We start from the raw sequence: 144,179 nt of genomic DNA on the forward strand, positions 1-144,179 counted from the left end.
TTGAAAAACAAAAACGACTGTACAAAACGGCATTTTCCGTACCATTCCGTTTTCTTTGCGTTTTTCTTCGGAAACGAATGCTCCCGTACCGTTTATGGTAACATAGCTGCTTAGTCATAGATGTTTCAACCACAGGCAAAATCTGAAAATAATGCTGACCATCATGAAAATATCTCAGTTAAACTGATGCCTCAATCCATGCAAAGAAATAAGACATTGGAGAAAAATGTAAGCATGCATTCACTATTTCTTTGATAAAGGGAATGTGACCAACATATTTAGAAAGGTAGATAAGATAAAGAAAAGATAATTTTATTAATGTCTAGTAAATGACCAAAATAAAGGTCAATGGGACTAGAAGAAACAATTAGTGATAAAATTTGTAGAGTGCCCTAAATTGCTCCGAAAACAAAAAGACAAAATAACATGACCTAAGAAAACATGAAATAAATGTTACACCCAAGAGTGCAAGAAAATATCAATAAATCTGTAAGAATGGATGAAGAGGAAGAAGGTGAGATAGAGTGGTATCCAACGATTCAACTACGGAGAGGGACCTGATGCACTATTTAATGATGTGAGTTGGGGAGGGACCTGGGTTGGTAGGACCTAGCTAGATGATCCTATGAGGCATCTCGGAAACATGACCAAATCTTCCCCTAAAAGTCAATTCCAATGAAAGGAATCTCATTATGCGACTTTAGTTCAGGCTGGGTATCAATCCAATGAAAGGAATCTCATGATGCGACTTTAGTTCAGGCTGGGTATCAATCCAATTTGTGAACTACGTAGAGAACAAGCATGCTAAGCTCTAGTGTGAAAGGCCAAATCAGCTTTGGGATGAGATGCCATGAGAGGTCTTACAGACCTGGTGTTAGTTTGTAAAGGTAAAACAGGACTCACCCTTAAGAATATGGTCAAGTTGATCTTCAATGGAGCTTCCCTTAAGGGAGTCTGGGAAATTATGGAAGAGAAGGAATGCAAAGAGACGGGGAATATTTTACTTCTACTATATAGGTTTAGGGGAAACTCCGATAATGTAACTGAAGTAGAAGAATGATCAAGGGGTTAAAACTAGCCCTTGAAAGAGGTTTTACCACCCTAGAAGTGCAAGGGAACTTAGGAAGAATCTATGTGTCCCTGAGTTTTGGGAATGGGAAATGACAGGAAACAAGTCTCCAGAAATGGGTATGATAAGCATCCAAAAGTATTGGAAACTTTGGTGTAGTATGCATAGGAAACTGTAGGAAAATGGGAAACACTAGAAAATAGCTTTCAGAAGCAGGGCCAACATTTTTCAAGCAATGTCTACCTAAAACCTCTGCTATAGTGCTCTTCTTTTAACTTGTCTACTACTCTCTCTTGAAAAATTGGAACTAAGAAGAGGTTTTTAACTTTTTCCATGTCAAATGACCTTTATCTTACATGTATGGTTACACTCTCGCAACACTCTTAGTAGTTTAGTGTTGGGGGTATTTTTTTGTTTTTTCTTCATTTTGGAGCTTTCAAAAAATTGAAAAGTTGCTGGAAACAACTAGTCGTTTCAGAAAACTTGGAAATTTCACTAGATGTTTCCTAGAACTACTGAAAAACATTAAAAACTACTGAGCATATTTCAGGTACTACTAAGTAGTAACAGTTTCCAGTGATTGGGAAGTTTTGGAAACCATCAACAGTTTCTGGAAAACAATTCACTAGCAATAATCATGAAAGCATCAGAGAAAGGGTTTTTGATGCATTGGAGGTTGGATGGAATCATTGAGGAAGCTCACAAAATTAAGAATAGTTTCACATCAATAAAATTTACCCATTTCCAATGTTACAAGAAGAGGGCAGTTGATTGGTTGGCTAATAAAGGGATAAACTTACTCTAAAAGAAAGGAATGTCCCAACTCCTTCCTCCATGGTGAGAATGCTAGTCTAATGGAGGGAATAGAATTTATTATTGATGACAAGTCAGATCAATATAATGATTAAATATTACACATCCCCTTAAAATTCTAAATAACATTATTACCGAGCATCTTTCCATGCTTTTGTTCATAAAAAAAAATGCAGGGATTGACTTGGTACCTTGCTTTAGCAAGAAGTGTGTACAAATATTCTCATTGTTCTATTTCAACTTTGCCTTGCAATGCTCTTTCTTCATATTCCTCCTCTCAACATATCCATCCCCGGTTTTTTTCTTCGCCTTAGAGAAGCGGTAGAGTACACGGATGAGCCCTAGCTAGAGTCATTGGTTCCAAAGAAATAAAATGAATTTATTTTAATTAATTGAAAAATGTAACTCACCAACTCAAGTCAGCACTCAATATTGACCTCTCATTTTAAAGGGAATTTTATTTTCAGGTATATAAGAGACTCGATCACTTCACTCTATTTTAAACTCTATTTTAAACAAGGGGTGAATTAAAATAATTGAAAATATCTAGATATATATATGATTGATTTTAGCCCCGAACTACAATTCATACCACTTAGTGGAGATTGAAAAAGTGAATGACTTGAAGTTTCGTAAAGGAGTTTTTTGCGTGTATTGAAATAAACCAAAGTGACGTGATGAATGAGGAGCAATCCAAAGAGCAATTCACTCTGGTCTATGTTCAGTTGGCTTGACCAAGAACCAATAAAAAGGACCAAAAAGCATTTATAGTTTACTTAAAAACCAATTAGGATGGCTTAGGAAGTATAGTAAAGCAAGGAGGAAATGATACTTACATTTTTTTCTCTTTGGCTCTATGAGCAAGACACTAAGCACATTGATTGGACCATCATACCTCCTAAGATACATGTTTCAATTTCCAAGCTAATAGCGATAGTTAGCAACTATATGTTTAACCATTTGTTTGTTAAATATTATATATAGCTTAGCTTTTTATGTGACCTTCATGATTTATATATTGTACTCTATAACCACTTTATAAGAACTTTGAACCTGTTTCACATAATTCTTGTTAGATGGAGCACCTTATGTTCAAAAAACATGAAAATAACATATCACTTAGTATGTTTCTAGCTTGCTACAGCAAAATAATGTCCTTTTCAAAATTGTCACAAGTTGGTACTTGGGTTAGTTATATGAACCATTTTTGAATGTTTTTTAATTTGGATTTTAGTGGTTGTAACATTTTACTTTGTTATAGTAAAATATATTGCATGTTTTTATTTGTCTATGTTATTTATTTATTCTTAATTTTTAAATTATTTTTAAGGAGATGATTAAGATCCTCTTTCACACAACCATATATTATAATCAACCACCTATTATTGATTGTCTATTACAAACAGTCAACTATTATTAGTCTAGCTATGTTGATAGTCTATTACTAGCAACCACTTGTTATTGGGACATAATAGGCCACAACTCACTATTCAAAAAAGACACTCTACTTTCCTTATACAACATATACACCTTGTATTCCTTTTGGTGTTTCCTTCCTCCACTTCGGGTTTTCAAAATTGGAACTTGTCCTTTAGCACCAATTTCATTTCCAAGACTGCATATCCTTCTGCATGTATTTCAAGTGTTTATATATATATATATATTCGAAAGGTCAAAAAATCTTGAAACATTATCAATGTGCCCTTGCACCTTTTGGTGAAAATTCTAGTAACTTAATATTTGTTGAATGTTCTTTTCTTCTGATTCTAAAGATCCACTTACAGACTTGTACAGTTACTATAAATGTAGTTTTCAAGTTTGGCATAACTCTTCACATAATTCTTTAAAGTGTGCTAGCTCAATGGAAGAGCACATGCCTTATAAGTAGGAGGTTGGTGGTTCGATTCCACTATGCACTAACATGAATTAATCAATGATTTTGTAGTTTATTTTTAATTAAATGTTTTTTTATATCGATTTATTTCAATGGCGAGATATTTTTGGATTCATTGTTTTATATTGTCTCTTGAGAGACAATAGCTAGTATTAAAGACATATTGTCTCTAATCCGAGTGTTGTCTCTAGAGAGACAAAAATGAAATTGTCTCAAGAGAGACAATAATGAATTTGTCTCCTAAGAGACAATTATGCTTGTGTTATATATTGTCTTTATAAAGACAATTTTTTAAGACAATAATTTTTAGACACCCACTTAAAGACAATACACAAGTTTTTTTTTGTTTGTCTCATCTTATGACAATTTACCCAAAAATTGTCTCAAATATTGTCTTAAAACCCTCCTTTATTTAGTAATGTATGTTTGTGCTCCGAAAAAGACTAATAAAATGTTTTAACTATCAAAAACCTTTCATTATCCATAAGATAAAATCCCTTCATATACATACATAAACACATACATACATTGAATTATTTCTATTATTAATATTTTTTTAAATGTTGCATGTCATCTCCATATTAAACATTTAATTAATTTCTCTCAGCTTTGTTCTCTAACAACTTTAATCAATTGAAATTACGTGATAATTTTTTTTGAGAAGATTAAGTATTTTTATTATTTAAAATATATTTTTAAATACATAAATAAATTTAACATCGTCAAAAAAATTTTAGAACATTTGAAATATGCAAATCCCAAACTTTTTTTAAAAGAAAATATATTACTTTTTATAATAAAAAACATATATATCTTTCAAATAGGCTTTTTGATTTTTCCATATACTAATTTCCTCAGCTTTGTTCTCTCACTAAATTGCATAAAAATTCGAATGGTTGATTTTCTTTTCTCATTAATTCAACATTGCTCCTACATTAAGAATTAATGCATTCATATGGATGTCAAATAAGCCATGAAAAAAAAGTATATGTGAAATTTGTTTTAAAAAATTGTTGCAAATTTAACATAATAAAAAAGAAAATTCCCAATAATTATACTTATCAAATTTTAAGTTTTTTCCTTTCCAAATTAATATCACTAATTAATTACCAATTAACATTATAAAGACTTTCGTATACTTAATAATCAAATTGTAAACTTCATTGATCATTGATATTAATATTAATATTAATAAAAATAAATAAATATAATATTCCAATTCATTATACTCCATCAAATCATTGAAATAAATTTATATCAAATAACATATTAATTCTTACCATTTTTAAAAGACATTATAAAATTCTTTAAAGTAAATAAACTCATTTTATAAACGAGTGAACATTATTTTATCATGAATATTTTTATGTCATTATTTTAATTCAGTTAATGCTCGAGAATTTGGAGAAATAATTTTATAGTCAATAATTTTCTTATCATAATTTTTTTTGTTGAATAAATTAGTTAATGTTTACGTTAGTTAATGTTTCAATAAGAATTTAGTACTAATTTATTTTATGTTTTGAAAATTTAAATTAAAAAATACAATTCTATAGTATAAAGAAAAATCGATATTATAATTATATAAAATATTAAATGAATTAAAATTTAGTATATGATAATCCAATTATCATGTGTAATATTTTATATAGTATTTTATTATCAAAATATTTATATATACAAAAAATATTTTCTATATATATAATAATTAATTGATAAACATAACCCACAGTGCTTTGGATTGATGGTGAATGGATGTACTATTAAAACACTCCTTGCCATAGGTCACTCGTTCAAATCCCTTACGAGTGCTTACCTACCAAAAAAACTAATTAATATACATAATTATATTTAAAAAATTTATAAACAAAGAAATAACATTCATCATTCTTAACCCACAAAAATATAAACCACTCTCTTGGATAACTTTCGAGGACTCACTCCTATGTGATTCATTCACTCCCATTTCTCAATTGAACAATTATTTTCTTGTTGCTAACATAGATTCATTCACTGTCACTTGTCATTTCAATTGTACATGTGTTTTTTTGTTGCTAACATATTATTGGTATTCAACTGAATAATATCTTTGTATTGGTAAGACTAGATTAGTTTGATTTAATGGATTAGTATAATTTTTTGACTAAATTTGATTAAATATTTTAGAATATATGAGATTGATGTTAGATAACTTAATTTGGTTAAATATTTTAAAATATATGAGATTGATAAAGGAAATTGAGACATCTTAATTGATATCATCATTTCAGTTAAGGTTAGTTTCATTTGAGAGTGTAGGATTCGTATTAACAATTTTTTTATTGTAATTTCTTTTAGGCGTAAAAATTGTGAAGTTATAGAATCGGTCATAAGATAATCTATACATGCATAAATACAACCAATTTTATGGCCAACTCCATGACATCCATTAAGTCCCTATCTAATGGATTTTCTCACTCTTCGTACCATAGGAAGACTGAAGTCCATCATGCACTTGGAATTTTTTATTTATTAAATTCCATACTGTGGTCCATGGAAACCATTCAATGTCCCGCAATTGTCTGTAAGTATCACCATCTAGTTTGTTGTGAACAATGGTTGAATAGTGCATTAAGAGAATAGGGTCCCGAGCTTATATTCCCCTTCTAGAGTAGATTTGGAATTCTTGCAAAAAGATATTCTATGTACCTCTATAAAACACACCAACTTCACCCATATTCTCTGAAATTTTATAAGACATAGCCAGCTTAAACTCTGTAAGAGGAAAAATTCATCATCACTCAGTAGTTTCCATGGCTGAGGTGAAGGTCAAGATATGTAACTTAGAGTGGAAATTGAACATTCCCAAAGGCCCCATGGTGCATAATAGAGTGTTTGAGAAAACCCTGCATGTATTAGGCGGCTAGCAATCTAGTTTTAATTCAGTGTGCAAGATGACTTGGAGGCTTGGAGTAGACAATCCAAGGAGAATTTTCCATTCTATAAAGGTCAGAATTGGACTTGTTGTAGTTTCCCTCTTCTATTTCATGAATCCATTGTTTGAAACAGTGATGTGTGGTATGACTGTGTGGTTCGTCATGACGGTGGTGGTTGTCTTCGAATTTACTGCAGGTAAGGATAGGGTTTAACTTGTTTTTAATATTTCTAGAGTTGTTGAGCCAGTGTAGGTTTTTAACTCATAATGCCCATACTTCATGCGGAATGCAATCTTGTAGATGTATTCTTCTTTTATGGGCACCTGATGATATCCTGATCTCAAATCGATCTTTGTGAATGTTGTTTCTCCCTTCAGTTGATCAAACTAGTCATCAATCTACGACAATGGATACCTGTTCTTGATGGTCACCTTATTCAACTGCATGTAATCAATGAACAATCTAAGAGTACCATCCTTATTATTTACAAACAACACTAGTGCACCCCAAGGAGATACAGTTGGCCTTATGTATCCCTTATCAACCACTTCCTTAAGCTCCAACTTCAATTCAACCAATTTGAGAGTTCTCATCATGTAAGGTGCTTTAGATGTTGGCGTTGCTCCTTGTACCAACTCAATAGAGAAACCCACTTCCCTATGAGGTGGTAACTATGAAATATTTGTAGGAAATGCATCCTAAAACTATTGAAAAATAAGATAACTCTTCAGGACTTCCCCATCCTCCACATCCTTCCCTTTGTCACTGGAAATATGCACTGCAAATAATACAAACCCCTTCCTACAACTGCGCTTAGCTTGAATAGTTGTAACCATTTTAACTGATGTAGGATTCTTCTTTCCCTCTGAGATTCTCTTTTCACCGTCATCATCCAAACACTTAATAGCCTTCTCATAACAATCTATCTTGGTCTTGTGAGTAAATAACCAATCCATGCCCAAAAGCATATCATATGAACCCAAAGGAAGTGCATTTAGATGTGTTTATGTAGGTATACCATTAATCTCAAATGCATAAGCTCTCACCCAATGGTGAACTCTTATCTTGGTCCCTGTAGGAAATTGCTCCAACCAAGATTTAACATGCACTTCTTTACTCAAACGAAACTTATCTACTAGGTTAGGACTAATATAACTATAATTAGACCAGGATCAACCAAAATGGAAGTAAATCGATCGCAAAGCTTACCTTTCATCTCAATAATAGATGCCTAATGATCTCCTTTCCTTTTATCAAGTGCTGCATAAATATGGGGAATGCTCTTATCAACATCCCTAATCATCTATGCCTCCTGAGCATTGTAAATATGAGTTTCTCCACCATGGTATAGTGGACAATCCTTATTTCGACTGTCCTTTCCATAAATCCAACACTGCAACAGTCCCCCATCGTTGCCTTTATTATGCTGCTCTACAGTCTGAGACCCATGTCCTGTCTCAGTTGCATTAAGCTTCTTGTAAGGAAACACATTTTCTTTCTCACCTACATTATGTGATCTCCTATGATTCTTAGGCCTCTTTCCCTTAGTCTTCTCATTCCCCTTCCAGTCATGCTTGAACTGAGGCTTGTTCTTTCACTGCTCATGATAATGTTTCAATTTCATGATGGCTTCCTCAAATGAATGAGGCTCATCAAATTCAATCTAGTCTCTTAATACTACTGGAAACCCACTGATGCACCTTTGAATCTTTGCCTTTGAAACCTTAAGATAAGGCACATACCTGAACAACTCCAAGCATCTACTTGTGTACTCATCATCTATCATAGAACCCATCTTCAACTCATAAAATTGTTTGGCACTTTCATCGTAGTATCTTTGGATAGGTACTTATTCTTGAAGAGTCTCTCAAACGCATCCCAAATTAGCTCATGTTCTCTAATGCTTCTGACATTCTTCACATCTACCCACGAAATATCTATTTTCCCTTTGGGATTGAAGGTAGTTATCTTGGCTTTCATATTTTCTAAATATTCCTGCAATTTGAAGAACTTCTTCATCCCAAGCAACCATGATTCTGCATCTTTTGATTTCATCATCTCCCCATCACAATTAGGAGGCTTGACTTTATTTAACTCTTTTGGAAAATACTCATTCTTCCTATGTTGTTGGCAAGGATGATGATTGTGTATCGTGGAAGAAGAGCTAGAATATAACCCATATGTACTGGTTCTCCTGCCAGGCGTATCCAAGAATCTGCTACTCTTCATTGTATCCTCCTTGTACAACCAATGTCTCCTTTGAAACCTACTACCATCTACCCCATTAGTCTTCTCCTCTCGCCTATACCCATGATTCAACCCCATATGTCCATGCTTCTACAAATATGAAAGGATTTGAAGGATGACTGCATTAACATCTGCCCAGATTTCCTGAGCTTTGGCAAGCCTTTCCTATTCCTCAATCAACTTGTTATTGTCTACCTTGCAACTTGTGATCTCTACCCTTAGAATTCTTAGTGTATCTGCCAGATCTAGAGAATTCTCTTCTCCTTGCTACACACTTTGCCTTTTCCATTCCATAGAATTCACATCATGCCTGTAAGGGGGGCCATGTGAATTTTAGTCCACCATTATACTCTTCTCCTTGCTACACACTTGAGCTTTTCCATTCCACAGAATTCACATCATGCTTGTAAGGGGGGTCATGTGAATTGTAGTCCACCATTATGCTCTTCATTTTTGACCTTCTCTCCCCTACAGACATGCCATGCTAGATAAACCAAATAGAAAATAATCAGAAGTATATGTTAATGTATTTTAGTGGAGGCTATCTTGTTTGCACAAATCAATCCATATTAACATCGGATAGACCTATAATGACACCAACATATCAACATCATCATAATAACATAAAACTTCAATAATAACCACATGCATGATAACCATAACCATCAGACAACAATATGCATTTAGCCCATCCAGTCCAAGTGTTTGAACCTAGAAATTCTGATACCACCTTGTAACCACCACTCCCACATTTACCCGCTTTTACAAGCTCTATAGGGTAAAAATGAGTTGAGTGTCATTATGATATGGCCCAATCGAAGTTCCAGCTATGGAAATGGACCTGACAAATCGAAAACTCTATGTTTCCTCTCAAGAGAACTAGATCACCCAATTGTCAGTGTAGAACCTCTAATGATTAAATCCTGAGCTGAAACTTATATTTCACAAGCTAAACACTCCAACCTCACCATTAACACACTACTCATGTGGTTATGATGCTCCAACCACACCATAAGCATGATTTCATGCATTTATGACCCAAATTCCTCATTTTTATCTTAGCGATTGTGAGATCTATGCCATTTTTCAGGATATCTTCTATAACACTTCCTAGAATTGCCTATGACTTTCCATCAACATAATGAATATGATAATAATGCCAATCATTCAAACCTTTATCGATATCTTGAGCTCAACGTACCTAATACATCATAGACATTTCGTTAAATATATGATAAACATAGAAGCTAAATGTCATGAATGCATATTTGATCATAAACCTCTCAACTTCATTAGAGAATCATCAAGAAGGTCCAATTCCCTCTCAAGTAGTTGTAGCAACACTTGTTATCACATGCATTCATCAACCATTCAATAACGTATGAAATCATGAATAAGAGCCATAGTAAGAGCACATCATATATCCATGCATATAACTAGCATATAACCAAAATAGAAACCATGCCATGTAGCCATAAAATCAAATAATAAACAATACACATGCTCGTTAATCAAAATATAGAAAATAACTCATATTAACATATATAGAAGCCAACAAAGTCAGGGACTTCCATGTACCACTCGACCATAGATTGGGCTGAACCAAATCTCTCTTTTAGCCAATCACCCCATGCCATATTCCAAGTATGAATGTGGGATCTCATGGGATAAACCAAGACATAACTAAATAGAGACTCCAAATGTTAAACCACCTCCACCCTCAAGCTACTGTGATCTCACCCAAACTGGTTTTGGGATCAGAAAACCAAAACATGCTTGGATGCCTCAGAATTCCTTCACCATACCCAAAGGAATATTCTTATCTCCAACCACTTGTTGTCGGCTTACCGGAAAAACCACCTTGACCCCCAACCCTTGGGATTTTTCTGAGACCACCTCAACCAGATCCAAAACCTTTCGGAAATCCAAATCTCAACCAAGAATGAATCCCATCACACCATGGCTATCCAGGAAATGGAAAGGCAAGGCTAAAACCACTATCAATCCAAGAAAAATCTATGCCAATGACAACAAATTAGTCAAATAATCAAATACATGTACCGTGCATTCACAACCTAACAAAGAAATCACACATGCAACCTGTTACCTGCAAAACCTTCCTGCTGAAGTTGTTGATCCATCTTTCTCCTTACGCTCCCTTGCTTTCCCTTGCTTATCCTTTTCCTTCCTTTGCTATTCCTTTTATTTCCTTTAGTTTTTTTCTCGGTCTCTCCTCTTGGAGCTCTCTGTCTCTGTCTCTGTCTCTGTCTCTCTCTCTCTCTCTCTAAAATTGATCCAAGATAAAACTCACAAAAGTCGTGACTGATTTCTCTGATGCCTTTCTATCGTTGATATCTCATCTTCTTCATTTTCATTCATTTTTCTCTAATTTCCCTTACATGAATATTTTGTCTCTCTGCCTTACTTTTCTCCTATTTTCCTTTATTTTCATAATTAAATGCCAACTATTTTCTCTTTAACTTTGCCAATTTCGATAGCCATTAATAAACTAGAAGCGATTCCCACTATGGTGTTTACCCAATATTCAACTTGGAATACGTGTCACATGACTTTGGTTTTATTTTTTCCTTTAATATCCTTTATTTCATGAAACGTTAACCCAAGGTTGTTCCAAACATGCACTGTGACCTTATACTGATGAAAAAAACAATTTTGTAAAATTTTATCAATTTCTTATGAGCTTCTAATTAACTTCCTTCGGTAATCTCTTTTTTTGCTGATTTAATGACATTTTCGGTTAATCACCAATAGAGCTACTTATGCTATTTTTATGTGATAACATTGTTACCTTTTAAATATCCACCCAATGATTGTACACATATATTTTCTATAATCCCATTTCTTTCATTCTATTCAACCCTTCACTTCAATATGCCATATGACCTCATTTGTACATATAGTCATCAAATGAAGTATAATATGGATCTTTCATGGTCATCACCTTTCTCTTTGTTATACATATGCTTTTTGGTCCCTAGCCATTATGTAGAAATTATGTTATTTCTTCTAATTCATTAGGGATATTTTCCTCTATAATAAATCGTGTGACATTTGAATGTTTGACATTAAAGCCACTAATTGTTCATTTAACCTCAATTGTCAAGAAAAGATTTGGGCTAACATATTTTTTCTACAAGATTGTTTTAAAATCAAACTCTAAGAACAATAGTGACCTTCTATATTCCCTTCGAGGACACATACATTATTTGAAAAAAAACTTCAAAGCTTGAGAATATCTATAAAATGGTAGATTTTTTTAAAATGAAAATATATGAATTTTTATAATAAAATAACATGTAGATCATTCAAATAGGATTTTGTATTTTTCCATGTATATTAATTTCTCTTAGCTTTGTTCATTCACTAAATTGCATAAAATTTTGAATGGTTGATTTTCTTTTCTCTTTAATTTAACATAGCTCAAGGATTAATGGATTCATATGGATGTGAAATAACTCTAGAAAAGAAAAGTGATATGTGAAATTTGTTTAAGCAGTGGCTGCAAAGTTAATATTAAAAAAAAAAAAACTCAATAAATATACTTACTAAGTTTTAAGTTTTTTTTTCCAAAATAATATTACTAATATTAAACATTTTTTATCATTAATATTAATAAATGAATATAATATTCAAATACATTATACATAATCAAATCATTGAAATAAATTTCCATCAAATAACTTGTTACTCCTTAAAATAACTTTAATACATTATTTAAAACACATTATAATTTTTTTTGAAGTAAATGAACTCATTTTATAAACAAGTGAACATTATTTTAGCATGACTATTCTTATGTCATTATTTTAATTTAGTTAATGCTCAAGAATTTGGTCTTAATATATTTAATGCTTTGAAATTTGGATTAAAAGAGAAATAATTCTATAGTCAATAAATAAAAATTATGATAAATATTTTTGTTCTTGATTAAACTAGTTAATACATACTTTAGTTAATGTTTCAATAATAAGAATTTGGTAGCAATTTATTTTATGTTTTGAAAATTTAAATTAAAAAGAAAATAATTCCCTAGTTTATAAAGAAACATTGATATCATATTTATTTAAAATATTAAATAAATTAAAATTTTAGTACATGGTAATCCAATTACCATGTGCAATATGTCATATGGTATCTCACTATCAAAATATTTATATCCACAAAAAAATTATATATTCATGTATATGAAATGAATTAAGAATTTAATATATGATAATCTAAAGACCATGTGCAATATTTCATATAGTATTCCATTATCAAAATATTTATATATGAAAAAAGATATTTTCCATATACACATATACACAACAACTAGTTAATGTACATAATTATATTTAAAAAATCCATAAGCAAAAAAAATAACACTCATCATCCTTAACCCCAAAAAATATAAACTAGTATTTGTAACTAACTTGTTTAGCCCATAGAAGTACCCACACATTCTTCTTGGCTTTTGGATAGCTTTTTGGGACTCAGTACTATGGGATTCGCTCACTCGCATTTCTCAATTGAACATGTATTTTCTTGTTGCTAACAGAGATTCCTTCACTATCACTTCTCAATTGAACATGTGTTTTCTTGTTGCTAACATATTATCTGTATTTGATTGAACAATATCTTTGTACTTGTAAGACTATATTAGTTTGACTTCATAGATTAGTGTAATTTTCATGTCATTTGTTAAATAATTAAATTAGATTAAATGTTTTAATATATAAGATTGATGTTAGATGATTAAATTTGATTAAATATTTTAACATATAAGAGATTGATCAAGGAAATTGAGGCATCTTAACTATCATCATTTTAGTTAAGGTTAGTTTTATTTGAGAGGGTAGTGTTTTTTATTAATAAAATAATTTTATGTAATATGTTTTATGGTAAAAGTTGTTAAAGTTATAGAATGAGTCATAAGGTAACCTATCGATGCATAAATACAACCAATTTGTTTTCTGGCCCAACTCCATGACATCCATTAAGTCCCTATCAAATGGATTTTCTAATTCTTCATAGCATAGGAAGACCAAAGTCCCTAGGAATACCGAAGCCCATCGTGTGCATGGAATTTTTCCTTTATTAAATTCCATACTATGGTCCATGGAAACCATTCAACATCCAATTCCCTCTCATGTGGTTGCAGCAACACTTGTTATCACATGCATTCATCAACCATTCAATAACGTATGAAATCATGAATAAGAGCCATAGTAAGAGCACATCATATATCCCTACATATAACTAGCACACAACCAAAATAGAAACCGTGCCAATGTAGCCACAAAATCACATAATAAACAATACACGTGCTCGTTAATCACAATATAGAAAATAACTCATATTAACATATATAGAAACCAACAAAGTCAGGGACTTCCACGTACCACTCGACCATAGATTGGGCTGAACCAAATCTCTCTTTTAGCCTATCACCCCGTGCCATATTCCAAGTATGAATGTGGGATCTCATGGGATAAACCAAGACATAACTAAATAGAGACTGCAAATGTTAAACCACCTCCACCCTCAAGCTACCGTGATCTCACCCAAACTGGTTTTGAGATCAGAAAACCAAAACAAGCTTGGATGCCTCAGAATTCCTTCACCATACCAAAAGGAATATTCTTATCTCCACCCACTTATCGTGGGCTTCCGGGAGAAAACGGTCTTCATCCCCAACCCTTGGGATTTTTCTGAGACCACCTCAACCAAATCCAAAACCTTTCGGAAATCCAAAGCTCAACCAAGAATGAATCCCATCACACCATGGCTATCCAGGAAATGGAAAGGCAAAGGTAAAACCACTATCAATCCAAGAAAAATCTATGGCAATGACGACAAATTAGTCAAATAATCAAATACATGTACCATGCATTCACAACCTAATATAGCCAGCTTAAAAATTCATCATCGCTCAATGGTTTCCATAGCTGAGGCGAATGTCAAGGTATGTAACCTAGAGTGGAAATCGAACATTCCCAGAAGCGTTATGGAGCATAATAGAGTGCTTGAGAAAACCCTACATGTATTAGGCGGTTGGAAATCCAGTTGTAATTCAATGTGAAAGATGACTTTGAGGCTTGGAGCAGACGATCCAAGGAGAATTTTGCATTCTATAAAGGTCAGAATCACACTTGTTCTTGTTTCCCTCTTCTATTTCATAAATCCATTTTTTGAAACAGTGACGTGGGGTATGACTGTGTGGTCGGTCATGACAGTGGTGGTTGTCTTCGAATTTACTATAAGTAACATGGTTTAAGTTGTTTGTAATATTTCGCGTAGTTCATGGGGATGGTATGTTGTTTTTGTCTCCAGCAGGAATTGGGGTGGGGATCATATGTTTTGTTTTATTTTGTATTTTTTTTTTATTTCTTTTCTCTAGAGGATTTTGGAAATGATAGGTTTGTCTTCAATTTATTTAGTACCAGATTGATACATTAAATCATATTAAAAAAGCTTATTTTTAGAAATGTAAAAATATTTCTAATGTTGGATGGTGTGAGATGTTTAGAAAATTTTTAATCTAAAATTTAAAATAAATACTTCAAAAAACCTTTCTATGTCTATAGAATTTCTATTTTAAAGTTTTGATCCAGGTTATATTTTGCTTTAAAACGTATTAAAGAATTACCTGAGTAATTTGTAACTTAACCATAGAGAATTAATGTGCACATGAGAGAAGAAAAAAAACACACTTTCCTCCCCCAGCCTGGCAAACTTGGGTTCTTTTATAAAAACGTGTGCGGACTTACCAAACATTTGGTTGGCGCAATGGTAATAATAGGAATTATTAGGGGAGGGTGTTGAAATTATAATTTCAACTGCGCATTTATTGCAGCGCATTTAATTCAGAAAACCACGATGGATTTCCCCGCACGACCTTTCAAGCTGAGTGGTATTTGTCAAGAGGGCTCCGATCACCCCAACTTGCTACCACGCGTCCACTGTACTTTTCCAAAACCGCCCATCCCCCGAAACGTAAAGTTCATGCAAATGGGGCCTCTGGGGAATTGATGGCAGCCGTTCGATTAAATCAATGGTCACGTACAGGTCTACACCAGGAGCAATTTAATACTTGCGTGAAGTTTTGTTTGACCACCGACTAGTCAGGAAAGTAATTAATGGGTCGGTAAGAGTTGGTAAAATTTTTAATTTTATTGTTTTTTTTTATCGTGGAAGTATGGGCAAAAGTCAAATGTATATGTAATGTTTTAATTTTATTATTTTTTTATTGTCTACGGGAGAATGGTCAAAAGTAGTATGTATTTTTTTTGTTATTCATTGTAAGTGTGAAGAAACGCACAACAGTGCGATGAAGAAGAAGTAAAAAAAAAAGGGAAACATGTGCAGCGCGTAAATGTTGGAAATTTTGCACAGCAGTGCAAAACCAAAAGAAGAAAAACTCGCGGCAGCGAATGAAATTTGGGGATTCCTTTTACAAGAGTTTTTAGTTGTTCGTTGAAACGAATGGGAATGCGCAGTAGCGCAAATGTAATTTTTTTATTGAATATGCAATGTGAAAGATTGACAGCTTGAATGTAATGAAAAATTTCACACAGGAGTGAATGTAAAGAAAATTTTTACACAGCAGTGTAAATTTTTTTTTATGGAGGCAGAGTAATTTTGTTTTTGGTGGAATTTTTTGGTGAATCCCTTTGAGAGAGAGGATGAAATATGTAACATGCAGTATTTATCAATGAATATAAAGTTTTTTATGTGTGTGAAAAATCTCTGTTCTCGGAAAACAATTTAGCTTCCCTGTGTTAAAGATCCTGAGGAGAAAACAGAGCATTGTTCTCTGTCCTTTTGTGTTTGAAATTACCAGAAATTCCCAACATGGTATCAGAGCAGATCCAGGTTCTTTGAAGGTGTCAAAGAAGCTGAAGGAAGGAGTTTTTTTTTGCTGCAACAACCTCTCCAGTAGAGTGAAGTCTCAGGCAAAAGAATCCAAGGTATTTTTCAAATTTTTTTTGTGTAGCTGTTGAAGACAGTCAGTGTTTTTAAATACACAGTCAAATATTCGAAGCATAGTTGAGAATGCAAGGAATGGCTAGCACAAGCACTAGCACGGGTATTCTTAATACTCAGCTCCCACAGTTTAATGGAAAAAACTATGACTATTGGGCAATAACCATGAGAGCCCTGTTTGCGTCACAAGATTTATGGGAACTTGTTGAAGATGGGTTTGAAGAACCAGGAGATGAAGATGAGTTTAATAGGTTAACTCAGGCAAGGAAAGATCTGTTGAAGAGCAACAGGAAGAAAGATTCAAAAGCCCTCGTATTTTTGTATCAAGTAGTGCATGAGAGTGTGTTTCCAAGGATAGCAGCAACCAAGACATCCAAAGAAGCATGGCAGACTCTGAAGACAGCCTATCAAGGTATGTAGAAAGTGAAGACAACAAAACTACAGTTGCTGAGGAGAGATTTTGAGAATCTGTGCATGAAGGAGTCAGACAATATTGACTCATTCTTCACACATGTAATATGTCTGGTCACATAGATAAGGTCTCATGGAGAAACTCTTGAAGAAAGGAGGATTGTGGAGAAAATATTGAAGGTCCTACCCTCAAAGTTCGATGTGATTATTGCCACCATAGAGGAGACAAAGGATCTCACAAACTTTTCAGTTGATGAACTTCATTCATCACTAATAACACATGAGCAGAGGTTGAGTAGAAATGAAAACTCATCTCTAGAGCAAGCCTTCAAGACCCAGATTTCCTTTGGAAGAGGAAGAGGTCAAGGCATAGGAAACAAGAGAGGAAGAGGCAGAAGCCAAAACAGAGGTGGAAGAAACAATCCAGCAAATGCTCAAGGAAGAGGCAGCAATCCAAATCAGAACCAAGGCCAAGGTAGCAGTCAACAAAGTGGACAACATCATGCTCAAGGACAAAGGTATGAAAAATCCAATGTCCAATGTTATTATTTTAAAAAATATAGGCATTATGCCAATGAATGTAGGAAGAAGTAGCATGATATGAGTAATAGATCAAGTGTAAATATCACTAGAGAAAATATCAGCCAAGATAATGTGCTTTTAGCTTGTAACATGGTTGAAACAAACATTGGTGATATATGGTTTCTAGACTCTGGTTGCAGCAACCATATGACAGGAAACATAGCCTTGTTTTATGCTTTAGATCAGAATGTGAAATCATAAGTCACACTTGGGATTGATAGTAAAATTTTTGTTATGGGAAAAGGAGAAGTAAAAATATTTACAAAGAAAGGTGAAAAGAAAACCATAGCAAATGTCTATTATGTTCCTGGAATGAAGTGTAACCTCTTAAGTATTGAACAACTTGTTCAAAAGGGGTACAATGTTTTCTTTGAGAGTGATGTATGCACCATCATGGATAGAGCACCCAGCAAACGATGCATTTCTGAAGTAAAGATGACGAGGAACAGGATGTTCCCTCTCAGAATAAGGGTAGATTTGAAAAACAAAGAAGTAATTGCAGCAGTTACCCAAGAGGCTTTCCAAAGCGTACCAAAGGATGAAAATTGGTTGTGGCACTTGAGATTTGGACATCTCAAATTTGGAGGTCTTAACTTGTTGAGTAGAAAATGAATGGTAAGAGGATTACCATTGATAGAGAAACCGGACAGCCTTTGTGAAGGTTGCATATTGGGGAAACAACACAAAGAAAGTTTTCCATCAGGGAAAAGCATAAGGGCAAGGGCACCCTTAGATATTGTCCACTCAGATTTGTGTGGACCGATGAAAACTCCATCATTAGCAGGCAGCCAATATTTTCTAACATTCATTGATGATTTTACCAGAAAGACTTGGGTTTATTTTCTAAAGAACAAAAGTGAAGTGTTTGAAAATTTTCGCAATTTCAAAGCACTTGTAGAAAACCAAAGCAGGCTGCATATCAAAGTTCTGAGAACTGATAGAGGAGGTGAGTATATCTCTAAGGAATTCCTACGGCCTTGTACATAAAATGGAATTCATAAGCAATTTACGGCTAGGTACACCCCGCAACAAAATGGAGTAGCTGAAAGGAAGAATAGGACAATCATGGATATGGCGAGGAGAATGTTAAAGGCAAAGCATTTGCCAAATGATTATTGGGCTGAAGCTGTACACTATGCATTATATATTTTGAATAGGTGTCCTACAAAAGCAGTGATGAAAAAAGTGTCGGAACAAGCATGGAGTGGGAGAAAGCAAGGGGTCACCCACATGAAAGTTTTTGGATGTGTGGCCTATGCACACATTCTAGATTAGCTAAGGAGGAAGTTGGACAGAAAAGGGGAGAAATGTATTTTCATTGGATATAGTGAGGAATCCAAAGCTCACAGGTTGTATATCCCATCTACCAAGAAGTTTTTTGTGAGCAGAGATGTTCTGTTCATTGAGGAGGAAGCTTGGGATGAAAGCATAGAGAAAATAGTGAATGTTAAAAATTGTTTGTCTCATGATGAAAATGATGAGGAGATGGCTGAAATACATCCCCAAACAGCAGTGCCAACACAAGGGCGGCAAGAGACACCCTTGAGGAGAAATGAAAGTGCTTCTCCAAGCCTATCACAAGGAGGAAATTCAAGTGCTTCTTCAAGCACTTGTGCGCCAAATGAAAGAGGTAAGAAATTCAGAAACTGAAGTGACATTTATGATGAAGGTATGAATTCCTTGTTTGCTTTATATTGTCATGTTGATGACCCTATTCATTTCGAAGATGCAATTAAGGATAGGAAATGGATAGAAGCTATGGATGAGGAGATTAATGCCATAGAAAGAAACAAGACATGGGATTTGGTTGAACTACCAAAAGGTAAAGAAGTCATTGGAGTCAAATGGGTTTATAAGACCAAAAGTAATGATGAAGGCAAAATAGAAAGACACAAGGCAAGACTTGTAGTCAAAGGATATAAGCAGTAGTATGGGAGAGACTATGAGGAAACTTTCACACCGGTTGCAATAATGGAAACCGTGAGAGCAGTGTTGTCCATAGCAGCACAAAACAAGTGTAAAGTTTACCAAATGGACGTGAAGTTAGCATTCCTAAATGGAGTGCTAATGGAAGAGGTTTATATTGAGCAACCTCTAGGCTATGAAAAGAAAGGCCAAGAGTACAAAGTGTGCAGATTGAAGAAAGCTTTTTATGGGTTGAAGCAAGCACCAAGAGCATGGTACAGTAGGATAGATTCCTATCTACTGGAAAATGGATTTGAGAAGTGTGAGGGAGAATCCACCGTCTACATCAAAGAAAATGATGTTAAATTACTAATTGTTGTTCTGTATGTTGATGATGTTATCTTCACAGGTAATGATGAATATCTCATTGAAAATTTCAAAGCAGTCATGAAAGAGGAATTTGAAATGACTGACATGGGTTTGCTGAGATACTTCTTAGGAATAGAAGTAGATCAAAATGAAAATGGAATTTTTATCTCACAAGCAAGATATGTAAATGAAGTGTTGGAAAGATTTAACATGCAGGACAGCAAGGCAGCAATCACTCCCACAGTAATGGGATTAAAACTCAGCAAAGAGGATATCAGCAAGGATTTTGATCCTAGTTTGTATAAGAGCATAGTTGGCAGCCTAATGTATTTAACTGCAACTAGGCCAGATATAATGTTTGCTGTTACTTTAATTTCCAGATTCATGGAGAGGCCAAAAGAAGCACATTGGCAGGCAGCAAAAAGAATTCTGAGGTATGTTAAAGGTATTAAAAGGTTTGGCGTTTTATATACTATCTTAGAATGTTCAGATTTAGTTGGATACACTGATAGTGATTGGGCTGGAAGTGTAGATGATCGAAAAAGCACATCCGGTTATGTTTTTCACATGGGTTCATGAGCTATTTCATGGGCTTCTGAGAAACAGCCTATTGTGGCATTGTCCACAGCAGAGGTAGAATATGTGGCAGCTATAGCAGCAACATGTCAAGCAGTTTGGATGAGAAGAATGTTGAGGAGTTTAGGCCAAGATCAGGAAAAAAGAACAGTGATTTTTTGTGACAATAGCTCAGCTATTGCATTATCCAAGAATGCAGTGTTTCATAAGAGAACGAAACACATTGACACAAGGTTTCATTACATCAGGGAATTGGTGAACAATGGAGAAATTGTTTTAGAGCATTGCAGGACTCAGGAGCAGGTTGCAGACATTCTGACCAAGCCATTGGACTAGAAAAGTTTTGAATTTTTGAGGAAGTGTTTGGGTATGACTGATAACCCAACAGTTGAAATTAAAGGGGAGTGTTGAAATTATAATTTCAACTGCGCATTTATTGCAGCGCATTTAATTTAGAAAACCACGATGGATTTCCCCGCACCACCTTTCAAGCTGAGTGGTATTTGTCAGGAGGGCTCTGATCACCCCGACTTGCTGCCACGCGTCCAATATACTTTTCCAAAACTTCCCATCCCTCGGAACGTAAAGTTCGTGCAAATGGGGCCTCCGAGGAATTGATGGCAGCCATTCGATTAAATCAATGGTCGCGTACAGGTCTACACCAGGAGCAATTTAATACTTGCGTGAAGTTTTGTTTGACCACCAGCTAGTCAGGAAAGTAATTAATGGAATTTACTATGGGTCGGCAAGAGTTGGTAAAATTTTTAATTTTATTGTTTTTTTTACAACAGAAGTATGGGCAAAAGTCAAACGTATATGTAGGGTTTTAATTTTATTATTTTTTTATTGTCTACGGGAGTATGGTCAAAAGTAGTATGTATTTTCTTTGTTATTCATTGTAAGTGTGAAGAAACACACTACAGTGCGAAGAAGAAGAAGTAAAAAAAAAAAGGGAAACATGTGCAGTGCGTAAATAGTGGAAATTTTGCATAGCGGTGCAAAACCAAAAGAATAAAAACTCGCGGCAGCGAATGAAATTTGGGGATTCCTTTTACAGGAGTTTTTAGTTGTTCGTTGAAACGAATGGGAATGTGCAGTAGCGCAAATGTAATTTTTTTATTGAATATGCAATGTGAAAGACCGACAACGTGAATGTAATGAAAAATTTCACACAGGAGTGAATGTAAAGAAAATTTTTACACAACACTGTAATTTTTTTTTAATGGAGGCAGAGTAATTTTATTTTTGGTGGAAGCTTTTGGTGAATCCCTCTGAGAGAGAGGAGGAAATATGTAACAGGCAGTATTTATCAATGAATATAAAGTTTTTTATGGGTGTGAAAAATCTCTGTTCTCAGAAAATAATTTAGCTTCCCTGTGTTAAAGATCCCGAGGAGAAAAAAGAGCATTGTTCTCTGTTCTTTTGTGTTTGAAATTACCAGAAATTTCCAACAGAGGGTTCAGGCGGACTCCTCCCTCCCAAAATATGCATCTGTTTGTTTTAAAATACAACCACACGTTTTATTTTTAACCCTGGTGGAACCTTCGTTGACGACATGTTTTTTTTGTTTAAACATTGTTTTGAAACAATGACGACTCTTGGCTCATTTCCAGTGGAATTGTGGCCTATATCTGGTGGAGATATCGTCAGGCAGATTGCTTTAAATAGCAGCAGTTTTGGTTGTTGCAAGGGCAGACATGGATTGCCCAACTGTGTATCCCTTACCCGTGATGGCTTTCCATACTCCGGCGGCGGGTAAGGCGCTGTGAGCTGGCTGTTAGCGGTCGTTTAATGTTGCGGTGTATTACCATATTTGCTGCAGGCCAGTGGGGGAAGGTTCCCTTTCGTTGGTGTATGGTGGTGTGAGGGAACGGGATTGGTGGCCCGTGTCCCACCCAAAACCTCCGCAGTGTTGTTGTTATATGTGGTGGGGTGACAGTCAGTGTTGGGCGCCGGAGTTGGTAGCCCGCGCACAACTGTATAGTGGGGTGGCAGTGTCATGATCGTCCACCCTCAATGTATCATATTTGTTATATCAGTTGGAAGGCCCGGTCGACCTGTTATTTTTTTAATTTTATATGACAACTTGAATATTTTTAAAATACCCATTTTTATGTGGAGGAGACATTTTAACTAGGCCGAAAATTTTCCCCGAAACCTTCCTAGGTTTTCGATCCGAGTTTCGGCGAAATTTTATCTCTTTTAATCCCACTACATAGGCAAGTCAACTCAAAACTTTGACTGCGTCTATCTCTTTCATCCGGACTCGGATTGGAGGGCCGTTCGTACCGTTGAAATCAAGGCAACGAGCACTTCAATCTGATGTCAAGAAAATTTCCATTCTGGCACTTTAAATTTTGAGCCTTTTTCATTCCCATGATATATTGAGATCCACCCGGATCAAGTTCAAAGTGAAGTTCAGGTAAATACTCTTGTGATTATCAAGAACATGAAAAAAATATCTTCTTAGGATGAGAGAATGTTGAGAGTCTAAAGGTTCTATATTTTGATACGTTCCATAATAAAATCTAATTTCCTTCGTAATTGGCTTCACTTCCCATACAACCCTCTCCATAATATGTAAACTTCAACTCTTTATATTTTTCACACAAACCAACTTATTATTACACTTCATGGATACCAATGTTATTAGTCATATTTCAACTTAACATGGGAAAAAGCACGGTTTGAAAGTATGATGTTTGTTGTGACGGGAGCGACCTTATCCAAGGGACTAAACAGAATTTTCGCAACATTGTTTGGGGGACTAGTGGCTGTAGGGACAAACTATGTTGCAGTTCATGTTGGACACAACTCCGAACCTATGTTACCAGAAATGGGATGGTTGTCACTGTTCGCGGTAAAAAACATGTAAGAAACGAGACCAGATGGAAACATCGTTTTCTACAGTCGTTTTAGTTAACCAGTGCATATATTTTACAGGAAATTTTTTACAGGTCGTAGTTGGTTGTTTTGCAGGCCGTTCTCAGCCCTATATGTTCACTCTTTATTGTAAATTTCATGCATGTATTCATCAATAACCTAGAGGCCTATGCGAAGTATACTAACCAGTGCATATATTTTACGGGAAATCTTTTACAGGTCGTAGTTGGCTGTTTTGCAGGTCGTTCTCAGCCCTATATTTTCACTCTTTATTGTAGATTTCATGCATGTATTCATTCAATAACCTAGAGGCCTATGCGAAGTATACAGAAAGTTGATTATTTTTGTACTATTGTCCCTTTTTTAGTTGATTTGTTTTCCTTTAACATGTATATTGTTAAAATTCATAGTTTAAACACTATGTGGCTCAAGAAGTTCAATTTTAATTGCAAATCTATTTATTGTTTATATATATATATATATATATATATTATTTGGTTTTTCTTTAAGGAAACAATAATTAGCCGAAGGCCCAAAATGCATAAAAATGTATACACTTAATTGACTAAGAAGCATAAGAATTTATATATTTAATAGTCAATTTGCTAAGCATAAGTTTGGTATTCAAATTATTTAGTTTTTAAATAAAATTTGGGCAGGAAATTTAGTTGAAACTATATTGAAAACTGAAACTAACTCTGCATTTTTCATTTTTATTTTCATTTTTTCTCTCCTCGTTTCTTGAGTGCGAAACCTCCAAACTTTGTTTCTCGTACCGTTGTCATTTCTCGTTTCGTTTCCGTTTTTCGTTTCTGGTAGCATAGCTCCGAACCAATTGTAATTGGCGCTGCTGTGATTTTAGTAAGTACACTGAAAGTGTTGGATGTCTATACATAGATCTTTCCTAAACTCTTACAATAATCGTGATTAAGCCCGTCCGGAATTTGTTCGGTCTAACTGCAAGTGCAGCAACGACATTCGCACGGTTTCTTCCCAAAATCAAGGCCAGATATGATTATGGAGTTCTCATATTCGTTCTCAGCTTCAGTTTCATGGCCATTTCTGGTTATCGCGTCGACAACTCGTTTGAGGTTTCCTATAAACGGCAGGGTACCATAATCGTTGGGTGCATCCTATGCATACTCATTAGTTTACCAATCTTTCGTATTTGGGCCGGAGAAGATCTTCACAGATTGATTATCCGAAATCTGGAAGGGCTGGGGAAATATTTGGAAGATAAGCAAATATCTTATAAAAGGAGGTCTAGTTTGATGCTATCACATCATAGATGCTTTCACAATTGTAATGGAAAAGTAGGTTTTATCAGATTTAATTGTAGATTTTGAAAATGTTGAACTCACTGTTCTTTGAAAATGTTAAACTTTCTTTTCTTCATCAAATTTTAAAATATTCTCAGAATTTTTGACAGTTATGATCCCAACGATCTTCCTTTCCTACGATCTTCCTTTCTTCTGGTTAATAATTTAAATTTATTATGATGCAGCGTGCATGATAGAATATTTCAAGCAATAATGTTGAGGTCACTGACAAGTACAGTAATGTTTGCAAGGGCTACAAATCCATATTAAATTCAAAGGCTAATGAAGAATCCTTAGTACGTATGATTACTCCCTGGGCCACATATTTATGGATATGCAATGTAATTGGATATTTGTGTAGTTGAACTTAAGAATATTTCAAATTTGAAGACTTGTTCATTTAATTTTAAATATTTTAAAAATCTTGGTTATTGTTTTTCATACTTCAAAGATTTATAATCAATATAAAATTGATCCTTTATCCACGATTAAGAAACTCCTTTATATAACTTCTCATTGTGAAGTTGTTTCTGTTTCTTAACAAACAACTTCACATCCCTTCGTTCTCTCCCTCTCCCAGCAATGTTTGTAGGTGTATGCTTAGTCATAGATGTTTCAACCACAGGCAATGCTGACCATCTTGAAAATATGTCAGTTAAATTGATGCCTCAATCCATGCAAAGAAATAAGGCATTGGAGAAAACAGTAAGCATGCATACACTATTTCGTTGATAAAGGGAATGCGAGCAACATAATTTAGAAAGATAAATAAGATAAAGAAAAGAAAATGTTATTAATGTACAATAAAGGACCAAAATAAAGGTTAATGGGACTAGAAGAAACAATCAGTGATACCATTTGTAGGGTGCCCTAAATTGCTCCAAAAACATAAAGAAAAACTAACATGACCAAAGAAAACATGAATTAAATGTTACACTCACGAGTGTAAGAAAGTATCTATAAATCTGTAAGAACGGATGAAGAGGAAGAAGGTGAGGTAGAGTGGTATCCAACAATTCAACTACGGAGAGGGACCTGATGCACTATTTAATGATGTCAGTTGGGGAGGGACCTGGGTTGGTAGGACCTAGCTAGATGATCCTATGAGGCATCTCGGAAGCATGACCAAATATTCCCCTAAAAGTCAATTCCAATGAAAGGAATCTCATGATGCGACTCTAGTTCAGGCTGGGTATCAATCCAATTTGTGAACTACGTAGAGAACAAGCATGCTAAGCTCTGGCATGAAAGGCCAAATCAGCTTTGGGATGAGATGCCATGAGAGGTCTTACAGACCTGGTGTTAGTTTTTAAAGGTAAAACAGGACTCACCCTTAAGAATATGGTCAAGTTGATCTTCAATGGAGCTTCCCTTAAGGGAATCTGGGCAATTCTGGAAGAGAAGGAATGCAAAGATACGGGGAATATTTTACTTCTACTATATAGGTTTAGGGGAAACTTCAATAATGTAACTGAAGTAGAAGAATGATCAAGGGGTTAAAACTAGCCCTTGAAAGAGGTTTTACCACCCTTGAAGTGCAAGGGAACTCAGGAAGAATCAATGTGTCCCTGAGTTTTGGGAATGGGAAATGACAGGAAACAAGTCTCCAGAAATGGGTATGATAAGCATCCAAAAGTATTGGAAACTTTGGTGTAGTCATAGGAAACTGCAGGAAATTGGGAAACACTAGAAAATAGTTTTCAGAAACATGGACAACATTTTTCAAGCAATGTCTACCTAAAACCTCTGTTATAGTGCTCTTCTTTTAACCTATCTACTACTCTCTCATGAAAAATTGGAACTAAGAATAGGTTTTTAAATTTTTCCATGTTAAATGACCTTTACCTTACATGTATGGTTACACTCACGCAACACTCAGTAGTTTAGTGTTGCGGGTCTTTTTTTTGTTTTTTCTTCATTTTGGATTGCTGGAAATAGCAAGTCGTTTCAGAAAACTTGGAAATTTCACTAGATGTTTCCTAAAACTATTGAAAACCATCAAAAACTACTGAGCATCTTTCAGGTACTACTAAGTACTAACAGTTTCCAGTGATTGGGAAGATTTGGAAACCATCAACACTTTCTGCAAAACAATTCACTAGCAATAATCATGAAAGCATTAGACAAAGTGTTTTTGGTGCATTGAAGGTTGGATGCAACCATTGAGGAAGCTCACAAAATTAAGAATAGTTTCACATCAATAAAATTTACCCATTTCCCATGTTACAGAAATAAAATTTACCCATTTCCCATGTTACAAGAAGAGGGCAGTTGATTGGTTGGCTAGTAAAGGGATAAACTTACTCTAAAAGAAAGGAATGTCCCAACTCCTTCCTCCATGGTGAGAATGCTAGTCTAATGGAGGGAATATAATTTATTATTGATGACAAGCCAGATCAGTATAATGATTAAATATTACACATCCCCCTAAAATTCTAAATGACATTATTACCGAGAATCTTTTCATGCTTTTGTTCATCAAAAAAACGCAGGGATTGACTTGGTACCTTGCTTTAGCAAGAAGTGTGTACAAAGATTCTCATTGTTCTATTTCAACTCTGCCTTGCAATGCTTTGTCTTCATATTCCTCCTCTCAACATATCCATCCCCAGTTTTTTTCTTTGCCTTAGAGAAGTAGTAGAGTACACGGATGAGCCCTAGCTAGAGTCATTGGTTCCAAAGAAATAAAATGAATTTATTTTAATTAACTGAAAAATGTAACTCACCAACTCAAGTGAGCACTCAATATTGACCTCTCATTTGAAAGGGAATTTTATTTTCATGTATTTAAGAGACTTGGTCACTTCACTCTATTTTAAACAAGGAGTGAATCGAAAAAATTGAAAATATCTAGATATATATATATGATTGATTTTACCCGGAAATACAATTCATGCCACTTAGTGGAGATTGAAAATGTGAATGACTTGAAGTTTTGTAAAGGAGTTTTTTGTGTGTATTGAAATAAACCAAAGTGATGTGATGAATGAGGAGCAATCCAAAGAGAAATTCACTCTTGTCTATGCTCAGTTGGCTTGACCAAGAACCAATAAAAACGACCAAAAAGCATTTATAGTTTAGTTAAAAACCAATTAAGATGGCTTAGGAAGTATAGTAAAGCAAGGAGGAGGAAATGATACTTACATTTTTTTCTCTTTGGCTCTATGAGCAAGACACTAAGCACATTGATTGGGCCATCATACCTCCTAAGATACATGTTTCAATTTCTAAGCTAACATCAATAGTTAGCAACTATATGTTTAACCATTTGTTTGTTAAATATTATATATATCTGATCTTTTTATGTGACCTTCATGATTTACATATTGTACTCTATAACCACTTTATAAGAACCTTGAAGCTGTTTCACATAATTCTTGTTAGATTGAGTGCCTTATGTTCAAAAAACATGAAAATAACATATCACTTAGTATGTTTCTAGCTTGCTACAGCAAAATAATGCCCTTTTCAAAATTGTCACAAGTTGGTACTTGGGTTAGTTATATGAACCATTTTTGAATGTTTTTTAATTTGGATTTTAGTGGTTGTAACATTTTACTTTGTTATAGTAAAATATATTGCATGTTTTCATTTGTCTATGTTATTTATTTATTCTTAATTTTTAAATTATTTTGAAGCAGATGATTAAGATCCTCTTTTACACAACCATATATTATAATCAACCACCTATTATTGTTTGTCTATTACAAACAATCACCTATTATTAGTCTAGCTTTGTTGATAGTCTATTACTAGCGACCACTTGTTATTGGGACATAATAGGCCACAACTCACTATTCAAAAAAGATACTCTACTTTCCTTATACAACATATACACCTTGTACTCCTTTTGGTGTTTCCTTCCTCCACTTCGAGTTTTCAAAATTGGAACCTGTCCTTTAGCACCAATTTCATTTCCAAGACTGCATATCCTTCTACATGTATTTCAACTATATATATATATATATATATATATATATATATATATATATATATATATTTGAAAGGTCAAAAAACCTTGAAACATTATCAATGTGCCCTTGCACCTTTTGGTGAAAATGCTAGTAATTAAATATTTGCTGAATGTTCTTTTCTTCCGATTCTAAAGATCCACTTACACACTTATATAGTTACTATAAATGTAGTTTTCAAGTTTTCCATAACTCTTCACATAATTCTTTAAAGTCTGCTAGCTCAATGGAAGAGCACATGCGTTATAAGTAGGAGGTTGGTGGCTCGATTCCACTATGCACTAACATGAATTAATAAATGATTTTGTAGTTTATTTTTAATTAAATGTTTTTTTATATCGATTTATTTCAATGCTGAGATATTTTTGGATTCATTGTTTTATATTGTCTCTTGAGAGACAATAGCTAGTATTAAAGACATATTGTCTCTAATCTGAGTGTTGTCTCTAGAGAGACAAAAATGAAATTGTCTCAAGAGAGACAATAATGAATTTGTGTCCTAAGAGACAATAATGCTTGTGTTATATATTGTCTTTATAAAGAAAATTTTTTAAGACAATAATTTTTAGACACCCACTTAAAGACAATACACAAGTTTTTTTTTTTTTTTTTTGTCTCATGTTAAGACAATTTACCCAAAAGTTGTCTCAAATATTGTCTTAAAACCCCCCTTTATGTAGTATTGTATGTTTGTGCTCCGAAAAACATTAATAAAATTTTTTAACTATTAGAAACCTTTCATTATCCATAAGATACAATCCCTTCATATACATCCATAAACACATACATACATTGAATTATTTCTGGTATTAATATTTTTCTAAATGTTACATGTTTGTGTATATACACACATATTGAATTATTTCTGTTATTAATATTTTTTTAAATGTTGCATGTCATCTCCATATTAAGCATTTAATTAATTAAAAATCTCCTTAGTACCTTGAATTAAAAAAAGAAGAAGAAGATATCAATAGAATAAGAACTTGTTGACACTTTTGAGAATAAAAGCTTGTTGACACTTTTTCTCTATGTATATTTCATCTTAAATCTTTTACTCAACATACATATTGAAATATTTGATATATGATTCACATTAATACTTTTTAAATATTATATATCAACTAAAAATGGAATAAATTACGCCTCCTTCACAATGAAAAGGAAAATATAAGAAAATTCTACTTTAAATTACATTATTTTTCTATATAAAAGCGATATGGAATTGTGTTATTAGTCTCTCTTTGCTTTTGATTTTTTTCCACTACTCATCAGTTGAGCTTTGACCAATATATTCTCTCATGTTTAACTTTATAAAATACATATTTACTTTTTAATGTTATTAGAAAAACGAATTTGTAATCTTCCTAGAAAGTCTTATTTCTACTTTCATAACATGTGTAATGGAACATAATGAAATAATCTTTGTTTTAGTCAAATTAAAACATACATACAAGAGCTTAGTTAATAGTTAATGTAACCTTAACATACCAGAACCTCGTTAATGTAATTGTTTTTCAGTTCTCCATAAATAAATAGAATCGCAACCCGTTGTTATAACCAGTGTTTAAAAGTAGATTAGGGAAGTAGGGACGAGCATTCTCACCTCTGAATTTATAATCCTCCTAATCATATGCTAGAACTGCATTTTCTGTTGTGCCGAAAGTGCCAAGCCGAAAGTGAGTCCTGTTTTCCGGGATGCAAATCTCTGCAACCCAATTACCCTAGTGCCTTTGTCTGACTCCTCTATAAAGCTTCATAGGATGAGGCAAAGCAAAGCTCTTCCTATCACATGATGCTTTCCATATTTCATTAGTTGTCCTCTGGGACTGAAATTTAGAGCGTTACTCCAGTGTTGAGGAAGTTGCCATTGGTTCTACTGCAGCAACAAATTTTGGTGTTTATTGACCGAAATCAAAGGAAAACCTGACTGAAACTGCGATTTATGTGGTTGAATAAGACTTTGTAAGGTCGTGCAACAATTTTGTTGTCGTGGGAATGGTATTGCTTTATTTGCGACTTTGAAAGTTCCGACCTAACTCACTTATTTCAAAAGGTCGTCATCTGTAGTATTTCCTTTCATAATGGCAAGGCCGTTAGATTTTCGAGATTATCTACTTACAAGATATTCACCATAAATGTATTGCTCAGTTAAAGGTATCTTCTAAGCTTATCAAGTATATTAATTTGTTTATTTTATTTATAATAGGTTTATAAAAATTTAATTCTACAAAATATTATGAAGTAAAGTATAGAAAATTTGAAACATAGTTATAATAATTATTATTTAAAAATTTGATTAGAAGTTTATTTTTATATCGACCAATTTAGTTATCATTTTTATTTATTTATTTATTCTATTGAAATTATGTAATAATTTTTTTGAGGAGATTAAGTATTTTTATTATTTAAAATATATTTTTAAATACATAAATAAACTTAACATCCTTAAAAAGTTTTAGAACATTTGAAATATGTAAATCCCAAACTATATATATATATATATATATATATATATATATATATTACTTTTTATAATATAAAACATATATATCTTTCAAATAGACTTTTTGATTTTTCCATATATTAATTTCTCTCAGCTTTGTTCTCTCACTAAATTGTATAAAAATTCGAATGGTTGATTTTCTTTTTCTATTAATTCAACATTGCTCCTACATTAAGCATTAATGCATTCATATGGATGTCAAATAACCCAAGAAAAGAAAAGTGATATGTGAAATTTGTTTTAAAAAATGGTTGCAAATTAAACATTTAAAAAAAAAAATTCCCAATAATTATACTTATAATATTTTAAGCTTTTTTTTTTCCAAAATAATATCACTAATTAATTACCAATTGACCTTATAAAGACTTTCTTATACTGAATAATCAAATCATTGAAATAAATTTACATCAAATAACTTAATTCTTACATTTTTTAAAAGACATTATAAAATTATTTAAAGTAAATACAGTCATTTTATAAACGAGTGAACATTATTTTATCATGAATATTTTTATGTCACATTATTTTATCATGAATATTTTTATGTCATTATTCTAATTCAGTGAATGGTCGAGAATTTGGGGAAATAATTTTATAGTCAATAATTTTTTTATCATAATATTTTTTTATTGATTAAACTAGTTAATATTTGCTTTAGTTAATGTTTGCATAAGAATTTAGTACTAATTTGTTTTATGTTTTGAAAATTTAAATTAAAAAAATTAATTCTATAATAAAAAAAAAATTGATATTATAATTATAGAAAATATTAAATGAATAAAAAATTTAAAATATGATAATTCAATTACCATGTGTAAGAATTTAGTACTAATTTATTTTATGTTTTGAAAATTTAAATTAAAAAAAAATTAATTCTATAGCATAAAAAAAATTTATATTATAATTATAGAAAATATTAAATGAATAAAAAATTTAATATATGATAATTCAATTATCATGTGTAATATGTTCTATAGGGACTCCTTGTGATAGGTCACTGGTTCAAATCCCGTGTGGGTGCTTCCCTACCAAAAAAACTAATTAAGATACAAAATTATATTTAAAAAATCTATAAACAAAGAAATAGCATGGATCATTCTTAATCCAAAAAATATAAACCAGTCTTTTGGATAGCTTTCGAGGACTCACTCCTATGCGATTCATTCACTCCCATTTCTCAATTGAACATTTATTTTCTTGTTGCTAACATAGATTCATTCACTCCCATTTCTCAATTGAACATTTATTTTCTTGTTGCTAACATATATTCATTCACCGTCACTTCTCATTTCAATTGTACATGTGTTTTCTTTGTTGCTAACATATTATTGGTATTTAATTGAACAATATCTTTGTACTAGTAACACTAGGTTAGTTTGATTCATTCACTGTCATTTCTCATTTCAATTGTACATGTATTTTTTTTGTTGCTAACATATTATTGGTATTTTAATTGAACAATATCTTTGTATTAGTAAGACTCGATTAGTTTGATTTCATGGATTAGATTAGTTTGATTCATTCACTGTCATTTCTCATTTCAATTGTACATGTGTATTTTTTGTTGCTAACATATTACTGGTATTTAATTGAACAATATCTTTGTACTAGTAAGACTAGATTAGTTTGATTTCATGGATTAGTATAATTTTCTGACTAAATTTGACTAAATATTTTAAAGTATATGAGATTGATGTTAGATAACTGAATTTAATTAAATATTTTAAAATATATGACATTGATAAAGGAAACTGAGGCATCTTAATTGATATCATCATTTTAGTTAAGGTTAGTTTTGTTTGAGAGTGTAGGGTTCGTTATTAACAAAAAAAAATTGTAATTTGTTTAGGCATAAAAATTGTTAAGTTATAGAATCAGTCATAAGATAATCTATCCATGCATAAATACAACCAATTTTGTGGCCAACTCCATGACATCCATTAATTCCCTATCTAATGGATTTTCTCATTCTTCGTACTGTAGGAAGACCGAAGTCCATCGTGCACTTGGAATTTTTTCCTTATTAAATTCCATACTATGGTCCATGGAAACCATTCAACATCCTACATTTGTCTACAAGTGTCACCATCTAGTTTGTTGTGACCAATGACTTAATAGTGCATTGACAGAATAGGGTCTTGGCCTTATATTCCCATTCTAGAATAGCTCTGGAATTCTTCCAAAAAGATATTCTATGGAACTCTATAAAACAAACAAACTTCACCCATATTCTCTGAAATTTTATAAGACATAGCTAGCTTAAACTCTGTAAGAGGAAAAATCCATCATCACTCAGCAGTTTCCATGGCTGAAGCGAAAATCAAGATATGTATCTTAGAATGGAGATTGAACATTCCCAAAGGCCCCATGGAGCATAATAGAGTGCTTGAGAAAACCCTGCATGTATTAGGTGGCTAGCAATCTAGTTTTAATTTAGTGTGCAAGGCGACTTGGAGGCTTGGAGTAGATGATCCAAGGATAATTTTGCATTCTATAAAGGTCGGGATCGAACTTGTTTTGGTTTCCCTCTTCTATTTCATGAATCCAATGTTTGAAACAGTGATGTGGGGTATGACTGTGTGGTCCGTCATGACAGTGGTGGCTGTCTTCGAATTTACTGCAGGTAAGAATAGGGTTTAACTTGTTTTTAATATTTCTAGAGTTGTTGAGCTAGTGTAGGTTTTTAACTCATAATGCCCATACTTCATGCGGAATGCAATCTTGTATATGTATTCTTCTTTTATGTGCACATGATGATATCCTGATCTCAAATCGATCTTTGTGAATGTTGTTTCTCCCTTCAATTGATCAAAATAGTCATCAATCTATGATAATGGATACCTGTTCTTAATGGTCACCTTGTTCAGCTACATGTAATCAATGAACAATCTGAGAGTACCATCCTTCTTATTTACAAACAGTACTAGTGCACCCCAAGGCAATATAGTTGGCCTTATGTATCCCTTATCAACCACTCCTTTAAGCTCCAACTTCAATTCAACCAATTTGAGAGTTCTCATCTTGTGAGGTGCTTTAGATGTTGGCGCTGCTCCTCATACCAACTCAATAGAGAAACCCACTTCCCTATGAGGTGGTAACTATGAAATATTTGCAGGAAACACATCCCAAAACTATTGCAAAATAGGGTACCTCTTCAGGACTTCCTCATCCTCCACATCCTTCACTTTGTCACTAGAAATATGCACGGAAAACAATACACACCCCTTCTTACAATTACGCATAGCTTGAATAGTTGTCACCATTCTCACTGATGTAGGATTCTTCTTTCCCTCTGAGATTCTCTTTTCACCATCATCATCCAAACACTTAATATCCTTCTCATAACAATCTATCTTGGTCTTCTGAGTAAATAACCAATGCATGCCCAAAAGCATATCATATGAACCCAAAGGAAGTGCATTTAGATGTGTTTATGTAGGTATACCATTAATTTCAAATGCATAAGCTCCCACCCAATGGTGAACTCTTCTCTTGGTCCGTGTAGGAAATTTCTCCGACCAAGATTTAACATGCACTTCTTTACTCAAATGAAATTTATCGATTAGGTCAGGACTAATATAGCTATAATTAGATCCAGGATCAATCAAAATGGAAATAAATTGATCACAAATATTACATTTCATCTCAATAATAGATGCATAATGATCTCCTTGCCTATTATCAAGTGCTGCATAAATATGGGGAATGCTCTTACCAACATCCCTATTCATCTATGCCTCCTGAGCATTGCAAATATGAGTTTTTCCACCATGGTACAATGGACAATCCTTATTTTGACGGTCCTTTCCATAAATCCAACACTGCAATAGTGCCCCATCATTACCTTTATTATGTTTCTCTAGAGTCTGAGACCCATGTCCTGTCTTAGTTGCATTAAAATTCTTGTAAGGAAACACATTTTCTTTCTCACCTACATTATGTAATCTCCTGTTATTCTTAGGCCTCTTTCCCTTAGTCTTCTCATTCCCCTTCCAATCACACTTGAACTGAAGCTTGTGCTTTCACTGCTCATGACAATGTTTCAGTTTCATGATGAGTTTCATGAATGAAGCTCATCAAATTCAATCTCATCTCTTAATACTACTGGCAACCCACTAATACACCTTTGAATCTTTGCCTTTGAATCCTTAAGATAAGGCACATACCTCAACAACTCCAAGCATATACTTGTGTACTCATCATTTGTCATAGAACCCATCTTCAACTCATAAAATTGCTTGGTCCTTTCATTATAGTATCTTTGGATAGGTAGTTCTTCTTGAAGAGTTTCTCAAACGCATCCCAAATTAGCTCCTGTTCTCTAATGCTTCTAACATTCTTCACATCTACCCACCAAATATCTACTTTCCCTTTGGGACTGAAGGTAGTTATCTTGGATTTCGTATTTTCTAAATATTCATGTAATCTGAAGAACTTATTCATCCCAAGCAACCATGCTTCCACATCTTTTGATTTCATCATCTCCCCATCACAATTAGGAGGCTTGAATTTCTTTAACTCTTTTGTAAAATACTCATTCTTCCTATGTTGTTGGCAAGGATGATGATTGTGTATCGTGGAAGAAGAGGTAGAATATAACCCATATGTACTAGTCCTCCCATCAAGTGTAGCCAAAAATCTGCTACTATTCACTATATCGTCCTTGTACAACCAATGTCTCCTCTGAAACCTACTACCATCTGCACCATTAGTCTTCTCCTCCTGGCTGTACCCATGATTGAACCCCATATGTCCATGCTTCTACAAATATGAAAGGCTTTGAAGGATGATTGCATTAACTTCTGCCTAGATTTCCTGAGCTTTGGAAAGCCTTTCCTATTCCTCAATCAACCTGTTATTGTCTATCTTGCAACTTACGATCTATACCCTTAGACTTCTTAGTGTATTTGTCAGATCCAAAGAATACTCCTCTCCTTGCTACACAATTGACCTTTTCCATTCCATAGAATTCACATCATGCCTGTAAGGGGGGTCATGTGAATTGTATTCCACCATTATGCTCTTCATTTATGACCTTCTCTCCCCTACAAACATGCCATGCTAGATAAACTAAATAGAACATAATCAAAACTATGCGTTAATGTATTTCAGCGGAGGTTATCTTGTCTGCACAAATCAATCCATATTAACATCAGATAGACCTATAATGACACCAACATATCAACTTCATGCATAATAACAAAAAACTTCAATGATAACCACATGCATGATAACCATAACCATCACACAACAATATGCATTTAGCCCATCCAGTCCAAGTGTTTGAACCTAGAAATTATGATACCACCTCGTAACCACCCCTCCCACATTTACCTGCTTTCACAATCTCTCTAGGGTAAACATGAGTTGAGTGTCATTATGATATGGCCCAACCTCCAAGTTCCAGCTATGGAAGTGGACCTGATAAATCGAAAACTCTATGTTGTCTATCAGGAGAACTAAATCACCCAATTGTTAGTGCAGAACCTCTAATGATTAGATCATGAGCTCGAAATTATATTTCGCAAGCTAAACACCCCAACCTCACCATTTACACACTATTCATGTGGTTATGAGGCTCCAACCACACCATAAGCACAATTTCATGCATTTACGACCCAAATTCCTCATTTTTATCTTAGCAGTTGCGACATCTATGGCATTTTTCAGGATATCTTCTATAACACTTCCCAGAACTGCCTATGAATTTCCATAGACATAACTAAGATGATAATAATGCCAAACATTCAAAACTTTATCAATATATTGAGCTCGGCGTACCTAATACATAATAGACATTTCGTCAAGCATAGATAAACATAGAAGCTAAATGTCATGAATGCATATTTGATCATAAACCTCTCAACTTCATTAGAAAATCATCAAGAAGGTCCAACTCCCTCTCAAGTAGTTGTTGCAACACTTGTTATCACATGCATTCATCAACCATTCCATAATGTATGAAATCATGAATAAAAGCCATAGTAAGAGCACATCATATATCCATGCATATAACTAGCATATAACCAAAATAGAAACCATGCCATGTAGCCATAAAATCACATAATAAATAGTACACCTGCTTGTTAATCATGATATAGAAAATAACTCATATTAACATTTATAGAAACCAACAAAGTAAGGGACTTCCACATAACACCCGACCATAGACTGCGTTGAACCAAATCTCTCTTTTAGCGAATCATCCTGTGCCATATTCCAAGTATGAATGTGGTATCTCATGGGATAAACCAAGTCATAACTAAATAGGGACTCCAAATCTTAAACCACCTCCACCCTCAAGCTACTGTGATCTCACCAAAACTGGTCTTGAGATCAGAAAACCAAAACAAGCTTGGATGCCTCAGAATTCCTTCACCATACATAAAGGAATATTCTTATCTCCACCCACTTGTCATGGGCTTCCCAGAGAAAACGATCTTCATCCCCAACCCTTGGGATATTTCTGAGACCACCTCAACCAGATCCAAAACCTTTCAGAAATCCAAAGTTCAACCAAGAATGAATCGCATCACACCATGGCTATCCAGGAAATGGAAAGGCAAGGCTAAAACCACTATCAATCCAAGAAAAAACTATCTCAATGACAACAAATTAGTCAAATAATCAAATACATGTACCATGCATTCACAACCTAACAATAAAATCACACATGCAACCTGTTATCTGCAAAGCCTTCCTGCTGAAGTTGTTGATCCAACTTTCTCCTTACGCTCCCTTACTTTCCCTTGCTTATCCTTTTCCTTTGCTATTCCTTTTATTTCCTTTACTTGTTTGCTTGCTCTCTCCTCTTGGAGCTCTCTCTCTATCTCTCTCTCTCTCTCTCTCTCTCTCTCTCTCTCTCTCTCTCTATAATTGATCCAAGATAAAACTGACAAAAGCTGTCACTAATTTCTCTGATGCCTTTGTATCGTTGATATCTCATTTTTCTTCATTTTCATTCATTTATCTCTAATTTCCCTTGCATGCATATTTTGTCTCTCTGACTTCCTTTTCTCCTATTTTCCTTTATTTTCGTAATTAAATGCCAGCTATTGTCTCTTTAACTTTGCCAATTTCGATAGTCATTAATAAACCAAAAGTGATTCCCACTATGGTGTTTACCCAACATTCAACTTGGAATACGTGTCACATGACCTTGGTTTTATTTTTTCCTTAAATATCCTTTATTACATGAAACGTTAACCCAAGGTTGTTCCAAACATGCACTGTGACCTTATACTGATGGAAAAAAACCATTTTGTGAATTTTTATCAATTGCTTATGAGCTTCTCAACAACTTCCTTAAGTAATCTCTATTTTTGCTGATTTAATGACATTTTTGGTTGATCACCAATAGAGCTACTTATGCTATTTTTATGTGATAACATTGTTTCCTTTGAAATATCCATCGAATGGTTGTACACATACATTTTCTATAATCCCATTTCTTTCATGCTATCCAAACCTTCACTTCAATATGCCATATGACCTCATTTGTACATATAGTCATCAAATGAAGTATAATATTGATCTTTCATGGTCATTACCTTTTTCTTTGTCATACATGTGCTTTTTGGTCCCTAGCCATTATGTAGAAATTGTGTTATTTCTTCTAATTCATTAGAGATATTTTCCTCTTTAAATAAATCATGTGACATTTGAATGTTTGACATTAAACCCACTAATTGTTCATTTAACCTCAATTGTCAAGAAAGGATTTGGCTTAGCATATTTTTCCTACAGGATTGTTTTAAAATCAAACTCTAAGAACAATAGTGACCTTCTATATTCCCTTCCTGGACACATATGTTATTTGACAAAATAATTCAAAGTTTGAGAATATGTATAAAATGGTAGATTTTTTTTAAAAAGAAAATATATTAATTTTTATAATAAAATAACATATACATCATACAAATAGGATTTTTGATTTTTTCGTATATATTAATTTCTCTCAGCTTTGTTCATTCACTAAATTGCATAAAATTTTGAATGATTGATTTTCTTTTCTCTTTAATTTAACATTGCTCAAGGATTAATGCATTCATATGGATATGAAATAGCTCTAGAAAAGAAAAGTGATATGTGAAATTTTCTTAAAAAGTGGTTACAAAGTTAATATTAAAAAAAAACTCAATAAATATACTTATTAAGTTTTAAGTTTTTTTTTTCCAAAATAATATCAGTAATTAATTACCAATTAACATTATAAAGACTTTCTTATATTGAATAATCAAATTAAATTCATTATACATAATCAAATCATTGAAATAAATTTACATCAAATAACTTATTATTTCTTCAAATAGCTTTAATACATTATTTAAAAGACATTATAGTTTTTTTAAGTAAATGAACTCATTTTATAAACAACTGAACATTATTTTACCATGATTATTCTTATGTTATTATTTTAATTTAGTTAGTGCTTGAGAATTTGGTCTTAATATATTTAATGCTTTAAAAGTTTGGATTAAAAGAGAAATAATTCTATAGTCAATAAATATTTTTATGATAAATATTTTTGTTATTGATTAAACTAGTTAATACTTACTTTAGTTAATGTTTCAATAATAAGAATTTGGTAGTAATTTATTTTATTTTTTGAAAATTTAAATTAAAAAGAAAATAATTCCCTAATTTATAAAGAAAAATTGATATTATAACTATTTAAAATATTAAATAAATTAAAATTTTAGTACATGGTAATCCAATTACTATGTGCAATATGTCATATAGTATTTCACTATCAAAATATTTATATACACAAAAAATTATAAATTAATGTATATGAAATGAATTAAGAATTTAATATATGATAATCTAATTACCATGTGCAATATTTCATATAGTATTCCATTATCAAAATATTTATATATACAAAAGATATTTTCCATATACACATATACACAACAACTAGTTAATATACATAACTATTTTTAAAAAATCCATAAGCAAAAAAAATAGCATTCATCATTCTTAACCCCAAAAAATATAAGCCAGTATTTGTAACTAACTTGTTTAGCCCATAAAAGTACCCACACATTCTTGACACATTCTTGGTTTTTGGATAGCTTTTGGGGACTCACTACTATGGGATTCATTCACTCTCATTTCTCAATTGAACATGTAGTTTCTTTTTGCTAACAGAAATTCCTTCACTATCACTTCTCAATTGAACATGTGTTTTCTTGTTACTAACATATTCTCTATATTTGATTGAACAATATCTTTGTACTCGTAGGACTAGATTAGTTTGACTTCATAGATTAGTATAATTTTCATGTCATTTGTTAGATCATTTGATGGCCCAGCCCTTTTCCACGTGGCGACGCTGTGTCCACTGTGCGAATGTTAATGTGAATAAACGTTGAAGTAATGTGATTGTACAGATTCTGGATATTTCGGATGGGTTAAAACGATGGTACAGGTTACCAATTCACATCTGTCGGTTTCTCACCTTGACCTACTCCCGCCTTTTGACAGCCAACCCTAGTTCACTTGTCATTTCATTTTCACTGTGCGAAGTTCTTTGGTTCTGCTCTGTGAGGGTTTCTTTGCGCCTCCGCTCCTCGCTCCGGCGCTGGGTTCTTCTGGTGCCTCCGACCTCCTGCTACTCTGTGCGTTGGAACTATTGTGAGGGCGACATGCTGCTAACTTTCCGCACTGTAACTCGATATACTTTCTGGTTCTTTTTTTGTTCTTCCGCTATAACAAGGTTTGTTCCACGCTCTGTTAATTTGCTTTTGTTATTATGACAGGTTTCTCTCAGTCCCGAGCTCCGGCTAATCGTTCCACTTCAATCCGGATTCAAAGGTAAGTTCTGGTTCGATGTTAAACCCTGCTTCCACACCTCTTCCAGAGTCTAACAGGCTCGCTCCTTTGCTCTTCAGGTTATGGGTGTCGGGTTGTTTGCAATGCTGCCCGTCCAACTCAGGTAAATACCCAATGCGGTTGTGTCTGTTCGTTTACAGATGTTCTTTATTGTTTTCTTGCCTCAGGCGCTAACCCACGTCTATTTTGTTGTTGCAGGTTGCTCGGGTGGCTGGCCGCCATGGGCTTATGCTCTCTGTGCGTTCTGGAGACAACCCAAAACCCTTTCAACTTGATGTAACGGGTAGGGTCTTTCCAGCTCGGCCCCGTTTGTTAGATTATTAAGCAATTTGTGGGTTTTTGTATTTAATGCTCACAGCTCCTGGGTTGTAAACGAACTGTATTAAACTGTTTTTGAGGTCTGGTCTGTATACAATAATCGTCGTTTCGGCCTGTAATCGACCTGGTCCGTCTTTGTTGCTTTGGTTCCTTGAGTCTGTTCGGTTGCCTTTCTAGTTTCTTGCAATGACTTTGATTATAAGGGGACTGTGGTTTAGTGAGCGTTCTATGCTCAGAGAAACTTATGGTGCGTTTTATTCATAAGGGTTACATTAAATGAAGCTTCTGTATACTTTATTTCCAGCATTTACATAACTTATGAAAAGCATTTAAGTTAGTATGCTTGTTACCTGGTTTATTATGATAACTTTGGTTGTCAATCCGTTCTTCTGTGTGGGATAGCTCCCTGTAGCAGCGCCTTCTCTTCTCGTTATGGTTTGCTGTCTTTAAATTCCAGTATGTGCTCAATGTTTTGTATCACATTCGTATGCTTGCTGTGTATAACTTACAATGGATGCTTAAGCAAATAATATCAATCGAGTAAATTAAAGTATGCCTGTTATATCCTACTTGCAGTGGATGTTAATACCGAAAACAGTATCAATACATTAATGTGACAGTGGTTCTTAAAACAAACAGTTTTGCTTCTTTCTAGAGGAATGTATCTGTCTTTTTCTGTTCGAGGAGAATTTTTTTTCATTATCCGTTTTTCTCTGTTTTTACATCTGGGTAGCGTAACTGCTCCCACTGTCAGTTAAACTGTTTACCAGAATTATTCCAACTGTGTAACAGTTCCTTGTACTAAAGACTAATTTATGGTTAACTAATTACTAAACTTAAAACAAAACACAGTTTTCAATTACCATGGTCTCTAAATGACCTTCTAGGAAATAAAACAAATAATAAAGAGAATTAAAACGAATGACAAGTTTTGTTAACCTGGTTCTCTCCATGAGACAGTCAACCACCTTCTGTCTCCTCGGAGCTGGATGCTCCTGCATCAGGCTCCCGGGGTGGCAAAAAGTCATGGCTCCGTTCCATGAGGTCGTCGACAGAATAGCCTGCTTTCTGTATCTGCGTCGCGTTAAGCCACGAACTGTCCTCTATCGGACGGTTCTTCCACTTGACCAAATACCGCAGATATTCCTTCCTGCGTGTGCGCTTAGCTACCTGTGTGTCCAGAATCCCTTCGATCTCAAGGGGTGGTGCCATTGGCATCTGCCTCATCCACGAACTTTCCTCACAACTGGTGTCCCGCGGTGGCTCTGCTGCTGTATCGTCTTTCGGATCAGCGACATAAGGGAACAGATCGGCCACGTTAAAAATGGGAGAAATACCAATCCCTGGTGGCAACTGTAACTCATAGGCGTTCGCAGAAAATTTGCGAATGACTTTACAGGGACCAATCTTCTTAAATTTTAACTTGTTGTACTCCCGTTTTGGAAAACGCTCCTTACGTAAATACGCAAGGACTTCGTCCCCAACGTTGAACTGAACTTCCCGGCGCTTGGAATCTGCCCGCTGCTTATATTTTTGACTGCTGTCTTGTAATTTCAGCTTGACCTGCTCATGTAGATTACTCATTGCTTGAGCGAAATCTTCTCCATCAGCACTTCGTTTTTCGAGCTTCCCCAAATCCCGTAACTCATGCACGCCTCGTGGATGCATGCCGTACAAAATCTGGAAAGGGCTATAACCAGTACTGCGATTAGGTGAATCGTTATATGCGAATTCCGCCTGAGCTAGTACACGGTCCCACGTCCGGGAATTCTCACCTGTTAAACTCCGAAGTAAGTTCCCCAAACTCCGGTTTACAACCTCCGTTTGGCCATCGGTCTGCGGGTGATAAGCGGAGCTGAACTGTAACTGAGTGTTCAACTTTTTCCACAGGGTTCGCCAAAAATGACCGGTGAATTTCACATCCCTGTCGGAGATGATGGACCTTGGAAGTCCATGTAGTCGAACAATCTCATTGAAAAACAGATGTGCTACATAAGTAGCATCGCTGGTCTTCCTGCAAGGTACAAAGTGCGCCATCTTTGAAAATCGATCTACCACAACCATTACTGAATCGAAACCCCGCTGTGTCTTAGGCAAACCCAAAACAAAATCTAAACTGACGGAGTCCCATGGTCGGTTCGGAACGGGTAATGGTAAGTACAAACCTGTATTCTGACTGTGGCCCTTTGCCAGTTGGCAAATCTTGCACCTACTCACGTACCTTTGTACATCCCGCTGTAATTTTGGCCAGAAATAAAAATGTCGTACCTGTGCTACCGTCTTATCTATACCGAAGTGTCCAGCCAAACCCCCACTATGTTTCTCCTGAATAATGTTTTCCCGCATTGAGCAGTTGGGAATACACAGTTGTCTGCCCTTAAATAGCAATCCCTCCTGTAAATTATAATCCAACCACAGACTGTTGTTCCTTAACAGAGGGTTTTGACAATCCTCATAGGCTTCCTTAAAATCAGCATATGTTTGATACAACTCTTTCAGGTGTTCAAAGCCTAAAACCTGCATCGTACCTTCCTGCAAGAGTAGAATCCTTCTACTCAGCACATCTGCCACCTTGTTCGCTTGCCCACTAATATGTTTCAGTACAAACGTGAAATTCTGTAAATACTCCACCCATGCTGCATGCTTATGGTTCAATTTATGTTGCTGCATAATGTACTGTAACGCAGAGTTATCTGTAGACAGAACAAACTCATTACCCAACAGATAGTGCCTCCAATGTTTTAATGCTTGGACAATTGCATAGAATTCCTTGTCATAGGTTGAGTATTTCTGTCTACTCTCGTTCAGTTTTTCACTGAAATATGCGACTGGTCTATCCTCCTGACTTAGTACTGCCCCAATGGTTGTATTACTGGCATCACAACGAACCTGAAAGGGTTTGTTGAAGTCAGGTAGCCTCAATATCGGCCTTTCAGTAATCTTCCTCTTCAAAATCTGGAAACCTCTTTCCGCTGCCTCAGTCCAGCGAAATGGCTGATTTGTCTTCTTAATCGTATCCAGCATAGGTGCGCAGATCTCACTGAAATTCCTGATGAATTTCCTATAGAAACTCGCTAATCCGTGGAAACTGCGGACTTCAAATAAACTTCCCGGTGAAGGCCAGCTAACTATAGCTGCTACCTTTTCTGGGTCCATTTTCAATTCGTTTTCTACAATTACAAAGCCCAGATACACTAACTCCCGCTGAAAAAAAGTACACTTTTTCAGATTGATCAGCAATTTATTCTGCTGCAACTTCCTCAACACATTACGAACATGCCTGAAATGTTCTTCTTTAGTTTTACTAAAAATCAAGATGTCGTCCAAGTAAACTATCACGGATTTCCCAATAAACGCCTTCAGTACTTCATTCATCAAGCGCATGAACGTACTGGGAGCATTGCTCAACCCAAATGGCATCACCAGCCACTCATATAAGCCTTCGTTCGTCTTGAAAGTTGTCTTCCACTCATCTCCTTCTCGAATTCGAATCTGGTGATATCCACTCTTCAAGTCAATTTTCGAGAAATAAGCTGCCCCGCTCAGACAATCCATCATATCGTCCATTCTTGGTAAGGGGAACCTGTACCTAACCGTAATTTTGTTTATGGCTCTGGAATCTGTGCACATTCGCCATTCGCCTCCCTTCTTTGGAGCCAGCACGGTTGGTACTGCACAGGGGCTCATGCTCTCTCAGATCAACCCTTTGTCTAACAACTCCTGGACCTGTTTCCTGATTTCCTCATGGTCCTTAGGACTCATTCGATAAGCTGCTTTATTTGGCAGACTTGCCCCTGGTATAAAGTCAATGCAGTGACTAATACCTCTCCTGGGTGGAAGTTCATCTGGAAGGTCATCCACCACGATGTCCCCAAATTCCTGCAGCAGCTTTTGGATTTCCTCGGGAAAATCTGAAATCTGTGTATGCAATATCACTGCTTTTGGTCTTCGTATGACAGCAAAATTTACTTCACTGTCCTCAATCTGTTTTATAAATTCTTTTCCGCCCATCAGCAATGCCTTCACTCCACTGGCTTCTGCTGTACTTTCCTCTTTGATGGGTACAAGCGTGTGCTTGATCCCATCTTTGACAAACTTATAACAATTGGTTTTTCCGTCATGAACTGCGCTCCTGTCAAACTGCCAGGGTCGTCCTAGCAAAATATGACAGACATCCATCGGCATAACATCGCAGATGATTTTGTCTTTGTACCTGCCTATCTGAAACTCCACCTCACACTGTTCATCCACCAACAGTTGGTGTCCCTTCTGCAGCCATGACACCTTATATGGAGTGGGATGTTTCAGCTTTTTCAAACCCAGTTTTTCCACCATCTCTACTGCTACCAAATTGTCGGTACTTCCACTATCGATGATAAGCTTGCAGCACTTATCTTGTGACTTGCAAACAGTCCGGAACAGAGCTTTTCGCTGATCAGGCTCTGCAACTTCTTTTGTTGGTTTTAACAGCACCTTATTCAATACCAAAGCTTCGCCTCTCTCTCGTGCGTTTTCCACTTCTTGAGGTGCTATTTCAGCATCTTCTGGCTGAGCAACATAAGCTCCTCTTCCACCTACAGGTTCACCTTCAGGACAGTCATATGACTTGTGTCCTAACTTATGGCAACGATAGCACTAGACAGTTCCCCTGCCCCGACCACTTCCTCGCCCTTGCTGAGCTGGTCGTCCTCCTCTAGTGCTATTGTCCCTCTCTGCTGTGCCAGCAGACTTAGAACTGCTGCCTTCTTCACTGGAACCTGCACTTCTACCTCTACCAAAAACCTTACCTTTTCCTCTGCCAGTTCCGCCTCCTCTCCTGGCATTCTGTTTTCTGTTAATTTTCTCCTCTGCCTTCAGTGCAAACTGATATGCTTCATCCAAAGTTCTGGGTGAGAGGATACCGATTTCATCCAGTATTTCCCCCCTCAAACCATTCACATATCTGGCTGTTTTTTCTGGGGTATCTTCCACATACCCTGCCCGCAAATTCAACTTATAAAATTCCTCTGTAAATTCCTTAACAGTCATTCCTCTTTGTTTCAAGTTCTGTACCTGTCTATACAACATAATCTGATAATCTTTTGGCAGAAACTTTTCCTTCAGTTTTGCCTCCATTCGGGCCCACTTCTTTATAGGTTGTTTGTGTTGCCTCTTTCTTTCCGCCTGAACGCTGTCCCACCACAAGGACGCATGTCCTTTCAACTTTGTGGCGGCGAACTTCACCTGCTTGTCCTCACTGGTTTCCTCAAACTCAAAATATTTGTTCACTTCGCTTAACCAATCCAATAACACATCTGCAGACAGACTTCCGTCATAAGTGGATAGCTCATGCTTTGGCTTATGACTAGACAGCAAAACTGACTTTAATAACCGGAGTTCCGGTGTCACCCCTTCAACCTCATCTTCTGGTTCTGCCACATCCTCATCACTATCATCTGCTGGGTTCCTTCTTCCCCCAGCTTCTACCACTGCTAATCTTTCTCGCAAAACGCAAATCTCCTCACGGAGTCCCTCTTCTGCTATTCTCCGGATCGCTCTTCCTCTTCCTCTTCCTCCTCTACCACCCTCCATTCTTCCTATTTGTCAACCAGCTCTGATACCACTTTTGATGGCCCAACCCTTTTCCACGTGGCGACGCTGTGTCCACTGTGCGAATGTTAATGTGAATAAACGTTGAAGTAACGTGATTGTACAGATTCTGGATATTTCGGATGGGTTAACCGGTGGTACAGGTTACCAATTCACATCTGTCGGTTTCTCACCTTGACCTACTCCCGCCTTTTGACAGCCAACCCTAGTTCACTTGTCATTTCATTTTCACTGTGCGAAGTTCTTTGGTTCTGCTCTGTGAGGGTTTCTTTGCGCCTCCGCTCCTCGCTCCGGCGCTGGGTTCTTCTGGTGCCTCCGACCTCCTGCTACTCTGTGCGTTGGAATTATTGTGAGGGCGACATGCTGCTAACTCTCCGCACTGTAACTCGATATACTTTCTGTTTCTTTGTTTGTTCTTCCGCTGTAACAAGGTTTGTTCCACGCTCTGTTAATTTGCTTTTGTTATTATGACAGGTTTCTCTCAGTCCCGAGCTCCAGCTAATCGTTCCACTTCAATCCGGATTCAAAGGTAGGTTCTGGTTCGATGTTAAACCCTGCTTTCACACCTCTTACAGAGTCTAACAGGCTCGTTCCTTTGCTCTTCAGGTTATGGGTGTCGGGTTGTTTGCAACGCTACCCGTCCAACTCAGGTAAATACTCAATGCGGTTGTGTCTGTTCGTTTACAGATGTTCCTTATCGTTTTCTTGCCTCAGGCGCTAACCCACGTCTATTTTGTTGTTGCAGGTTGCTCGGGTGGCTGGCCGCTGTGGGCTTATGCTCTCTGTGCGTTCTGGAGACAACCCAAAACCCTTTCAACTTGATGTAACGGGTAGGGTCTTTCCAGCTCGGCCCCGTTTGTTAGATTATTAAGCAATTTGTGGGTTTTTGTATTTAATGCTCACAACTCCTGGGTTGTAAACGAACTGTGTTAAATTGTTTTTGAGGTCTGGTCTGTATACATTGATCATCGTTTCGGCCTGTAATCGACCTGGTCTGTCTTTGTTGCTTTGGTTCCTTGAGTCTGTTCGGTTGCCTTTCTAGTTTCTTGCAATGACTTTGATTATAAGGAAACTGTGGTTTAGTGAGTGTTCTATGCTCAGAGAAACTTATGGTGTGTTTTATTCATAAGGGTTACACTAAGTGAAGCTTCTGTATACTTTATTTCCAGCATTTACATAACTTATGAAAAGCATTTAAGTTAGTATGCTTGTTACCTAGTTTATTATGATAATGTTGGTTGTCAATCTGTTCTTCTGTGTGGGATAGCTCCCTGTAGCAGCGCCTTCTCTTCTCGTTATGGTTTGTTGTCTTTAAATTCCAGTATGTGCTCAATGTTTTGTATCACATTCGTATGCTTGCTGTGTATAACTTACAATGAATGCTTAAGCAAATAATATCAATCGAGTAAATTAAAGTATGCCTATTATATCCTACTTGCAGTGGATGTTAATACCGAAAACAGTATCAATACATTAATGTGACAGTGGTTCTTAAAACAAACAGTTTTGCTTCTTTTCAGAGGAATGTATCTGTCTTTTTCTGTTCGAGGAGAATTTTTTTTCATTGTCCGTTTTTCTCTGTTTTTACATCTGGGTAGCGTAACTGCTCCCACTTTCAGTTAAACTGTTTACCAGAATTATTCCAACTGTGTAACAGTTTCTTGTACTAAAGACTAATTTATGGTTAACTAATTACTAAACTTAAAACAAAACACAGTTTTCAATTACCATGGTCTCTAAATGACCTTCTAGGAAATAAAACAAATAATAAAGAGAATTAAAACGAATGACAAGTTTTGTTAACCTGGTTCTCTCCATGAGACAGTCAACCACCTTCTGTCTCCTCGGAGCTGGATGCTCCTGCATCATCATTAAATTAGATTAAATGTTTTAATATATAAGATTGATGTTAGATGATTAAATTTGATTAAATATTTTAATATATAAGAGATCGATAAAGGAAATTGAGGCATCTTAATTATCATCATTTTAGTTAAGGTTAGTTTTGTTTAAGAAGGTAGTGTTATTTATTAATAATTTTTTTTTTATTGTAATTTGTTTTTGGGTAAAAATCGTTAAGTTATAGAATCAGTCATTAGGTAATCTATCCATGCATAAATACAACCAACTTGTTTTCTGACCCAACTCTATGACATCCATTAAGCCCCTATCAAATGGAATTTCTAAATCTTCGTACCGTAAGAAGACCAAACTCCATAGGAAGACCGAAGTCCATCATGCGCATGGAATTTTTCCTTTATTAAATTCCATACTATGGTCCATGGAAATTCCATACTATGGTCCATGGAAACCATTCAACATCCAGCATTTGTCTGCAAGTGTCGCCGTAGTTTGTTGAGACCAATGGCTTAATAGTGCATTCACAGAATAGGGTGCTGGTCTTATATTCCCCTTCTAGAATATTTCCCTTCCAAAAATATATTCTATGGAACTCTATAAAACGCACACACTTCACCCATATTCTCTAAAATTCTATAAGACATAGCCAGCTTAAACTCTGCGAGAGGAAAATTCATCATCGCTCAGCGGTTTCCATGGCTGAGGCGAAGGTCAAGGTATGTAACCTAGAGTGGAAATTGAACATTCCCAAAGGCCCCATGGGGCATAATAGAGTGCTTGAGAAAACCCTACATGTATTAGGCGACTGGCAATCCAGTTTTAATTCAATGTGCAAGATGACTTGGAAGCTTGGAGCAGACGATCCAAGGAGAATTTTGCATTCTATAAAGGTCGAAATCGCACTTATTCTGGTTTCCCTCTTCTATTTCATGAATCCATTGTTTGACACATTGACGTGGGGTGTGACTGTGTGGTCCATCATGACCGTGGTGGTTGTCTTCGAATTTACTGCAGGTAAGAATATGGTTTAACTTGTTTGTAATATTTCGCGAAGTTCATGGCGATGGTATGTTGTTTTTTTCTCTAGCGGGAATTGGGGGGTGGGGATGGTATGTTGTGTTTGTCCTCAATTTATTTAGTACCAGATTGATACAGTAAATCACATTAAAAAAACTTATTTTTAAAAATGTAAAAATATTTTTAATTGTTTAGATAATCTTCGGCAAATCACATAACCACTTTTTTGTCGACCCGTTTCGAACCAACTAGTGTGGTTCATCGTCAGGACAAGTTGAAGAACCAATCCGGCTTAGCTTGATTAAATAGAGTGTGCAGAGACTCCAACAGCTATAATGCTAACGGCTAATTTTGACCTAATGATCCTGGTCAAACCCCTAAAATAGTTAATTAATATTTCTCGAAATAGGTAAATAAAGGCATTCATTTGTTAATTAAGAATAGATATATTATTATTATTCTCTCAAATATTAAGAGAATTCATAGTATAATATTAATATTTTACTCTAATGGTCATTAATAAAATATCTATATTAAATAATCTATATTTAATATTATTCCAATATAATACAAGTAAAAGGTAATCAATTATTTTTAGAATATAGTTACCTAGATAATTGAGTAATAATTATTCAATTGTCCTTGGTAAGTTAGAATTTCATTATTTTGTTTTTTAGATTATATCATATTTATTATTTAAATATAATGGTCCATTAAGATAATAATAATATATGTTTAATAATAATCTATATCTAATTTATAATCCCAAACAAATTGTTAAATCAATATTATTCCTAGAATTTAGTCACATTAGGTAAATACCATAGTATAGGGGTTAACGCCAAGTCTATTAATAATAGAATAACTAATGTTATTGGTATATCCTAATTTATTCTATAAACCTAAACGTCTTAGTTACCTTTAATAATTTTTTGGGATTAATAAGTCTTAGTTACCTTTAATAAATTAGGATATACCAATAACATTAGTTATTCTATTATTAATAGACTTGGCGTTAACCCCTATACTATGGTATTTACCTAATGTGACTAAATTCTAGGAATAATATTGATTTAACGATTTGTTTGGGATTATAAATTAGATATAGATTATTATTAAACATATATTATTATTATCTTAATGGACCATTATATTTAAATAATAAATATGATATAATCTAAAAAACAAAATAATGAAATTCTAACAATTGAATAATTATTACTCAATTATCTAGGTAACTATATTCTAAAAATAATTGATTACCTTTTACTTGTATTATATTGGAATAATATTAAATATAGATTATTTAATATAGATATTTTATTAATGACCATTAGAGTAAAATATTAATATTATACTATGAATTCTCTTAATATTTGAGAGAATAATAATAATATATCTATTTTTAATTAACAAATGAATGCCTTTATTTACCTATTTCGAGAAATATTAATTAACTATTTTAGGGGTTTGACCAGGATCATTAGGTCAAAATTAGCCGTTAGCATTATAGCTGTTGGAGTCTCTGCACACTCTATTTAATCAAGCTAAGCCGGATTGGTTCTTCAACTTGTCCTGACGATGAACCACACTGGTTGGTTCGAAACGCGTCGACAAAAAAGTGGTTATGTGATTTTGCCGAAGATTATCTAAACAATTTTATGGATCACAGAAGTCTAAACTCCCTAATATTTTTAATATTAGATGGTATGAGATGTTTAGAAAATTGTTAATTTAAAATTTAAAATAAATAATCAAATTTTTTTTTCTATCTCCATAGAATTTCTAATTTCCAATCTAAAATTTTGATTCAAGTTATCTTTTGCTTAGAAATATATTAAAAAATTACATGAGTAATTTGTATCTTAACCATAGAAAATTAATGTGCACATGAGACCAGAAATTTAATAACAAACTTCTTCCACTCTCCTACCTCAATCCGTACCTCGATCCGCGTGACCACTTTCCTCCCCCAGCTCGGCAGACTTGGGTTCTTTTATAAAAGCGTTGGCGGACTTACCAACCAGTCGGTTGGCGCAATGGTAATAATAGGAATTACTAGGGGAGGAGTCGGGCGGCCGCCTCCGTTGCAAAATATGCATTGGTTTGTTTTAAAATATAGTGACTTGTGGTTTGACGGTAAGTCATATGGATCGAAGTTCAAATCTCATTGAGTATAATGATTTGTAGGTGGTTGATTATGCTCGCTAAAATCATAGGAATTTAGTATACCCAACTTGCAGGTGATTGATTATACCGTTGGTGTTATAGTGGCAGTTATGAGGTTTGATCTTGAATCTTCCATAGATTAAACCTGACAATTACCAATTCATCATGTGGATAAAAAAAAATAGAACGGCACGTTTTATGGGCGGCGGAATATCCGTTGACGACATGTTTTTTTATTTAAACATTGTTTTGAAACAGCGGCGACTCTCGTGGCTCATTTCCGGCGGAATTGTGGCTTATATCTGGCGGAGATATCGTCGGGCGGATTGCTTTGAACGGCGGCGGTTTTGGTTGTTGCAACGACAGACATGGATTGCCCAACTGTGTATCCCTTACCCGTGACAGCTTTCCATACTCCAGCGGCGTGTAAGGCGGTGTGACCTCGCTGTTGGCGGCCGTTTAATGCTGCGGTGTATTACCATATTTGCCGCGGGCAGGTGGCGAAAGGTTCCGTTGCGCTGGTGTATGGTGACGTGAGGCAACGGGATTGGTGGCGCGCGCCTCACCCAAAACCTCAGCAGTGTTGTTGTTATATGTGGTGGAGTGACGGCCGGTGGTGGGCGCCGGAGTTGGCAGCCCGCGCCCAACCGTGCCTATATATATATATATATATATTAAACACTGCGGTGGGGTGGCGGTGTCACGACCGTCCATCCCCAATGTAGGTATCATATTTTTTATATCAGTGGAAGGCCGGCCCGGGTAGTGCCCCGTCAGCTTGTTATTTTTTTGTATTTTACGTAACAATTTGAATATTAGGTATGGGGGATTTACACAGTGCATTATATTAGATATCATTTTTGGGATCTCTACTTGAATGGTTCATGAGGCACAATACTTGCTAAGGTTTTGCAAATGGGGTAGCAAGCTAAGTGGGCTTGATTGTGGGGAAAAACTCCACAGTTAAGCGCGCTTGAGCCAGAGGAGTTCTGGGATGGGTGACCTCCTGGGAAGTCCTGGTTACCGGGTGCAATCCCTGGAAGTGATGATTGATGCTATGTGATTCGTTCTCCACATTTCACTAGTTTCAATCCCACTTCTTCACCCCTGTGAGCATCACCCGATGCAATGAGTGCTAAGTGAACTATTCAAAAATCATGAGAAATTAGTCAGTTACGACTACCTCTCGTGGAAATGGTCATACGTTTGAATGACTTACTTAACGTAGTTGAATCCCAAAAATGATATCTAATATAATGCACTGCGTAAATCCCCCATACTTAAATTCAAAAAGAGTCAAGGGATCTCTACTTGAATGGTTCATGAGGCACAATACTTGCTAAGGTTTTGCAAATGGGGTAGCAAGCTAAGTGGGCTTGATTGTGGGGAAAAACTCCACAGTTAAGCGCGCTTGAGCCAGAGGAGTTCTGGGATGGGTGACCTCCTGGGAAGTCCTGGTTACCGGGTGCAATCCCCGGAAGTGATGATTGATGCTATGTGATTCGTTCTCCACATTTCACTAGTTTCAATCCCACTTCTTCACCCCTGTGAGCATCACCCGATGCAATGAGTGCTAAGTGAACTATTCAAAAATCATGAGAAATTAGTCAGTTACGACTACATCTCATGGAAATGGTCATACGTTTGAATGACTTACTTAACGCAGTTGAATCCCAAAAATGATATCTAATTTGAATATTTTTAAAATACCCATTTTTAAGGGGAAGGAGTAACTAGGTCACAAATTCGCTGGAAGCCCGCCCTGGTTGGCCAGAATCTGGGCCCGGTTTGGGCGAAATTTTATCTCCTTTAAGCCCGCTACATAGGCAAGTCAACTCAAAACTTTGACTGCGTCTATCTCCTTCATCCGAACTCGGATTGGAGCCCCGTTCATACAGTTGGAATCAAGTCAACTCAAAACTTTGACTGCGTCTATCTCCTTCATCCGAACTCGGATTGGAGCCCCGTTCATACAGTTGGAATCAAGGCGACAAAGCCCCATTCATATCGTTGGAAACAAGGCGACAAGAACTTCGATTTGATGTCAACAAAATTACCTTTCTGCCACTTTGAATTTTAAGCCTTTTTCATTCCCATGATTTATTGAGATCCACCTGGATCAAGTTCAAAGTGAATACTCATTCCCATGATTTATTGAGATCCTCCTGGATCAAGTTCAGAGTGAATACTCTTGTGATTGTCAAGAACTAGGAAAAAAAACTTTCTTAGGATGAGAGAATGTTGAGAGTCTAAAGGTTTTATGTTTTCATACATTCCATAATAAAATCTAATTTCCATCGTAATTGGCTTCCCTTCCGATACAGCCCTCTCCATAAAATGTACACTTCAACTCTTTATATTTGTTATACAAACCAACTTATTATTACACTTCATGGATACCAATGTTATCAGTCATATTTCAACTTAACATGGAAAAAGCACAATTTGAAAGTATGATGTTTGTTGTGACAGGAGCGACCTTATCCAAGGGACTAAACAGAATTTTCGCAACATTGTTTGGGGGACTATTGGCTGTAGGGACAAACTACGTTGCAGTTCATGTTGGACACAACTCCGAACCAATTGTAATTGGCGCTGCTGTGTTTTTAATAAGTACACTGGAAGTGTTGGATGTCTATGCATAGATCTTTCCTAAACTCTTACATTAATCGTGATTAAGCCCGTCCGGAATTTGTTCGGTCTAACTGCAAGTGCAGCAGCTACATTTGCACGGTTTCTTCCCAAAATCAAGGCCAGATATGATTATGGAGTTCTCATATTCGTTCTCAGCTTCAGTTTCATGGCCATTTCTGGATATCGCGTCGACAACTTGTTTGAGGTTTCCTATAAACGGCTGGGTACCATAATCGTTGGATGCATCCTATGCATGCTCATTAGTTTACTAATCTTTCCTATTTGGGCCGGAGAAGATCTTCACAGATTCATTATCCGAAATCTTGAAGGGCTGGCGAAATCTTTGGAAGGTATGCAAATATCTTATAAAAGGAGGTGCACTTTGATGCTATCACATCATAGATGCTGTCACAATTGTAATGGAAAAGTAGGTTTTATCAGATTTAATTGTAGATTTTGAAAATGTTGAACTCACTGTTCTTTGAAAATGTTAAACTTTCTTTTCTTCATCAAATTTTAAAATATTCTCAAAACTTTTGACAGTTATGATCCCAACGATCTTCCTTTCTTACGGTTAATAATTTAATTTTATTATGATGCAGCGTGCATGATAGAATATTTCAAGCAATAATGTTGAGGTCACTGACAAGTACAGTAATGTTTGCAAGGGCTACAAATCCATATTAAATTCAAAGGCTAATGAAGAATCCTTAGTACGTATGATTACTCCCTGGGCCAAATATTTATGGATATGCAATGTAATTGGGTATTTGTGTAGCTGAACTTAAGAATATTTCAAATTTTAAGACTTGTTCATTTAATTTTAAATATTTTAAAAATCTTTGTTATTGTTTTTCATACTTCAAAGATTTATAATCAATATAAAAATGATCCTTTATCCACCGTTAAAAACCTGCTTTATATAACGTCTCACTGTGAAGTTGTCTCTGTTTCTTAACAGACAACTTCACATCCCTTCGTTCTCTCCCTCTCCCAGCACCGTTTGTAGGTGTCTGCTTAGTGAAAGATGTTTCAACCACACGCAGAAACTGAGAATAATGCTGACCATCCTGATGCCTCAATCCATGCAAAGAAATAAGACATTGGAGAAAACACTAAGCATGCATTGACTATTTCTTTGATAAAGGGAATGTGACCAACATAATTTACAAAGTAGATAAGATAAAGAAAATATAATTTTATTAATGTCTAGTAAATGACCAAAATAAAGGTCAATTGGACTCAGGGGTTAAATTTGACGGGTGACCCTACCCGTCAAGGAATTTTTTTATGACGTTTTTATTTTTAAACTGCCCATCATATGACTTTTAAAATTTATTTGTACAAGTTTCATCTGTGCTCTGTGAACTGGTTTGTTAAGAATAGAATCAAGCATAGCATATTTTTTTAATGGATTATTTATTTATTTTTAAACTGCTTCATACTCATATACTATATCCTAATGGATTATTTATTTATTTTTAAACTGCTTATTACCGTCCATTTATATCCTAATTCATACTCATATACTATAAAATAATATTGCTGTTAATTTATACCCTAATTCATATGTTATAAAATAAAAATCAAAACCATCAAAAGTAATAACTCGTATTACAAAATAACAAAACAGTCCAAGTCACCAAGGACACTATAACTGTTTTTCTGAATATGTACATAAACTTGGCGTAGTATTCCATGAACCCCACCCTTGGCAAAGCAGCAGACCATTAGCTTATTGCCAATTGGTCTCTGCACGCTATCTATATAGTCCTACATCTATCTGAGAAATACCCCACAAGAAACCAGTTTCTTTCTCACTTGCATGAAATGAATAACAGAACGAGAATCGCTAACAGTGTAGCTCGAACCAGAACTGCCATTCAGGATTTTAACAAATCGAGGATAAACTCCCAAATACTCTCCACATGGTTTTATCCTTCAGGTATATACATGATTTTACCTTCTACCTTTCCCCTCCTTGTGTCAGTTAAACCATCTTTTATGTCATAAATATCAAACACACTAAAATGTCTGCTGAACTTCGCTCGATTGCAGATTCTGGAATATTTTGAAAATTTGATGGACAGGAGTGAAGTCCAACAGAACACACTAACATGTTTATTGAACTTCAGTATATTGGAAATTCTGGAATATTTCAGAAATCTGGAGCGAAATCAAACAGGTGTGCCTCATATTTCTAAAATATTCCAGAATCGCTCATCTAGATAACGATGACCCTAAAATTTCTCCTTTGTAAAATGACGGACTTCATACTTTGATTAATAAACTTGAACGGAGATTTGTCAAAATAATGTCTTCTCTATCGATAAGCTTTCACTCTAACATCCTTCGGTTCGACGCTTACCTGGTAAAGCACTTTGATCGTTCTGCTTCTTCCCAATATGCAGCTTTGATTTCAACAATGCTCTTCTTGCAGTCACCCATGTCAAAATGCCTCAAGCTCTTCGAGACCTCTTCTTCCTCTTCCTCCCTCGAACTCCAAGTGGAAACACTCTTATCAACTGAATTGAACTGAATACCCGATGGCAAGCCCTGAAGCTCTAAATTGGCAAAATGGCACTTTTCCAGTTCACCAATGTCGATGCCAGCGCTGTTTATCAGTGCAGATCTACTGGCAGGAGTATTATGCCTAGCAGGAGAACCAGCTTTAACAGGAGTATGGCAACGAGAAGTGCGAGAACTTCCGAGGGGTGTCATATCTGTTCCCATATCCCGGTGCTGAACTGCTGGGATGACCTCGGTACAGGCATCTTTCATGGACTGAAAACCTTCATGCTTACCATAATGTTGTATCTTCCCAGGCTCTGAGACCTTATATCTGGGAGCTGGTTCAACTTTATCAGTAAATTTATCTGCAAGCATGCAATACCAATAAACACTGTAAATACATAGAAACAAATAGGAAATTCAATGCGCCAAACTAGTGTACAACTCAACAGACCTTTCATAAAGACATCGGATGGCAAAGCTGCAAATGCCCCATGATCTGAGGACCCAGAGCCTAAGCTGGATGATAGGTTAATATCTGTGGATAAAACAGAGCTTGAGACTCTGCTTGAAACATCACCCATAACTAACCCTCCTCCAAGATATTTGTCGCCCATATTGCTTCTATCATCCGATCCTGCCCTCAGCTTGACATCCTCAGTACCAACCTTTTGACCCATAATTTCGCCATGCCTGAGCCCCATTGCATTCATCTCATTCCCAGAAACTGGGTTCACTGCAGTTGTTTCACAAGCCTGAGATTGGAAGCCAAGGGCAAGGGTCCTGCAAGTATTAGTATTAGTCTTGATAAAACGACCGAAAGGGTCCTGCATACATTCCGATTCTTAGTATTAGTATTAGTCTTGATAAAACGACCGAAAGGGTCCTGCATACATTCCGATTCACCTTGTAAGAGGCTTGTAACTTGTTAATTAAGTTTCCTGTTTCCATATCTTTCCATATCTTGAGACTTGAACACGCGGGCCGCGGTAATTTGGTACTTGGTAAGTTGGTATTTGGTAAGTTTACAGTGGAACAGTCACCAGTGGTAAATGCTCCAGGCTCAGAATTTATTTCCATTCGTGAAAGTTGGTGGACGCGTGACGCGTCACGCATTCGTAGTCTCTGGGTAACGGCAGTTGCAACTTGCCCCCGCCGCCCGCGGGCCGCCAACTTACAGCCTACAGCCAGTGAGCCACAGACTACAGTCACTTCAGTCTTCACTATTTATACCGAGTCCCGACTTGGATGTTAAATATATATATATATATATATATATATATATATATATATATATATATATATATATATATATATATATATATATATATATATATATATATATATCAAAAAATTATTAAAAAAAACTTAAAACTTTTCATTTTCAAACATGCCCGTCATATTGACGGTATTAAAAATTAATAGCAAGTTACCGCTGACGTGGATATTTGAAATTAGAACGTATTTTACGTGTAAAAGACCTAAAAACGGGCAGACGGGCGTCAAATTTAACCCCTAATGGGACTAGAAGAAACAATTAGTGATACTATTTGTAGGGTGCCCTTAATTGCTCCAAAAACACAGACAAAATAACATGACCTAAGAAAACATGAAATAAATGTTACACCCAAGAGTGCAAGAAAATATCAATAAATCTGTAAGAACGGATGAAGTGGAAGAAGGTGAGGTAGAGTGGTATCCAACAATTCAACTACGGAGAGGGACTTGATGCACCATTTAATGATGTCAGTTGGGGAGGGACCTGGGTTGGTAGGACCTAGCTAGATGATCCTATGAGGCATCTCGGAAACATGACCAAATCTTCCCCTAAAAGTCAATTCCAATGAAAGGAATCTCATGATGCGACTCTAGTTCAGGTTGGGTATCAATCCAATTTGTGAACTACATAGAGAACAAGCACGGTAAGCTCTGGTGTGAAAAGCCAAATCAGCTTCAGGATGAGATGCCATGAGAGGTCTTACAGACCTGGTGTTAGTTTGTAAAGGTAAAACAAGACTCACCCTTAAGAATATGGTCAAGTTGATCTTCAATGGAGCTTCCCTTAAGGGAGTCTAGGAAATTCTGGAAGAGAAGGAATGCAAAGAGATGGGGAATATTTTACTTCTACTATATAGGTTTAGGGGAACCTCCGATAATGTAACTGAAGTAGAAGAATGATCAAGGGGTTAAAACTAGTCCTTGAAAGAGGTTTTACCACCTTAGAGGTTTTACCACCTTAGAAGTGCAAGGGAACTGAGGAAGAATCTATGTGTCCCCGAGTTTTGGGAATGGGAAATGACAGGAAACAAGTCTCCAGAAATGGGTATGATAAGCATCCAAAAGTATTGGAAACTTTGGTGTAGTCTGCATAGGAAACTGTAGGAAATTGGGAAACACTAGAAAATAGTTTTCAGAAACAGGGCCAACATTTTTCAAGCAATGTCTACCTAAAACCTCTGCTATAGTGCTCTTCTTTTAACCTGTCTACTACTCTCTCTTGAAAAATTGGAACTAAGAATAGGTTTTTAACTTTTTCCATGTCAAATGACCTTTATCTTACATGTATGATTACACTCTCGCAACACTCTTAGTAGTTTAGTGTTGGGGTCTTTTTTTGTTTTTTCTTCATTTTGGAGCTTTCAAAAAATTGAAAAGTTGCTGGAAATAGCTAATTGTTTCAGAAAACTTGGAAATTTCACTAGATGTTTCCTAAAACTACTGAAAACCATCAAAAACTACTGAGCATCTTTCAGGTACTACTAAGTACTAACAGTTTCTAGTGATTGGGAAGTTTTGGAAACCATCAACAGTTTCCGGAAAACAATTCACTAGCAATAATCATGAAAGCATAAGAGAAAGGGTTTTTGATACATTGAAGGTTGTATGGAATCATTGAGGAAGCTCACAAAATTAAGAATAGTTTCACATCAATAAAATTTACCAATTTCCCATGTTACAAGAAGAGGGCAGTTGATTGGTTGGCTAATAAAGGGATAAACTTACTCTAAAAGAAAGGAATGTCCCAACTCCTTCCTCCATGGTGAGAAGAGGGAATAGAATTTATTATTGATGACAAGCCAAATCAATATAATGATTAAATATTACACATCCCCTCAAAATTCTAAATAACATTATTACCGAGCATCTTTCCATGCTTTTGTTCATCAAAAAAATGCAGGGATTGACTTGGTACCTTGCTTTAGCAAGAAGTGTGTACAAAGATTCTCGTCGTTCTATTTCAACTCTGCCTTGCAACGCTCTGTCTTCATATTCCTCCTCTCAACATATCCATCCCCGGTTTTTTTCTTCGCCTTAGAGAAGTGGTAGAGTACACGGATGAGCCCTAGCTAGAGTCATTGGTTCCAAAGAAATAAAATGAATTTATTTTAATTAATTGAAAAATGTAACTCACCAACTCATGTCAGCACTCAATGTTGACCTCTCATTTTAAAGGGAATTTTATTTTCATGTATATGAGAGACCCGGTCACTTCACTCTATTTAAAACTCTATTTTAAACAAGGGGCAAATTGAAAAAATTGAAAATATCGAGATATATATATGATTGATTTTAGCCCCGAACTACAATTCATACCACTTAGTGGAGATTGAAAAAGTGAATGACTTGAAGTTTCGTAAAGGAGTTTTTGCGTGTGTTGAAATAAACCAAAGTGATGTGATGAATGAGGAGCAACCCAAAGAGCAATTCACTCTTGTCTATGTTCAGTTGGCTTGACCAAGAACCAATAAAAAGGACCAAAAAGCATTTACAGTTTAGTTAAAAACCAATTAGGATGGCTTAGGAAGTATAGTAAAGCAAGAGGAGGAAATGATACTTGCATTTTTTTCTCTTTGGCCCTACGAGCAAGACACTAAGCGCATTGATTGGACCATCATATCTCCTAAGATACATGTTTCAATTTCCAAGCTAATAGCGATAGTTGGCAACTATATGTTTAACCATTTGTTTGTTAAATATTATATATAGCTTAGCTTTTTATGTGACCTTCATGATTTGTATATTGTACTCTATAACCACTTTATAAGAACCTTGAACCTGTTTCACATAATTCTTGTTAGATTGAGTGCTTTATGTTCAAAAAACATGAAAATAACATATCACTTAGAATGTTTCTAGCTTGCTACAGCAAAATAATGTCCTTTTCAAAATTGTCACAAGTTGGTACTTGGGTTAGTTATATGAACCATTTTTGAATGTTTTTTAATTTGGATTTTAGTAGTTGTAACATTTTACTTTGTTATAGTAAAATATATTGCATGTTTTTATTTGTCTATGTTATTGATTAATTCTTAATTTTTAAATTACTTTTAAGGAGATGATTAAGATCCTCCTTCACACAACCATATATTATAATCAACCACCTATTATTGATTGTCTATTACAAACAATCAACTATTATTAGTCTAGCTCTGTTGATAGTCTATTACGAGCAACCACTTGTTATTGGGACATAATAGGCCACAACTCACTATTCAAAAAAGACACTCTACTTTCCTTATACAACATATACACCTTGTATTCCTTTTGGTGTTTCCTTCCTCCACTTCGGGTTTTCAAAATTGGAACCTGTCCTTTAGCACAAATTTCATTTCCAAGACTGCATATCCTTCTGCATGTATTTCTAGTGTTTATATATATATATATATATATATATATATATATATATATATATTTGAATGGTCAAAAAACCTTGAAACATTATCAATGTGCCCTTGCACCTTTTGGTGAAAATGCTAGTAACTTAATATTTGTTGAATGTTCTTTTCTTCCAATTCTAAAGATCCACTTACACACTTATACAGTTACTATAAATGTAGTTTTCAAGTTTGCCATAACTCTTCACATAATTCTTTAAAGTGTGCTAGCTCAATGGAAGAGCACATGCCTTATAAGTAGGAGGTTGGTGGTTCGATTCCACTATGCACTAACATGAATTAATCAATGATTTTGTAGTTTATTTTTAATTAAATGTTTTTTTATATCGATTTATTTCAATGGTGAGATATTTTTGGATTCATTGTTTTATATTGTCTCTTGAGAGACAATAGCTAGTATTAAAGATATATTGTCTCTAATCCGAGTGTTGTCTCTAGAGAGACAAAAATGAAATTATCTCAAGAGAGACAATAATGAATTTGTCTCCTAAGAGACAATAATGCTTGTGTTATATATTGTCTTTATAAAGACAATTTTTTAAGACAATAATTTTTAGAAACCCACTTAAAGACAATACACAAGTATTTTTTTTGTTTGTCTCATGTTAAGACAATTTACCCAAAAATTGTCTCAAATATTGTCTTAAAACCCTCCTTTATGTAGTAGTGTATGTTTGTGCTCCAAAAAACACTAATAAAATGTTTCAACTATTAGAAACCTTTCATTATCCATAAGATAAAATCCCTTCATATACATCCATAAACACATACATACATTGAATTATTTCTGTTATTAATATTTTTCTAAATGTTACATGTTTGTGTATATACACACATATTGAATTATTTCTGTTATTAATATTTTTTTAAATGTTGCATGTCATCTCCATATTAAGCATTTAATTAATTTCTCTCAGCTTTGTTCTCTCACAACTTTAATCAATTGAAATTATGTGATAATTTTTTTTGAGGAGATTAAGTATTTTTATTATTTAAAATATATTTTTAAATACATAAATAGATTTAACATCCTGAAAAAATTCTTATAACATTTGAAATATGCAAATCCCTAACTTTTTTTAAAAGAAAATATATTACTTTTTATAATAAAAAACATATATATCTTTCAAATAGGCTTTTTGATTTTTCCATATATTAATTTCCTCAGCTTTTTTCTCTCACTAAATTGCAGAAAAATTTGAATGGCTGATTTTCTTTTTTCATTAATTCAACATTGCTCCTACATTAAGAATTAATGCATTCATATGGATGTCAAATAAGCCATGAAAAGAAAAGTGATATGTAAAATTTGTTTTAAAAAATTGTTGCAAATTTAACATAATAAAAAAAAATTCCCAATAATTATACTTATTAAGTTTTAAGTTTTTTTCTTTCCAAAATAATTTCACTAATTAATTACCAATTAACATTATAAAAACTTTCTTATACTGAATAATCAAATTGTAAACTTCTTTGATCATTAATATTAATATTAATAAATAAATATAATATTCCAATTCATTATACTCCATCAAATCATGGAAATAAATTTACATCAAATAACATATTAATTCTTACCATTTTTAAAAGACGTTATAAAATTCTTTAAAGTAAATAAACTCATTTTATAAACGAGTGAACATTATCTTATCATGAAAATTTTTATGTCCTTATTTTAATTCAGTTAATGCTCGAGAATTTGGAGAAATAATTTTATAGTCAATAATTATTTTATCATAATTTTTTTTTGTTGATTAAACTAGTTAATCTTTACTTTAGTTAATGTTTCAATAAGAATTTAGTACTAATTTATTTTATGTTTTGAAAATTTAAATTAAAAAATATAATTTTATAGTATAAAGAAAAAATGATATTATAATTATATAAAATATTAAATGAATTAAAATTTAATATATGATAATCTAATTACCATGTGTATTATCTTATATAGTATTTTATTATCAAAATATTTATATATACAAAAAATATTTTTTATATATATAATAATTAATTAATAAACATAACCCACAGTGCTTTGGATTGATGGTGAATGGATGTACTATTGAGACACTCCTTACGATAGGTCACTCTTTCAAATCCCTTATGAGTGCTTACCTACAAAAAAACTAATTAATATACATAATTATATTTAAAAAATTTATAAACAAAAAATAGCATTCATCATTCTTAACCCATAAAAATATAAACCACTCTCTTGGATAGCTTTCGAAGACTCACTCCTATGTGATTCATTCACTCCCATTTCTCAATTGAACAATTATTTTCTTGTTGCTAACATAGATTCATTCACTGTCACTTCTCATTTCAATTGTACATGTGTTTTTTTTGTTGCTAACATATTATTGGTTTTTAATTGAACAATATCTTTGTATTGGTAAGACTAGATTAGTTTGATTTAATGGATTACTATAATTTTTTTACTAAATTTGATTAAATATTTTAGAATATATGAGATTGATGTTAGATAACTTAATTTGATTAAATATTTTAAAATATATGAGATTGATAAAGGAAATTAAGACATCTCAATTGATATCATCATTTCAGTTAAGGTTAGTATCATTTGAGAGTGTAGGATTCGTTATTAACAATTTTTTTATTGTAATTTATTTTAGGCGTAAAAATTGTTAAGTTATAGAATCGGTCATAAGATAATCTATCCATGCATAAATACAACCAATTTTGTGGCCAACTCCATGACATCCATTAAGTCCCTATCTAATGGATTTTCTCATTCTTCGTACCGTAGGAAGACTGAAGTCCATTGTGCACTTGGAATTTTTTCTTTATTAAATTCCATACTATGGTCCATGGAAACCATTCAATGTCCCGCAATTGTTTGCAAGTATCACCATCTAGTTTGTTGTGACCAATGGCTTAATAGTGCATTGATAGAATAGGGTCGCGAGCTTATATTCCCCTTCTAGAATAGATCTGGAATTCTTGCAAAAAGATATTCTATGGACCTCTATAAAACACACCAACTTCACCCATATTCTCTGAAATTTTATAAGACATAGCCAACTTAAACTCTTTAAGAGGAAAAATTCATCATCACTCAGTAGTTTCCATGGCTGAGGCAAAGGTCAAGGTATGTAACTTAGATTGGAAATTGAACATTCCCAAAGGCCCCATGCAGCATAATAGAGTGCTTGAGAAAACCCTGCATGTATTAGGCGACTGGAAATCCAGTTTTAATTCAGTGTGCAAGATGACTTGGAGGCTTGGAGTAGACAATCCAAGGAGAATTTTCCATTCTATAAAGGTCAGAATTGGACTTGTTATAGTTTCCCTCTTCTATTTCATGAATCCATTGTTTGAAACAGTGATGTGTGGTATGACTATGTGGTTCGTCATGACGGTGGTGGTTGTCTTCGAATTTACTGCAGGTAAGGATAGGGTTTAACTTGTTTTTAATATTTCTAGAGTTGTTGAGCCAGTGTAGGTTTTTAACTCATAATGCCCATACTTCATGCGGAATGAAATCTTGTAGATGTATTCTTCTTTTATGTGCACCTGATGATATCTTGATCTCAAATCGATCTTTGTGAATGTTGTTTCTCCCTTCAGTTGATTAAACTAGTCATCAATCTACGACAATGGATACCTGTTCTTGATGGTCACCTTGTTCAACTGCATGTAATCAATGAGCAATCTGAGAGTACCGTCCTTATTATTTACAAACAACACTAGTGCACCCCAAGGAGATGCAGTTGTCCTTATGTATCCCTTATCAACCACTTCCTTAAGCTCCAACTTCAATTCAACCAATTTGAGAGTTCTCATCCTGTAAGGTGATTTAGATGTTGGCGCTGCTCCTCGTACCAACTCAATAGAGAAACCCACTTCCCTATGAGGTGGTAACTATGAAATATTTGCAGGAAACGTATCCTAAAACTACTGCAAAATAAGGTACCTCTTAAGGACTTCCCCATCCTCCACATCCTTCCCATTGTCACTGGAAATATGCACTGCAAATAATACAAACCCCTTCCTACAACTGCGCTTAGCTTGAATAGTTGTAACCATTTTAACTGATGTAGGATTATTCTTTCCCTCCGAGATTCTCTTTTCACCATCATCATCCAGACACTTAATAGCCTTCTCATAACAATCTATCTTGGTCTTGTGAGTAAATAACCAATCCATGCCCAAAAGCATATCATATGAACCCAAAGGAAGCGCATTTAGATGTGTTTATGTAGTTATACCATTAAGCTCAAATGCATAAGCTCTCACCCAATGGTGAACTCTTATCTTGGTCCCTATAGGAAATTGCTCCAACCAAGATTTAACATGTACTTCTTTACTCAAACAAAACTTATCGACTAGGTTAGGACTAATATAACTATAATTAGATCCAGGATCAATCAAAATGGAAATAAATCGATCGCAAAGCTTACCTTTCATCTCAATAATAGATGCCTAATGATCTCCTTTCCTGTTATCAAGTGCTGCATAAATATGGGGAATGCTCTTATCAACATCCCTAATAATCTATGCCTCCTGAGCATTGTAAATATGAGTTTCTCCACCATGGTATAGTGGAAAATCCTTCTTTCGACGGTCCTTTCCATAAATCCAACACTGCAACAGTCCCCCATCGTCGCCTTTATTATGTTGCTTGTGCTTTCACTGCTCATGACAATGTTTCAATTTCATGATGGCTTCCTCAAGTGAATGAGGCTCATCAAATTCAATCTAGTCTCTTAATACTACTAGCAACCCACTGATGCACCTTTGAATCTTTGCCTTTGAAACCTTAAGATAAGGCACATACCTCAACAACTCCAAGCATCTACTTGTGTACTCATCATCTGTCATAGAACCCATCTTCAACTCATAAAATTGTTTGGCACTTTCATCGTAGTATCTTTGGATAGGTACCTATTCTTGAAGAGTCTCTCAAACGCATCCCAAATTAGCTCATGTTCTCTAATGCTTCTGACATTCTTCACATCTACCCATGAAATATCTACTTTCCCTTTGGGATTGAAGGTAGTTATCTTGGCTTTCATATTTTCTAAATATTCCTGCAATTTGAAGAACTTCTTCATCCCAAGCAACCATGCTTCTGCATCTTTTGATTTCATCATCTCCCCATCACAATTAGGAGGCTTGACTTTATTTAACTCTTTTGGAAAATACTCATTCTTCCTATGTTGTTGGAAAGGATGATGATTGTGTATCGTGGAAGAAGAGCTAGAATATAACCCATATGTACTAGTTCTACTGTCAGCTGTATCAAAAAATCTGCTACTTTTCCTTGTATCCTCCTTGTACAACCAATGTCTCCTTCGAAACCTACTACCATCTGCCCCATTAGTCTTCTCCTCTCGCATATACCCATGATTCAACCCCATATGTCCATGCTTCTACAAATATGAAAGGATTTGAAGGATGACTGCATTAACATCCGCCTAGATTTCCTGAGCTTTGGCAAGCCTTTCCTATTCCTCAATCAACCTGTTATTGTCTACCTTGCAACTTGTGATCTCTACCCTTAGACTTCTTAGTGTATCTGCCAGATCCAGAGAATACTCTTCTCCTTGCTACACACTTGACCTTTTCCATTCCATAGAATTCACATCATGCCTGTAAGGGGGGTCATGTGAATTGTAGTCCACCATTATACTCTTCTCCTTGCTACACACTTGACCTTTTCCATTCCATAGAATTCACATCATGCCTGTAAGGGGGGTCATGTGAATTGTAGTCCACCATTATGCTCTTCATTTTTGACCTTCTCTCCCCTACAAACATGCCATGCTAGATAAACCAAATAGAACATAATCAGAATTATATGTTAATGTATTTTAGTGGAGGCTATCTTGTTTGCACAAATCAATCCATATTAACATCGGATAGACCTATAATGACACCAGCATATCAACATCATGCATAATAACACAAAACTTCAATAATAACCACATGCATGATAACCATAACCATCACACAACAATATGCATTTAGCCCATCCAATCCAAGTGTTTCAACCTAGAAATTCTGATACCACCTTGTAACCACCACTCCCACATTTACCCGCTTTTACAAGCTCTCTAGGGTAAACATGAGTTGAGTGTCATTATGAAATGGCCCAATCCAAGTTCCATCTATGGAAATGGACTTGACAAATCGAAAACTCTATGTTGCCTCTCAAGAGAACTAGATCACCCAATTGTTAGTGTAGAACGTCTAATGATTAAATCCTGAGCTGGAACTTATATTTCACAAGCTAAACACTCCAACCTCACCATTAACACACTACTCATGTGGTTATCATGCTCCAACCACACCATAAGCATGATTTCAAGCATTTATGACCCAAATTCCTCATTTTTATCTTAGCGGTTGTGAGATCTATGCCATTTTTCAGGATATCTTCCATCAACATAACGAAGATGATAATAATTCCAATCATTCAAACCTTTATCAATATCTTGAGCTCAACGTACCTAATACATCATAGACATTTCGTCAAATATATGATAAACATAGAAGCTAAATGTCATGAATGCATATTTGATCATAAACCTCTCAACCTCATTAGAGAATCATCAAGAAGGTCCAATTCCCTCTCAAGTAGTTGTAGCAACACTTGTTATCACATGCATTCATCAACCATTCAATAACGTATGGAATCATGAATAAGAGCCATAGTAAGAGCACATCATATATCCATTCATATAACTAGCATATAACCAAAATAGAAACCATGCCAATGTAGCCATAAAATCACATAATAAACAATACACGTGCTCGTTAATCACAATATAGAAAATAACTCATATTAAAATATATAGAAACCAACAAAGTCAGGGACATCCATGTACCACTCGACCATAGATTGGGCTGAACCAAATCTCTCCTTTAGCCAATCACCCCGTGCCATATTCCAAGTATGAATGTGGGATCTCATGGGATAAACCAAGACATAACTAAATAGAGACTCCAAATGTTAAACCACCTCCACCCTCAAGCTACTATGATCTCACCCAAACTGGTTTTGGGATGAGAAAACCAAAACAAGCTTGGATGCCTTAGAATTCCTTCACTATACCCAAAGGAATATTCTTATCTCCACCCACTTGTTGTGGGCTTCCCGAAGAAAACCATCTTGACCCCCAACCCTTGGGATTTTTCTGAGACCACCTCAACCAAATTCAAAACCTTTCGGAAATCCAAATCTCAAATAAGAATGAATCCCATCACACCATGGCTATCCAGGAAATGGAAAGGCAAGGCTAAAACCACTATCAATCCAAGGAAAATATATGCTAATGACAACAAATTAGTCAAATAATCAAATACATGTACCATGCATTCACAACCTAACAAAGAAATCACACATGCAACCTGTTACCTACAAAACCTTCCTGCTGAAGTTTTTGATCCAACTTTCTCCTTACGCTCCCTTTCTTTCCCTTGCTTATCCTTTTCCTTCCTTTGCTATTCCTTTTATTTCCTTTACTTGTTTGCTCACTCTCTCCTCTTGGAGCTCTCTCTCTCTCTCTCTCTCTCTCTCTCTCTCTCTCTCTCTCTAAAATTGATCCAAGATAAAACTCACAAAAGTCGTGACTAATTTCTCTGATGCCTTTGTATTGTTGATATCTCATTTTCTTCATTTTCATTCATTTTTCTCTAATTTCCCTTGCATGAATATTTTGTCTCTCTGCCTTACTTTTCTCCTATTTTCCTTTATTTTCATAATTAAATGCCAACTATTGTCTCTTTAACTTTGCCAATTTCGATAGCCATTAATAAACTAGAAGCAATTCCCACTATGGTGTTTACCCAATATTCAACTTGGAATACGTGTCACATGACTTTGGTTTTATTTTTTCCTTTAATATCTTTTATTTCATGAAACGTTAACCCAAGGTTGTTCCAAACATGCAATGTGACCTTATACTGATGAAAAAACAATTTTGTAAATTTTTATCAATTGCTTATGAGCTTCTAATTAACTTCCTTTGGTAATCTCTTTTTTTGCTGATTTAATGACACTTTTGGTTAATCACCAATAGAGCTACTTACGCTATTTTTATGTGATAACAGTTACCTTTGAAATATTCACCCAATGATTGTACACGTACATTTTCTATAATCCCATTTCTTTCATTCTATCCAACCCTTCACTTCAATATGCCATATGACATCATTTGTACATATAGTCATCAAATGAAGTATAATATGGATCTTTCATGGTCATCACCTTTCTCTTTGTTATACATATGCTTTTTGGTCCCTAGCCATTATGTAGAAATTATGTTATTTCTTCTAATTCATTAGGGATATTTTCCTCTTTAAATAAATCATGTGACATTTGAATGTTTGACATTAAAGCCATTAATTGTTCATTTAACCTCAATTGTCAAGAAAGGATTTGGGCTAACATATTTTTTCTACAAGATTGTTTTAAAATCAAACTCTAAGAACAATAGTGACCTTCTGTATTCCCTTCCACGACACATATGTTATTTGACAAAAAACTTCAAAGTTTGAGAATATCTATAAAATGATAGATTTTTTTAAAAAGAAAATATATGAATTTTTATAATAAAATAACGTGTAGATCATTCAAATAGGATTTTTTATTTTTCCATATATATTAATTTCTCTCAGCTTTGTTCATTCACTAAATTGCATAAAATTTTGAATGGTTGTTTTTCTTTTCTCTTTAATTTAACATTGCTCAAGGATTAATGGATTCATATGTATGTGAAATAGCTCTAGGAAAGAAAAGTGATATGTGAAATTTGTTTAAAAAGTGGTTACAAAGTTAATATTAAAAAAAAAAACTCAATAAATATACTTACTAAGTTTTAAGTTTTTTTTTTTTCCAAAATAATATCACTAATATTAAACATTTTTTATCATTAATATTAATAAATAAATATAATATTCAAATACATTATACATAATCAAATCATTGAAATAAATTTCCATCAAATAACTTATTACCTTTTAAAATAGCTTTAATACATTATTTAAAACACATTATAATTTTTTTTAAAGTAAATGAACTCATTTTATAAACAAGTGAACATTATTTTAGCATGATTATTCTTATGTCATTATTTTAATTTAGTTAATGCTCAAGAATTTGGTCTTAATATATTTAATGCTTTGAAAATTTGGATTAAAAGAGAAATAATTCTATACTCAATAAAAAAAATTTACGATAAATATTTTTGTTATTGATTAAACTAGTTAATACATACTTTAGTTAATGTTTCAATAATAAGAATTTGGTAGCAATTTATTTTATGTTTTGAAAATTTAAATTAAAAAGAAAATAATTCCTTAGTTTATAAAGAAAAATTGATATCATAATTATTTAAAATATTAAATAAATTAAAATTTTAGTACATGGTAATCCAATTACTATGTACAATATATCATATGGTATCTCACTATCAAAATATTTATATACACAAAAAAATTATATATTCATGTATATGAAATGAATTAAGAATTTAATATATGATAATCTAATTACCATGTGCAATATTTCATATAGTATTCCATTATCAAAATATTTATATATGCAAAAAGATATTTTCCATACACAGATATACACAACTACTAGTTAATGTACATAATTATATTTAAAAAATCCATAAGAAAAAAAAATAACACTCATCATCCTTAACACCAAAAAATATAATCTAGTATCTGTAACTAACTTGTTTAGCCCATAGAAGTACCCACACATTCTTGGCTTTTGGATAGCTTTTTGGGACTCAATACTATGGGATTCATTCACTCCCATTTCTCAATTGAACATGTATTTTCTTGTTGCTAACAAAGATTCCTTCACTATCACTTCTCAATTGAACATGTGTTTTCTTGTTGCTAACATATTATCTGTATTTGATTGAACAATATCTTTGTACTTGTAAGATTAGATTAGTTTGACTTCATAGATTAGTGTAATTTTCATGTCATTTGTTAAATAATTAAATTAGGTTAAATGTTTTAATATATAAGATTGATGTTAGATGATTAAATTTGATTAAATATTTTAACATATAAGAGATTGATAAAGGAAATTAAGGCATCTTAATTATCATCATTTTAGTTAAGGTTAGTTTTATTTGAGAAGGTAGTGTTGTTTATTAATAAAATAATTTTATGTAATACGTTTTATGGTAAAAGTTGTTAAGTTATAGAATGAGTCATAAGGTAACCTATCGATGCATAAATAAAACCAATTTGTTTTCTGGCCCAACTCCATGACATCCATTAAGTCCCTATCAAATGGATTTTCTAATTCTTCATAGCATAGGAAGACCAAAGTCCCTAGGAATACCGAAGCCCATCGTGTGCATGGAATTTTTCCTTTATTAAATTCCATACTATGGTCCATGGAAACCATTCAACGTCCAATTCCCTCTCATGTAGTTGTAGCAACACTTGTTATCACATGCATTCATCAACCATTCAATAACGTATGAAGTCATGAATAAGAGCCATAGTAAGAGCACATCATATATCCCTGCATATAACTAGCACACAACCAAAATAGAAACCATGCCAATGTACCCATAAAATCACATATTAAACAGTAGATGCGCTCGTTAATCACAATATAGACAATAACTCATATTAACATATATAGAAACCAACAAAGTCAGGGACTTCCAAGTACCACTCGACCATAGATTGGGCTGAACCAAATCTCTCTTTTAGCCTATCACCCCGTGCCATATTCCAAGTATGAATGTGGGATCTCATGGGATAAACCAAGACATAACTAAATAGAGACTCGAAATGTTAAACCACCTCCACCCTCAAGCTACCATGATCTCACCGAAACTGGTTTTGAGATCATCAAACCAAAACAAGCTTGGATGCGTCAGAATTCCTTCACCATACCAAAAGGAATATTCTTATCTCCACCCACTTGTCGTGGGCTTCCGGGAGAAATCCATCTTCACCTGCAACCCTTGGGATTTTTTTGAGACCACCTCAACCAAATCCAAAACCTTTCGGAAGTCCAAAGCTCAACCAAGATTGAATCCCATCACACCATGGCTATCTAGGAAATGGAAAGGCAAAGCTAAAACCACTATCAATCCAAGAAAAATCTATGCCAATGACAATAAATTAGTAAAATAATCAAATACATGTACCATGCATTCACAACCTAACATAGCCAGCTTAAAAATTCATCATCGCTCAGCGGTTTCCATGGCTGAGGCGAAGGTCAAGGTATGTAACCTAGAGTGGAAATTGAACATTCCCAAAAGCCCCATGGAGCATAATAGAGTGCTTGAGAAAACCCTACATGTATTAGGCGGTTGGAAATCCAGTTTTAATTCAATGTGCAAGATGACTTTGAGGCTTGGAGGAGACGATCCAAGGAGAATTTTGCATTCTATAAAGGTCAGAATCACACTTGTTCTTGTTTCCCTCTTCTATTTGATGAATCCATTGTTTGAAACAGTGACGTGGGGTATGACTGTGTGGTCGGTCATGACAGTGGTGGTTGTCTTCGAATTTACTATAAGTAACATGGTTTAAGTTGTTTGTAATATTTCGCGTTGTTCATGGGGATGGTATGTTGTTTTTGTCTCCAGCAGGAATTGGGGTGGGGATCGTATGTTTTGTTTTGTTTTGTATTTTTTTTTTTATTTCTTTTCTCTAGAGGATTTTGGAAATGATAGGTTTGTCTTCAATTTATTTAGTACCAAATTGATACAGTAAATCATATTAAAAAACTTATTTTTAGAAATGTAAAAATATTTCTAATGTTGGATGGTGTGAGATGTTTAGAAAATTTTTAATCTAAAATTTAAAATAAATACTTCAAAAAACCTTTCTATGTCTATAGAATTTCTATTTTAAAGTTTTGATCCAGGTTATATTTTGCTTAAAAATGTATTAAAGAATCAACTGAGTAATTTGTAACTTAACCATAGAGAATTAATGTGCACATGAGAGAAGAAAGAAAACAAACTTTCCTCCTCCAGCCTGGCAAACTTGGATTCTTTTATAAAAACGTGTGCGGACTTACCAACCATTCGGTTGGCGCAATGGTAATAATAGGAATTATCAGGGGAGGGTGTTGAAATTATAATTTCAACTGCGCATTTATTGCAATGCATTTAATTCAGAAAACCACGATGGATTTCACCGCACCAACTTTCAAGCTGAGTGGTATTTCTCAAGAGGGCTCCGATCACCCCAACTTGCTACCACGCGTCTAGTGTACTTTTCCAAAACCGCCCATCCCCGGAACGTAAAGTTCGTGCAAATGGGGCCTCCGGGGAATTGATGGCAGTCGTTCTGTTAAATCAATGGTCGCGTATAGGTCTACACCAGGAGCAATTTAATACTTGCGTGAAGTTTTGTTTGACCACCGACTAGTCAGGAAAGTAATTAATGGAATTTACTATGGGTCGGTAAGAGTTGGTAAAATTTTTAATTTTATTGTTTTTTTTTACCATGGAAGTATGGGCAAAAGTCAAACGTATATGTAATGTTTTAATTTTATTATTTTTTTATTGTCTACGAGAGTATGGTCAAAAGTAGTATGTATTTTTTTTTTTATTCATTGTAAGTGTGAAGAAACGCACAGCAGTGCGAAGAAGAAGAAGTAAAAAAAAAAAAAGGGAAACATGTGCAGCACGTAAATGGTGGAAATTTTGCATAGCAGTGCAAAACCAAAAGAATAAAAACTCGCAGCAGTGAATGAAATTTGGGGATTCTTTTGCAGGAGTTTTTAGTTGTTCGTTGAAACGAATATGAATGCGTATTAGTGCAAATGTAATTTTTTTATTGAATATGCAATGTGAAAGACTGGCAGCTTGAATGTAATGAAAAATTTCACGCAGGAGTGAATGTAAAGAAAATTTTTACACAACAGTGTAAATTTTTTTTAATGGAAGCAGAGTAATTTTGTTTTTGGTGGAAGTTTTTGGTGAATCCCTCTATGAGAGAGGATGAAATGTGTAACAGGCAGTATTTATCAATGAATATAAAGTTTTTTATGGGTGTGAAAAATCTTTGTTCTCAGAAAACAATTTAGCTTCCCTGTGTTAAAGATCCTGAGGAGGAAACAGAGCATTGTCCTCTGTTCTTTTGTGTTTGAAATTACCATAAATTTCCAACATGGTATCAGAGCAGATCCAGGCTCTTTGAAGGTGTCAAAGAAGCTGAAGGAAGGAGTTTTTTTTTGCTGCAACAACCTCTCCAGCAGAGTGAAGTCTCAGGCAAAATAATCCAAGGTATTTCTCAAAGTTTTTTTTGTGTAGCTATTGAAGACAGTCAGTGTTTTTAAATACACAGTCAAATATTTGAAGCATAGCTGAGAATGCAAGGAATGGCCAGCACAAGAACTAGCACAGGTATGTTTAATACTCAGCTCCCACAGTTTAATGAAAAAAACTATGACTATTGGGCAATAACCATGAGAGCCCTGTTTGCCTCACAAGATTTATGGGAACTTGTTGAAGATGGGTTTGAAGAACCAGGAGATGAAGATGAGTTTAATAGGTTAACTTAGGCAGGGAAAGATCTGTTGAAGAGCAACAGGAAGAAGGATTGAAAAGCCCTCGTATTTTCGTATCAAGCAGTGCATGGGAGTGTGTTTCCAAGGATAGCAGCAGCCAATACATCCAAAGAAGCATGGCAGACTCTCAAGACAGCCTATCAAGGCATGGAGAAAGTGAAGACAGCAAAACTACAGTTGCTGAGGAGAGATTTTGAGAATTTGTGCATGAAGGAGTCAGACAATATTGACTCATTCTTCACACATGTAATTGGTCTGGTTACACAGATAAGGTCTCATGGAGAAACTCTTGAAGAAAGTAGGGTTGTGGAGAAAATATTGAGGGTCCTACCCTCAAAGTTCGATGTGATTGTCACCACCATAGAGGAGACAAAGGATCTCACAAACTTTTCATTTGATGAACTTCATGCATCACTAATAACACATGAGCAAAGGTTGAGTAGAAATGAAAACTCATCTCTAGAGCAAGCCTTCAAGACCTAGATGTCCTTTGGAAGAGGAAGACGTCAAGGCAGAGGAAACAAGAGAGGAAGAGGCAGAAGCCAAAATAGAGGTGGAAGAAACAGTCCAGCAAATGCTCAAGGAAGAGGCAGCAATCCAAATCAGAACCAAGGCCAAGGCAGTAGTCAACAAAGTGGACAACATCATGCTCAAGGACAAAGGTATGAAAAATCCAATGTCCAATGGTATAATTGTAAAAAATATGGGCATTATGCCAATGAATGTAGGAAGAAGCAGCATGATATGAGTAATAGATAAAGTGAAAATATCACTAGAGAAAATATCAGCCAAGATAATGTGCTTTTAGCTTGTAACATGGCTAAAACAAACAGTGATGATATATGGTTTCTAGACTTCGGTTGCAACAACCATATGACAGGGAACATAACCTTGTTTTTTGCTTTAGATCAGAATGTGAAATCACAAGTCACACTTGGGACTGATAGTAAAATTTTGTTATGGGAAAAGGAGAAGTAAAAATATTTAAAAAGAAAGGTGAAAAGAAAACCATAGCAGATGTCTATTATGTTCCTGGAATGAAGTGTAACCTCTTAAGTATTGAACAGCTTGTTCAAAAGGGGTACAATGTTTTCTTTGAGAATGATGTATGCACTATCATGGATAGAGCACCCAACAAACGATGCATTGCTGAAGTAAAGATGAAGAGGAACATGATGTTCCCTCTCAGAATAAGGGCAAATTTGAAAAACAAAGAAGTAATTGCAGCAGTTACCCAAGAGGTTTTCCAAAGCATACCAAAGGATGAAAATTGGTTGTGGCACTTGAGATTTGGACATCTCAACTTTGGAGGTCTTAACTTGTTGAGTAGAAAATGAATGGTAAGAGGATTACCATTGATAGAGAAACCGGACAGCCTTTGTGAAGGCTGCATATTGGGGAAACAACACAGAGAAAATTTTCCATCAGGGAAAAGCATAAGGGCAAAGGCATCCTTAGAGATTGTCCACTCAGATTTGTGTGGACCGATGAAAACTCCATCATTAGTAGGCAGCCAATATTTTCTAACATTCATTGATGATTTTACCAGAAAGACTTGGGTTTATTTTCTAAAGAACAAAAGTGAAGTGTTTGAAAAATTTCACAATTTCAAAGCACTTGTAGAAAACCAAAGCGGGTTGCATATCAAAGTTCTGAGAACTGATAGAGGAGGTGAGTATATCTCCAAGGAATTCCTACGGTTTTGTAGAGAAAATGGAATTCATAAGCAATTTACAGCTAGGTACACCCCGCAACAAAATGGAGTAGCTGAAAGGAAGAATAGGACAATCATGGATATGGCGAGGAGCATGTTAAAGGCAAAGCATTTGCCAAATGATTATTGGGCTGAAGTTGTACAATATGTAGTATATATTTTGAATAGGTGTCCTACAAAAGCAGTGATGAACAAAGTGCCGGAAGAAGCATGGATTAGGAGAAAGCAAGGTGTCACCCACATGAAAGCATTTGCCAAATGATTATTGGGCTGAAGTTGTACACTATGTAGTATATATTTTGAATAGGTGTCCTACAAAAGCAGTGATGAACAAAGTGCCGGAAGAAGCATGGAGTCGGAGAAAGCAAGGTGTCACCCACATGAAAGTTTTTAGATGTGTGGCCTATGCACACATTCTAGATTAGCTAAGGAGGAAGTTGGACAGCAAAGGGGAGAAATGTTTTTTCATTGGATACAGTGAGGAATCCAAAGCTCACAGGTTGTATATCCCATCTACCAAGAAGTTTTTTGTGAGCAGAGATGTTCAGTTCATTGAGGAGGAAGCTTGGGATGGAAGCATAGAGAAAACAATGAATGTTAAAAACTGTTTGTCTCATGATGAAAATGATGAGGAGATGGTTCAAATACATCCCCAAACAATGGCGCCAACACAAGGGCAGCAAGAGACACCCTTGAGGAGAAATGAAAGTGCTTCTCCAAGCACATCACAGGGAGGAAATTTAAGTGCTTCTTCAAGCACTTTTACACCAAATGAAAGAGGTAAGAAATTCAGAAACTTAAGTGACATTTATGATGAAAGTATGAATTCCTTGTTTGCTTTATATTGTCATGTTGATGACCCTATTCATTTCGAAGATGCAATTAAGGATAGGAAATGGATAGAAGCTATGGATGAGGAGATTAATGCCATAGAAAGAAACAAGACATGGGATTTGGTTGAACTACCAAAAGGTAAAGAAGTCATTGGAGTCAAATGGGTTTATAAGACCAAAAGTAATGCTGAAGGAAAAATAGAAAGACACAAGGCAAGACTTGTAGTCAAAGGATATAAGCAGCAGTATGGGAGAGACTATGAGGAAAATTTCGCACCGGTTGCAAGAATGGAAACCGTGAGAGCAGAGCTGTCCATAGCAGCACAAAACAAGTGGAAAGTTTACGAAAAGGACGTGAAGTCAGCATTCCTAAATGGAGTGTTAATGGAAGAGGTTTATATTGAGCAACCTCTAGGCTATGAAAAGAAAGGCCAAGAGCACAAAGTGTGCAGATTGAAGAAAGCTCTTTATGGGCTGAATCAAGCACCAAGAGCATGGTACATTAGGATAGATTCCTATCTACTCGAAAATGGATTTGAGAAGTGTGAGGGAGAACCCACCATCTACATCAAAGAAAAGGATGGTAAATTACTAATTGTTGTGTTGTATGTTGATGATGTTATCTTCACAGGTAATGATGAATATCTCATTGAAAATTTCAAAGCAGTCATGAAAGAGGAATTTGAAATGACTGACATGGGTTTGCTGAGATACTCCTTAGGAATAGAAGTAGATCAAAATGAAAATGGAATTTTTATCTCACAAGAAAGATATGTAAATGAAGTGTTGGAAAGATTTAACATGCAGGACAGCAAGGCAGCAATCACTCCCACAGTAATGGGATTAAAACTCAGCAAAGAGTACAGCAGCAAGGATTTTGATCCTAGTTTGTACAAGAGCATAGTTGGCAGCCTAATTTATTTAACTGCAACTAGGCCAGATATAATGTTTGTTGTTAGTTTAATTTCCAGATTCATGGAGAGGCCAAAAGAAGCACATTGGCAGGCAGCAAAAAGAATTTTGAGGTATGTTAAAGGTACTAAAAGGTTTGGGATTTTATATATTGTCTCAGAATGTTGAGATTTAGTTGGATACACTGATAGTGATTGGGCTGGAAGTGTAGATGATTGGAAAAGCACATCCAGTTATGTCTTTCACATGGGTTTAGGAGCTATTTCATGGGCTTCTAAGAAACAACCTATTGTGGCGTTGTCCACAGCAGAGGTAGAATATGTGGCAGCTGCAACAGCAGCATGTCAAGCAGTTTGGATGAGAAGAATGTTGAGGAGTTTAGGCCAAGAGCAGGCAAAAGGGACAGTGATTTTTTGTGACAATAGCTCAGCTATTGCATTATCCACGAATGCAGTGTTTCATAAGAGAACGAAACACATTGACACAAGGTTTCATTACATCAGGGAATTGGTGAACAATGGAGAAATTGTTTTAGAACATTGCAGGACTTAGGAGCAGGTGGTAGACATTCTGGCCAAGCCATTAGACCAGAAAAGTTTTGAATTTTTGAGGAAGTGTTTGGGTATGACTGATAACCCAGCAGTTGAAATTAAAGGGGAGTGTTGAAATTATAATTTCAACTGCGCATTTATTGCTGCGCATTTAATTTAGAAAACCATGATGGATTTCCCCGCACCACCTTTCAAGATGAGTGGTATTTGTCAGGAGGGCTTCGATCACCCCGACTTGCTGCCATGCATCCAGTGTACTTTTCCAAAACAGCCAATCCCTCGGAACGTAAAGTTTGTGTAAATGGGGCCTCCGAGGAATTGATGGCAGCCATTGGATTAAATCAATGGTCACTTACAGGACTACACCAGGAGCAATTTAATACTTCTGTGAAGTTTTGTTTGACCACCGGCTAGTCAGGAAAGTCATTAATGGAATTTACTATGGGTCGGTAAGACTTGGTAAAATTTTTAATTTTATTGTTTTTTTTTACCACAGAAGTATGGGCAAAAGTCAAACGTATATGTAATGTTTTAATTTTATTATTTTTTATTGTCTACAGGAGTATGGTCAAAAGTAGTATGTATTTTCTTTGTTATTCATTGTAAGTGTGAAGAAATTCACAGCAGTGCGAAGAAGAAGTACAAAAAAAAAAAGGGAAACATGTGCAGCGCATAAATGGTGGAAATTTTGCACAGCAGTGCAAAACCAAAAGAAGAAAAGCTTGCTGCAGTGAATGAAATTTGGGGATTCCTTTTACAAGAGTTTTTAGTTCTTCGTTGAAACGAATGGGAATGCGCAGTAGCGCAAATATAATTTTTTTTTATTGAATATGCAATGTGAAAGACCGACAACTTGAATGTAATGAAAAATTTCACACAGGAGTGAATATAAAGAAAATTTTGACACAGCAGTGTAATTTTTTTTTAATGGAGGCAGAGTAATTTTATTTTTGGTGGAAGTTTTTGGTGAATCCCTCTGAGAGAGAGGATGAAATATGTAACAGGCAGTATTTATCAATGAATATAAAATTTTTTATGGGTGTGAAAAATATCTGTTCTCAGAAAATAATTTAGCTTCCCTGTGTTAAAGATCCTGAGGAGAAAAAAGAGCATTGTTCTCTGTTATTTTGTGTTTGAAATTACTAGAAATTTCCAACAGAGGGTTCGGGCGGATGCCTCCCTCCCAAAATATGCATCTGTTTGTTTTAAAATACAAGTGCACGTATTGTTTTTAACCCTGGTGGAACCTCGTTGACGACATGTTTTTTTTGTTTAAACATTGTTTTGAAACAACGACGACTCTTGGCTCATTTCCGGTGGAATTATGGCTTATATCTGGCGGAGATATCGTCGGGCGGATTGCTTTAAACAACGGCGGTTTTGGTTGTTGCAAGGGCAGACATGGATTTCCCAACTGTGTATCCCTTACCCGTGATGGCTTTCCATACTCTGGCGACAGGTAAGGCACTGTGAGCTAGCTGTTAGCGGTCGTTTAATGTTTCCGTGTATTAGCATATTTGCTGTGGGCCAGTGGCGGAAGGTGCTGTTTCGCTGGTGTATGGTGGTGTGAGGCAACGGGATTGGTGGCCCGCGTCCCACCCAAAACCTCCGCAGTGTTGTTGTTATATGTGGTGGGGTGACGGCCAGTGTTGGGCGCCGGAGTTGGCAGCCCGCGCACAACCATACGATGGGGTGGCGGTGTCACGATCGTCCACCCTCAATGTATCATATTTGTTATATTAGTTGGAAGGCCCGGTCGGCCTGTTATTTTTTATTTTATTTTATATGACAACTTGAATATTTTTAAAATACCCATTTTTATGCGAAGGAGACATTTTAACTAGGCCAAAAAATTTCCCAGAAGCCAGCCTAGGTTCTCAGTCTGGGTTTGGGCGAAATTTTATCTCTTTTAATCCCGCTACATAGGCAAGTCAACTCAAAACTTTGACTGTGTCTATCTCCTAGTTACTAGAAATGGGACGATGTCCGCCGTTTCCAACAGAAACCTTCTGAGAAACCTAACCATGCTAGCAACGTCGTCTGCAACGGCCGTTTTCGTTTTCACTAGGAAGAAACAGTTTCCCGCGAAACGAAATAGTTTCTTCTCGTCGTTTCCGGATAGACTTGCGAAACGAAATAGTTTCTTCTTTCCGTTTCCAGATAGACTTGCAGTTAAATTTATTTTTTCGGACTTGGGTTAAATTTAATTTTTTCAAACCTGGGTTAAGTCGAGTTTAATTCTCAGTGGACTGTTAGTTTTTTGGAACACTCTAGGGTATTGTGAGCGAGCAGTTAAAGAAAGAACGCGAGCAGCTGAAGAAAGAACTAGTTGTATTTTTGAGAGAACGCAGGGTATTGTGAGAGCGCTGCCAAAGAAAAACACCATTTTTATTTATTTAGACATTAGTTATATTTTTTTTTACTCGGTAGTGATCCATGCAAACAAGTGGTTTTTCCTAGTTGTGCAGTTGCTCATCTTTTTTCAAGGATTTAAGCAAAAGAGGAGAGCAAACCCATCACTACTTAGATGCAAGCAAGGCACATATTAGATCCAAGTAGCTTCACGCCTCCATCGAGTTAACTTCAATAGCATTGTCAATTCTATTGTCAAAAGGTACTGCCTACAAACTTCAATCTCTGGTTTTTTTTTTATGAATGCTCATTCCAGACCACATAATTCTCTCAAGGTTTGGGTATGTGAGGATTGTTGGGATCAACTGTTCATATCGTAATGCGCTATACCTGTGTTCAGTCTTGTAATATCCTCTTTTAGCCTAATTTAATGAAACCTCTGTTCTATCGTCCATATCAATGCATGTATATGTACTCCATTAAAATGATTCTGTCTGCTATGAGTTACTGGCATTTTCATCATTTAGAATATGGTTTGTAACCAAGGGAAAGCACTAGTACTATCATGACAATCTGGAACAACACTTTTGAAAAAATATACAGTTAAATACTCCTTGTTGTAAGTTTGGCTCTATAACGGTGGTAAATAAGTAAACCAGTTGTTGCTAATTCTGAGCTCTTTACATATATTGAAGGTCTTTATTTCTTTCAGAATTATCATGTGACAGCAAAACCAATCTCCTGTTGCCAGAGAAGTACCTTTAAAGTTTACAAAGTTTTCATTGCTTGCAAGCTAAAATCATGCATGCAACCTGCAAATGGTCAATCATAGTTGTTGCTAATTCTGAGCTCTTTACATATTCTGAAGGTCTTTATTTCTTTCAGAATTATCATGTGACAGCAAAACCAATCTCCTGTTTCCAGAGAAGTACCTTTAAAGTTTATACAGTTTTCATTGCTTGCAAGCTAAAATCATGCATGCAACCTGCAAATGGTCAATCATAAAATGACCACCAATCTTTGGTATACTATAAGACTTATTGATCTCCGATTCTCCAGCTGGGCAAGCTATGCTCCCATTTATTTTCTGGGATGTTTGTAGAAATACTATCTGCCAGCTGAGGCCCAGGCTTCTAATTTTGATTCTACCATACTGTGTAGAATATCCTCATAATATGAGTATTTGTCTTTCTTATAGTTAGAAATAGTACTAAAAATTTGACCATTTTTGCCAAAATATAGACAACATTGCAATATTTCATCAGTTTTCAAAGCCAACATAATATCGCCATGAAAAGGTCGCAATTTTTCAAATTTTGAATAATCCCTAAATTTTGAAAATATCAGTGTAATATATCAGGGGAAATGGAAAATATCCATTAAGTCAAGAAATTTTTAGTTTTTTTGGATTGTTTTTCTCACTTTGAAGTTTGAAGAGGGAAGCCAGGGATTGAGAAAGACATAGCTGTACTCACTATTATATTATTTCATGAAAAGGATATATAAGATAATTTTATTAATGTCTTAAATTTCCATAAAGATAAGTCAAAGGGATTGAAGAAGTGTACAATCATTATGAATAAAATATGGGAGTGCAACTGTATAATCGTTATGAATAAAATATGGGATTTGGTTTGTAACCAAGGGAAAACGTTGATACTATCATGACAATATGGAACAACACTTTAGAAAAATATACAATTAAATGCTCCTTCTTGTAATTTTGGTTCTATAATAGTGGTAAATCAGTAAGCCAGCTAGTTGTTGTTGAGGCCCAGGCTTCTAATTTTGATTCTATCCTATTGTGTAGAATATCCTCATAATATGAGTATTGGTCTTTCTGATAGTTCGAAATAGTACTGAAATTTTGACCATTGTGGCCAAAATATAAACAACATTACAATATTTCATGAGTTTTCTAAGCCAACATAATATCGCCATTAAAAAGTCACAAATTTTGCTGGCTTAAATGGCTATTGTTTTATTATAGGCATCCTATAGAGTTCATATTGTGAACAACCCTAGTTCCCTCTCAATTGCTGTGCTGAGCCTGTTGATATATTTAAGTACAACTTGCTATTCATCTTTACAACTTTTCAACTTTATGTTTGCTGATAAAAGTGATCAATATAGTCTGACACTTGTTGTCTTGTTTGAAACTTTACTGCTTCGAGAAGTACCACAATATCTTGATATTCCTCTTATATCCCACAAGGAAAAAGTCAAAACTCTTATCAGTTGTTTAAGCTATTCCATTACAAGTCCCTTTACAGCTTGGCGAGCCAACTTGGCAAGTTTTGTATCAAGGTCCATTATAAATTGCATGATTTCAATGTTTTCTTACACTTTAAATCGATTTTTGACAATTGGAGTGAATGGTGGTTGAACTTTTAACACTAGATCTGATTTATTTTACCGTCAATTTTTTTATACCTAGAAAATAATTTCTTCACAAATGCATTCTGAAATTGTAAAAAAAAAATACGCTGGTGTTTTCAACTTTTAAATAGTATAAATTTTCTCTGGAAAATTTGCTCAGAAAATGAGTCACAAATAGCCATAAAAAAATCACAGTAAATTTTCCCCAACAAATTCTTCTTCATTAATTTTCTAAGGAAAGAGAGGAGAGAGGTTTCTTCTTTATATTGCTCACCTTTAATATGGTGTTTTTCTCTCTCCTCATTTCTTATATGCGAAACCTCCAAACTTCATTTCTCGTACCGTTCTCGTTTCCCATTTCTCGTTTCTGGTAACATAGTTTGATGCTATCAAAATTGTAATGGAAAAGTAGGTTTTATCAGATTTAATTGTAGATTTTGAAAATGTTGAACTCACTGTTCTTTGAAAATGTTAAACTTTCTTTTCTTCATCAAATTTTAAAATATTCTCAGAATTTTTGACAGTTATGATCCCAACGATCTTCCTTTCCTACGATCTTCCTTTCTTACAGTTAATAATTTAATTTTATTATGATGCAGCGTGCATGATAGAATATTTCAAGAAATAATGTTGAGGTCACTGACAAGTACAAATCCATATTAAATTCAAAGGCTAATGAAGAATCCTTAGTAGGTATGATTACTCCCTGGGCCAAATATTTATGGATATGCAATGTAATTGGATATTTGTGTAGCTAAACTTAAGAATATTTCAAATTTTAAGACTTGTTCATTTAATTTTAAATATTTTAAAAATCTTTGTTATTGTTTTTCATACTTCAAAGATTTATAATCAATATAAAAATGATCCTTTATCTATGGTTAAAAAACTCCTTTACATAACTTCTCATTGTGAAGTTGTTTCTGTTTCTTAACAAACAACTTCACATCCCTTCGTTCTCTCCCTCTCCCAGCACCGTTTGTAGATGTCTGCTTAGTCATAGATGTTTCAACCACAGGCAGAAACTGAGAATAATGTTGACCATCTTGAAAATATGTCAGTTAAACTGATGCCTCAATCCATGCAAAGAAATAAAACATTGGAGAAACCAGTAAGCATGTATACAATATTTCATTGATAAAGGGAATGTGAGCAACATAATTTAGAAATATAAATAAGATAAAGAAAAGAAAATGTTATTATTGTCTAGTAAATGACCAAAATAAAGGTTAATGGGACTAGAAGAAACAATCATTGATACCATTTGTAGGGTGCCCTAAATTGCTCCGAAAACATAAAGAAAAAATAACATGACCAAAGAAAACATGAATTAAATGGTACACTCAGGAGTGCAAGAAAGTATCTATAAATCTGTAAGAACTGATGAAGAGGAAGAAGGTGAGGTAGAGCAGTATCCAACAATTCAACTATGGAGAGGGACCTGATGCATTATTTAATGATGTCAGTTGGGGAGGGACCTGGGTTGGTAGGACCTAGCTAGATGATCCTATGAGGCATCTCGGAAACATGACCAAATCTTCCCCTCAAAGTTAATTCCAATGAAAGGAATCTCATGATGCAACTCTAGTTCAGGCTCGGTATCAATCCAATTTGTGAACTACGTAGAGAACAAGCATGCTAAGCTCTCGTGTGAAAGGCCAAATCAGCTTTGGGATGAGATGCCATGTGAGCTCTACAGACCTGGCGTTAGTTTGTAAAGGTAAAACAAGACTCACCCTTAAGAATATGGTCAAGTTGATCCTCAATGGAGCTTCCCTTAAGGGAATATGGGCAATTCTGGAAGAGAAGGAATGCAAAGATACGGGGAATATTTTACTTCTACTATATAGGTTTAGGGGAAACTCTGATAATGTAACTGAAGTAGAAGAACGATCAAGGGGTTAAAACTAGCCCTTGAAAGAGGTTTTACCACCCTTGAAGTGCAAGGGAACTAGGAAGAATCAATGTGTCCCTGAGTTTTGGGAATGGGAAATGACAAGAAACAAGTGTCCAGAAATGGGTATGATAAGCATCCAAAAGTATTGGAAACTTTGGTGTAGTCTGCATAGGAAACTCTAGGAAATTGGGAAACACTAGAAAATAGTTTTCAGAAACAGGGACAACATTTTTCAAGCAATGTCTACCTAAAACCTCTACTATAGTGCTCTTCTTTCAACCTATCTACTACTCTCTCTTGAAAAATTGGAACTAAGAAGAGGTTTTTAAATTTTTCCATGTCAAATGACCTTTATCTTACATGTATGGTTACACTCACGCAACACTCTTAATAGTTTAGTGTTGGTGGTCTTTTTCAGTTTTTTCTTCATTTTGGAGCTTTCAAAAAATTGAAAAGTTGCTAGAAACAGCTAGTCGTTTCAGAAAACTTGGAAATTTCACTAGATGTTTCCTAAAACTATTGAAAACCATCAAAAACTACTGAGCATCTTTCAGGTACTACTAAGTACTGACAATCTCCAGTGATTGGGAAGATTTGGAAACCATCAACAGTTTTTGGAAAACAATTCACTAGCAATAATCATGAAAGCATTAGACAAAGGGTTTTTGGTGCATTGAAGGTTGGATGGAATCATTGAGGAAGCTCACAAAATTAAGAATAGTTTCACTTCAATAAAATTTACCCATTTCCCATGTTACATAAATAAAATTTACCCATTTCCCATGTTACAAGAAGAGGGCAGTTGATTGGTTGGCTAATAAAGGGATAAACTTACTCTAAAAGAAAGGAATGTCCCAACTCCTTCCTGCATGGTGAGAATGCTAGTCTAATGGAGGGAATATAATTTATTATTGATGACAAGAGAGATCAATATAATGATTAAATATTACACATCCCCCTAAAATTCTAAATAACATTATTACCGAGAATCTTTCCATGCTTTTCTTCATAAAAAAAATGCAGGGATTGACTTGGTACCTTGCTTTAGCAAAAAGTGGGTACAAAGATTCTCATTGTTATATTTCAACTCTGCCTTGCAACGCTCTGTCTTCATATTCCTCCTCTGAACATATCCATCCCCAGTATTTTTCTTCGCCTTAGAGAAGTAGTAGAGTACACGGATGAGCCCTAGCTAGAGTCATTGGTTCCAAAGAAATAAAATGAATTTATTTTAATTAATTGAAAAATGTAACTCACCAACTCAAGTGAGCACTCAATATTGACCTCTCATTTGAAAGGGAATTTTATTTTCATGTATATAAGAGACTCGGTCACTTCACTCTATTTTAAACAAGGGGTGAATCGAAAAAATTGAAAATATCTAGATATGTATATGATTGATTTTAGCCCCGAAATACAATTCATACCACTTAGTGGAGATTGAAAATGTGAATGACTTGAAGTTTCATAAAGGAGTTTTTTGCGTGTATTGAAATAAACCAAAGTGATGTGATGAATGAGGAGCAATCCAAAGAGCATTTCACTCTTGTCTATGTTCAGTTGGCTTGACCAAGAACCAATAAAAACGACCAAAAGGCATTTATAGTTTAGTTAAAAACCAATTAGGATGGCTTAGGAAGTATAGTAAAGCAAGGAGGAGGAAATGATACTTGCATTTTTTTCTCTTTGGCTCTACGAGCAAGACACTAAGCACATTGATTGGACCATCATACCTCATAAGATACATGTTTCAATTTCTAAGCTAATGGCAATAGTTAGCAACTATATGTTTAACCATTTGTTTGTTAAATATTATATATAGCTTAGCTTTTTATGTGACCTCCATGATTTATATATGGTACTCTATAACCACTTTATAAGAACTTTGAAGTTGTTTCACATAATTCTTGTTAGATTGAGTGCCTTATGTTCAAAAAACATGAAAATAACATATCACTTAGCATGTTTCTAGCTTGCTACAACAAAATAATGTCCTTTTCAAAACTGTCACAAGTTGGTACTTGGGTTAGTTATATGAACCATTTTTTAATGTTTTTTAATTTGGATTTTAGTGGTTGTAACATTTTACTTTGTTATAGTAAAATATATTGCATGTTTTTATTTGTCTATGTTATTTATTTATTCTTAATTTTTAAATTGTTTTTAAGGAGATGATTAAGATCCTCTTTCACACAACCATATATTATAATCAACCACCTATTATTGTTAGTCTATTACAAACAATCACCTATTATTAGTCTAGCTCCGTTGATAGTCTATTACTAGCAACCACTTGTTATTGGGACATAATAGGCCACAACTCACTATTCAAAAAAGACACTCTACTTTCCTTATACAACATATACACCTTGTATTCCTTTTTGTGTTTCCTTCCTCCACTTTGGGTTTTCAAAATTGGAACCTGTCCTTTAGCACCAATTTCATTTCCAAGACTGCATATCCTTCTGCATGTATTTCAACTGTATATATATATATATATATATATATATATATATATATATATATATATATATATATATATATATATATTCAAAAGGTCAAAAAACCTTGAAACATTATCAACGTGCCCTTGCACCATTTGGTGAAAATGCTAGTAACTTAATATTTGTTGAATGTTCTTTTCTTCCGATTCTAAAGATCCACTTACACACTTATATAGTTACTATAAATGTAGTTTTCAAGTTTTCCATAACTCTTCACATAATTCTTTAAAGTCTGCTAGCTCAATGGAAGAGCACATGCCTTATAAGTAGGAGGTTGGTGGCTCGATTCCACTATGCACTAACATGAATTAATCAATGATTTTTAGTTTATTTTTAATTAAATGTTTTTTTATATCGATTTATTTCAATGGTGAAATATTTTTGGATTCATTGTTTTATATTGTCTCTTGAGAGACAATAGCTATCGTCTCTAGAGAGACAAAAATGAGATTGTCTCATGAGAAACAATAATGAATTTGTCTCCTAAGAGACAATAATGCTTGGGTTATATATTGTCTTTATAAAGACAATTTTTTAAGACAAAAATTTTTAGACACCCACTTAAAGACAATACACAAGATTTTTTAATTTTTTTTGTCTCATGTTAAGACAATTTACCCAAAAGTTGTCTCAAATATTGTCTTAAAACCCCCCTTTATGTAGTAGTGTATGTTTGTGCTCCGAAAAACATTAATAAAATGTTTTAACTATTAGAAACCTTTCATTATCCATAAGATACAATCCCTTCATATACATCCATAAACACATACATACATTGAATTATTTCTGTTATTAATATTTTTCTAAATGTTACATGTTTGTGTATATACACACATATTGAATTATTTCTGTTATTAATATTTTTTTAAATGTTGCATGTCATCTCCATATTAAGCATTTAATTAATTACAAATCTCCTTAGTACCTTGAATTAAAAATAAAAATGGATATCAAAATAGAATAAGAACCGGTTGACACTTTTGAGAATAAAAACTTGTTGACACTTTTTCTCTATGTATATTTCATAGAGAATCTTTTACTCACATACATATTGAAATATTTGATATATGATCCACATTAATACTTTTTAAATATTATATATCAACTAAAAATGGAATAAATTACACCTCCTTCACAATGAAAAGGAAAATATAAGAAAATTCTACTTTAAATTACATTATTTTTCTATATAAAAGCTATATGGAATTGTGTTATTAGTTTCTCCTTGCTTTTAATTTTTTTCGACTACTCATTAGTTGAGCTTTGACGAATATATTCTCTAATGTTTAACTTTATAAAATACATATTTACTTTTTAATGTTATTAGAAAAACGAATTTGTAATCTTCCTAAAAAGTCTTATTTCTACTTTCATGACATGGAACATAATGAAATAATCTTTGTTTTAGTCAAATTAAAACATACATACAAGAGCTTAGTTAATAGTTGATGTAACCTTAACATACCAGAACCTCGTTAATGTAATTGTTTTTCAGTTCTCCATAAATAAATAGAATCGCAACCCATTGTTATAACCAGTGTTTAAAAGTAGATTAGGGAAGTAGGGACGAGCATTCTCACCTCTGAATTTATAATCCTCCTAATCATATGCTAAAACTGCATTTTCTGTTGTGCCGAAAGTGCCAAGGCAAAAGTGAGTCCTGTTTTCCGGGATGCAAATCTCTGCAACCCAATTACACTAGTGCCTTTGTCTGACTCCTTTATAAAGCTTCATAGGATGAGCCAAAGCAAAGCTCTTCCTATCACATGATGCTTTCCATATTTCATTAGTTGTCCTCTGGGACTGAAATTTAGAGCGTTGCTCCAGTGTTGAAGAAGTTGCTATTGGTTCTACTGCAACAACAAATTTTGGTGGTTATTGACCGAAATCAAAGGAAAACCTGACTGACACTGCGATTTATGAGGTTGAATAAGACTTTGTAAGGTCGTGCAACAATTTTGTTGTCGTAGGAATGGTATTGCTTTATTTGCGACTTTGAAAGTTCCGACCTAACTCACTTATTTCAAAAGGTCGTCATCTGTAGTATTTCTTTCATAATGGCAAGGCCGTTAGATTTTCGAGATTATCTACTTACAAGATATTCACCATAAATATATTGTTCAGTTAAAGGTATTTTCTAAGGCTATCAAGTATATTAATTTGTTTATTTTATTTATAATATTTTTATAAAATTTTAATTCTACAAAATATTGATGATGATGATGATAGTTAACGTCCACTGAGACCAAATAATGGTCTATCTTACCTAAAGAAACAAATTATCTATTTTGATTTAAGATTTTATTCTTATGCTCAAAAAGCTTGGAGAGAAGCCTCCCGAGCTCACTGTAATTTTGACAGTGTAAAAGTCTAGGAAGGTCAATATTGTAACAAAGATTGTCAAACTAAGATCTAATGTGGTTATACGCAGGGCACTCTAAGAGGAAGTGGTTTTCATCTTCGATGTTCCTATTCTCACATATATGGCAAATCCTTTCCGTCCATGGCGTTTTAGGAACGTGTTTCACTATGGAGCTCATGAGAATTCGTTCTAATCTTTGCTATATTAATTTTCTTCTTTGAGCTAGTTAAAATAGAGAGATACTTGATCTTAATTATAATTATTATTATTTAAAAAATTGATTAGAAGTATATTTTTATATCAATCAATTTAATCATCATTTTTTTTATTGAAATTATGTGATAATTTGTTTTAGGAAATTAAGTATTTTTATTGTTTAAAATATATTTTTAAATATATAAATAGATTTAACATCCTCAAAAACTCTTAGAACATTTGAAATATGCAAATCCCAAACTTTTTTTAAAAGAAAATATATTACTTTTTATAATTAAAAACATATATATTTTTCAAATAGGTCTTTTTATTTTTCCATATATTAATTTCTCTCAGCTTTGTTCTCTCACTAAATTGCATAAAAATTTGAATGGTCGATTTTCTTTTCTCATTAATTCAACATTGCTTCTACATTAAGAATTAATGTATTCATATGGATGCCAAATAACCCAAGAAAACAAAAGTGATATGTCAAATTTGTTTTAAAAAAAAATAAATATTTCCCAATAATTATACTTATTAAATTTTAAGTTTTTTTTTTCCAAAATAATATCACTAATTAATTACCAATTGACATTATAAAGACTTTCTTATCCTGAATAATCAAATTGTTAAACGTCTTCGATGATTAATATTAATATTAATAAATATTATTCATTATACTAAATCAAATCGTTGAAATAAATTTACATCAAATAACTTATTAATTCTTACATTTTTTAAAATACATTATAAAAATCTTTAAAGTAAATAAACTCATCTTATAAACGAGTGAACATTATTTTATCATGAATATTTTTGTGTCATTATTTTAATTCAGTTAATGCTCGAGAGTTTGGAGAGATAATTTTAAAGTCAATAATTTTTTTATCATAAATAATTTTTTTATTGATTAAACTAGTTAATATTTACTTTATTTAGTACTAATTTATTTGATGTTCTGAAAATTTAAATTAAAAATATAATTCTATAGTATAAAGAAAAAGATTGATATTATAATTATATAAACCGAAAATAAAGGAAGACTAATCCGCATAAAGGTGAGTTCCACTGATCATAAGCATGACATACTTAGTAAAACCTCATGTCTAAAAGGAACGGGAATATTCATAAATGAAGATCTCATTCCAGAAGACCAAGCAGAATTAAGAAAGGAGGTTCAAAAGGTAAAAGAAGCTAGAAAGGAAGGAAAATGGGCAATAATCAGAAATAGAAAAGCCTTTATTCGAGATAGAAACCAAAAGGATAGTAATCAATAGCAATTAAACATGCTCTTGATCCTTTCTTGGAATTGTCGGGGCTTCTCATGGAACAAAGGCCCCAAGCTAAGTTGGATTTCAAATGATGTTGATATTATTTTGCTTGTTGAAACTTGGGAGCACGAAGAATCTAAGTTCCCTAACATAGATGGCTTTACGCTATGGTCTACCTGGAACAAGCGATCCTCCCGTAGAGGCATTGGGGGAATAGCTTGTTACATTAAGAAGAACATCTCCCCCCATGTTAGGATTTATAAAAACGGCCCTCACAACCAATATAGTTGGATAGAGATCAAAGACATTAATAATAAAAAGTCCTACATAGGAATATGTTATTTTCCCCCCATTAATTCTAACTTCTATAAGAAGAAGAATCTAGATAAAACTAACCCTTACAATGGTTTAGAGAATGATATTTCTAGCCTAAGGAATGACGGTAATATCCTTTTAATAGGTGACTTTAATGCTCGAACTTCAAACAACCAAGCTATTATTCTAAGCAATCATTCCAACCCTAATCCTCTTTGGTTAGATGAAGACCCTACTCTGGCTAGCAGGTACAAAAGGAACTCTCAAGATCTCGGGGAAAATTTGTTTGGGTCGGAGCTAGTCAAGCTCTGTAGTGCTCAGGATCTCATAATTTGCAACGGTCTAAAGAAGTGGCCCAATTCTAGCAAGATGACCTGCATCCATGGGCTTGGTAGCAGCGTGGTAGACTATGTTATTTCCGATCTCCCATTATACAACGAAATAATAAATTTTGACATCTTAAACGACCATGAACCTGACTCTGATCATAGGCCTTTACTTATAACTCTCAATTTTGTCATGCATAGAGTTCCCATAGAAAATAATACTTATAGGAAAAAGAACTTAATATTTGATAGAAATAAAAATGATCTCTTTCTAAATGAATTAAAAACTAATTTTCTTCCTTTACCTAATATAGACAACATAGAAGACCTCTATCATAATTTTACTACAACCCTCTCATATTCTATTAACAAGTTCTCAATTGAAGTTTCAAATAATAAAAGAAATAGAAAAACCAATCCATGGTATGACAAAGATTGTAAAAGTGCAAGGAGAGCAATTAAGGAAGCTGTTGATGAATCTCTTAAAATGGACAAGATAATAATATACAAAGCCCTAACTAAAAGGAAAAAGAGGCAGTGCATTCGTCAAAGACAGGAGAATCTCTTACACCTCTCTAAGGTAGCTCCTAAGAAATTTTGGAGGCAGATTCTAACTAGGAAGACTAAGGATAATAATAAAATTGCTCTTTGCGATTGGAATTCCTATCTTAAAAAGCTTTATGAATCTCCAAATGTCATGGATAATTTGGAAACCCTTCTCACAACGAAAGAAGTTTTCTCTTTAGAAGACATTAAGTTTGGGGTTAATCGCCTCGCTAATGGGAAAGCTAAGGACATTGAAGGTTACCAAGCGGAAATCTTAAAAATTGGAGGTCATGTCCTCATCCCCCACATCCACAAGCTTTTCAGTCAAGCAGTCAAGAAAGGGTTCCCTAAACCTTGGACTGAGAGCCTCATTATCCCTATTTTTAAAAGTGGGGATACAAATAATCCCTCTAATTATCGAACAATTATGATCAGCCCTCTCTTAGCCAAGTTATATGGTAGTATTTTGGAAAAAACGTTAAGCATATGGCTTGAAAGTGAAGGTAAGCGGGCTAAAGGCCAAGCAGGTTTCAGAAGGCATCACTCAACAATAGACCACCTTGTTACGCTTAGGATCATTGCGGAGGAATGTCGTAATGATAAATCCAATTTATTTTGTTGCTTTGTGGACTTTAGAAAGGCTTTCGATACGGTTCCTAGATCCAACCTTTGGAATAGATTAGAAGAGCTAAACGTTCCTCTCGAGTTGAGAGCTGCCGCTATAAGGTTATACGAGAATGTAATTGCCAAGCTAAAGAGCAATGAAGGGTGGTCGAAAGATATTAAGTGTAACATCGGAGTTAAACAAGGTTGCCCCCTCTCCCCTACCCTATTTGGCATTTACATCGATAAGCTCGAAGGCAATTTAGAGGAAGCAGGATGTGATGGCACGATCTTAGCTGGGATAGTCGTCATCCTTCTTCTTTATGCTGACGATATTGTTCTTTTGGCAAGGTGCCCATCTATTCTTAATAAGCAACTCAGGCTTCTTAAGGATTTTTGCTCTACCATGGGTATGACTGTTAACACTGACAAAACAAAATTTATGATTATCAAATCCAAGAAGGACACTTACGCTAATTTTATGTATGACAATAATAACCTGGAGGAAGTGTATTCTTACAAGTACCTAGGAATTGATATTCATCACAAGCTCAACTGGAACAATAGCATTGAGAAAAGGATTAATGGGGGGTGGAAAGGTTACTATGGTCTTGAAAATAATTGTAAAATTGCAAACCTTGTAATGTGGGATAAAAAAAAGTTCCTCTTTGAAACTTTAGTCACTCCTGTTATCTTATATGGCTGTGAGGTTTGGGGTTGCAGCATCTCCAGAGAATCATGGAGAAAGATTGAGCAAATCCAGAAGCGTTTTACAACTTATAACCTGAAAATTAAAAGTAATACACCCTATCCTATTCTCCTTATAGAAGCAGGGCTTTCCCCTATTGAGAGCCTAGTTATGCTTAGGTTTCTGTTGTACAAGCACAAAATCAGTAACATAAACGATCATAGACTTCCTAAGCTAGCTTTAAATTCTAGCCAAAACCACCTAAGGCTCAATCGAGGGTGGCATAAAGACACAAGGGCCTGGTTAAACTATTGGGAAATCAACGAAAATGATGCATTGCAAAACATAAATAACATTAAATATATTGTTACTTCTAAGTTCAAAGAAAAAATGTGGTGTGAGAAAGACTTAGCAGCTAAAAGAAAATTAAGTTATTATAAGAAGGTCATCAACCCCACCCTAGAAGATCAAAAGTATCTCTCTATTTTAACTAGCTCAAAGAAGAAAATTTATATAGAAAAGATTAGAACGAATTCTCATGAGCTCAATAGTGAAACAGGTCGTTGGGCAGTTCCTAAAATGCCATGGACGAAAAGGATCTGCCATATATTTAAGAATAGGAACATCGAGGATGAAAACCACTTCCTCTTAGAGTGCCCCGCGTATAACCACATTAGATCTCAATTTCACAATCTTTGTTACAATACTATCCTTCCTAGCCTTTTACAATGTCAAAATTATAGTGAGCTCGGGAGGCTTCTCTCCAAGCTTTTTGAGCATAGGATTAAAATCTTAATTCAAAATAGATAATTTGTTTCTTTAGGTCCGATAGACCATTATTTGGTCTCAGCGGACGTTAACCATCATCATCATCATAAAATATTAAATGAATTCAAAATTTAATATATGATAATCCAATTACCATGTATTATGTCATATAGTATTTCATTATCAAAATATTTATATATACAAAAAAAATGTTTTTCATATACATAATAACTAATTAATATACCTAATTATATTTAAAAAATCTATAAACAAAAAAATAACATTCATCATTCTTAACCCAGAAAAATATAATCCTGTCTTTTGGATAGCTTTAGAGGACTCACTCCTATGCGATTCATTCCCTCCCATTTCTCAATTGAACATTTATATGTGATTCTTTCACTCCCATTTCTCAATTGAACATTTATTTTCTTGTTGCTAACATAGATTCATTCACTGTCACTTCTCATTTCAATTTTACATGTGTTTTTTTTGTTGCTAACATATTATTGGTATTTAATTGAACAATATCTTTGTACTGGTAAGACTAGATTAGTTTGATTTCATGGATTAGTATAATTTTCTGACTAAATTTGATTAAATATTTTAAAATATATGAGATTGATAAAGGAAATTGAGGCATCTTAATTGATAACATCATTTTAGTTAAGGTTAGTTTTGTTTGAGAGTGTAGGGTTCCTTATTAACAATTTTTCTAATTGTACTTTGTTTTAGGCGTAAAAATTGTTAAGTTATAGAATCGGTCATAAGATAATCTATCCATGCATAAATACAACCAATTTTGCGGCCAAGTCCATGACATCCATTAACTCCCTATCTAATGGATTTTCTCATTCTTCGTACCGTAGGAAGACCGAAGTCCATCGTGCACTTGGAATTTTTTCTTTATTAAATTCCATACTATGGTCCATGGAAACCATTCAACATCTCGCATTTGTCTGCAAGTGTCACCGTCTATTTTGTTGTGACCAATGGCTTAGTAGTGCATTGATAGAATAGGGTCCCGGCCTTATATTCCCCTTCTAGAATAGCTCTGGAAATATTCCAAAAAGATATTCTATGGAACTCTATAAAACACACAAACTTCACCCATATTCTCTTAAATTTTATAAGACATAGCCAGCTTAAACTCTGTAAAAGGAAAAATTCATCATCACTCAGTAGTTTCCATGGCTGAGGAGAAGATCAAGGTATGTAACTTAGCGTGGAAATTGAACATTCCCAAAGGCCCCATGGAGCATAATAGAGTGCTTGAGAAAACCATGTATGTATTAGGTGGTTGGAAATCCAGTTTTAATTCAGTGTGCAAGATGACTTGGAGGCTTGGAGTAGACGATCCAAGGAGAATTTTGCATTCTATAAAGGTCAAAATCGAACTTGTTCTGTTTTCCCTCTTCTAATTCATGAATCAATTGTTTTAAACAGCGACGTGGGGTATGACTGCATGGTCCATCATGACAGTCGTGGTTGTCTTCAAATTTACCGCAGGTAATAATAGGGTTTAACTTGTTTTTAATATTTCTAGAGTTGTTGAACTAGTGTAGGTTTTTAACTCATAATGCCCATACTTCATGCGGAATGCAATATTGTAGATGTTTTCTTATTTTATGTGCACCTGATGATACCCTGATCTCAAATCGATCTTTGCGAATGTTGTTTCTCCCTTCAGTTGATCAAAATAGTCATCAATCTATGACAATGGATACCTGTTCTTGATGGTCACCTTGTTCAGCTGCATGTAATCAATGAACAATCTGAGAGTACCATCCTTCTTATTTACAAACAACACTAGTGCACCCCATGGTGTTACATTTGGCCTTGTTTATCCCTTATCAACCACTTCCTTAAGCTCCAACTTCAATTCGAACAATTTGAGAGTTCTCATCCTGTAACTTGCTTTAGATGTTGGCGCTGCTCCTCGTACCAACTCAACAGAGAAACCCACTTCCCTATGAGGTGGTAACTATGAAATATTTGCAAGAAACACACCCTAAAACTATTGCAAAATAGGGTACCTCTTGAAGACTTCCTCATCCTCCACACCCTTCCCTTTGTCACTGGAAATATGCATTGCAAACATTACACACCCCTTCCTAGAACTACGCTTAGCTTGAATAGTTGTAACCATTCTCACTGATGTAGGATTCTTCTTTCCCTTCAAGATTCTCTTTTCACCATCATCATCCAGACACTTAATAGCCTTATCATAACAATCTATCTTCGTTTTGTGAGTAAATAACCAATCCATGCCCAAAAGCATATCATATGAACCCAAAGGAAGTGAATTTAGATCTGTTTATGTAGGTATACCATTAAGCTCAAATGCATAAGCTCTCACCCAATGGTGAACTCTTTTCTTGGTCCCTGTAGGAAATTGCTCCAACCAAGATTTAACATGCACTTCTTTACTCAAAAAAATTGACCGAATAGGTCAGGACTAATATAACTATAATTAGATACAGGATTAGTCAAAATGGAAATAAATTGATCACAAATCTTACCTTTCATCTCAATAACAGATGCCTAATGATTTCCTTGTCTGTTATCAAGTGCTGCATAAATATGGGGAATGCTCTTACCAACATCTCTAATCATCTATGCCTCCTGAGCATTGTAAATATGAGTTTTTCCACCATGGTACAATGGAAAATCCTTCTTTCGGTGGTCCTTTCCATAAATCCAACACTGCAGCAGTCCCCCATTGTTACCTTAATTATGTTGCTCTACAGTCCAAGACCCATGTCTTGTCTTAGTTTCATTAAACTTCTTGTAAGGAAACACATTTTCTTTCTCACCTACATTATGTGATCTCCCGTGATTCTTAGGCCTCTTTCCCTTAGTCTTTTCATTCCCCTTTCAATCACGCTTGAACTGAAGCTTGCGCTTTCACTGCTCATGACAATGTTTCAATTTCATGATGGCTTCCTCAAGTGAATGACGCTCATCAAATTCAATCTAGTCTCTTAATACTACTAGCAACCCATCGATGCACCTCTGAATCTTTGCCTTCGAATCCTTAAGTTAAGGCACGTACCTCAACAACTCCAAGCATCTACTTGTGTACTCATCATCTTTCATAGAACCCATCTTCAACTCATAAAATTACTTGGCCCTTTCATCGTAGTATCTTTGGATAGGTACTTCTTCTTGAAGAGTCTCTCAGAAACATCCCAAATTTGCTCCTATTCTCTAATGCTTATGACATTCTTCACATCTGTTATAGACATTTTTGGGAACTACAACCCCAATCAAACATGTCCATAAACCAAGGGCTCCTACGTCCCTAAACGTGTTGTTCCAACCCCTAAAAAATCAAGGTTAGCTGATTACATTATCTCCCAGAAGTTCTCCATGAAAAACTACTCAGAACTGGTCAAAACTCGACCATCTCACGTGCTCCATGGTCAAAGTGCGATGCATACCACCTAATGCATAGGGGAGATGTGATGCATACTGAAAAGTCCTTCTATAGGGTGCGATGGACGAGAATAGACAAGTGGCAGAGACATTTTGCGAGGTGGATGATCATGGAATCTTCCAAAAACTTCTCCTCTAACACTTGCCTCTCTGCATTCACCCAGGGATGAGTAAGAGATCATCAATATCCAAGTGGAATCAAGAACTATTAGAGAGAGGACACTAATCAAATCTAAAAAGCCGACTCACCTCTGTCTTTGTGAGTCTCCTTCTTTCCCCTCTTATCTACTTCTCATAAAGGAAAACGAAAGTGATTTTAGTTTGTTTGTTTCTAAGGTAGCTACCAGCCTTAGTGGCACTAGCAGCTCTGCATAGACACTAGATTTCTCGATAACAAAATGGCGACTCCACTGGGGAACAAATAGATTGTTTTTTTGTCTATATTTGTTTGCTTTATAAACTTACAGACGGAGCCTGAAGTCAAGCCAGCTAGCCTTCGAACTGCATTTGCTATGCAAGTGCAAAGTGGATCAATGTTGCTTCAGTCTATCTCTGGGTTTTGTTTATGAACTGAACCAATCGATTTAAAAACTCTCTAATTACCCTTATGGTGGCTCTAGTAACCTCCTTAGATCTACCCCTATGATTTATTTATTGATTATCACTTGCTCGGCCTAAATCCCTGAACTGTGCTGCAAACTGTGATCAAGACCTCGATCAAAAGTCTCACACTGTACCATCGCACCCTCTCTTCAAGGATATCATTATGCATCGCACATCCCATGTGCTGTAGGTGGGATGCATACTAGAATCCCTGTGTAGCAAGTGCGCTAATCAAAAAGGGCTAATTTTGCCTCCAGACTTTGGTTTTTCCACTCTTTTCAACTCTATTCAGGAGTTTTGTTGTCTGTAGTCAGTATACCTCTGTTCAAAACCCCCTTCCTTGCCATTACTCCACCTCCATTGTGCAACTAACTGTAAATGTTTTTATGTATTGTGATCCATTTTCAGTTCTCTTTTACAAAGAAGTAGCGTAATTGAACTGTCGTTTCTTGATTTGGAAGTGTCGCAAGTGTCGTTTTCAGTCATAGAAGAGAATCCAATTGTTCTTGGTAGTCAATTACACTGTTACTCTTGTATTTGATTTGAATTAGTATTTTTTCAAGTGTCGAAAGAAAGTTTTCCATTCCGAAACACAAAGTGTCGTCATTGTCTTCATTTTGTCTTGAAAAGAAGCTTGTTAGTAATGTCGCTTTGAAAAATAATTCAGATTTGCACTTAGCTTTCTTTCTATCATTCACACATTAAGGCTGAAAACAAATACATGCATGTGCATTTGCATTTAGACTGTTTGTTGGTTTGGTTTAGGACAGCGCATATAATGTGTGCTCTCTGCTCTATGTTGAAAGAATATCGTCTCTCTTTCTTTAGTATCTAGGATTTTCATTGCAAAAAGAAGATTAAACGATTGTTTATCATCTTAGATTGCATTTTAGGAATTGTATATCTACATCATGCAGTGAACCTGAAAGGAAAATTTCTTAAGTAATATCAACTGTAAAATAAATTTAATGAATCTAAAAATGCTTTGGAACCTACCGCACAACATTTAGAAGTCTAGGCTAGAGACGTATTCTGGCGTCGTAAAGCCTAGTAACTGTTGTTTTCATTGCTAGTTGTGTGATTCCTCCACTTTGAGACGACAAGTTCCAGTACGGACTTGTGCTCCCACGTACCCTTGAGTATATATTGGGAGACCACAATAGGCTATATCCTTTAGCCATAGGAAGCCGTGTCTGCCGCCCTATCAATCACTATGCATTGAACACATCATTCGGGAAGATTGACTGATGTACCATAAAAAGTATTCTGCAGTTTTGTGATTGGTTTGGTAATCCCTCTATCTAGATTTCCATAGTAGTCTCTTTCATTCCTTTTCAGACTCCTTAAAGGAAAAGGTCCATCTGAGCACTTGTCACTTTAGGCTCATTAAAAATCGAAGGCAACTACAGTCATCTTTTGTTTTTTCTGGACTCTTAAAAATTGAAAAAACAAGTTGTGTCAAAGCATCTAAAATTCATTTAATTCGGAATCATTTTCCCCTTTATTTTGAGTTGATCGAGTAATCCACAATCGTGGAAGAAAGTCAATCGAAATCGCTAGAAAATATTTTGGATAGACTAGATATGTCTAAACAACCGTCTACATCCAACACTGTGTCATCTGACGCAGCAGCTGCAGAGCCTCCTGCTGCTACTCCAACGATGTTCGTCGGTATACCATCTGTCCTGGCAAGTTATCAACAACAAGCTGGAGTCCAATCAAGGACTGTTTCGATGACATGGTCGGTTCCTATTTCTTCATTTGGATTATCATCTGGTATTTCTTATGTTGAAACTCAACAAATTGATCCAATGTGTCTTCAAAGTCCAATCTACCCTTTAAGTACTGGATTGCCACCATATGGAGGGCAGTATGCCTTTTCATTGTTCCCTCTCGGGGAACAACCATATGGGAGTTTACAGCAAAGTTCAGGTCAAACTGGAATTACATCCAGCGGTTGGGTACCAATACTACCTCAACAACCAAGGATTGTATATTCAATGCAACCAGTCCACCCTGTGTCGAATATTCCCACTATACCTGCTGTGGTGACTGCTTCGCAAGTATAAGCGTTACCTGTTATATGTCAACCCCAAGTTTCTCAGGTTGCAATACAACAGCTTCTTGTCTCAACGACTCAATCACAACCTCAGGTTAGTGCCTCCTTATCTGGAGCGACTCAGGCTCAAACAAGTACTATGACTCCTCATCTTGGTCAATCATCCAGTATTGGACAACAAAAAATGGTCCATCAACCATGGCTGGTTCAATCTCAACAACCGCCATTCCAGCAATCATATCAAGGACCTGATCAACAAGTCTTTGTAAGTAATGGGAAACCGCATTTCCAAAGCAGTTATCAACAACCATATTATAATGGTTATGCCCATCAACCTTATCAAAGTTACCAGCATCAAATACATTATGCTGGTATGCAAAGACCCACTGCTCAGGTGATTCCATCTTATCATGGGTATGCTTCGCCTAACCTGAATCAACAGTTGCCCTTTGTAGCAACTCTAAAATTACCAGATCTAAACCGCTGATGAATGATCCAATTGCTTACGCCCCTTGGTGGCCGGCGATTCCACATAAAGTTCCGTCAGATATTCCTAAACTTAATGGAAATCCGGGTGAAGGCCCGTCGAATCATGTGATGACCTTTCATCTGTGGTGTTCATCTAACACTTTAAAAGATGATTCGATTAGGCTTCGCCTTTTTTATCGAACGTTAACTGGTCCGGCAACAAAATGGTATATCGAATTGCCTAGAGCTTCATTCGATAACTTCAACACCCTAGCCACAACCTTTTTAACCCATTTTCAGTTACCAATAAGGTATGAAACAGGAACAGAGCTTCTTACCAATTTCAAATAGACGACGTCCACTCACATATCCAATCATATTCATGAGTGGCAACGTCATCGCAGAATGGTAAAAACATATGTTCCTAATCAGCTGCTACGTGAATGGTTTATTAAGTCATTATTACCTTCTATCATAGAAGATGTGGCAAAGGGAGGAGTCGTCACTGAGGAGCAAGTTATTTCTCATGCACAATATCTAGACTTGATCTATACTCAGTCTAGCACGCTCTATGATAAAATACCTGATGCTCCTAGACCGGAATTTTCCGTTCCACCCCCTCCTAAATCAAACAAAGACTCTCGTGCAGGCGATGGCGTGGTAGGTACGAAAAGCACGAAATCAATAAAGGATACATCTAAGAAATCCCATAAGATTTCTGATCAAAATGCAAATGAAGAACTTCTCACCTCGGAGGTAAATGCCATGTCGATCGACAAGGGCAAACAACTAAAGAAACCAGGGGGCAAGAAGAAAAAGAAAGGGATAAAAAGGAAGCAGGATGAGTCATCTCCTGAAAAACCTTCTACAAACCCTTCTGGGCAAAGGAAACCCCCTGCGGGGTGTCAGATATACGATGAGGATCATCGGACGAGAGATTGTCCACATAAAGCTGAAGTTAAGAAACTCTTTAAGAGTTCAAAAACCTCAGCAGTATTGACTGATCCGTTTCCAAACCCGGGAACCAAACCGGTTGCTAATCAAAATACTTCCCAATCCCAAGTGCTTATGTTGTCTATCTCAAAACAGCAAAATGATTCTTTGACAAGGAATAAAGATTATGGGAATCCACAGATGTCGAATAATAAGGCTAATGAACAACCTAGTAGTTCGACAACAAATTTGACAGATGTTGTGCCACCCATCATTCCTGAGCCAATGATAAAGCCGCCAAAGGGAGTAGTACATAAATCAACATTTAATCCTCGTGCCGAAGTAGCACAGAATTATAATATAGTAGAGGACCTAGCCCAGTCGTCGTCCGCTATGTCGACACTTGAGGTACCGCAAAATTGCCCCTCCCAAAAGCAGGATCTATTATCAGTGATAGGTGGGATTGACCCAATGGATTCCAATCTTGTATCCTTTAATCACAAAGGATATGACCCTCAGTTACCAGCTCAACTAGCTTTCCTTATTCAGGTGAAAGCCCTCAACAAAACTGTTCATCGAACAATTATTGATGAAGGGGGCATCTACATGTATTATGTCGATGAGTTGCTGGAAAAATTTAGGCTACCACCCTTGTCGCGATCGTCAACGATGTTAAAAGCATTTTATGGATGATCATACACTCCATACGGGATTTTAAGTAACTTGCAAGTTGAACTGGGGGACAAAACAGTAGAAATTGATGTTGAAGTAATCGACAGAAACCTTGATTACAACATCCTACTGGGAAGGCCCTGGATATATGCCATGGTCGCAGTTGTGTCGACCTACTTCAGGAAGATTGCATTTCCCTTCCAAGGAGGAATTACAATCATCAACCAACAAACATTTCTCCCCAACATTTCACAAGTTACGGGAAGCATTCCAATGATCCATGGAAATTCACTTCAAAATATTGCAGTAGGCCTCCTAAAAGACCCTGCCTTAATGGATACTTTTGCCCTACCGCCTTCGAGTAATCTGGCAGAAGTGGCCACAGTGGAAACTTACAATATGAAATCTTCTATATCTAATGGATTTGGAAAATTCCTAAACATTTTGTCAGCATGGATCATCGGCATTTTAGAAATATTGTAGCAATCAATTTTCTTGGCCTCGGGGGCAAACCAAAATCAACTCTCGTCGAGTGTTTGGATAGATAGGTCTAAGGAATATGGCACCTCTTCAGATCCTTGGTCGCCTGTACATTCTACAGACGAAGGAATCATTCAATCAATGATGATAGCAGAGGAACCATGGGAAGATTACCACCATTGCTCCCATCTTCCAGATTACCACGAAGATTATTCTAGCAACCATAATCATCCTTCAGTTTTTTATTTTCTATCAAATACTGTAAATACGATGGATTTCGAGGATGGTTCCTATCTCATGTCAACCTCGTTAAAAAATGAAACAAGGAGTCATTAGGATAGTTCTTTTACTGTGTCAACCTCAATAAAAAATGAAACGACTCCCTTTCCAAATCGAGTCTTTGATTACGATCTCGTAAAATCAAAGTCGAGTCTTTCGAATATCTTGAAGGTAAACCTTCATTACAACCACCGAGATGAATGCAATGAAGCTTGGGGGGCATGCACCTCGATTTGCGTTCTTATGTTGGGGACATGCAAACTTATCATGAGCAGTGTTACCGCAGGGTTCAATCTCATTAAAAAATAAACCTGCCACGAGCAGTGTTACCACAGGGTTCAAGCTCATTAAAAAATAAACCTACCTCGAGCAATTTTAACGCGGAATTCAAGCTCGTTAAAAGATAAACATAAGCAATGAGAAAATGTTTTCCCCAAATTTTAAGCTCATTCATTAAAAAATGAACCAATTTCCGATAAATAACCATCGTGAATTCATTATCATTAGCCTTTGAAGCCTTGGTCGTGTTCTCATCATCACCTCCACTATGTATTAGCTGATCATTCACCTCCATTTGATTGTTTACCTTTTTTGAGGAACAGATGCGAAGAGTGATCCTGTTAGCCATCCTTGTGACACTGCCGTGATTGGAAAATTCCAAACCTTACTTGGAATTAGTTGCTACTCGAATTTATCACTCGTTCCTCAAAAAATGAGTCTCATTTAAGCTCTTTTCATATGACTCATAAAATATGAAAAGATTGCCAAGTAATTGGCCTCTTCAGCTCGTTAAAGTGACCGGGAGTGCTATCCCTCCTCTAGATTTTAATCTTTTTGGACCTGAGGGATTATTACACAAAAATATCGAGCGCTTGTTTTGTTCGGCTCGATAAATTACCGAAAATTCATCCCTTTTGTATTATTTTATACTTTTTCGAACTTAAGGGATTATATGACGAAAAAGGATTGTTGGAGTTTTCTTTATGTCCCTTTTCAGACTCTCTAAAATTGAAAAGGACCGAGTTATCTTTGTCGTTAAACTCGTTAAAACCGAATAGCGACAAACTTGTCCATACAGACAAGAACGAGTTTCACTATTGCTAGGCTCATTAAAACATAGCGATGGGTTTGCCCGAAGGGAAAATTAAAGAACAAGAATATGTTATCCTCCTCAAGCTTGACAAAAATGAAGAGGTACTGGTCAGCAATGACTGGGGAAAAATTGGGAAGAAAACTTGAAGAAACTTTGTTGGTAGCAAGTCGCTCTTGAACATGACACTTTCACTCCGCATCCGAGTCAAGTTGGGTTGTTCCGTTCACCGGTCATATCACCATTGGTCCATCAAACCATCCATATCAATCCATCATGTCAATGTCGCTGATATGTTCAAGAGAAGTCGCTCAGAGAATTCACCTGTGTCTCATCCACTGCAATACATTTACGCTCCATTCTTTCATGACCGCCACCCTGAACCTTATGTCATCAGATCGTTTTCACCTCCATTAAAATCATTTGCTCCATTTCGTGTCATTGATGTGGGATTCACTAAGGCCCTCCTATGATGGATCGCTTCTTGTCGACATCAGCTCATTATCCAGGAAGTCGATCTAGGAACAACCCTTTCAGTACTTTGAAGCTTGCATGCCTCAATGGCAAGTTTCTCACTTCTGGCGATAGGTTTACCTCAATGGCCTTTGACCGAAAGATTTTTCATGGTTTTCGACGCCAAGTCCCTTATTCACACCACGTGAATTGTACTGTAGTACCTTGAGGGTCATCATCATCATCGGTGATTCCTCTCGTGCCTATTAACAACTTACATCATTGGCTGGTAATCAGGCGATGTCTTTCCATGTTCGACTCCAGAACATCTCTCACATGGATCGACTTATACTTTGAGTGAATCTCAAATGAGATTGAAGACCCCTGATCTAGTTTCATCCATCCGGGCTACGATATATATTCAGGAAAATAAAAACATCAAATGTACATCATTACTGCAAAGATAATCATCCAATCTGAGGGATGATGGCTCTACCCGAATCATCAGTCTACACACAGACGGTTGTCTGTCTTATGTACATGAAAATGAATTTATAAAGCTGAGCATGGGAATGCCCGCCTCAGCTACATCATGAAAATATTATGAAGATAATGTATTGTATTGTATCTTATTACAGGTCGCCTTCCAGCTCGAAAAAACTTCAGATCCTCATGATAAAGCATTTAACCCGACATCAAAAGATTAACGACCTCATGCTTTAGGGGGCAACTGTTATAGACATTTTTGGGCACTGCAACCCCAATCAAACATGTCCATAAACCAAGGGCTCCTAAGTCCCTAAAAGTGTTGTTCCAACCCCTAAAAGAATAAGGTCAGCTGATTACATCATCTCCCAGAAGTTCTCCATGAAAATCTACTCATAACTGGTCAAAACTGGACCATCTCACCTACTCCATGGTCAAAGTGCGATTCATCCCACCTAATGCACATAGGAGGTGCGATGCATACTGAAAAGTCATTCTATAGGGTGCGATGGACGAGAATAGACAAGTGGCAGAGACATTTTGCGAGGTGGATGATCATGGAATCTTCCAGAAACTTCTCCTGTGACACTTGCCTCTCTGCATTCACCCAGGGATGAGTAAGAGATCGTCAATCTCCAAGTGGAATCAAGAACTATTAGAGAGAGGACACTAATCAAATCTCAAAAGCTTACTCACCCCCCTTGCAAACATCTATATATGGATCCCTCATCCCAGAGATCCAGAGGCTGGAATTTTGTATCTTGTAAGGAAGTGCTGCTAGTTTCTTGGTGTAACATCATAGTGTTTGGTGATCTAAGCTTTTCATGAGGTGAAGAAGGGCTTTCTTGCTGAGAGGATGACGGTGGTTCAGAACAATTGGTTTTAATCCTCCTTGCTATTCTTGATTATTAATAAAGCTATTCAAGTTTTCCTCCACATTCTTGTATGATTGATGATATATGCATTTGTGTGGTCAATATATATCTGGTCCTATATTGTTTATGATGGTAGATGTGTGTTCTTGGATAGTGTTATGCTGCTTTGATTCTACAGGTGCTCTTTGAAGCTGGGTAGACGAGGAAGCGAGTGGCAAAAATCTATCAGAAGGGAGAGGAATCAAGCAAGGAGCCAAGCACAAGACAGAGGTTGGTCTCCTTCTTTCCCCTCTTATCTACTTCTCATAAAGGAAAACGAAAGTGGTTTTATTTTGTTTGTTTCTAAGGTAGCTACCAGCCTTAGTGGGACTAGCAACTCTGCATAGACACTAGATTTCCCGATAACAAAATGGCGACTCCACTGGGGACCAAATAGATTGTTTGTTTGTCTATATTTGTTTGCTCTTTAAACTTATAGACAGAGCCTGATGTCAAGCCAGCTAGCCTTCGAACTGCATTTGCTATGCAAGTGCAAAGTAGATCAATGCTGCTTCAGTCTATCTCCGAGTTTTTCTTATGAACTGAACAATCAATTTACAAACTCTCTAACTTCCCTTGTGGTGGCTCTAGTAACCTCCTTAGATCTACCCCTATGATTTATTTATTGATTATCACTTGCTCGGCCTACATCCCTGAACTGTGCTACAAACTGTGATCAAGACGTGGATCAAAAGTCTCACACTATACCATTGCACCCTCTCTTCAAGGATATCAGTATGCATCGCACTTCCTGTGTGTTGTAGGTGGGATGCATACTAGAATCTCTGTGTAGCAGGTGCGCTGATCAGAAAGGGCTAATTTTGCCTCCAGACTTTGGTTTTTTCACTCTTTTCAGCTCCATTCAGGAGTTTTGTTGTCTATAGTCAGTATACCTCTGTTGGAAACCCCCTTCCTTGCCATTATTCCACCTCCATTGTGCAAAGAACTGTAAATGTTTTTATGTATTGTGAGCCATTTTCAGTTCTCTTTTACAAAGAAGTAGCGTAATTGAACTATCGTTTCTTGATTTGGAAGTGTCGCAAGTGTCGTTTTCAGTCATAGAAGAGAATCTGATTGTTCTTGATAGTAAATTACACTATTACTCTTGTATTTCATTTGAATTAGTAGTTTTTCAAGTGTCGAAAGCAAGTTTTCCATTCCAAATCACAAAGTGTCATCATTGTCTTCATTTTGTCTTGAAAAGAAGCTTGTTAGTAATGTCGCTTTGAAAAATAATTCAGATTTGCACTTAGCTTTCTTTCTATCATTCACACATTAAGAAGGCTAAAAACAAATACATGCATGTGCATTTGCATTTAGACTGTTTGTTGGTTTGATTTAGGAGAGTGCATATAGTGTGTGCTCTCTGCTCTATGTTGAAAGAATATCGTCTCTCTTTCTTTAGTAGCTAGGATTTTCATTGCAAAAAGAAGATTAAACGATTGTTTATCATATTAGATTTCATTTTAGGAATTGTATATCTACATCACGCAGTGAACCTGAAAGGCAAAATTCTTAAGTAAGATCAACTGTAAAATAAATTTAATGAATCTAAATATGCTTTGGAACCTACCACACAACATTTAGAAGTCTAGGCTGAACCAAAACTCTCTTTTAGCCAATCACCCCATGCCATATTCCAAGTATGAATGTGGGATCTCATGGGATAAACCAAGACATAACTAAATAAGGACTCCAAATGTTAAACCACCTCCACCCTCAAGCTACCGTGATCTCACCCAAACTGATCTTGAGATCAAAAAACCAAAACAAGCTTGGATGCCTCAGAATTCCTTCACCATACGCAAAGGAATATTCTTATCTCCACCCACTTCTTGTGGGCTTCCTGGAGAAAACGATCTTCACCCCCAACCCTTGGGATTTTTCTGAGACCACCTTTACCAGATCTAAAACCTTTTGGAAATCCAAAGCTCAACTAAGAATGAATCCCATCACACCATGGTTATCCAAAAAATTGAAAGGCAAGGCTAAAACCACTATCAATCCAAGAAAAATCTATGTTAATGACAACAAATTAGTCAAATAATCAAATACATATACCATGCATTCACAACCTAACAAGGAAATCACACATGCAACCTGTTACCTGCAAAACCTTCCTACTGAAGTTGTTGATCCAACTTTCTCCTTACGCTCCCCTGCTTTCCCTTGCTTATCCTTATCCTTCCTTTGCTATTCCTTTTATTTCCTTCACTTCTTTGCTTGATCTCTCCTCTTGGAGCTCTCTCTCTCTCTCTCTCTCTCTCTCTCTCTCTCTCTCTCTAAAATTGATCCAATATAAAATTGACAAAAGTTGTGACTGATTTCTCTGATGCCTTTCTATCATTGATATCTCGTTTTTCTTCATTTTCATTCATTTTTCTCTAATTTCCCTTGCATGCATATTTTGTCTCTCTGCCTTCCTTTTCTCCTATTTTCCTTTATTTTCATAATTAAATGCCAACTATTGTCTCTTTTACTTTTCCAATTTTGATAGCCATTAATAAACCAAAAGTGATTCCCACTATGGTGTTTACCCAACATTCAACTTGGAGTACATGTCACATTTCCTTGGTTTTATTTTTTCCTTTAATATCATTTATTACATGAAACGTTAAACCAAGGTTGTTCCAAACATGCATTGTGACCTTATACTAATGAAAAAAACCATTTTGTAAATTTTTATCAATTCCTTATGAGCTTCTAATTAACTTCCTTAGATAATCTCTATTTTTGGTGATTTAATGACATTTTTGGTTGATCACCAATAGAGCTACTTATGCTATTTTTATGTGATAACATTGTTACCTTTGAAATATCCACCCAATGACTATACAAGTACATTTTCTATAATCCCATTTCTTTCATGCTATCCAACCCTTCACTTCAATATGCCATAAGACCTCATTTGTACATATAGTCATCAAATGAAGTATAATATGGATCTTTCATGGTCATCACCTTTTTCTTTGTTATACATATGCTTTTTTGATGCAGGAGCATCAAGACCATTTTTTCATTTCTAAATATTTGATAAAGGGGGTGTGACAATTTTAATATTTTATTAATTAATTTGTTATTAAAATAGGAGATAATTATGAGAAGTAAGGATTATGTAAATATTCTTTTAATAAATAAAAGGATATGAGAGAAATAGTTTAGGAGAAAATTTGGGATTAGGATTTCTATGTATGGGATTAGTTGAGGATTAGGTGGAGAGATATTTTGAGCGAATTAAATGCATTATTTGTGTGTAAATAGGAGTGGTTTTTGTGAATAAAAATAGACTTGAATAGTTGGAGTGTAAGAGTGATGGAGAGTAGGCTTGAACAACCAAGGCTGTAAGCCTCCGGCAAGTTTGTAGAAGGCCAATTGTTGAATATCTGGCCATGCACAAAGGGTTTTGAAATTGGTTGCATTTTTTTATACAATGACGAATTTGTTCTGGAATTTTGTGTGTGTTTCTAGTCGAATTGGTAGAAGGAGGTTAGAGTTCTTAAATTCAGTCATATGATAAGCTTTGTAGACAAGCTCTGCACATAAGTTAAGAATCGATATTAATGATGAATCTGAATGCTTTTATGTCGATTTGTAGTAAGGGCGCACTGTGAAATTGTGTTTATAGAACTGAACGAAATTACCTTGAAGGAAAGCTGTTAATTGAAAATCAAATGCAGAATTAAATGAAGCATGGCGCAGAGTTCTGTTTTGATGTTAAACGCAGAGTTCTGTCAATTGTAACAGATTTTTAATGACCGGACATTCTGTCCATTTGTAAACCAAACTATGATTGATTGAGATGCGGTGTGAAGAATTTGTGATTGAAATTAATTTGCAGTGAATTTGGAAGGTGATCTGTCATCTGAATGGGCAGAGGGATTTTATTTTATGTCAGCAAGGCTCGATCTCATGGCTAATTCCAGAGATATGATAAGTCGGAAAACACTCAGGTATTTGGTTTCTACGTGGACTTTTTCTAAAATTTCTCTTGCAAGTGGATTGGTAAATCCTTACGAATCAAATGAACGTTGTACAAATTGTTGATTTAAATCCTGCTTGCGCAATGATTGTTCCAATTGAGTCTACAAGTTTTATCTATTGGCGTATGCTGTCATTAGAATATTCTGGAATGAATGCATAAGTGTTAATTGAATGCTGTTGGTGGTGGCTCAAGTGTAAAAGGGCATAGGTTTATACACTGTGTAAATTCAAAAATAAATGAGATGCATTCTTAGAAACAGGGGAGCGCAATAACAAGATAGCAAATTGCTGTATTGGTAGTTCGATTGATGGCTAAGTACATAGCCCAATTGATCTGTTGAGATGTAGAACCAGAATTGGATCTGGTAATTGAGAATCGACTTAATAATTATATGAGGGATGCTTTAAAAGAAATCTGAACGTATGAATGGTGTGTCAGATATATTACAAACTGTAGTGTATGCGTATGTACAGTGTTGAAATCTGAGAGAGAGTGTTTCAAATTGTTAGGAAATGCTTGATTGATATTGATTTATTTATTAGCATTCGAATTTGAAGAGAAATTTCGGTTGGTTGCCATATCAGAAAACTATTTGCAGAAGTGTGTGAACAAAGTTGAACGCAAGGTGATAGAGGAATTCAACGTATGGCCGGTGTGTGAACATTTTCTGATGGATGGAACTTTGAATAAGGTGAGGCGCAGTGAATTGAAGATCAGTTACAATGATGTAGCAGGCACAGTAAAGATTGAAGAAAGCGCTGGTAATCGATACATATGTTGAGTTTAATGAATGCGTTGGAAAAATCGAGCTACAGTGATGAGAAGCGCGCAGTAAGGAGTTGAAGAGCAGAGTCATGGAAAGGGTAAGCCTGAAGAGAGGTAAGTTAAGTTGCCAGATTCGAGTTTTTAAAATCTGGTTTGAATTTGTAAGTTGAATTTTTAAAGAGGGAAGAATTGCATACAGTGAGGGCACACATAATATTGGACATCAATGATGTAAATGATTGGTTGGGAATTTAGATCAATGGGGTTTTTAAATGGGAAGATGCTTAAATTCGTGTTGAATGGTTTGCGGATTGGAATTATAAAAAGGAATTGTGATTGCAATGCATGTTTAATAAAAACAGAGTTTGAAGATCCTGGGTATTCTAGGCCCTAGCCTGCGTCATTTTGGTATCAGAGCCTGGCTCTATTGAAATTGAAGAATGTTTTCTGAATGAAGACAGAAGGTTTTGTTGAAAACTAAAGTGTGTTTTTTTTAATGTATGATGAATGATTGAAAGGAAGATCAGATTTTAAATCTGATATGCAGCATACACAATTGCAAGTGAATAGGATGGCAGAAGTGAAAGGAGAACAAGATCCTGTAAGATCTCAAAGGTGAGATGATTTTTTTGATTTGAAATTTGTAAATGCAGTTTATGGTTGCAGAGAAGATGATGCCAGTGAACTTGGCATTTAGCTAAAGGCTAGATAAGGAGGACAATTGAAGTGTCCTGAAGAATAAGGTGAGTTGAAGAGATAGCCCAGAGAGAGAGCAGAGGAAAGTGCTCAAAAGGTTCTAGAGACAGTGAACCAAGTACTTACCAAAAGTCTGAGTGAGGAGAGCTTGGTGAGGTAAGTGGCAGCAAGAGAGATTGTTCTGCAGAGGCTAGTGTAACTCATGATGAGTGAGAAACTCATGGAGAAGATGATCATGGAGGATCATAGAAGAGGTTTAGAGGAATGCCACAGAGATGAGATTACCGCAGAAGTTCGAGAAAGAGAGATTGCAGTAATGAAGGTACAATTGCAGGTACTAGAAGAATTGCTGCAAGAGCGGGAAAACCAGAATAGAGGATGGATCTTTCCACTGAAGGGAAAGAGAGTGATTTGGCGACAATTGCAGAGGAGGTTGAGGCAAATTGTGATTGCCTTGTTGAAAAAGGAACTTAGAGTTCTCGAGCCAGAGATGGAATTTGAAGATTCCACACACAGATTTGTTCAGAAGGATGTATTGGAGGAAGTAGTCAAGACTGAAAAGTCTTGTGGTTTTAAAACTAATGAGTTCTGTATGTTTGCAGGTACAGTACAGGGAGATGAGCAAGCTTTAGAGTTTGTTCAAGAAGAGTTGAATCTGAAGCAGGGAAAATTTTAAGAACCCCCCCTAAATTTACATGTATAATAAATGGGCGAATCTCTGAAAAATGGAAGGCGATTTGATCAATAATATGATATGTATATATAATTTTTTGGCGAATCTCTCACCAGGCATGGCGAATATTTTACTCAATTATAAAATCTTGTGTTTATTGAATACACAAATGAAATCATTGCATTTCTTTAAGATATCTTTTGAAGTCAAAATTACCGAAATTACATATCGATAACCTAGTGGGTGTAGGATAAAATTCACCCGTGCCATTTACAGAAAGCATGAGAAGAAACCTAATACTATATATAAAACCAAGATAAATTCAAATTCATCACTTCTAGGGACCTCGTAACCACCCTGCCAATACACAAATATGTTCTTGTTTGCAATTAGGAAAATTACCCAAATTACAATCTGTTTACTCCAGATATTTTGGAAAGTTATAGAAGGATGACTAGTGCAATCAATCCATTCCTTTTAGCTCTGGATTTTTTTTTTCAGTTTAAAACAGAAGCATACAAATATACTTGTCCAATGTCTATGCTTTAACCATTCACCTTAAGATGTTTTTACAATATAATTTCCTAAGTCTATTTAATATCTTCATTATCATAAAAACCAACCTATATCCATCTTAACTCCACATCTACCACTCTTAGGGGGATGAAATCTATTTATCCCTTTGAGCACTTGGTAGACCCAAAATTAAGATGGATCTAAGATGATAGAATTTCCCCTTTAAATAGTCTATGCTCACACGAATACCATGGTATTACCATGGGTCAATACCATGGGTTGTCATAAACCTGGAGCTTAAAAATTACTATTAGTAATTTATAAAAATTAATAAAATTAATAGTTGATTTTTATTTTATTTTTTATTTTAACGAAGCTAAAATGTTTAACATACATTAAATTACAACATTCATTTTTACTCTTGATCGGATCAAATATTTTTTCACTCTATGCTAGTTTTCATATCATGATATTTGATACCTCTCGGGGGTTAGTAGATCTAGAGTAAAGATGGATCTATGTTGGCTTAATCCCGCATTTAAATAGGCTACATTCCACGTGAATACCATGGGTCAATACCATGTGCCATTTTGATGAATACCATTGGTCAATACCATGTGCCATTTTTATGTTTATTAATACTAGTATTAGGGTTAATAATGTTTTTTTGCATGGTATTAATAACAATCTAGTCCATGGTATTTGTCCCTTAGTATTTTTCCCATAGGTTTCACCTAAATATAATGCATTTTTTTAGTGTTCGTAAATATAAGGTGACTTAGGGAGTAAATATAAAAAAATGTTTTATTTGTTGACCATACCTCTCGTTTATTTATATTTTTATTAATTTATCATACCTCTTTTACAAATATGGTATTTGGCCCATAAGATTCACTTAAATAAAACCTCTTTCTTGAGCCTTCATAAATAGAACGAGGATTATGGAATAAATATAAAAAGAGGTTTTATTTATTTATCATGCCTCTAGTTTATTTATATTTTTATTTATTTACCATACCTTTTGAGTAAGTATAAAAAGACGTTTTATTTACCATACCTCCACTTTACTTATATTTTTATTTGTTTACACCCTTGCATGTATATAAGGTGACTTATGGAGTAAATATTAAAAATGTTTTATTTATTTACCATACCTCTTATTTATTTATATTTTTATTAATTTACCATACCTCTTTTATAAATATGGTATTTGGGCCTTTGGCCAATAAGATTCACTTAAATAAAACCTATTCTTGAAAATGGGCAAATGGAAGGTTGTAACTCCTAATTTCAAGGCCTAAATTTTCCTTTTTTATCCTCTCCCTTAAAATAAGGTGGCCTATTTGAGGTGATTTGGAAAAATGTACTATGATACAAAATATTCACCCACTAAAAATTTAAAACCCCTCAATTTCGCCAAAGGGCAAACATTCGCCCCTAAAACTATCCTTGATCTGAAGGTTTTTCAGATCGATGATGAGATAGCAAGATCTCAGGAAGAAACGAAGACAAAGGAGTCTAATCAGAATGTTGATGCAGAGAGAGAAAGACCGGTTGATGATTGGTTAAGAGCTGGTGAAGGTATGGAAAATTGTGTAAAATTTTCGAGTTCTACTCCTAATGAATTGTTGAGTTGTATAGGAAACTAGATCTTTAGAGAAGAGAATTGGAGAGACAGAGGACTTATGTGCAGGATAATTTGCTGATGAAGCAAGGGAAGAGAGTTTTCATGAATGACAGTCATAAGAAGGAGAGACTAGTTAACAGTCTCATGGTGAATGCAAATCAGCATACTGATGTTCTGATACAGGAGTTGGGAAGAAACTCAAAGAAGCATACTCAAGTGTTGCCAGAGAAAGCTGAGGAGAAAGCCAGTGAAGATTTTCTGAGTCTTGAAGAAGACTTAGAATTGCAGATGACTAAATCAACAAGTAAGACCATTGGGTCTTTTGATTTTGATGCTGACAATTTGATTGTGTTTACAGGTAAGAAAGAAGACAGTCCATCATTTGGAATTGTCTTGGAAGGAGGAGAATAGTTGCAGAAAGAAGATGAGACAATCATGTCTCATAAACAGAGGCTTGTTACCATGGGTGACAAGAAAGAGTTGGCTTGTTTGTATAGCCAAGAGAAGACTGGTGTACGAAATTTTGGAGCTGCTACAATGTTAGAGGATGAAGCTACAGTGTTGGAAGAACTTGATTTGATTGCTAGAATCAATCAAGATGATGATGGACAATTACTGAAGATTGTCGAAGAGGAAGATGGAGGTTATGCTGGAGTTAATTTGCAACATGTTGATGAAATGCTGAAATGTTTGTTGGAGACATTTGAACCAGAGAAAGAAGTTGCAGATGAAATTGCAGGTGACGAGCAAAGGAATGTTGCAGAGGGACAGGAAGTTTGGGAGGTAGCAACATCCATAGTGACAGCTAGAGCAACATGTGGGGCGACATTTATGGTGACAGCTGAGGCAACACTGACAACAGTAACATCTATGGGGGCGCTGAAGCCTTATGGTTTTTATTCTAACAATTGTTTTGTGAATACAGGTTTTATTGAAGATGCTGGAGAAAGTCTGTTAGACAGAGAAATTGAACTGATGAGGCGGATGATGATGAAAGAATCCCGGAAGAGGCCAGCAGCAGTAAAACAAAGGAGAAGCAGCAAAAGAAAGACAACAAAAGATTGCGAAAGCATAGCCAGTGGAGCGATGCAACATAAAGTGTGGAAACCTGGAGAAGAATATCAGAAAGAAGCAGCGACAAGTAGAAAGTTACAACACAAGATATGGAATCAAGGCATACACAGATCTGAACACATGATCAGGCGATCATGTTTAATTTCAACGTTGGGAGTCTGATGCAGGAGCATCAAGACCATTTTTTCATTTGTAAATATGTGATAAAGGGGGGTGTGACAATTTTAATATTTTATTAATTAATTTGTTATTAAAATAGGAGATAATTATGAGAAGTGAGGATTATGTAAATATTCTTTTAATAAATAAAAGGATATGAGAGAAATAGTTTAGGAGCAAAGTTTGGGATTAGGATTTCTATGTATGGGATTAGTTGAGGATTAGGTGGAGAGATATTTTGAGTGAATTAAATGCATTATTTGTGTGTAAATAGGAGTGGTTTTTGTGAAGAAAAATAGACTTGAATAGTTGGAGTGTAAGAGTGATGGAGAGCAGGCTTGAACAGCCAAGGCTGTAAGCCTCTGGCAAGTTTGTAGAGGGCCAATTGTTGAATATCTGGCCATGCACAAAGGGTTTTGAAATTGATTGCATTTGTTTATACAATGAGGAATTTGTTCTGGAATTTTGTGTGTGTTTCTGGTCGAATTGGTAGAAGGAGGTTAGAGTTCTTAAATTTAGTCATATGATAAGCTTTATAGACAAGCTTTGCACATAAGTTAAGAATCGATATTCTTACGATGAATCTGAAAGCTTTTATGTCGATTTGTAGTAAGCTTGCACTGTGAAATTGTGTTTATAGAACTGAATGAAATTACCTTGAAGGAAAGATGTTAATTGAAAATCAAATGCAGAATTAAATGAAGCATGGCGCAGAGTTCTATTTTGATGTTAAACGCAGAGTTCTGTAAATTGTAACATATTTTTAATGACCGGGCATTCTGTCAATTTGTAAACCAAACTATGATTGATTGAGATGCAGTGTGAAGAATTTGTGATTAAAATTAATTTGCAGTGAATTTGGAAGGCGATCTGTGGTATTGCAGACGCAGGCAAGAAAACACCATGGTAATTTGAATGGGCAGAGGGATTTTATTTTATGTCAGTAAGGCTTGATCTCATGGCTAATTCCAGAGATATGATAAGTCGGAAAACGCTCAGGTATTTGGTTTCTACGTGGATTTTTTCTAAAATTTCTCTTGCAAGTGGATTGGTAAATCCTTACGAATCAAATGAACGTTGTACAAATTGTTGATTTAAATCCTGCTTGCGCAATGATTGTTCCAATTGAGTCTACAAGTTTTATCTATTGGCATATGCTTTCATTAGAATATTCCAGAATGAATGCATAAGTGTTAATTGAACACTATTGGTGGTGGCTCAAGTGTAAAAGGGAGTAGGTTTATACACTGTGTAAATTCAGAAATAAATGACATGCGTTCTTAGAAACAGGGGAGCGCAATAACAAGATAGCAAATTGCTGTATTGGTAGTTCGATTAATGGCTAAGTACATAGCCCAATCAATCTGTTGAGATGTAGAACCATAATTGAATCTGGTAATTGAGAATTGACTTAATAATTGTATGAGGGATGCTTTAAAAGAAATCTCAACGTATGAATGGTGTGTCATATATATTACAAACTGTAGTGTATGGGTATGTACAACGTTGAAATCTGAGAGAGAGTGTTTCAAATTGTTAGGAAATGCTTGATTGATATTGATTTATTTATTAGCATTCGACTTTGAAGAGAAATTTCGATTGGTTGCCATATCAGAAAACTATTTGCAGAAGTGTGTGAACAAAGTTGAACGCAAGGTGATAGAGGAATTCAACATATGGCAGCGGTGTGAACATTTTCTGATGGATGGAACTTTGAATAAGGTGAGGTGTAGTGAATTGAAGATCAGTTGCAATGATGTAGCGGGCACAGTAAATATTGAAGAAAGTGTTGGCAATCGATACATATGTTGAGTTTAATGAATGCGTTGGAAAAATCGAGCTACAGTGATGAGAAGTGCGCAGTAAGGATTTGAAGAGCAGAATCATGGAAAGGGTAAGCCTGAAGAGAGGTAAGTTAAGTTGCGAGGTTTGAGTTTTTAAAATCTGGTTTGAATTTGTAAGTTGAATTTTTAAAGAGGGAAGAATTGCATACAGTGAGGGCGCACATAATATTGGACATCAATGATGTAAATGATTGGTTGCGAATTTAGATCAATGGGGTTTTTTAATGGGAAGATGCTTAAATCTGAGTTGAATGGTTTGCAGATTGGAATTATAAAAAGGAATTGTGATTGCAATGCATGTTTAATAAAAACAGAGTCTGAACATCCTGGGTATTGCAGGCCGTAACTTGCGTCATTTTTGGTTCCTAGCCATTATGTAGAAATTGTGTTATTTCTTCTAATTCATTAGGGATATTTTCCTCTTTAAATAAATCATGTGACATTTGAATGTTAGACATTAAACCCAGTAATTGTTCATTTAACCTAAATTGTCAAGAAAGGATTTGGGTTAACATATTCTTTCTACAAGATTGTTTTAAAATCAAGCTCTAAGAACAATAGTGACCTTCTATATTCCCTTCGTGGACACATATGCGACACATATGTTATTTGACAAAATACTTCAAAGTTTGAGAATATGTATAAAATGGTAGAATTTTTTTAAAAAGAAAATATACAAATTTTTATAATAAAATAACATATACATCATTCAAATAGGACTTTTGACTTTTCCATATATATTGATTTCTCTCAGCTTTGTTCATTCACTAAATTGCATAAAATTTTGAATGGTTGATTTTCTTCCATTTAATTTAACATTGCTCTAAGGATTAATGCATTCATATGGATGTGAAATAGCTCTAGAAAAGAAAAGTGATATGCGAAATTTGTTTAAAAAGTGGTTACAAAGTTAATATTAAAAAAAAACTTAATAAATATACTTATTAAGTTTTCAGTTTTTTTTTTCCAAAATAATATCATTAATTAATTACCAATTAACATTATAAAAACTTTCTTATATTGAATAATCAACTCGTTAGATGTTTTTGATCATTAATATTAATAAATGAATATAATATTCAAATTCATTATGCATAATCAAATCATGGAAATAAATTTACATCAAATAACTTATTATTTCTTAAAATAACTTTAATACATTATTTAAAAGACATTATAATTTTTTTTAAGTAAATGAACTCATTTTATAAACAAGTGAACATTATTTTATCATGATTATTCTTATGTTATTATTTTAATTTAGTTAATGCTCGTGAATTTGGTCTTAATATATTTAATGCTTTGAAAATTTGGATTAAAAAATAAATAATTCTATAGTCAAATAACTTATTATTTCTTAAAATAGCTTTAATACATTATTTAAAAGACATTATAATTTTTTTTAAGTAAATTAACTCATTTTATAAACAAGTGAGCATTATTTTATCATGATTATTCTTATGTTATTATTTTAATTTAGTTAATGCTTGAGAATTTGGTCTTAATATATTTAATGCTTTGAAAATTTGGATTAAAAAAGAAATAATTCTATAGTCAATAAATATTTTTATGGTAAATATTTTTGTTATTGATTAAACTAGTTAATACTTATTTTAGTTAATGTTTCAATAATAAGAATTTGGTAGTAATTTATTTTATGTTTTGAAAATTTAAATTAAAAAGAAAATAATTCCCTAGTTTATAAAGAAAAATATTAAATAACTTAAAATTTTAGTACATGGTAATCCAATTACTATGTGCAATATGTCATATAGTATTTCACTATCAAAATATTTATATACACAAAAAAATCATAAATTCATGTATATGAAATGAATTAAGAATTTAATATATGATAATCTAATTACTATGTGCAATATTTCATTTAGTATTCCATTATCAAAATATTTATATATACAGAAAGATATTTTCCATATACACATACACAACAACTAGTTAATATACATAATTATATTTAAAAAATCCATAAACAAAAAAAATAACATTCATCATTCTTAACCCCAAAAAATATAAGCCAGTATTTGTAACTAACTTGTTTAGCCCATTAAAGTACCCACACATTCTTGACACATTCTTGGCTTTTGGATAGCTTTTGGGGACTCACTACTATGGGATTCATTCACTCTAGTTTCTCAATTGAACATGTATTTTCTTGTTACTAACAGAGATTCCTTCACTATCACTTCTCAATTGAACATGTGTTTTTTTGTTGCTAACATATTCTCTATATTTGATTGAACAATATCTTTGTAATTGTAGGACTAGATTAGTTTGACTTCATAGATTAGTGTAATTTTCATGTCATTTGTTAGATCATTAAATTAGATTAAATGTTTTAATATATAAGATTGATGTTAGATGATTAAATTTGATTAAATATTTTAACATATAAGAGATCGATAAAGGAAATTGAGGCATCTTAATTATGATCATTTTAGTTAAGGTTAGTTTTGTTTAAGAAGGTAGTGTTGTTTATTAATAAAAAAAAATTTATTGTAATTTGTTTTAGGGTAAAAATTGTTAAGTTATAGAATCAGTCATAAGGTAATCTATCCATGCATAAATACAACCAACTTGTTTTCTGACCCAACTCCATGACATCCATTAAGCCCATATCAAATGGAATTTCTAATTCTTCGTACCGTAAGAAGACCAAACTCCATAGGAAGACCAAAGTCCATCATGCGCATGGAATTTTTCCTTTATTAAATTCCATACTATGGTCCATGGAAATTCCATACTATGGTCCATGGAAACCATTCAACGTCCAGCATTTGTCTGCAAGTGTCGCCGTAGTTTGTTGAGACCAATGGCTTAATAGTGCATTCGCACAATAGGGTGCTGGTCTTATATTCCCCTTCTAGAATATTCCCCTTCCAAAAAGATATTCTATGGAACTCTATAAAACGCACACACTTCACCCATATTCTCTAAAATTCTAGAAGACATAGCCAGCTTAATCTCTGCGAGAGGAAAATTCATCATTGCTCAGCGGTTTCCATGGCTGAGGCGAAGGTCAAGGTATGTAACCTAGAGTGGAAATTGAACATTCCCAAAGGCCCCATGGGGCATAATAGAGTGCTTGAGAAAACCCTACATATATTAGGCGGCTGGCAATCCAGTTTTAATGCAATGTGCAAGATGACTTGGAAGCTTGGAGCAGACGATCCAAGGAGAATTTTGCATTCTATAAAGGTCGGAATCGCACTTGTTCTGGTTTCCCTCTTCTATTTCATGAATCCATTGTTTGACACAGTGACGTGGGGTATGACCGTGTGGTCCATCATGACGGTGGTGGTTGTCTTCGAATTTACTGCAGGTAATATGGTTTAACTTGTTTGTAATATTTCGCGAAGTTCATGGGGATGGTATGTTGTTTTTTTCTCGAGCGCGAATTGGGGCGTGGGGATGGTATGTTGTTTTTTGTTTTTTTCTCTCCGTAGAGGATTTTGGAAATGATATGTTTGTCTTCTATTTATTTAGTACCAGATTCCAGATTGATACAGTAAATCACATTAAAAAAACTTATTTTTAAAAATGTAAAAATATTTTTAATATGAGATAGTATGAGATGTTTCGAAAATTGATAATCTAAAATTTAAAATAAATACTAAAAAAAACTTTCTATGTCTATAGAATTTCTAATTTCCAATCTAAAATTCTGATCCAAGTTATCTTTCGCTTAGAAATGTATTAAAAAATTATATGAGTAATTTGTATCTTAACCATAGAAAATTAATTTGCACCTGAAAGAAGAAATTTAATAACAAAGTTCTTCCACTCTCCTGCCTCAATCCGTACCTCGATCCGCGTGACCACTTTTCTCCCCCAGCCCGGCAAACTTGGGTTCTTTTATAAAAGCGTTGGCGGACTTACCAACCAGTCGGTTGGCGCAATGGTAATAATAGGAATTACTAGGGGAGGAGTCGGGCGGCCGCCTCCGTCCCAAAATATGCATCTGTTTGTTTTAAAATATAGTGATTTGTGGTTTGATGGTAAGTTATATGAGTCAAATCTTGGAAGATCGAAGTTCAAATTTTATTGAGTACAATGATCTGTTGTGGTGGTTGCTAGATGGTCGGATTCCCTGTTGATTATGCTCCCTAAAATCATAGAAACATAATATACCCGATTTGTAAGTGGTTGATTATGCTGTTGATATTATAGTGACAGCTATGAGATTTAACCCCGGATCTCCCATTAATTAAACTTGACAATTACCAATTCATCATGTAATTAAAAAAAATACAACCGCACGTTTTATTTTTAACCGAATCTTCGTCGACGGCATGTTTTTTTATTTAAACATTGTTTTGAAACAGCGGCGACTCTTGTGGCTCATTTCCGGCGGAATTGTGGCTTATATCTGGCGGAGATATCGGCGGGCGGATTGCTTTGAACGGCGGCAGTTTTGGTTGTTGCAACGGCAGACATGGATTGCCCAATTGTGTATCCCTTACCCGTGACGGCTTTCCATACTCCAGCGGCGTGTAAGGCGGTGTGAGCTGGCTGTTGGCGGCCGTTTAATGCTGCGGTGTATTACCATATTTGCCGCGGGCCCGTGGCGGAAGGTTACGTTTTGCTGGTGTATGGTGACGTGAGGCAACGGGATTGGTGGCGCGCGCCTCACCCAAAACCTCAGTAGTGTTGTTGCTACATGTGGTGGAGTGACGGCCGGTGGTGGGCGCCGGAGTTGGCAGCCCGCGCCCAACCATGCCTATATATATATATTAAACACTGCGGTGGGGTGGCGGTGTCACGACCGTCCACCCCCAATGTATCATATTTGTTATATCAGGTGGAAAGCCGGCCCGGGTAGTGCCCCGTCAGCTTGTTAAATTTTTTTTTGTTATTGGTATTTTTTTTTTTTACATAACAACTTGAATATTTTTAAACTACCCATTTTTAAGGCGGAAGGAGACATTTTAACTAGGCCACAAATTCGCCCGGAAGCCCGCCCAGGTTGGACAGAATCTGGGCCCGGTTTGGGCGAAATTTTATCTCCTTTAAGTCAACTAGATAGGCAAGTCAACTCAAAACTTTGACTGCGTCTATCCCCTTCATCCAGATTGGAGCCCCGTTCATACAGTTGGAATCAAGGCGACAAAACCCTGTTCATACCGTTGGAATCAAGGCTTGCCTTTCTACCACTTTGAATTTTAAGCCTTTTTCATTCCCATGATTTATTGAGATCCACCTGGATCAAGTTCAAAGTGAATACTCATTCCCATGATTTATTGAGATCCACCTGGATCAAGTTCAAAGGGAATACTCTTGTGATTATCAAGAACTAGGGAAAAAAACTTTCTTAGGATGAGAAAATGTTGAGAGTCTAAAGGTTTTAGGTTTTGATACATTCCATAATAAAATCTAATTTCCATCGTAATTGGCTTCCCTTCCGATACAGCCCTGTCCATAAATCATGTAAACTTCAACTCTTTATATTCCTCATACAAACCAACTTATTATTACACTTCATGGATACGAATGTTATCATTCATATTTCAACTTAACATGGGAAAAAGAACAATTTGATGTTTGTTGTGACAGGAGCGACCTTATCCAAGGGACTAAACAGAATTTTCGCAACATTGTTTGGGGGACTATTGGCTGTAGGGACAAACTACGTTGCAGTTCATGTTGGACACAACTCCGAACCAATTGTAATTGGCGCTGCTGTGTTTTTAATAAGTACACTGGAAGTGTTGGATGTCTATGCATAGATCTTTCCTAAACTCTTACATTAATCGTGATTAAGCCCGTCCGGAATTTGTTCGGTCTAACTGCAAGTGCAGCAGCGACATTTGCACGGTTTCTTCCCAAAATCAAGGCCAGATATGATTATGGAGTTCTCATATTCGTTCTCAGCTTCAGTTTCATGGCCATTTCTGGATATCGTGTCGACAACTTGTTTGAGGTTTCCTATAAACGGCTGGGTACCATAATCGTTGGATGCATCCTATGCATGCTCATTAGTTTACTAATCATTCCTATTTGGGCCGGAGAAGATCTTCACAGATTGATTATCCGAAATCTGGAAGGGCTGGCGAAATCTTTGGAAGGTATGCAAATATCTTATAAAAGGAGGTGCAGTTTGATGCTATCACATCATAGATGCTGTCACAACTGTAATGGAAAAGTAGGTTTTATCAGATTTAATTGTAGATTTTGAAAATGTTCAACTCACTGTTCTTTGAAAATGTTAAACTTTCTTTTCTTCATCAAATTTTAAAATATTCTCAAAACTTTTGACAGTTATGATCCCAACGATCTTCCTTTCCTACGATCTTCCTTTCATCAAATTTTAAAATATTCTCAAAAGTTTTGACAGTTATGATCCCAACGATCTTCCTTTCCTACGATCTTCCTTTCTTACGGTTAATAATTTAATTTTATTATGATGCAGCGTGCATGATAGAATATTTCAAGCAATAATGTTGAGGTCACTGACAAGTACAGTAATGTTTGCAAGGGCTGCAAATCCATATTAAATTCAAAGGCTAATGAAGAATCCTTAGTACGTATGATTACTCCCTGGGCCAAATATTTATGGATATGCAATGTAATTGGGTATTTGTGTAGCTGAACTTAAGAATATTTCAAATTTTAAGACTCGTTCATTTAATTTTAAATATTTTAAAAATCTTTGTTATTGTTTTACATACTTCAAAGATTTATAATCAATATAAAAATGATCCTTTATCCACCGTTAAAAAACTCCTTTATATAACTTCTCACTGTGAAGTTGTTTCTGTTTCTTAACAGACAACTTCACATCCCTTCGTTCTCTCCCTCTCCCAGCACCGTTTGTAGGTGTCTTCTTAGTCATAGATGTTTCAACCACAGGCAGAAACTGAGAATAATGCTGACCATCCTGAAAATATCTCAGTTAAACTGATGCCTCAATCCATGCAAAGAAATAAGACATTGGAGAAAACAGTAAGCATGCATTGACTATTTCTTTGATAAAGGGAATGTGACCAACATAATTTAGAAAGGTAGATAAGATAAAGAAAAGATAATTTTATTAATGTCTAGTAAATGACCAAAATAAAGGTCAATGGGACAAGAAGAAACAATTAGTGATACCATTTGTAGGGTGCCCTAAATTGCTCCGAAAACACAAAGACAAAATAACATGACCTAAGAAAACATGAAATATATGTTACACCCAAGAGTGCAAGAAAATATCAATAAATCTGTAAGAACGGATGAAGTGGAAGAAGGTGAGGTAGAGTGGTATCCAACAAGAAGGAGGTCAGGTAGAGTGGTATCCAACAATTCAACTACGGAGAGGGACTTGATGCACCATTTAATGATGTCAGTTGGGGAGGGACCTGGGTTGGTAGGACCTAGCTAGATGATCCTATGAGGCATCACGGAAACATGACCAAATCTTCCCCTAAAAGTCAATTCCAATGAAAGGAATCTCATGATGCGACTCTAGTTCAGGCTGGGTATCAATACAATTTGTGAACTACGTAGAGAACAAGCATGATAAGCTCTGGTGTGAAAGGCCAAATCAGCTTTGGGATGAGATGCCATGAGAGGTCTTACAGACCTGGTGTTAGTTTGTAAAGGTAAAACAGGACTCACCCTTAAGAATATGGTCAAGTTGATCTTCAATGGAGCTTCCCTTAAGGGAGTCTGGGAAATTCTGGAAGAGAAGGAATGCAAAGAGACGGGGAATATTTTACTTCTACTATACAGGTTTAGGGGAAACTCCGATAATGTAACTGAAGTAGAAGAATGATCAAGGGGTTAAAACTAGCCCTTGAAAGAGGTTTTACCACCCTAGAAGTGCAAGGGAACTATGGAAGAATCTATGTGTCCCCGAGTTTTGGGAATGGGAAATGACAGGAAACAAGTCTCCAGAAATGGGTATGATAAGCATCCAAAAGTATTGGAAACTTTGGTGTAGTCGAAACTGTAGGAAATTGGGAAACACTAGAAAATAGTTTTCAGAAACAGGGCCAACATTTTTCAAGCAATGTCTACCTAAAACCTCTGCTATAGTGCTCTTCTTTTAACCTGTCTACTACTCTCTCTTGAAAATTGGAACTAAGAAGAGGTTTTTAACTTTTTCCATGTCAAATGACCTTTATCTTACATGTATGGTTACACTCTCGCAACACTCTTAGTAGTTTAGTGTTGGGGTCTTTTTTTGTTTTTTCCTCATTTTGGAGCTTTCAAAAAATTGAAAAGTTGCTGGAAATAGCTAGTCGTTTCAGAAAACTTGGAAATTTCACTAGATGTTTCCTAAAACTATTGAAAACCATCAAAAACTACTGAGCATCTTTCAGGTACTACTAAGTACTAACAGTTTCCAGTGATTGGGAAGTTTTGGAAACCATCAACAGTTTCTCGAAAACAATTCACTAGCAATAATCATGAAAGCATAAGAGAAAGTGTTTTTGATGCATTGAAGGTTGGATGGAATCATTGAGGAAGCTCACAAAATTAAGAATAGTTTCACATCAATAAAATTTACCCATTTCCCATGTTACAAGAAGAGGGCAATTGATTGGTTGGCTAATAAAGGGATAACCTTAGTCTAAAAGAAAGGAAGTCCCAACTCCTTCCTCCATGGTGAGAATGCTAGTCTAATGGAGGGAATATAATTTATTATTGATGACAAGCCAGATCAATATAATGATTAAATATTACACATCCCCTCAAAATTCTAAATAACATTATTACCGAGCATCTTTCCATGCTTTTGTTCATCAAAAAAATGTAGGGATTGACTTGGTACCTTGCTTTAACAAGAAGTGTGTACAAAGATTCTCATTGTTCTATTTCAACTCTGCCTTGCAACGCTCTGTCTTCATATTCCTCCTCTTAACATATCCATCCCCGGTTTTTTTCTTCGCCTTAGAGAAGTGGTAGAGTACACGGATGAGCCCTAGCTAGAGTCATTGGTTCCAAAGAAATAAAATGAATTTATTTTAATTAATTGAAAAATATAACTCACCAACTCAAGTCAGCACTCAATATTGACCTCTCATTTTAAAGGGAATTTTATTTTCATGTATATAAGAGACTCGGTCACTTCACTCTATTTTAAACAAGGGGCGAATTGAAAAAATTGAAAATATCTAGATATATATGATTGATTTTAGCCCCGAACTACAATTCATACCACTTAGTGGAGATTGAAAAAGTGAAGGACTTGAAGTTTCGTAAAGGAGTTTTTTGCGTGTATTGAAATAAACCAAAGTGATGTGATGAATGAGGAGCAACCCAAAGAGCAATTCACTCTTGTCTATGTTCAGTTGGCTTGACCAAGAACCAATAAAAAGGACCAAAAAGCATTTATAGTTTAGTTAAAAACCAATTAGGATGGCTTAGGAAGTATAGTAAAGCAAGGAGGAGGAAACGATATTTACATTTTTTTTCTCTTTGGCCCTACGAGCAAGACACTAAGCACATTGATTGCACCATCATACCTCCTAATATACATGTTTCAATTTCCAAACTAATAGCGATAGTTAGCAACTATATGTTTAACCATTTGTTTGTTAAATATTATATATAGCTTAGCTTTTTATGTGACCTTCATGATTTATATATTGTACTCTATAACCACTTTATAAGAACTTTGAAGCTGTTTCACATCATTCTTGTTAGATTGAGTGCCTTATGTTCAAAAAACATGAAAATAACATATCACTTAGTATGTTTCTAGCTTGCTACAGCAAAATAATGTCCTTTTCAAAATTGTCACAAGTTGGTACTTGGGTTAGTTATATGAACCATTTTTGAATGTTTTTTAATTTGGATTTTAGTGGTTGTAACATTTTACTTTGTTATAGTAAAATATATTGCATGTTTTTACTTGTCTATGTTATTTATTTATTCTTAATTTTTAAATTATTTTTAAGGAGATGATTAAGATCCTCTTTCATGCAACCATATATTATAATCAACCACCTATTATTGATTGTTTATTACAAACAATCAACTGTTATTAGTCTAGCTCTGTTGATAGTCTATTACTAGCAACCCCTTGTTACTGGGACATAATAGGCCACAACTCACTATTCAAAAAAGACACTCTACTTTCCTTATACAACATATACACCTTGTATTCCTTTTGGTGTTTCCTTCCTCCACTTCGGGTTTTCAAAATTGGAACCTGTCCTTTAGCACCAATTTCATTTCCAAGACTGCATATCCTTCTGCATGTATTTCAAGTGTTTATATATATATATATATATATATATATATATATATATATATATATATATATATATGTATATATATTCGAAAGGTCAAAAAACCTTGAAACATTATCAATGTGCCCTTGCACCTTTTGGTGAAAATTCTAGTAACTTAATATTTGTTGAATGTTCTTTTCTTCCGATTCTAAAGATCCACTTACACACTTATATAGTTACTATAAATGTAGTTTTCAAGTTTGCCATAACTCTTCACATAATTCTTTAAAGTGTGCTAGCTCAATGGAAGAGCACATGCCTTATAAGTAGGAGGTTGGTGGTTCGATTCCACTATGCACTAACATGAATTAATCAATGATTTTGTAGTTTATTTTTAATTAAATGTTTTTTTATATCGATTTATTTCAATGGTGAGATATTTTTGGATTCATTCTTTTATATTGTCTCTTGAGAGACAATAGCTAGTATTAAAGACATATTGTCTCTAATCCGAGTGTTGTCTCTATAGAGACAAAAATGAAATTGTCTCAAGAGAGACAATAATGAATTTGTCTCCTAAGAGACAATAATGCTTGTGTTATATATTGTCTTTATAAAGACAATTTTTTAAGACAATTATTTTTAGACACCCACTTAAAGACAATACACAAGTTTTTTTTTTGTTTGTCTCATGTTAAGACAATTTACCCAAAAATTGTCTCAAATATTGTCTTAAAACCCTCCTTTATGTAGTAGTGTATGTTTGTGCTCCAAAAAACAATAATAAAATGTTTTAACTATTAGAAACCTTTCATTATCCATAAGATACAATCCCTTCATATACATCTATAAACACATACATACATTGAATTATTTCTATTATTAATATTTTTCTAAATGTTACATGTTTGTGTATATACACACATATTGAATTATTTCTGTTATTAATATTTTTTTAAATGTTGCATGTTATCTCCATATTAAGCATTTAATTAATTTCTCTGAACTTTGTTCTCTCCCAACTTTAATCAATTGAAATTATGTGATAATTTTTTTTGAGGAGATTAAGTATTTTTATTATTTAAAATATATTTTTAAATATATAAATAGATTTAACATCCTCAAAAAATTCTTAGAACATTTGAAATATGCAAATCCCAAACTTTTTTAAAAGAAAATATATTACTTTTTATAATAAAAAACATATATATCTTTCAAATAGGCTTTTTGATTTTTCCATATATTAATTTCCTCAGCTTTTTTCTCTCACTAAATTGCAGAAAAATTTGAATGGTTGATTTTCTTTTCTCATTAATTCAACATTGCTCCTACATTAAGAATTAATGCATTCATATGGATGTCAAATAAGCCATGAAAAGAAAATTGATATGTGAAATTTGTTTTAAAAAATTGTTGCAAATTTAACATAATAAAAAAAAATTCCCAATAATTATGCTTATTAAATTTTAATTTTTTTCTTTCCAAAATAATATCACTAATTAATTACCAATTGACATTCTAAAGACTTTCTTATACTGAATAATCAAATTGTAAACTTCTTTGATCATTAATATTCATATTAATATTAATAAATAAATATAATATTCCAATTCATTATACTCCATCAAATCATTGAAATAAATTTACATCAAATAACATATTAATTCTTACCATTTTTAAAAGACGTTATAAAATTCTTTAAAGTAAATAAACTCAATTTATAAACGAGTGAACATTATTTTATCATGACTATTTTTATGTCATTATTTTAATTCAGTTAATGCTCGAGAATTTGGAGAAATAATTTTATAGTCAATAATTTTTTATCATATTTTTTTTTGTTGATTAAACTAGTTAATGTTTACTTTAGTTAATGTTTCAATAAGAATTTAGTACTAATTTATTTTATGTTTTGAAAATTTAAATTAAAAAATATAATTTTATAGCATAAAAAAAATTGATATTATAATTATATAAAATATTAAATGAATTAAAATTTAATATATGATAATCCAATTACCATGTGTAATATCTTATATAGTATTTTATTATCAAAATATTTATATATATAAAAAATATTTTTTATATATATAACAATTAATTAATAAACATAACCCACAGTGTTTTGGATTGATGGTGAATGGATGTACTATTAAGACACTCCTTGCGATAGGTCACTCGTTCAAATCCCTTATGAGTGCTTACCTACCAAAAAAAACTAATTAATATACATAATTATATTTAAAAAATTTATAAACAAAAAAATAACATTCATCATTCTTAACCCAGAAAAATATAAACCACTCTCTTGGATAGCTTTCCAGGACTCACTCCTATGTGATTCATTCACTCCCATTTCTCAATTGAACAATTATTCTCTTGTTGCTAACATAGATTCATTCACTGTCACTTCTCATTTCAATTGTACATGTGTTTTTTTTTGTTGCTAACATATTATTGGTATTTAATTGAACAATATCTTTGTATTGGTAAGACTAGATTAGTTTGATTTAATGGATTAGTATAATTTTTTTACTAAATTTGATTAAATATTTTAGAATATATGAGATTGATGTTAGATAACTCAATTTGATTAAATATTTTAAAATATATGAGATTGATAAAGGAAATTAAGACATCTATATTGATATCATCATTACAGTTAAGGTTAGTTTCATTTGAGAGTGTAGGATTCGTTATTAACAATTTTTTTATTGTAATTTCTTTTAGGCGTAAAAATTGTTAAGTTATAGAATCGGTCATAAGATAATCTATCCATGCATAAATACAACCAATTTTGTGGCCAACTCCATGACATCAATTAAGTCCCTATCTAATCGATTTTCTCATTCTTCGTACCGTAGGAAGACTGGAGTCCATCGTGCACTTGGAATTTTTTCTTTATTAAATTCCATACTATGGTCCATGGAAACCATTCAATGTCCCGCAATTGTCTGCAAGTATCACCATCTAGTTTGTTGTGACCAATGGCTTAATAGTGCATTGATAGAATAGGGTCGCGAGCTTATATTCCCCTTCTAGAATAGATATGGAATTCTTGCAAAAAGATATTCTATGGACCTCTATGAAACACACCAACTTCACCCATATTCTCTGAAATTTTATAAGACATAGCCAGCTTAAACTCTGTAAGAGGAAAAATTCATCATCACTCAGTAATTTCCATGGTTGAGGCAAAGGTCAAGGTATGTAACTTAGAGTGGAAATTGAACATTCCCAAAGGCCCCATGGAACATAATAGAGTGCTTGAGAAAACCCTGCATGTATTAGGCGACTGGCAATCCAGTTTTAATTCAGTGTGCAAGATGACTTGGAGGCTTGGAGTAGACAATCCAAGGAGAATTTTCCATTCTATAAAGGTCAGAAGTGGACTTATTGTAGTTTCCCTCTTCTATTTCATGAATCCATTGTTTGAAACAGTGATGTGTGGTATGACTGTGTGGTTCGTCATGACGGTGGTGGTTGTCTTCGAATTTACTGCAGGTAAGGATAGGGTTTAACTTGTTTTTAATATTTCTAGAGTTGTTGAGCCAGTGTAGGTTTTTAACTCATAATGCCCATACTTCATGCAGAATGAAATCTTGTAGATGTATTCTTCTTTTATGTGCACCTGATGATATCCCGATCTCAAATCAATCTTTTTGAATGTTGTTTCTCCCTTCAGTTGATCAAACTAGTCATCAATCTACGACAATGGATACCTGTTCTTGATGGTCACCTTGTTCAACTGCATGTAATCAATGAAAAATCTGAGAGTACCATCCTTATTATTTACAAACAACACTAGTGCACCCCAAGGAGATGCAGTTGTCCTTATGTATCCCTTATCAACCAATTCCTTAAGCTCAAACTTCAATTCAACCAATTTGAGAGTTCTCATCCTGTAAGGTGCTTTAGATGTTGGCGCTGCTCTTCGTACCAACTCAATAGAGAAACCCACTTCCCTATGAGGTGGTAACTATGAAATATTTTCACGAAACGCATCCTAAAACTATTGCAAAATAACGTACCTCTTCAGGACTTCCCCATCCTCCACATCCTTCCCATTGTCACTGGAAATATGCACTGCAAATAATACAAACCCCTTCCTACAACTGCGCTTAGCTTGAATAGTTGTAACCATCTTAACTGATGTAGGATTCTTCTTTCCCTCTGATATTCTCTTTTCACCATCATCATCCAGACACTTAATAGCCTTCTCATAACAATCTATCTTGGTCTTGTGAGTAAATAACCAATCCATGCCCAAAATCATATCATATGAACCCAAAGGAAGCGCATTTAGATGTGTTTATGTAGGTATACCATTAAGCTCAAATGCATAAGCTCTCGCCCAATGGTGAACTCTTATCTTGGTCCCTGTAGGAAATTGCTCCAACCAAGATTTAACATGTACTTCTTTACTCAAACGAAACTTGTCGACTAGGTTAGGACTAATATAACTATAATTAGATATAGGATCAATCAAAATGGAAATAAATCGATCGCAAAGCTTACCTTTCATCTCAATAATAGATGCCTAATGATCTCCTTTCCTGTTATCAAGTGCTGCATAAATATGGGGAACGCTCTTATCAACATCCCTAATCATCTATGCCTCCTGAGCATTGTAAATATGAGTTTCTCCACCATGGTATAGTGGACAATCCTTCTTTCGATGGTCCTTTCCATAAATCCAACACTGCAACAGTCCCCCATCGTTGCTCTACAGTCTGAGACCCATGTCCTGTCTCAGTTGCATTAACCTTCTTGTAAGGAAACACATTTTCTTTCTCACCTACATTATGTGATCTCCTGTGAATCTTAGGCCTCTTTCCCTTAGTCTTCTCATTCCCCTTCCAATCACGCTTGAACTGAAGCTTGTGCTTTCACTGCTCATGACAATGGTTCAATTTCATGATGGCTTCCTCAAGTGAATGAGACTCATCAAATTCAATCTAGTCTCTTAATACTACTGGCAACCCACTGATGCACCTTTGAATCTTTGCCTTTGAAACCTTAAGATAAGGCACATACCTCAACAACTCCAAGCATCTACTTGTGTACTCATTATTTTCATAGAACCCATCTTCAACTCATAAAATTGTTTGGCACTTTCATCATAGTATCTTTGGATAGGTACTTATTCTTGAAGAGTCTCTCAAACGCATCCCAAATTAGCTCATGTTCTCTAATGCTTCTGACATTCTTCACATCTACCCACGAAATATCTACTTTCCCTTTGGGATTGAAGGTTGTTATCTTGGCTTTCATATTTTCTAAATATTCCTGCAATTTGAAGAACTTCTTCATCCCAAGCAACCATGCTTCTGCATCTTTTGATTTCATCATCTCCCCATCACAATTAGGAGGCTTGACTTTATTTAACTCTTTTGGAAAATACTCATTCTTCCTATGTTGTTGGCAAGGATGATGATGCCCCATTAGTCTTCTCCTCTCGCCTATACCCATGATTCAACCCCATATGTCCATGCTTCTACAAATATGAAAGGATTTGAAGGATGACTGCATTAACATCTGCCTAGATATCCTGAGCTTTGGCAAGCCTTTCCTATTCCTTAATCAACCTGTTATTGTCTACCTTGCAACCTGTGATCTCTAACCTTAGACTTCTTAGTGTATCTGCCAGATCCAGAGAATACTCTTGTCCTTGCTACACACTTGACCTTTTCCATTCCATAGAATTCACATCATGCCTGTAAGGGGGGTCATGTGAATTGTAGTCCACCATTATACTCTTCTCCTTGCTACACACTTGACCTTTTCCATTCCATAGAATTCACATCATGCCTGTAAGGGGGGTCATGTGAATTGTAGTCCACCATTATGCTCTTCATTTTTGACCTTCTCTCCCCTACAAACATGCCATGCTAGATAAACCAAATAGAACATAATCAAAATTATATGTTAATGTATTTTAGTGGAGGTTATCTTGTTTGCACAAATCAATCCATATTAACATCGGATAGACCTATAATGACACCAACATATCAACATCATGATTAATAACACAAAACTTCAATAATAACCACATGCATGATAACCATAACCATCACACAAAAATATGCATTTAGCCCATCCAGTCCAAGTGTTTGAACCTAGAAATTCTGATACCACCTTGTAACCACCACTCCCACATTTACCCGCTTTTACAAGCTCTCTAGGGTAAACATGAGTTGAGTGTCATTATGATATGGCCCAATCCAAGTTCCAGCTATGGAAATGGACTTGACAAATAAAAAACTCTATGTTGCCTCTCAAGAGAACTAGATCATCCAATTGTCAGTTTAGAACCTCTAATGATTAAATCCTGAGCTGGAACTTATATTTCACAAGCTAAACACTCCAACCTCACCATTAACACACTACTCATGTGGTTATGACGCTGCAACCACACCATAAGCATGATTTCATGCAGTTATGACCCAAATTCTTCATTTTTATCTTAGCGGTTGTGAGATCTATGCCATTTTTCAGGATATCTTCTATAACACTTCCTAGAATTGCTTATGACTTTCCATCAACATAACGAAGATGATAATAATTCCAATCATTCAAACCTTTATCAATATCTTGAGCTCAACGTACCTAATACATCATAGACATTTCGTCAAATATATGATAAACATAGAAGCTAAATGTCATGAATGCATATTTGATCATAAACCTCTCAACTTCATTAGAGAATCATCAAGAAGGTCCAATTCCCTCTCAAGTAGTTGTAGCAACACTTGTTATCACATGCATTCATCAACCATTCAATAATGTATGAAATCATGAATAAGAGCCATAGTAAGAGCACATCATATATCCATTCATATAACTAGCATATAACCAAAATAGAAACCATGCCAATGTAGCCATAAAATCACATAATAAACAATACACGTGCTCGTTAATCACAATATACAAAATAACTCATATTAACATATATAGAAACCAACAAAGTCAGGGACATCCATGTACCACTCAACCATAGATTGGGTTGAACCAAATCTCTCTTTTAGCCAATCACCCCGTGCCATATTCCAAGTATGAATGTGGGATCTCATGGGATAAACCAAGACATAACTAAATAGAGACTCCAAATGTTAAACCACCTCCACCCTCAAGCTACTGTGATCTCACCCAAACTGATTTTGGGATGAGAAAACCAAAACAAGCTTGGATGCCTTAGAATTCCTTCACCATACCCAAAGGAATATTCTTATCTCCACCCACTTGTTGTGGGCTTCCCAGAGAAAACCATCTTGACCCCCAACCCTTGGGATTTTTCTAAGACCACCTCAACCAGATTCAAAACCTTTCGGAAATCCAAATCTCAACCAAGAATGAATCCCATCACACCATGGCTATCCAAGAAATGGAAAGGCAAGGCTAAAACCACTACCAATCCAAGAAAAATATATGCCAATGACAACAAATTAGTCAAATAATCAAATACATGTACCATGCATTCACAACCTAACAAAGAAATCACACATGCAACCTGTTACCTGCAAAACCTTCCTGCTGAAGTTGTTGATCCAACATTCTCCTTACGCTCCCTTGCTTTCCCTTGCTTATCCTTTTCCTTCCTTTGCTATTCCTTTTATTTCCTTTACTTGTTTGTTCCCTCTCTCCTCTTGGAGCTCTCTCTCTCTCTCTCTCTCTCTCTCTCTCTCTCTCTAAAATTGATCCAAGATAAAACTCACAAATGTCGTGACTGATTTCTCTGATGCCTTTCTATCGTTGATATCTCATTTTCTTCATTTTTATTCATTTTTCTCTAATTTCCCTTGCATGAATATTTTGTCTCTCTGCCTTACTTTTCTCCTATTTTCCTTTATTTTCATAATTAAATTCCAACTATTGTCTCTATAACTTTGCCAATTTCGATAGCCATTAATAAATTAGAAGTGATTCCTACTATGGTGTTTACCCAATATTCAACTTGGAATACGTGTCACATGACTTTGGTTTTATTTTTTCCTTTAATATCCTTTATTTCATGAAACGTTAACCCAAGGTTGTTCCAAACATGCAATGTGACCTTATACTGATGAAAAAAACAATTTTGTAATTTTTTATCAATTGCTTATGAGCTTCTAATTAACTTCCTTAGGTAATCTCTTTTTTGGCTGATTTAATGACATTTTCGGTTAATCACCAATAGAGCTACTTATGCTATTTTTATGTGATAATAGTTACCTTTTAAATATCCACCCAATGATTGTACACGTACATTTTCTATAATCCCATTTCTTTCATTCTATCCAACCCTTCACTTCAATATGCCATATGACCTCATTTGTACATATAGTCATCAAATGAAGTATAATATGGATCTTTCATGGTCATCACCTTTCTCTTTCTTATACATATGCTTTTTGGTCCCTAGCCATTATGTAGAAATTATGTTATTTCTTCTAATTCATTAGGGATATTTTCCTCTTTAAATAAATCATGTGACATTTGAATGTTTGACATTAAAGCCACTAATTGTTCATTTAACCTCAATTGTCAAGAAAGGATTTGGGCTAACATATTTTTTCTACAAGATTGTTTTAAAATCAAACTCTAAGAACAATAGTGACCTTCTATATTCCCTTCCAGGACACATATGTTATTTGACAAAAAACTTCAAAGTTTGAGAATATCTATTAAATGGTAGATTTTTTTAAAAAGAAAATATATGAATTTTTATAATAAAATAACATGTAGATCATTCAAATAGGATTTTTTATTTTTCCATATATATTAATTTCTCTCAGCTTTGTTCATTCACTAAATTGCATAAAATTTTGAATGGTTGATTTTCTTTTCTCTTTAATTTAACATTGCTCAAGGATTAATGGATTCATATGGATGTGAAATAGCTCTAGAAAAGAAAAGTGATATATGAAATTTGTTTAAAAAGTGGTTACAAAGTTAATATTAAAAAAAAAAAAAAACTCAATAAATATACTTACTAAGTTTTAATTTTTTTTTTTTTCCAAAATAATATCACTAATATTAAACATTTTTTATCATTAATATTAATAAATGAATATAATATTCAAATACATTATACACAATCAAATCATTGAAATAAATTTCCATCAAATAACTTATTACTTCTTAAAATAGCTTTAATACATTATTTAAAACACATTATAATTTTTTTTTAAAGTAAATGAACTCATTTTATAAACAAGTGAACATTATTTTAGCATGATTATTCTTATGTCATTATTTTAATTTAGTTAATGCTCGAGAATTTGGTCTTAATATATTTAATGCTTTGGAAATTTGGATTAAAAGAGAAATAATTCTATACTCAATAATTTTTTTTTATGATAAATATTTTTGTTATTGATTAAACTAGTTAATACATACTTTAGTTGATGTTTTGAAAATTTAAATTAAAAATAAAATAATTCCCTAGTTTATAAAGAAAAATTGATATCATAATTATTTAAAATATTAAATAAATTAAAATTTTAGTACATGGTAATCCAATTACTATGTACAATATGTCATATGGTATCTCACTATCAAAATATTTATATACACAAAAAATTATATATTCATGTATATGAAATGAATTAAGAATTTAATATATCATAATCTAATTACCATGTGCAATATTTCATATAGTATTCCATTATCAAAATATTTATATATGCAAAAAGATATTTTCCATATACACATATACACAACTACCAGTTAACGTACATAATTATATTTAAAAAATCCATAAGAAAAAAAATAACACTCATCATCCTTAACCCCAAAAAATAAAATCTAGTATCTGTAACTAACTTGTTTAGCCCATAGAAGTACCCACACATTCTTGACACATTCTTGGCTTTTGGATAGCTTTTTGGGACTCACTACGATGGGATTCATTCACTCCCATTTCTCAATTGAACGTGTATTTTCTTGTTGCTAACAAAGATTCCTTCACTATCACTTCTCAATTGAACATGTGTTTTCTTGTTGCTAACATATTATCTGTATTTGATTGAACAATATCTTTGTAGTTGTAAGACTAGATTAGTTTGACTTCATAGATTAGTGTAATTTTCATGTCATTTGTTAAATAATTAAATTAGATTAAATGTTTTAATATATAAGATTGATGTTAGATGATTAAATTTCATTAAATATTTTAACATACAAGAGATTGATAAAGGAAATTGAGGCATCTTATTTATCATCATTTTAGTTAAGGTTAGTTTTATTTGAGAAGGTAGTGTTGTTTATTAATAAAATAATTTTATGTAATATGTTTTATGGTAAAAGTTGTTAAGTTATAGAATGAGTCGTAAGGTAACCTATCGATGCATAAATACAACCAATTTGTTTTCTGGCCCAACTCCACGACATCCATTAAGTCCCTATAAAATGGATTTTCTAATTCTTCATAGCATAGGAACCAAAGTCCCTAGGAATATCGAAGCCCATTGTGTGCATGGAATTTTTCCTTTATTAAATTCCATACTATGGTCCATGGAAACCATTCAACGTCCAATTCCCTCTCATGTAGTTGTAGCAACACTTGTTATCACATGCATTCATCAACCATTCAATAACGTATGAAATCACGAATAAGAGCCATAGTAAGAGCACATCATATATCCCTGCATATAACTAGCACACAACCAAAATAGAAACCATGCCAGTGTAGCCATAAAATCACATAATAAACAGTAGACGCGCTCGTTAATCACAATATAGAAAATAACTCATATTAACATATATAGAAACCAACAAAGTCAGGGACTTCCACGTACCACTCGACCATAGATTGGGCTGAACCAAATCTCCCTTTTAGCCTATCACCCCATGCCATATTCCAAGTATGAATGTGGGATCTCATGGAATAAACCAAGACATAACTAAATAGAGACTCCAAATGTTAAACCACCTCCACCCTCAAGCTACTGTGATCTCACCCAAACTGGTTTTGGGATGAGAAAACCAAAACAAGCTTGGATGCGTCAGAATTCCTTCACCATACCAAAAGGAATATTCTTATCTCCACCCACTTGTCGTGGGCTTCCGAGAGAAAACCATCTTCACCCGCAACCCTTGGGATTTTTCTGAGACCACCTTAACCAAATCCAAAACCTTTCGAAAATCCAAAGCTCAACGAAGAAAGAATCCCATCACACCATGGCTATCCAGGAAATGGAAAGGCAAATCTAAAACCACTATCAATCCAAGAAAAATCTATGCCAATGACAACAAATTAGTAAAATAATCAAATACATGTACCATGCATTTACAACCTAACATAGCCAACTTAAAAATTCATCATCGCTCAGCGGTTTCCATGGCTGAGGCGAAGGTCAAGGTATGTAACCTAGAGTGGAAATTGAACATTCCCAAAAGCCCCATGGAGCATAATAGAGTGCTTGAGAAAACCCTACATGTATTAGGCGGTTGGCAATCCAGTTTTAATTCAATGTGCAAGATGACTTTGAGACTTGGAGCAGACGATCCAAGGAGAATTTTGCATTCTATAAAGGTCAGAATCGCACTTGTTCTTGTTTCCCTCTTCTATTTGATGAATCCATTGTTTGAAACAATGACATGGGGTATGACTGTGTGGTCGGTCATGACAGTGGTGGTTGTCTTCGAATTTAATATAAGTAACATGGTTTAAGTTGTTTGTAATATTTCGCGTAGTTAATGGGGATGGTATGTTGTCCTTGTCTCCAGCAGGAATTGGGGTGGGGATCGTATGTTTTGTTTTGTTTTGTATTTTTTTTATTTCTTTTCTCTAGAGGATTTTGGAAATGATAGGTTTGTCTTCAATTTATTTAGTACGAGATTGATACAGTAAATCATATTAAAAAGACTTATTTTTAGAAATGTAAAAATATTTCTAATGTTGGATGGTGTGAGATGTTTAGAAAATTTTTAATCTAAAATTGAAAATAAATACTCCAAAAAACCTTTCTATCTCTATAGAATTTCTATTTTAAAGTTCTGATCCAGGTTATATTTTGCTTAAAAATGTATTAAAGAATTACCTGAGTAATTTGTAACTTAACCATAGAGAATTAATGTGCACATGAGAGAAGAAAAAAAACACACTTTTCTCCCCGAGCCTGGCAAACTTGGATTCTTTTATAAAAACGTGTGCGGACTTACCAACCATTCGGTTGGCGCAATGGTAATAATAGGAATTATTAGGGGAGGGTGTTGAAATTATAATTTCAACTGCACATTTATTGCAATGCATTTAATTCAGAAAACCACGATGGATTTCCCCGCACCAACTTTCAAGCTGAGTGGTATTTGTCAAGAGGGCTCCGATCACCCCAACTTGCTACCACGCGTCCAGTGTACTTTTCCAAAACCGCCCATCCCCCGAAACGTAAAGTTCATGCAAATGGGGCCTCCGGGGAATTGATGGTAGCCGTTCAATTAAATCAATGGTTTCGTATAGGTCTACACTAGGAGCAATTTAATACTTGCGTGAAGTTTTGTTTGACCACCGACTAGTCAGGAAAGTAATTAATGGAATTTACTATGGGTCGGCAAGAGTTGGTAAAATTTTTAATTTTATTGTTTTTTTTACCACGAAAGTATGGGCAAAAGTCAAACGTATATGTAATGTTTCATTTTTATTAATTTTTATTGTCTACGGGAGTATGGTCAAAAGTAGTATGTATTTTTTTTGTTATTCATTGTAAGTGTGAAGAAACGCATAGCAGTACAAAGAAGAAGTAAAAAAAAAAAAAAAGGGAAACATGTGCAGCGCGTAAATGGTGGAAATTTTGCACAGCAGTGCAAAACCAAAAGAATAAAAACTCGCTGCAGCGAATGAAATTTAGGGATTCTTTTTACAGGAGTTTTCAGTTGTTCGTTGAAACGAATGTGAATGCGTAGTAGCGCAAATGTAATTTTTTTATTGAATATGCAATGTGAAAGACCGGCAGCTTGAATGTAAAGAAAAATTTCACGCAAGAGTGAATGTAAAGAAAAATTTTACACAACAGTGTAAATTTTTTTTAATGGAGGCAGAGTAATTTTGTTTTTGGTGGAAGTTTTTGGTGAATCCCTCTGAGAGAGAGGATGAAATATGTAACAGGTAGTATTTATCAATGAATATAAAGTTTTTTATGGGTGTGAAAAATATATGTTCTCAGAAAACAATTTAGCTTCCCTGTGTTAAAGATCCTAAGGGGAAAACAAAGCATTGTTCTTTGTTCTTTTGTGTTTGAAATTACAAGAAATTTCCAACATGGTATCAGAGCAGATCCAGGCTCTTTGAAGGTGTCAAAGAAGCTGAAGGAAGGATTTTTTTTGCTGCAACAACCTCTCTAGCAGAGTGAAGTCTTAGGCAAAAGAATCCAAGGTATTTCTCAAAGTTTTTTTTGTGTAGCTGTTGAAGACAGTCAGTGTTTTTAAATACACAGTCAAATATTTGAAGCATAACTGAGAATGCAAGGAATGGCCAGCACAAGAACTAGCACGGGTATGTTTAATACTCAGCTCCCACGGTTTAATGAAAAAAACTATGACTATTGGGCAATAACCATGAGAGCCCTGTTTGCCTCACAAGATTTATGGGAACTTGTTGAAGATGGGTTTGAAGAACCAGGAGATGAAGATGAGTTTAATAGGTTAACTCAGGTAGGAAAAGATCTGTTGAAGAGCAACAGGAAGAAGGATTCAAAAGCCCTCATATTTTTGTATCAAGCAGTGCATGAGAGTGTGTTTCCAAGGATAGCAACAGCCAAGACATCCAAAGAAGCATGGCAGACTCTTAAGACAGCCTATCAAGGCATGGAGAAAGTGAAGACAATAAAACTACAATTTCTGAGGAGAGATTTTGAGAATCTGTGCATGAAGGAGTCAGACAATATTGACTCATTCTTCACACATGTAATTGGTCTGGTCACACAGATAAGGTCTCATGGAGAAACTCTTGAAGAAAGGAGGATTGTGGAGAAAATATTGAGGGTCCTACCCCCAATGTTCGATGTGATTGTCACCACCATAGAGGAGACAAAGGATCTCACAAACTTTTCAGCTGATGAAATTCATGCATCACTAATAACACATGAGCAGAGGTTGAGTAGAAATGAAAACTCATATCTAGAGCAAGCCTTCAAGACCCAGATGTCCTTTGGAAGAGGAAGAGGTCAAGGCAGAGGAAACAAGAGAGGAAGAGGCAGAAGCCAAAATAGAGGTGGAAGAAACAATCCAGCAAATGCTCAAGGAAGAGGCAGCAATCCAAATCAGAACCAAGGCCAAGGCAGTAGTCAACAAAGTGGAAAACGTCATGCTGAAGGACAAAGGTATGAAAAATCCATTGTCCAATGTTATAATTGTAAAAAATATGGGCATTATGCCAATGAATGTAGCAAGAAGTAGCATGATATGAGTAATAGATAAAGTGCAAATATCACTAGAGAAAATATCAGCCAAGATAATGTGCTTTTAGCTTGTAACATGGCTAAAACAAACAGTGATGATATATGGTTTCTAGACTCCGGTTGCAACAACCATATGATAGGGAACATAGCCTTGTTTTCCGCTTTAGATCAGAATGTGAAATCACAAGTCACACTTGGGACTGATAGTAAAATTTCTGTTATGGGAAAAGGAGAAGTAAAAATATTTACAAAGAAAGGTGAAAAGAAAACCATAGCAGATGTCTATTATGTTCCTGGAATGAAGTGTAACCTCTTAAGTATTGAACAACTTGTTCAAAAGGGTTACAATGTTTTCTTTGAGAATGATGTATGCACCATCATGGATAGAGCACCCAGCAAACGATGCATTGCTGAAGTAAAGATGACGAGGAACAGGATGTTCCCTCTCAGAATAAGGGCAAATTTGAAAAACAAAGAAGTAATTGTAGCAGTTACCCAAGAGGCTTTCCAAAGCATACCAAAGGATGAAAATTGGTTGTGGCACTTGAGATTTGGACATCTCAACTTTGGAGATCTTAACTTGTTGAGTAGAA

At 34.8% G+C, this 144,179-nt stretch overlaps 1 protein-coding gene and 1 pseudogene across 1 annotated transcript; one reads left to right on the plus strand and one right to left on the minus strand.

The window, feature by feature from the left end:
- The first annotated feature begins 54,665 nt into the window (after positions 1-54,665).
- LOC149219135 (aluminum-activated malate transporter 8 pseudogene) lies at positions 54,666-55,923 on the plus strand (annotated as a pseudogene).
- A 1,311-nt stretch (positions 55,924-57,234) lies between these two features.
- On the minus strand, positions 57,235-58,782 carry LOC149219136 (uncharacterized). The gene is made up of 4 exons (XM_089386711.1): positions 58,776-58,782; positions 58,276-58,562; positions 57,836-58,208; positions 57,235-57,746 (listed from the first exon to the last, which is right to left on the minus strand). The coding sequence occupies exons 1-4, from the start codon at positions 58,780-58,782 to the stop codon at positions 57,235-57,237; spliced, it is 1,179 nt and encodes a 392-aa protein (XP_089242837.1).
- Positions 58,783-144,179: the final 85,397 nt, after the last annotated feature.

This window comes from Pinus tabuliformis, chromosome Q, assembly GCF_031772625.1.
Source record: "Pinus tabuliformis cultivar Carrire ecotype Pingquan chromosome Q, CPIR1, whole genome shotgun sequence".
In the NCBI taxonomy this organism is placed as follows: domain Eukaryota; kingdom Viridiplantae; phylum Streptophyta; class Pinopsida; order Pinales; family Pinaceae; genus Pinus; species Pinus tabuliformis.

Bases quoted from the DNA above. Each gene is read 5' to 3' on its own strand.
- LOC149219136 (XM_089386711.1), bottom strand. The intron at 58,209-58,275 runs GTATGCAGGACC...GAATGTATGCAG, and splicing joins CTTACAAGGTGAATCGGAAT to GACCCTTTCGGTCGTTTTAT. The intron at 57,747-57,835 runs GTCTGTTGAGTT...GCATGCTTGCAG, and splicing joins ATCCGATGTCTTTATGAAAG to ATAAATTTACTGATAAAGTT.